Below are 144179 nucleotides of genomic sequence, written 5' to 3'. Positions count from 1 at the left end.
AGCTGACGGCACAAGTTCTAGTCCAAGGCTGGGTCCTAAAGCAGGAGAAAACTCAGGTCCTAGCTCCAAGAGTCAGGCAGAAAGAGCGACTGCTCCCTAACTGTGCCTTGGCATTCTACTTAGTCCTTTCAACTGAATAGAAGAGTCGGCTTTTTATGCCCAGCGCACGGCTCACTAGGCTAATCCTCCGCCTGCGGTGCCAGCACCCCGGGTTCTAGTCCTGGTCGGGGTGCTAGGTTCTGTCCCGGTTGCTCCTCTTTCAGTCCAGCTCTCTGCTGTGGCCCAGGAAGGCAGTGGAGGATGGCCCAAGCGCTTGGGCCCTGCACCTGCATGGGAGACTAGCAAAAGCACCTGGCTCCTGGCTTTGGATCAGCACAGCTCACCGGCCCGTGGTGGCCATTTGGTGGGTGAACCAACAGAAGGAAGACCTTTCTCTCTGTCTCTCTCTCACTGTCTAACTCTGCCTGTCAAAAAAGAAGAAGAAGAAGAAGAAGAAGAGGAAGAGGAAGAGGAAGAGGAAGAGGAAGAGGAAGAGGAAGAGGAAGAAGAAGAAGAAGAAGAAGAAGAAGAAGAAGAAGAAGAGGAAGAAGAAGAAGAAGAAGAGGAGGAAGAGGAAGAGGAAGAGGAAGAGGAAGAGGAGGAGGAGGAGGAGGAGGAGGAGGAGTTCTGGCTGCAAGTTCAGTGGGGGAGGGAGGAAAGAAAGAAGGGGAGGAGAGAAGCGGGCTCCAGGAAGGGTTTTGTCTCTGCTTTCTTTTCACAGAAGCCCTGAGTACATTAAGTTCTGGTGGAAAGACTCAGTGTGGGGGAAGGCTGAAGACAGAGGGGAGAGTGGTTCCTCAGGGTGACCATGCCCAGCCTGGCAGAGGCTGCCTCTTCCTTTTCCCCACTCAGAGGGGAAAGAATGGGGAGGAACAGGGCCGGCAACACCTGCCCTCATCTCATATGGGTGCCGGTTCGAGACCCAGATGCTCCTCTTCTGATCCAGCTCTCTGCTGTGGCCTGGGAAAGCAGTAGAAGATGGCCCAAGTCCTTGGGCCCCTGCACCCACATGGGAAACCTGGAAGAAGCTCCTGGCTCCTGGCTTCAGATCGGCACAACTCCGGCCACTGAGGCCAACTAGGGAGTGAACCAGCGGATGGAAGACCTCTCTCTCTCTGTCTCTCTCTCTCTGTCTCTGCCTCTCTTTCTCTCTGTGTGTAACTCTGACTTTCAAATAAATAAATATATAAATCTTAAAAAAAAAGAGTGGGGAGGAAGATGGGAGAGGTTGTGGGGCTTGGTGGTCAGATCCCAAGGATATTCATCTGACCACCTGTCACTCTCCTTGTGTCTTGAGCCATGCAGGGTCCTAAACTCATGTCACTTCCTGACAGTGGATTCCAGACTTAGCCTCTCTGTGCCTCTGCTTCCCCTCTGACACACAGGACTAATGAGACCAACTTCAGAGGGTTATTAGGAGGATTAACTGAAGTACTCTGCTTAGGAATGGTCTGGGCCAAGGCGAGTGGGGTATCAGTGGTTAAGCAATGGTTAAGCTCCTAATTTGGATGCCCACATGCCATATCTGAGTGCCCGGGTTTGAGTCCTGGCTCTACTTCCTATTCCAGCTTTCTGCTAACATGCACCTGGGAGGCAGCAGTGATGGCTCAAGTATTTTAATCCCTTCCACCCACTTGGAAGACTCAGACTGAATTCCTGGCTCCTGATTTCAGCCTGGCCCATCCATGGCTGTTGCAAGGAAATAGCAGAGATTCTCTCTCTCTCTCTCTCTCTCTCTCTCTCTCTCTCTCTCTCCCTCTCAGACAGGATTTCATAGCACATCTGCAAGCCTGGGAGAACAGCATGCTCACTAGTCAAGAGCAAAGCTGTGCAGATCTGGAAGGCACTCATTGTTAAGGGCTATAGCTTTAAGGCACCATGAAGTGAGGACCAGCTTGGGTGATCACATATACTTTGGCACTCAGAGATGCACACAGGTGGCAGGTGTGGCACAGCAGGCCACACCAGGTCTGTTGCAGCCCTGCACTTCAATCCTAATTGCAAATGCCTAACTGGTGTCTCTGATCTACCCAAGAGCCTGCACCTTGGTTGAAAGGCTCTGGGTTCCCAAACACTTCAAAGTAACAGGCTGTGCTCCTCCAAGATTCATACATAGCCTGGAGTGTGTCTTTGCCGCCTTGTGCCCAGCCCCTAAGACTTCCAGTGCAGAGACACACCCAGTGGGTCACTCCACTATCAGAAATGCCTTCTCAGCCAGTGCTGCGGCTCACTAGGCTAATCCTCTGCCTGCAGCGCCGGCACCCCAGGTTCTAGTCCTGGTCGGGGCGCCGGATTCTGTCCCAGTTGCTCCTCTTCCAGTCCAGCTCTCTGCTGTGGCCCAGGAGTGCAGTGGAGGATGGCCCAAGTGCTTGGGCCCTGCACCTGCATGGGAGACCAGGAGAAGCACCTGGCTCCCGGCTTCGGATCAGTGCGGTGCGCCGGCCGCAGCGGCCATTGAGGGGTGAACCAATGGAAAAAGGAAGACCTTTCTCTCTATCTCTCTCTCTCTCACTGTCTACTATGCCTGTCAAAAAGAAAAAAGAAAAAAAAAAAAAGAAATGCCTTCTCACGTTCAAAGACTCTCTCCTAAAAATACTGTAGATGAACATGGCATGGCTTGGAAACAAGACAAAAGGCTTAGAAACCAAAACCCTAAATCACACTTCTGCAAAGTATCTACACAAACACATGCTTGAGCTTGGCGGACAATGTCAGTGTAGAGTAAAGACAGCCTGTGTCCTGACCTCACCGAGCCACAGGGGCTTCCTCCCTCCCTCCTGTGTCTCTGCAAAGAATTACCCAGTCTCCAGCCTCTTTGCTCCTTCTCCAATGGAGACATTGCATGCATCTCTTCCATGTCTTTCTTTGCCCTTGAGGTCCAGAATGGTTTTGCAAAGAAGCCCTCACTCAGCAGCACTGGAGGATGTCCTTTGGCTGCCTGCTCTTGGGGAAAAGGAAGGAGGGGGCAGGAGGTCTTGGAAAGATCGCTGTTAGTGAGCTGAAGCTCCAGGTCATACCGCAGGGTCTTTCTGAAAAACTTCATTCTAGAAATGGCGATCAGTGTCCCAGTTTGCCCAAGAAAATCTTAATTTGGAGCTGCTGCTCCAGGATATGTATTAACAGCACCTCTTTTACTCTCAAAGCACCCCACTTTGACACTAAAATTGTACCTTAGTTATCCTGGTTATCTTAGGTCTGGATGCTGGCTGTTAAGACTTCAGGCTCCTAGAAGCCACCTGGCACTCGGTAGTCAGTTTATCCTTCGATTGTCTGCTGGAATGAAATCTAATCAAGACTTTGCCAGTGGGGCCAGCACTGCGGCATAGCAGGTAAAGCCGTTGCCTGCAGTGCCGGCATCCCATATGGGTGTCGGTTCAAGTACCGGCTGCTCCTCTTCCAATCCAGCTCTCTGCTATGGCCTGGGAAAGCAGTAGAAGATGGCCCAAGTCCTTGGGCCATTGCACCCACATGGGAGACCCAGAAGAAGCTCCTGGCTCCTGGACTTCAGATGGGAGCAGCTCCGGCCGTTGCTGCCAATTAGAGAGTGAACCAGCGCATGGAAGATTCTCTCTCTCTCTCTCTCTCAATGCCTCTCCTTCTCTCTGTGTGACTTCCAAATAAATAAATAAATCTTTAAAAAAAAAAAGACCTTGCCATCCTGGAGAGGAAGAACCAGGGACATGGGGCAGTAGGCTCCTTGTTTCATGTCACCCTTCCAACTGAGGGCCACGGCCAGCTCCCAGGGGGCGTTTCTGGGTCATCAACCGCCTGAGTTCTCAGGAACAGAGGGCTACCCTGTAATAAGAAGTGTTCCCACCAGTTGTTTGCAACTTTTAGAGAGGAAGCCAAGGGCTTGAGCATCCCCCTGCCTCTCTTCCTCCCCTGACCACTGCAGGACCCCAGAGAACAGCTTTGGTCTTTCAAGGACAAGCTTCACGTAGTGCCCATGAACAGGCACTAGGATGCTCAGAGAGACAGCCTGAATGTGCCCAGAGCCTGCACACAGCAAGTGTTGACTATCACACACCTGAGTTAAAGGGTGACAAAGTTGGCAAACATCTTGCCCCAGGTCCTAAGCTGGGAGGCAGTGCAATACCCTCCCACAGCCCCTGGGAGCATTCTCGCTGCACTCTTTCACCCATAGTCAAGGGAAATCATCTCACAATGCAAAAATCTAGCTGAGGGAGGCACCAACCACCAAATCCCCTGAGCCAGGGATGAGAATATGAAGAGGCCACGAGTGCACACAGCGTGTCTCCAGCATTCTAAGACTGATCCAGCAGGTGCCAAGTGGCCTCCCCAAGGCTCTGTCCTACCTCTTCTGCCTCAACCCAGTCCCCAAGAGTGAGAGCCAAGGATGCTTCAGCTGAGCCTGAGCCCCAAAGGATTAAAGATACCATCCCCAGGATAGGCTCTTGGCTCAGGGGTTAGGATGCCAGTTAAGACACCCAAGTTCCATATCAGCGTGAGGGTTCAAACCCAGGCTCCTGATTCCAGCTTCCTGCCAATGCAGGCCCTGGAAGGGGCAGCAGTGATGGCTCATGGAGTTGAGTCCCTGACACCCATGTAAGAGACCTGGATTCAGTTGCAGGCTCTCTGCTCCAGCCCTGGCCCATCCCTGGTTATTATGGGTATCTGGAAAGTGAACCAGAGGATACCATCAAAATGCCATCTCCAAAGAGAAGGAAAAGGGTCCAGGACCCTCCCTGGGGAGCAACCCTACTCCTCTCTCCTGTCCTCTATGGTTCACGCCTACCAACTTCACTTTATCTTGGTCTCTTTTTCCTAACATCCTAAGGCAATGAGCTAGAAATGCAACATCAATCTTAAAGCAAAAAGCATTAGCAGAGATCACTAGGATCACTTGGCAATGATAAAATGATAACATCTGTACAGTTTCCCATTTGGGTCTATTGTTTGGTGTCACTGGTGGTACACAGTGAATGTTCTTGTGGATTTTTATTTATTTATTATTTAAAAGGCAGAGAGACAGAAAAATATAAAAGGCAGTTTCCATTCACCTTCCCTCCCCAAATGCCCATAACTTTTGGGTCCAGATGGGCCAAAACCAGAATCCAGGAACTCAGTCCAGGTCTCCACATGGGTAGCAGGAACCCAAGAACTTGAGTTATCACTGTTGCCTCCCAGGATCTGCATTAGCAGGAAAATGGAGTCATGAGCCAGAACCAAGAATCAAACCCAGCTACTCCCCAATGTGGGGTGTGGGTACTTAACTTCTAGGCTAAACACCTGCTCCCCAAATTGTTTTCTGAATACACTGAATTCACCAAAAATAGGTAACAATTTTATGCATCTAATAATGCGACTTCATACCAATAAAATCAAATAACTAAAATAATAAATAGACAAATCCGTGACTGTTGTGAAGATTTTGACATGATTCTCTCAGTAAATAACAAACGGGGGTAAGAGTGGGAGAACCCAGTAAGAATAGAGAAGATTTTGATAACCTAACTCATCCCATTGACCAACAGTTTGGTGTTATATTTAAAATCATGGCTAAGAAGACCCAGAACTTACAGAGAAATTTGAGCTCAGTGACTCATCCTCAAAAACATTTATCACAGCATCATCCATGGCCAACTGCCCAGTGCAACAGCCAGTCTTCCATCCACAGTGAAATGCATATGTGATCGTGATGTGTTCCTACAAGAGAAGCCCACACTGCAAGGAAATTCAGTGAACCCAAGCTACGCATAATGTGATGAATGAATCTCAAAAGGCAACATTGAGGAAAAGAAGCAAGGGAAAACCACACCGAATGATTCCCATTCCTGTGGCGCTTAAAAACAATGAATGGGCAAGTACATTGTTTAAGGATGCTCATCTCAGGGATCACACTATGAGGGAAGAGCAATGGTTGGGGTATAGGGCTTCTGGGTTTGGCCAGAGAGATACTTGAGGGCTGCCAGGGTGTGAGCTCTAACTGACATCTTGACCTAAGCAGTACCTCCCAGGCATTCACTTTATAATTCCTCAATAAAATGAGCTTGCACTTGTATGCCAGTTTATGCATTTAAGTTGTATGTACCCAAGAAAACTCTGCTTCATGGTACCTGTTTTCTGCAGGTATTTGGCTTAATGGTTAAGACACTGGTCAAGATGTCCACGTCCCACATCAAAATGCCTCAGTTCAACTCCTGGCTTCTGCTCCTGACTCCAGTTTCCTGCTAATGCAGAGCCTGGGAGGCAGCAATGATGGCTCAAGTAATTGAGTTCCTCCACCTATGTGGGAGACCTAAATTGAGCTCCTGGCTCCTGGCTTCAGCCCCAAGCCAGCCCTTGCCATCCCAATCATTTGGGAAGAGTGAACCAGTATATGAGGGCTCTCCTTCTCTGTCAGTTTGTCTACCTCCCCCCAACCACACACACACCCTTCTGTCTCTCTTTTTCTCACATTTAAAATTTTTTGTAATAAAAAAAGGTGACATTTTCAAAATTGAGGAAATGCTGAGGCCCATTGCCCCTGTCCTGTTCAGAGAAGCTCTGCTCTGCTCCTTTGTCTGCTCCCTTCACTCACCTGCTCCTACCTGCCAAGGAGTCTCCTCCCACCCAGAATGGAAGTCTCCACCCCTGGTGGCCTGGACCTACCATGTTTCCCTTGCCTAGATGAAGCTCTTGGCTCCCAGCCTCCCAAGTGGCTGCCTAGAAGGGCTTCTCCTTGTGGAAGACACTCACAAGTGGACTTGCAGTAGAGGCCAAAGCAGGCACTTGGCTTCTTCAGATCTGGGCACTACACCTGCCTCCAGCCCTCTGAAGAGACATTCTGCATAGAATCCACACTGCACATGCTCCTCAGCATATTCCAAATATGCCCACAATTAGTTAGAAATAGCGTAAGTGGAAACTGCACTGAATCACTTAGCCCACCCCACATCCCGGCTCAGCCACAAAGCCCACCATCGAGCTTCAGCAATAGTCCCTCTGACTGTAGGGCCCACTGGGAGCTGCAGCTGCCCAGCATCTGAGAGAGGATTACACCACAGGGCACAAGCCCAGGAAAGATCCAAACTCAACCTTCCAAGGGTAGTGTCTACCGAACTCAGATCATCTCTGCACCATTGTAAAAGGGAAACCCTGTCACTTGAACCATCATTATCTGTAGTTCCTTAGGCTCCACATCGGGCATTGTAAGTATAAAGCACAGGCATTGAACTTGATCTCTCTTCCTGGAGACATGAAGTAGTATGTGACAGGAGGGAGGAGTTGGGGAAAATGCAATGATTTAGGCTCTTTGACCCTTAGGCATTATCTTTTCCCAAAGCCCAGTACTGACAGATGCAGGCAAGAGTAGCAGCACAGGCAGACCTCCCCGTGAAAATGACAATCTCACAGGGCTGGTGTTGTGGTGTAGTGGACAAAGCTACCCTGTTGTGTCAGCCAGCATCCTATATGGGCATCAGTTCATGTCCCGGTTGCCCCACTTCTGATCCACCTCCCTGCTAATGGCCTGGGAAAAGCAGAGGAAGATGGCCCAAGTGTTTAGATCCCAGCCTGGGCGACTCAAATGAAGCTCCTGGCTCCTGACTTCAGCCTAGCCCAGCCCTGGCCTTTGCAGCAATCTGGGAAATGAACTAGTAGATGGAAGATCTCTCTCTCCCTCTTTCTCTCTAACTCTTTCAAAATAAATAAATAAATAAGTCTTAATCCCAGATGCACAGCCTGTGATGCCGGGGAAGATAGGGCAACCTGCTAGTCCAACCACATCCTTATGATCACGTAGCTTCTGGATGATGATCCAAAACGCTCCAACGTGGGCTCCAAGCAGAGGTAGTGGATCCGGATGTCCCTCCTACGGAAACCTGGGGGCCTGATGGGACAAAATACAATGATGCACAAGTCCTGGAAAGCAGTCCAGCCCCTGAGATGCTCCTGCCTCCTATCTGGGGATGTAGGCTTTGTCCACCAAGGAGGACCTCACCGAGATCAGGGACATGTGGCACGGCCCCCTGTGAAGTCAGGGTGCCAGCCCTGAACACACTGTGTTCACTTTCTCTGGAGGGAGTCCATGGTGTTGACTGTGTTTGTCTGCAGACTGGTTGGTTCTCTGGCTGCTGCATCAGTAGCCCCATTCTGGCATCAGCAGGCACCAGCAGGTCCTGGATTTCCCTGTGGGGCAGAGGACACTTTCCCACTTGCCTTCTTGGCTGATCCATCTGCATCTGTGGCTGCTGCTCCCATGGCCACTGCCACCACTGCTGCTCCTGCTGCTGCTGCTGCAGCCCCAGCCAAGTTTGAGAACAAGGAAGAATCAGGAGAGTTGGGCCAGGCTAGGATATTCAGCCTCTGCAACTAAGCACCAAAACTAAACCATGACCAACTCAGGAACTAGGCAAGAGTGGCAGCACAAAGGTTCATATCTCTTAAAAAAAATTTTTCAAGGCAGAACATGAAAGCCAGACCTTTGGGGTAAAGTCCTCAAACACGTTCCTTCCATTCCTCAACCAGGAACATCTGGCCCCCCAAAAGTGACCTGGAGCTGAACCACCTCCCAGTCGTGCTGGGGTCTCAGACAGGTTCCTAGGCTTCCGGGAACCCCATGAGCCCTAGACAGATGGCTGACACCTATACCTAAAATAGAATCCCGTAGGGGGACATTTTCCAAGAGCTTTTAAATCTCAGAGAGTCTACCTAAAGCCTGAGAAATGCAAGCCCTGAGCTCATCTCCCACAGAGGGGGGCTGAAGAGCTCCCTGACAGCGACTGCCAAAAATGGGTATGAGCAGTCCGGCAGCAGCCAGCTCTCCTGAGACTCCGCAGGCCCCTCCTTGAGTTCCCTCCAGCCGCCACCCTCCCATCAAGTCTGCCCCAAAGACAGAAGGCAAAGGGGATGGCTCCCGAGGTTTCCCGGGTCTGTAAAAGGGCTTCCAGAACTGAAATAAGTCAAGTTCAGCCTCGCTGTCTCACACGCGCACACACAAGCTGTCTCTTTCAGTTTACCCCAGGAAAAAAGCCACGCTGTGTGCCGACAGCAGGTGGCTCCATGACCACCCACTGACAAGACTGGTGCCTCTGGCGCCTTCCTGCCTGCCAGCACTGGGAACTCCACCTGCCCACCTTAGGGTCCTCCCCGCTCCGGGCCTCCCGCCTCTTCCGTCAAGCTGCTTGTGAGAAGGTTGGGACCCCCATCGCTCTTTCTTTCCCTCCCATGCATTGGTCAGCGCTGCAGCCTGGCTCCCTCCCTTTCAGGAGGCTACGCCAGCTTCCAGGGCACCCCTGCATCTCTCCAGGGCATCTGTGCTCCTGCCCACTCCCAGCATGTGGACCTGTGCACCTGTCTCCCGCTTTGCTCCCTGGGCACTGCCTCTCAGCCTGCTCTCCTCAGCCACCTCGGCGTTTCCTTCTCTGCCCCATTTGCAGCTCTCGCTCCTTACATTCAATTCCTCAGGCAGCAGCCAGGGCACCCTTTTAAATAAGGCACATCAGTCCCAGTCAGCCTCCTACACAAACCACCAGGGCGTCCCACAATTTTCAGGATCAATTTCACATTGGGGTCCTCGCCAGAGTCCCTAACCCTGCTCCCTCTGACCTTAGCCTAGCCTTCCGACTTCCCACAACTTCTCCTTCTCACTATTCTTTAAGCACACCACATCCAGCGCAGGCCCGACTCGGGATCTGTGCCTCACTGGCCCCCAGATGCTCTCCCCCTCATCTTGAGCTGGCTGCCCTGCCCCCTCACTGGACTCACACCTCCACTCGGGTGTTTCCTCCTTAGAGAAGTCTTCACTCCGACCCTCCACCACCCTCCCACTGCCTATCCACACTGTAGAGTTCCTGGATGTGCTTGACGCTGCCTACAACACATGCTGGGTTACACGCTTGCTTACTACAGATGCCTCCCTAGAATGTAAACCCGGCCTGACTCAATTCTGCATCCCCAGAACCTGGAATGCACATGGCCCCCAGCTTGTGATTTTTTGACTTTATAATGGTGCAGAAGGGATCTGTAATCAGTTGAGACTGTGCTTTGAATGTTGAATGTGGGTTTTTCTTGCCAGTGCTGTGTAGTCCCATCTGCCCTTGCATGCAGACCAGGGACAGTCCCTGCTGTCATCACTGGAGAGAAAACCCCCAAGACCCAACGGGGTATGGTGTTGTCAGCTAGGATGTGTGATAAGCTGATTGTATTAAATGTATTTTCCACTTGGGACATTTTCAACTTATGATTATACAGGTTTATTGGTTCAAAACCGCAGTGAGTCAAGGAGATCTGTACTGACACTAGCAGGCACTCAATAAAAATGTGTTAAATGGATGGATCAATGATCGAAATTACACAGGGACTTGAGATATTTTTCTTTAAACGCATACATGGTAATCCATTATGGACCTTTGCTCTCTCCTTTCTTGCATACGGTACATTCAAGAAAGTGTTATCCACAATGTCAAATTTTAATTTCTTTAAAGCATTATGAGATCATAAAGACTCCTGAAAAGCAATTTCATCAGAATGCTTCCAGATTTTATTATTTCCTCCCAGGTTCCCTAAAGCAGCTTTTTAAGTCAGCTTGCCTTTATTGAGTCTTTCCAAATCAGTCAACGTCGTTTTCAAGAAATGAGTCTTTCTTGCACTCATGAGATTGGTTTACATAATACATAATTGGCATGCACAGTATGTAATTAAATTACTTAATTACAATAACATGCACTGCAGGCATAAACTGGTTTGCAAACAAACACCAGAGGTGTGCCGGTGAGGTGGAGAGCTGCCCATGGTCACTGAGCCTGGGGCACCTGCCAGTGAGCTTGTTCCAGCAAATCAGCTTAAAAGAGGCTGGAAAACAGAACCTCCTCTGCAGTACCACAACCCCTGACACAGCACAAGGCCCTCTGATGGAAACTCACAGAGGAGACCAGGAAACGCCAAGTGGGTCAGCTGAATGTGACGAGGACCCAAACAGCTTCCCTCAGCCCCACCTGGACAAGGAAACTTCCTGCAGAAGGAACTGCTGTGAATCTGAGGGGACTTCAAGAAGTCCAAGGGAAACAGAATGAAAAGCTGTTTTTAGGAACGGGTGTTAAGCCTCTTAAAGACACCTGGATCCTGGGTTTGAGTCCTGGCTCCACTTTCAATTTCAGCTTCCTGCTAGTGTGTACCTTGGGAGGCTTGGGTGCCTGTCACCCACATGGGAGACCTCGTATGAGTTCCTGGCTCCCAGCTTTGGTATTTGGGGAGTAAACTAGTGGAGCAGTGCCTTCTCTCTCTCGCTCACTCTCTCTCTCTCTTCCAAAATTAATGTTTTTTTCCAAAAGATAAGTAGATTTTGATGAAAGAAATTTTGGAATCCATGCACATGAGGGAGTCTTCAGCAAGATCATGGAAAATGTGTATTATTAGAAAACTATGCCTAGATTTCAAAAAAGAATTATTTTAAGATTTATTTATTCATTTGAAAGGCAGAGTTAGAAAGAGAGAGAGAGGAGAGAAAGAGGGAGATCTTCCATCCACAGGTTCACTCCCCACATGGCCCCAGTGACCTGGGCTGGGATAGGCTGAAGCAAGGAGACTGGAGTTCCTTCCAGGTATTCTATGTGGGTGCATGGGCCACCTCTGCTGCTTTCCCAGGCAGACTGGCAGGGAGCTGAATCAGAAATGGAGCAGCTGGGACTTGAACCAGCACCCATATGGGATGCCAGCACTGCAGGCTCTGGTTTTATGTATTCCACTGCACCACCAGACCCCCAGAATTTTTTGCATCAAAATAAACATCTTCTGATTCACTTTTTTCTACAAACATTGAAGTACACTTATTTCAGGGCTATAGTGTGGTTCTCTAAACCCTGAATAAATTCATCTGTTCAGGTAGCTGTAAAATCTGACTTCTGAACCTAGAGTGCAAGCTCACTTTCACTCCTGCTTTCCTAACCGGGTAGCCCGTGTGTCCCCTCCCCCATGTTGTTCTGTTCACGTCTCACTGAGGCTCTGGGAACTTTGGCCCATCTGTGCATCTCGTTCCAATAACGCTCATCCCCCCCTCACTTAATACCTATTTCTAATGTTCCTGATGCCAGCGTCCTGACACGCATGCCCACATTGTCTCTGAGCACTGTCACTCTCCTCATACTCATGCCTCCTCCACAGATGCACAGGCTCAGGAAACCCAGCGGTTGCTATCGGCTGAGCCCTCATCTCCCATCACCCCACCCACCCACCCACCCAGTCCAGACAGGAGCGCTGGAGCCTGGTGACAGCCTGGAAAAATAAAGTCAAATGCTTAGGACCCTGGAGGCACTTCAGCTACAGCTTTCAAGGCTCTAAATCCTCATCTGGAACCAGAAGCATGAAGGTCAAGGCCACGATGCTTTCCTTCTGGGCCTTCACATGTACTTTTCTGTTTGTTTATTATTTGAAAGGCAGAGAGCTAGACAGAGACAGATTTCCCATCTGCCTATTCACTCCCCAAATGCCCACAACAACCAGAGCTGAGTCAAGCGAAAGCCAGGGTCTCAGAACTCGATCCAGGTCTCCCAAGTGAGTGGCAGAGACCCAAGTACTAGAGCCATCACCTGCTGTCTCCCACGGTGTGCAAGAGCAGGAAGCTGGAATTGGAAAAAGAACCAGGACTCAAACTCAGGCACTCTGATGTGGGTTGTGGGTTTGTCAAGCAGTATCATAACCACTGGGCCAAACTCTGGCCTGACATGTGGCCATCTGTGATGCACGCCTTTTGTCAGACCCTGGCTAAGGTGCAGGTCCTGGTAAATCATCCTGTCGGACACAGGTGTGGGCTGCTCCTGGTTCTGCCTCTGATGGACTTGTAGCTCACACTATGGCATCCATTTCTGGGTGATCTGATGATAGTGGCCTACAGAAAGCAGAGACACAAAGCCAAGGAAAGAGATTCAGTCACTCCAAGAGGAAAAGGTTTCCAGGCCTGGGAGACAAGATGGACTTGGATGAAGTTACTGGAAGACGCAGGCATGCTGGTCAGATGGTGAGAGCTGGAAGCATGAGGAAAGGGTGCATCTCGCAGCAAGCCCTGGACATGCCCGCACAGACCTGATCACACGAGCGTGTGGGCTCACACCCTTCTGGGCATCAAGCCAGGGGCAGGCCACCTGCAGGCCAAGCAGCCACTTCCTGTGTCCTCAGCCACCCTTACCGTCTACCGGTTTTCTGAGTCGGGGAGCGAGTGCTATCAGGCCAGCACAAATACTCACGTGCAGTGTGTTTGACAGCGACAGTCTGCATGATAAATGACAAGACGATATTCACTCTCAGCCTGTGCCAGTCTCTGAGATCAGTCACCTCGATGCCTCTAATGAGAGGGTTTGTGACCCAGAAGGACTGAAGGTGAGACCTTAGGCCTCAGAAGCCCCACCAAAGAAAGCACTACTGCCTGCCCCAGCCGAGGCAGGCCCAGTGCTGAGTTTCTAGGTCCTGGCTGTGCCCACTATCCTTATTTAAGAGAATGTAGAGGGTCCAGCACTGTGGCATAACAGGTTGGGCCTCTGCCTGCAACACCAGCATCCCATACGGGCACCAGTTCAAGTCCCTGCTGCTCCACTTCTGATCCAGCTTCCTGTTAATGGTCTGGGAAAGCAGCAGAAAATGGTTCAAGTGCATGGGCCCCTGAAGCCACGTGGGAGACCCAGATGAAGCTGCTGGCTCCTGGCTTCTGCCTGGCCTGGCCCTGCCATTGCAGCCATTTAGGGAGTGAACCAGCAGGAGGAAGACCTCTGTGTGTGTGTGTGTGTGTGTGAGAGAGAGAGAGAGAGAGAGAGAGAGAGAGAGAGAGAGAGAAACTCTGCTTTTCAAATAAGAAAAATAAATCTTTAACACAAACAGAGGTGGACACTCGGCCTCACCCCAGGTCGGTGAAGGGCAGAGTCTGTAGAGGTGATGCCAAGACAGTGACCTTTTAAAGAAAGCTTTCCAGAAGGTTCTAAAGCACAGAGGCACTGAGGCCACAGTCTCTCTTTTCTGGGTGGAGAAAAAGCCTTCTACTTCCATAACTGATCTGAACACTCTTCTGATCTATATTACCACAAGCGTGTGTAATACAAAGCTACTTAAACAAGTTCAGGGAAAACTGGGCTTACAAGATAAGCTAGCTTTGGTGCAAAAAATGCTTTTGAAATCCATACATAGCTTTTTCATGTATTTTTCATGAACTTTCTAAAGACTCCTCATATTATTAGTTACCTTATATGTATATATACCAAAAGGCCCAAATCTCTGAAAACCTAAAAACCGCTATCACTATCCCCGTTTTACTTTTTCAGTAAGAAAATAGACTCAGAAATGTTGAATAACCCAACAAAATCTGCATGGCCAGTTAAGAAGAAAAGCCGGTTTCTAAATCCAACGACTGATTCCAGAAGTCCAACATTTTCCACCAGGTCCTGCTGTCTCTCAGCTCTCGATGACGGTAGGAGCTGTGATTCAGACGTGGGATTAGAAGTACCTTTTCCTAACATTTCAGCCACAGGAGAACTGGGTCGGGAAGCCTGTTCCTCCAGGGGCTCTCTGTGCCAGCGTGTCTGCCTGCATCCAAGTGGGCCAACTCATTTATTATCGTAATCCAATTTTGTAGAACAGCAAACTGGAGGATAATTTTGAGCTAAATTGCATTTGTGTTTTTAATCAAGGGGCCAATATTATTGATTATGTAATAACCCATTCTCTCTGCTTATTTTAATCCTTAAGGAAACAATAACTTTCCCTATTAAACTCACTCTGACCCTCATTGTGAAGATTAATGACAGTGCCTGAATCCAACCATACTCACGCACAAAACAACAGAATTAAATGCATAAAATACCCAAGTGGAGAGAGTCCTTCTAATTGCAGAAGTAAAAGCTGAGTCACAAAGAATCCGTGGTATTACCCTAAAACAGGGCTTGTGGATAGAGACCCATCACCCTCTCCACACAGACGCAGATCCAATCCCCTGTGTGAATCACCAGAGGACTGGTCACACTCACTGGTGATTCCATAACCACTGCTGGGAAACCAAACAGCTCGGCGAACTTATCCAAACACTGCCTTGTGTGGAGCTCTGATTAAGCGTAGGAAGTTAATATCCTTTTGTAAACTGAAGCACTGGCCTTCAGCAGTGCTGGGGTGTGGGGCCACGGTGGGAGAGGTGCAGCAAGAGTCCCCACTATAACAGAGGGCGACGTATTCAGACACTTTACCTAGGTTTACCAGCTTCTGATGACTTCTGCATTTCCAAGCTCCTGAACCCTGAAATAACTGCTCCTTAGAAACAGCTGTCTTCGTGTTTCAAAGGGGTTCATATGTATTTGCTGGGTAAATGAGAGAGAGAGGGGAAGGAAGTGATATGTCCCCAGTATTTGTGAGGAACTTTTTAAAAAATTATTTATTTATTTATTTATTTGAAAAGGCAGAGTGAGAGAGAGAGAGAGAGAGAGAGAGAGATTTTCCATCTGCTGGTTGACTCTCCAAATGGCTGCAATGGCAGGGGTTGGGCCAGGCCAAAGCCAGGAGCCTGGAACTCTGGGTCTCTCACATGGGTACAGGGGCCCAAGCACTTGGGCCATCCTCCACTGCTTTCCTGGGTGCTTTGTCAGGGAGCTGGATTGGAAGTGGAAGCAACTGGGACTCAAAGCAATGCCATCCCAAAGGGAATGCCGTTGTGCAGATTAACCCACTGTGCCACAATGATGGCCCAATGAGAGACTTTTTTTTTAAGATTTATTTACTTATTTATTTGAAAGTCAGAGAGAGAGAGAGAGAGAGAGAGAGAGAAAGGAAGATCTTTCTACTGCTGGTTCACTCTCCAAATGGCCGCAACAGCCCGGGCTGGGCAGATCCAAAGACAGGAGCCAGCAGTTTCTTCCGGGTCTGCCATGTGGGTGCAGGGGCCCAAGCACTTGAGCTATCCTCTACTGCTCTCCCAGGTGCATTAGCAGAGAGCTGGATTGGAAGTGGAGCAGATGCAACTTGAACCAGCACCTGGGACTTTAACACTTTAACCTGCTGCACCATGGCTCCAGCCCCATGAGGGACTTTTTATATATGAATCACTTTCATCTTATTTCATTTTCCTAATTCCCAAAAGAGGAAATTGAGCTTCAGAGAGTACATAGTTAACAAGTGATGGAACTGTTAGAGAACATCTCCAAAACTGGTTGGAAGAATTGCTATAGAACTCCCAAAACTGGGTCTGCTTACTCTGCATACAGCAAGATTCACAGCCAATTACTGAGCCCTGGATAGTGGAAGAAAGTTTATTTGCAAGGCACATAGAAAGGAGTCAGGCAGCTATCGCTTAGTTCCTAGGGGTAAAAGGCAGTAAATCTTACTGCTTAAAGTGGCGGTGAGCAGCGCATAAACAGCTCCTGTGTGGGCCTCTGATTGGACCTTAGTGGTCATGGCCTGCCTTTGATTGATCAGTGAGAGGGGCCAGTGTGTTTCTTCTGAAATGGCAAAGGTGGGCTCTGGTCTGTGTGGGACTAGATTGGTATCTAGTAGATTGGTATCACTTTGTTTGCTCAGGGCCTGTGAGCTCCTGCAAAGCTGTTGAAACAGACTGACATGGAGATGGAGTCTTTTGGGGTCTTTGTGATTCAGGGCCTTGACTCTGCCTTTTGCTTTGTGAGATTCCCTTAACTTGACGAGTTACACTTCATGGAGGAAGGCCAACTTGAGAGACACTGAGGCCTGAAAATGTCTACATCAAAGGCACTGGAGGTAGGGGCTTGGCTCCAGAACCAGTTCTCAAACCAGGCCTATCTGCTAGCTGTGTAGTTTCACTGTCTCCCTTGGGAGTATCTCAGGAGAAAAGCTATTTTCTGTCCAGAATGGTGGGCTACGCCATTTTCCCAGTTCCATTCCCTGTGCAAAGTCTGGAGCACCCTGCCACGTGCTGCCTGGGGTAGGACTCAGATGTGGCCCCAACCCTCAGGAAAATGAGATCCGGTAGCCAGGCTGGCCCTAGTGCACAGGTGCAAGCATGGCAGGTCCTGGGTGGTGAAGCATGAATTGCATCCAGCTCACGAATCAGTCAAGGCCTCCTGAGGGGCTGCCCTGTCAGAGAAGCCCTGGGCAGAGAAGTGCTGTGCTATACGACTCAGAGAGCACAGCAGCATGGGTGGTTCTACCAGTCAGCTTGTCATTACTACAAGGAAACGCCTGACTTTCTCAACCAAGGAGTTTAGCTCACAGTTTTGGAGATTCCAACTGCAGGTTTTGATCAGATGGTAGAGTACATGAAGAGGAAGGACCATGTGGTGAGTCAGGAAACAGAGATAGACTGGGCCCAAACTCAGGCATTTATAATAAGCCCCTCGTGAGAACTACCTTCCCAGGGCACACCCAGGGCCCTACCTCTTAGACACCATAACTGGATTGTTTTTCCCCTCTTACTACGATTATTTTATGACTCTGGGGTTTAAAGGCCTACATGAACCCATGGGGCAAATCCTGTTCAAACCATAGCAGCAGTGTCCCATGCAGGCGTCACACCCAGGCACCTTGTTAGGAGTGGGACTTCGCTAGCAAACAAGTTCACCTCCCCACACCTCCATGTCCTCACCCACAGAATGACAGCAAATTCCTCCTAACTCCAAAGTGCGTGTTTATACCACTCAGGAACAACCTGGAGTTAAAGAATTAGGAGAGAACCACACATGGTTGTGAGGGCGAAGTGAGATCATGCAGAGTCATTGCCAAGCCTGGCTCCTGGCTGTGATTTCTGTTATTTGGGGGATAAACCAAGCAGTGCAATTTGACTAGAAGATAGACTATGCATAGAAGTAATTGTCCATCCCCGGTACCTAACACAAGGCTTGGTACCTGTTAGACATTATAACATCATCCCTCAGGCTCTCAGACCCTCCCCAGGAAACAAGGACAGGAAGAGCTACTCAAAGGGTAAAGAATTAAATGGTATGGTACACCTGAAAGCAGCCAGCACAATGCCTGGGACGTGGTGGGAGCCCAGCAGATTCTATGTGAATCCAAGCTCCTCTATAGCCTTCTAGTCCCTTCTGAAGCAAGATGACACAAGTTCAAGATTTCCCACACTGGAATCTAGGGAACATGTGTGTTCCATGGGATACACTCAGGGAGTGGGTCTGGGCAGAGGAAGGAGGCCCCACTGATAGCCATGGGGCAGGGGCCGTGGGTGACCAGTGTACCCTTGAGGCAGCATCAATATTATGGCATTATGAAAGAAGAAAAAAAGGGAGGGGGGCAATAACTATGCTCTGAAATGTAACACAGTCATCATGCAAGAAATCACTCAACATTCCTACAGAGTTTCCCTTATTGTTATTATTTTTAAAGGTTTATTTATTTGAGAGGTAGAGTTACAGAGAGAGAGAGGGAGAGACAGAGAGAAAGGTCTTCTATCCACTGGTTCACTCCCCAAATGGCCGCAATGGCTGCAGCTGAGCTGATCAGAAACCAGGAGCCAGGAGCTTCCTCTGGGTCTCCCACACGGGTGCAGGGGCCCAAGCACTTGGGTCATCTTCTACTGCTTTCCTAGGCCAAAGCAGAGAGCTGGATCTGAAGAGGAGCAGCCGGGACATGAACCGGGGCCCATATAGGATGCAGGCAGATGCTTAGGCCACTATGCCACAGCGCCAGCCCCTCCCTTATTTTCAATGAGGTGCTGTTGAGACATTGAGAATCACAGTGATTTGAAACAGGGTGGTCTTGGGAATAGAACCAGACAGGCAGACCGATGAAACTGAAGAGAGAGAGAACAAGTGCACCTGGGATCGCAATGTATGGCAGAGAGGGCATATCCCATCAATGGAGATGAGGTTTTATTCAGTGAATGACATTGAAACAACTGGCTTCTTAATTTCCTCACATCACATTTTCTACGATGTGCACAGAAATCAGATGCTATATTTATTAAGTCTGTTTTAAAAAGTCATGCTTTGACTATTCAAACTTTTGCAGTCATTAAAAAACCAGCTTTGCTAAGAACATAGCAACAAAGCCATCTGGGGTTGGGATTCCCACTGAATCAGCCACACGACCCCATTATGCACCTCAAACTTGTTCCCATTTCAGGACTCAGGTAGTTGCTGTCCCCAGCCTGGAACAGACTCCACCTGGCTCCACGCATCCTCCCAGTTCCACTAGAGTGTTCCCCTTCAGAGAGGTCTGGCAAGTAGCCATGTCCATTCCTTCATACACAGTCCAGTATCCAATACCTTTGCTTGGTGGACCCCATTAGAACTGCAGTCCATGAGGGCTGTCAGTCTCATTCAGTTCTTAAAAAAAGATTTATTTATTTATTTCAAAGTCAGAACTACAGAGAGGTGGGAGAGATAGACAGAGAGAGAGAGAGAGAGAGAGAGAGAGAGAGATCTTCCATCCACTGGTTCACTCCCCAAATGGCTGCAACAACCAGGGCTGGGCCAGGCTGGCTGAAACCAGGAGCCAGGAATTTCATATGGATCTCCCACAGGGGTGCAGGGGCCCAAACACTGGGCCAGTTCTGTTGATTTCCCAGGTACATTAGCAGGGAGCTGGATCAGAAGTGGAGCAGCCAGGACTCCAACTGGCATACCCATATGGGATGCTGGTGTCACAGCCAGTGACTTCACCCACTACATCACAACACTATCCCCTCATTCAATTTTTCATTGCCTGCAATAGTGCTGAGCACACATGAGATGCCCCAAAATAGGTCTTGAATAAATGAATCAATGAACGAATGAATTGATGAACGAGGGACCCTTGAGTGTTAAACTTTTGTCCTGAGTACGACTCCTCTTCAAAGAGGCTGATGTGGCTGTTTCTCTTTTTTTTAACCATATCCAAAGCCTCACTGGTGAACCTGTTTCTTGTACTTTGTCTTATTTCCCAAAGCTAATCATCTGTGCTTTCTTTCTCTCTCCTGTATCTTGTTACTAACTGGAGCAATGCATTTCTAGCTCTTGATTTGTAACTCCAACAACTAATATGTTGGCTGGTTATATTTAAGGCTTTGCCTGCAAAAGGTGACAAAGGTTGCTTCCAAAGTGCACTTTCTTTTCGGATTCCCTGATGCATCATGACCCTGCTGATCCCACTCAGGAGACTGTGGTAGCCCGCTGAAGGGCAATGGAGCTCTGTCAGTCAGCGTTCTACAAAAAAGGGTTATAAAATGTGTGTGCGGGCACGTGTGTGTGCATGTGTGTGTTAGAGAGAGATAAGTGTGTGTGTTGATCAGTATGCACAAGGCAGCATGCCTTCTTCTTGTGCCCATAGCAGCACCAGACCCAGAGACCCACCAGACCCACAGACCTACTCACAGGAGAGAATAATGATGTATGTGACTGTGAAATTCCCCATCACGACGTGACCAAGGCAAACATCTGGACCTCGTCCCCATGACTCTGACATGTGGCATCTCCAGGGTCCAGCATCCCTTCCCTGGCCTTCACTGCTTTTTCCTCTGCCTTCTATTTTAAGCCTGAGGGACATGACCAAAAGGCTTTTACTAAAGAAATATCCGGTGCCAGACCGGCGCTGTGGCATAGTGAGTAAAGCCACCACCTGTGGTGCTGGCACCCGATATGGCACCAATTCGTGTCCCACCTGCTCTACTTCCAATCTAGCTCCCTGTGAATGGGCTTGGGAAAGCAGTGGAGGATGGCCTAGGTGCTCGGGTCCCTGTACCTATGTGGGAGGCCTGGAAGAAGGCTCCTGGCTCCTGGCTTCAGTCTGGCCCAGCTCTGACCATTGCAGCCATTTGGGGAGTGAACCAGTCAATGGAAGAGTTTCTCTCTCTCTCTCTCTCTCTCTCTCTCTCTCTCTCTGCCTTTTAAATAAATGAAATAAATCTTAAAATAAATATATCCTCATGCGCTCCCTAGATATGAGTCTCCTCTACAAAGTCTTTCGGTAATGACTGCGGCAGATCCCATTTTCAAAGATGGCAGCAGCTTAATACTAACTGATAGAATAAAAAAGGGAGAGAACGATCCAACATGGGAAGCGGGATACACAGCAGACTCATAGAATGGCAGACATCCTAAACAGCACTCTGGCCTCAGAATCAACCCTTAAGGCATTCGGATCTGGCTGAAGAGCCCACAAGAGTATTTTAGGCATGGAAAGTCAAGACACTCTGGCAAAAAACAAACAAACAAACAAACAAAAAAACCTAAATGAAAGATCTCTGCGAGTGAGATCCCAGTGGAAAGAACAGGCCATCAAAGAAGGAGGTACCTTTCTCTGAAGGGAGGAGAGAACTTCCACTTTGACTATGGCCTTGTTGAAATAAGATCAAAGTCGGCAAGCTCAGGGGGCTTCCATAGCCTTGGCAACTCATGACTAGAGCCTGGGGAGATTGCTGACGCCTTAAACAAGATTGTCAAATTGTTAAGTCAACAACAGGAGTCACTGTGCACTTACTCCTCATGTAGGATCTCTGTCCTTAATGTGTAGTTCAATGTGAATTAATGATATGACTATGCTCAAACAGTATTTTGCACTTTGTGTTCTGTGTGGGGGCAAACTGATGAAATCTTTACTTAATATATACTAAATTGATCTTCTGTATATAAAGATAATTGAAAATGAATCTTGATGTGAATGGAATGGGAGAGGGAGCGGGAGATGGGAGGGTTGTGGGTGGGAGGGAAGTTATTGGGGTGGGGGGAAGCCATTGTAATCCATAAACTGTACTTTGGAAATTTATATCTACTAAATAAAAGTTAAAAAAAAAAAGATGGCAGCAGCTACCCCCCATGCCACCTATTCTTGCATGACCTTGGCATCCCTCCCAGGGCTGGTGGCCAGTGTGTCCACTTTCCTCAAGTCTGCACAGGCCTTTGGGACTGCCTTGACCAACATACTCGGGCGGCATGATGTTCTGTGACTTTGGAGAGGAGATCGTAAAAGTGCTGAGCACTTCTCTTGCTCTCTGCAGATGCCCTCTCTAGGATCCCAGCCACAGTTCTGTGAGGAGTCCCAGGTTAGCCCATGTGGAGAGACCGCCTGCAGAGCGGAGGCCACGGGGGCACGGGGGCAGCTGTCTCTCCACCGGCGTAGCTGCAATCCCTGCTGCAACCTTCAGATGCCCCTGACCCCAGGTGTCAGGTCACTTTCAGCCTTTGAGTTGTCAGTCGGGGCTCCTGATGTCAAGGACAAACTATGTCTTGGTCTAGAAAATGTGAAAGCATAACAAAACAGTGATAGTGTAGCATTAAATTTTAGTGTATTAGGCAGCAAAAATCCATGGAAAACTGATTTAAGCTCATAAATTCAGGATGCAGTGCAGATGCTCTGTGAAACACCAAAAGCATTTAGAGCAACCCAGTATATGGAAAATTAGACACCCATGAAGATGAATTCAAATGACAAAGGGATATGTTTGTGTGCACATTTAATCTAGTTTTCTGGTGCAATCCACCATTCCTCAGAGAAAAAGTAGTGCCCATGCCATGTTCCCTGTACTCAGGGACCCTACAGTTCAAGTGTGAGGGACAGGAGGGTCAGTAGGGAATCATGGGACTGGAAGTAGCAGCACAAGTGTGCCCAGGCATGCACCCAAGAACCATGGAACCTCTGGGACAGATGGTAGGGGTGAAGACCTAATGCAAAAGTGGTAGATTTTTTAAAAGATTACTTAAGCAGCAAAATTAGGAAATCTGAATAAAAACCAATTTGGGGACCCCCCCACCCCTCAAGTTACTCCCACCAAGAACCCCGAGAGAGAGTGTGCAGCAGGAAGGGCTGCTGGCGCTTGGCCAGGTTTTCCAATGGGTTTGAGCTATTTCTCCTTCATACCCCAGGACATGGTGCTCACACTGGCTGACCGGGTGGCTGGGGACATCCCAATGCCTGACGGATGGACAGGCACACCCCCGAGTGAAACAGAACACCCAGTGTCTCCTGGTTGTACAAGTTACAGGTATATTTTTTCTTCTCTGTATCCCACTGTGTATCCTAAATTCCCTCTCATGAGAAGTCATCCCCACCACAACTAGTGATTATAAAATAAAAATTACATACCCCACAAGCGGGGTGTGCCCCCATTCATTTCACAGACTTCCGGCACTCCTCACCACCTGGCCAGCTCCCAGAAAGCACAGTCACCCCACTCCCTCCACTTGCTCCTGCTCAGCTGCTCACAGCTTAACTTCCACTCCCTCACCAGCCACCAAGGACAGCAGCTGCCTCCTCACTGGTCACATCCAGAGCCTTCGTCCAGCACCGGCCACTGCTATCTCCTGTGGCCTTGGCTGCCTCAGTGCCCTCGCTGCTGCCCGGTCTGCTTGGGCTCCTCGTGCTCAACTCTTTGGTGTTGCTCAGGACACCACCAGGGGCGCCCTGTACACACTTCCCTGGCGATCTCTTCAAACAGCAGCTACGCACTAAGGACCCAGAACTCCAGCTCCAGCTCCAGCTCCTGCTGCCCCCAGTTTTTGCTCTGAATACCTCACTGCCTATTGGGCATCTCCTATCGGTTCTATCACAGGCACAGCTGAACAAGCTCAAAACTAACATTATCTCTCCCCAGGGCAAATTCTTCCTCCTATGTTCTTTAAGTATGACTGCCCCAAGCCAGAAATTAGGAAGTCCACTCATCCATGAGCTCATTTTTCATTCACAACTGCTCAGACACATGTGAGCCAGCTGGACACACTGATCAATTTAAAAATCCAGAGCATAGGGGTGAGCATTGGCACAGTGGTTAAGACAGCTTGGGAGGCCCACAGCCCACATCCGAGTGCCTGGATTCAATTCCTGGCTCAACTCCTGATTCCAGCTTTCTGTTAACGCACATCCTAGCAGGCAGCAGGTGAAGGCCCCTGCCACTCACAGGTAAGACCTGGACTGAGTTCTTGGCTCCTGATTATGGCCTTGTCCAGCCTTGGCTGTTTCAGGCATTTGGGGAGTGAACCAAAAGATGAGATACCTTTCTCTCTCTCTCTACTTTTTTTTAAATAAGTAAACTAACAAATAAAAATGTGAACTCCAGAGCAGTGAGGAGGGTGGTTTGCAGGTGGTGGTGTGGCGTAAGCTGGTGACAGGCAGGCAAGCAGCTGCATCACAGGGTGGAGGTGCAGGGCACTGTTAAGACCCCAAGGAGCTGATCAAAGCTCCACTGCGGAAGATGAGGAGAAGCCACACAGTTGGTACCTGATGGGTGACTCCAAGCTGTGGGGGGAAACAAGCTGGGGGCTGGAGAGAGTGTCAGGTGGGAGAACCACGTGTGCAAACGCTTGGGAGGAGAATTTGCACCTCCCACCTGGACTGAGTATGACAGAAGCCAGAATTGTGACGAAGGCCTGTGTGTGTGTGTGTGTGTGCACGCGCGCGCATGTTGGGGGCAGGGAGGGAGGGCAAGAACAAGGTCAAAGGGCATTCAGAAGTCAGATTATGAGGGACCTTATTAAAGAAGGTGGACTGTATGGAGAGGGATGTGGAGTCCAGCTGTTTTAGATGGATGGGTTCTTTCAGCACTTAGCCCCATCAATTTGTGCATTTTAAGGAGAGCACTCAAATTTCACTGCAGAGGATACACTGGCCACGACTGGAGGCAAAAGGGCTGATGGGGTGGCCTAGCCAGGGCCATGCCCAGAGCTGTCAAGACATAAAAAGAACAGGAGAGGGCCTGCTGGCAGGAGTCTCCATGCCAGAGGATGATGCAGGACTGGAGACACCTCGCAGCTTCTGCCTGTCCACACGGGTGAACAGTGTGCCACGCAGGGCCCGGGAACGCCACGGAAGCACAGGTCTGGGCAGGGTGTCTGCGTGATGCCTGGTGGAACCCTCCAGGAGACACAACCCGAGAAGAGGCCTGGCCCTCAGGGGGCAGGGGTAAAGGGTTGGCAGTCACAGCCCCGGATGACAACTGACACCACGGGAGGGGGTGAGGTGGCCCCAAAGAGCCACATGAGAGCAAGTGGCCTGAACAGAACCCCAAGAAACACGTGTGAGGGAAGGGCGGCTCCCTCCCGCCCACGCCCACAGCAGACTCTCCAGTCCACCTCGACTCCTGAGGCCACCATCTCGCCTCCTGCCTCTCATCCCTTCTGCCCCGGGCCCCAAGGAGCTTCTGAGTGGTCCTTCTCTCCACGTAGGCTCTCCTATCCAACTCGCTTTCTGCACTATCCGAAAACGAGCTTCCCAAAGGCATGCCGGGAAATCACGCATGCGCCCTGAGGCCCTTTTGGAGCGGCCGATTGTCAGTATCGTTTGTAGGCAAACTCTAACTCCTCTGGACCCTCCTTGGTTTCTCCTTCGTCCCCAGCCAGACAGCCTACTCCAAGTCCTGTCAGCCTCATCACCACCACTCTGGCCCTTCCAACCCACAGTCCAGGAATATCATTTTTTTGAAGATCTAATTATTTATTTGAAAGAGTTACAGAGAGGGAGAGACAGAGAGAGAGAGAGAGATCATCCATCCACTGGCTTACCCCCGAGATGGCTACAAGGCCCAGGCTGGGCCAGGGGCTTCATCTGGGTCTCCCACATGGGTAGCAGGAATCCAGGTACTTGGGCCATCTTCCACTGCCTTTCCAGGTCATTGGCAGGGAGCTAGACCTGAAGTGGAGTAGCCAGCACTCAAACCGGCACGTCTATGGGATGCCAGCGCTGCAGGTGGTGGTTTCACCTGCTACGCCATAATTCCGGCCACCAGGAATATCTTCTAAAAGTACATGTTGCCTGGGGCCGGCGCCATGGCTCACTTGGTTAAACCTCCGCCTATGGTGCTGGCATCCCATGTGGGCACCGGGTTCTAGTCCCAGTTGCCCCTCTTCCAGTCCAGCTCTCTGCTGTGGCCAGGGAAGGCAGTGGAGGATGGCCCAAGTGCTTGGGCGCCTGCACTAGCATGGGAGACCAGGAAGAAGCACCTAGAAGCACCTGGCTTCTGGCTTTGGCTCGGCACAGCACCAGCCATAGCAGCAATTTGGGGGGGGGGGGGGTTGAACCAACCAACAGAAGGAAGACCTTTCTCTCTGTATCTCTTTCTCACTGTCATCTCTATCTGTCAAAAAAAAAAAAAAAAGTACATGTTTCCCCACCCCTGCCCACTTTGGCATAGATCACAAACCTTGTCTGCTTGTAACTCTACATTCAGTAGGGCAAATTAAATGTGATTTCAAACCAGTTCAAATAAAATGTATAGAAGTCCAGATACTCTAATACCCATACTTCATGTTCACAATAGACCAAATTTTGGAGGAGGGGGTAGCAACTGACGACTTGGGGAATGATAAATACATATACTACTGGGAAATTAGGTTCGATACTTCCATTATCACAATTAGCAATCTATTCCTTTGAAATATAATTTTGTAAGTCTACTTGCTAGATCATTCTATCATTGTTATGGAAGGTTTGTAGTGACATGGCCTACACAGTAAGGCCAAAACTCTATTTCATTTGTCTACAAGCTTGCCTACAAATACCCAGCATAAGCTTACAGGAGCTTATTGGAAGCATATTACAAGCAACACATGCATGCAAGGTGGGTAAGTCATCCCTCAGTCACTTTGTAAGGTTTCCTGTCAATTTGGCCAGAATTCAGCTGTTCCTCTATCTACAGGCAAATGTTTGGGAGGTGGTAGAAAGTAGTATATATACAGGGTAGATTTTCCCCAAGGCCAGTAATTTCACCTTGCCACCACCCTGCCTGCTCAAGTTGTAGGCCACATAAATCCCACTTCTGCCCCTCTGAAATCTCCGGTCTGTGTATTTTCTTCCACTCCCTCCTTTCCCACTCATGAATTGGTGATGGGATGATTCCCAACCTGATGACCAGGGGCAATCAAATTCTCCTAGAGTAACTGACAGTACTCTGTGCCCAACTATTTTAAAGGCCAAAGGGCAGCATGATGTAGGACAAAGCATATGACCTTGCAAGAGAAAACACGGGCTCAGCAAACCAGCTTTGCTATTTACCAGTGACTCAGGGTAGCCCCAGTTTTGGGTGACTCATCTGGGAAGAAGCTTAAGGTTATCTGGCACAACTTTCTGGCGAGTTCAAGAATCTGGCCAGCAAATGGTCTAAGGGCAATGGTTTGACACTGCATTTCTTAGCAGGCAGGCCCTGTTGCTGAGCAGTCACCAGAAAACCCTTCCTGGTGCACGCAGTGCCTCTCTGCCCTCGCCCAGGGAGTCACAATTCAACCCCAGAAGCAAAACATCCCTGGATGGCAGCCCTTCATATACTGCATGTGAAGACAAGGGCACAGCCCCTCCCTTGTTTCCCTTGATCATGTCTTACAAGATTTACAAGATTTGAGTTTTTTGACCATGCTCTCCACTTCAGATCAACCTGAAACTCACAGTGACCTCACATAAACATGATGGAGAACTCCAAACGAGTTCTACACCTAGGGAGTCTCAAACTCCGCTGGCCAGGACCACTATTCCTCATCTCAAGGAATCAGCATCTCTGGGGATGGTGACAGGACCTAGAACATTCTACCAATTATACAGGTTTTGGGACAGCTTGTCCAATCACTACAGAGAGACTGCAGCCTTTTTTTTTTCTTTTTTAGATTTTATTTATTTATTTGAGAGGCAGAGTTACAGACAGAGAGGGAGAATAGAAAGGTCTTCCATCTGTTAGGTAGGAAGTCAGATATGAGCTTATGAGTGTGTGACAAAGGCCTAAGGAGTTGACATCTAGGTGTATATGCATCTCAAAGTCATCCTGATAACCTTCCAGGTGCAGCCCAATATCTGCACTTGAAACATCCTGCCTTACCCCTTCTACCCAATAACCTTCCATGTGGTGGTCCCGCCCCTTCTGCCTGGTAACCTTCCAGGTGCAGCCCAGTATCTGCACTTCAAACATCCTATCCATCTTCCAGGGGGTCCTGCCCATCCTTCCTCTAACCGGGGTGAAGCCAGCCAGGCTTCCTCTTGTCTGATAACTTCAGGGGGAAAATTCAGGTAAGAATTTTTCGTATTTACATCCAAAAAGTCCTTTGTTCCAGGAGGAGGGTGGAGGGGCAAGACCAATCACATCAAAACCCCCGGCCTCAACCAGACTGCTCTCTCAGCCCTCTGCCTCTCAGTTGAGCCATCCGCCTGGCCTGGCCAAGTGTATTCTCTCTACTCAACCATGTAACCTCGCTCTCCACCAGTCTGAGCAACTGGGCACTCTCTCTCAGGTTCTGTCTGGAGAGGTGCCCATCCGTTCTTACGGAAGTCCCTACCCTAATAAACCTTGTTATTTTGCTTTCTACTACTCTCTGTCTCACGCCTGAATTCTTTCTTGCACGAAGACAAGAACCCCAGCTTCTCCGGTAACACATCCACTAGTTTACTCCCTGAATGGCCATAACAGCCAGAGCTGGGATGATCAACAGCCAGAGCTGGGATGATCCAAAGCCAGGAGCCAGGAGCTTCTTCTATGTCTCCCACGCATAGCGGGTAAATCCGCTGTCTGTGGCACCAGCATCCCATATGGGCTCTGGTTCATGTCCTGGCTGCTCCACTTCCAATCCAACTTCCTGTCTATGGCCTGGGAAAGCAGCAGTAGATGGTCCAAGTGCTTGGGCCCCTGCACCTATGTAGGAGATCTAAAAGAAACTCCTGGTCTGGAAGGGCAAAGCTCTGGTTGTTGAGGCCATCTGAGGAGTGAACCAGTGGATGGAAATCTCTATTTCCTTCTCTTCTCTGTAAACTGTGCCTTTCAAATAAATAAATCTTAAAACAAAACAAAACAAAACAAACCGCTCAGCTAACATATTCATAGTGGTTCCTCCTGAGATCAGAAACAAGACAAGAATGCCCAACTTTCACCACTTCTATTCATTGTAGTAGTGGACGTACTAGCCAGAGTTTTAGGCAAGACAAAGAAATAAAAGCCATCCAAATTGAAAAAAAAAAAAAAGTAGTAAAGCTATCTCTGCTCACAAATGATCTTTTCAGCAGAAAACCCTAAAGATTTAACACAACAAAGGATTGCTGAGGGGTGGGAGCTTGGCGCAGGCTGAGATGCTGCTTGGTACTGCGGCATCCTGACCCAGCTTCCTGACAATGCACAGCTTAGGAGGCCGTGGAGGGAGACCCCAGCTCTGGGCTTCAGCTTGGCCCAGCACCAGCTGTTGTGACCATTTCAGAATGGGATGGGAGGATAGGAGTTCTTTGTCTGTCTCTGTCCCTCTGCCTTTCAAATAGAATGTTAAAAGAAAAACCATTAAGCATGCCTTGCAAGAATCAGTTACATTTTAATGCTAATAATAAGTAATCAGAGAGGAAGAGTAAGAAATTACATTAGCATCAAAAGTAACAGAATACCTAGGAATTAATTTAACTACAGAAGTGATAGACTTGCACACTTAAAACTACAAAACATTGCTTGAAAGAGCTTAAAAACCTAAATACATGTTAAGACATCCAGTGTTCCTGGAGTGGAAGATTCAATATGGCTAATGTCAGTGAAACCAGTGCCGTCTTATCTGAGGCGCCATCTTAAACCTCAGGCTCCATTTTAGGCTCTGGCCCAGTCGCCATCTTGTACAGTAAGTTTCAGTCTCTCCAGAATAAGTTTCAGTTCCCAAGTGCAGCCTGGCTTACTAGAAGTCAGGTGAGCAAATGGCCCAACCACAAGCATCAGCTCCACCCCCATCCTAACGGGACTCGGGACTCGCTGCTCCCACTTCCTTATCTCTGCAAGGCTATCAGACCTGTTTTTCCACACAGGCTCTTTCTTGCCCTCTCTCTCCAGCCTGTCAGGTCCTACCCTCCCACTCCAACAATAAAACCTTTCCTTTAACTCTGGTGTTCGGTGTGTTTTGTAGTGGCCTTTCAGTTAAGATGACAACACTACCCAAAGTGACCTTTCAATGAAATTCCTATCAAAAATCCTATAGCAACTTTTTTTAAAAAGATTTATTTATTTACTTAAAATCAGAGTTACAGAGAGAGGAGGAGGAGGAGGAGGAGGAGAAAGAGAGAAAGAGAGAGAGAGAGAGAGAGAGAGAGGGAGAGGGAGAGGGAGAGGGAGAGGGAGAGGGAGAGGGAGAGGGAGAGGGAGAGGGAGAGGGAGAGGGAGAGGGAGAGGGAGAGGGAGAGGGAGAGGGAGAGGGAGAGGGAGAGGGAGAGGGAGGGAGGGAGAGAGAGAGACGTCTTCCATCCGATGGTTGGGGATCTGATGGTTCCCCAACTGGTTGCAATGGCAGGAGCTGCGCCGATCTGAAGCCGGGAGCTTCTTCTGGGTCTCCCACGTGGGTGCAGGGGCCCAAGCACTTGGGCCATCTTCTACTGCTTTCCCATGCCATAGCAGAGAGCTGGATTGGAAGTGGAGCAGTCAGGTCTCGAACTAGTGTCCATATGGGATGCCGGCACTGCAGGCGGCAGCTTAACCCACTATGCCACAGCACCGGCCCCCTTATAGCAACTTTTGCATAAATAAGAAAAAAAAAACTCAGCCTAAAATTCATATGAAGTCTCAAGTGGCCTTTTCGTGCTAAAATAATCCTTACAATGCACAAGGTTGGAAGACTTCCACTTCCTTTTTTAAATTATTTTTTATGCTTTATTTATTTGAAAGGCAGAGTTACAGAGAGGAAGACGCAGTGAGAGAAAGAGGGGAGAGGGGGAGAGAGGGAGAGGGGGAGAGGGGGAGGGGGGTGAGAGAGAGAGAGAGAGAGAGTTCTTCCATCCATTGGTTCACTCCCTAAATGGCCGCAGCAACCAGAGCTGAGCTGATCCAAACCCAGGAGCTTCTTCTGGGTCTCACATGGGTGCAGAGGCCCAAGCACTTGGGCCACCTTCTACTGCTTTCCCAGGCCATAGCAGAGAGCTGGATCAGAAATGGAGCAGCCAGAACTTGAACCAGCACTCATATGGGATGCTGGCACTGCAGGCAGCGGCTTTCTCACTATTCCACTGTGCCGACCCCTCCCACTTCCTTAATTTCAAGTTCCTACTGCAAAACTACAATAATCAAAACAGTGAGATACTAGCACAAGAACAGCCAGATAACCAACAGGTATGAAAGAACGCAGAAATCAGCCCAAGCATATGTGGCCAGTTTCTTTTTGGCTTCTAGTAGCAGTCAGTGGGAAAAGGAGTCATTTCAACCAGTGGTGCTGATATCCACATGCAAAACAATGACCTTACATTATAGACCAAAATGAATTCCTTTTAGACCAAACATCTAAATATAAAAAACTACAACTTTAAACTCTTAGAAGAAAACGTGAAGCAAAAGTTTTATGATACTGGCTTTGGCAATGTCTCAGATATGACACCAAAAGCAAGGCAAAAAGAAGAAACTGGACTGCATCAACCTTAAAAACTGTGTTGCATCGGTGCTGGCGTTGTGGCGTAGTGAGTTAAGCCACCAATTGTGACACTGATATCCCATAAGGGTGCCAATTTAAGTCCCCACTGCTCCACTTCCAATCCAGCTCCCTGCAAATGCACCTGGGAAAGCAGCAGAGGATGGCTCAAGTGCTTGGGCCCCTGCCACCTACAGGGGAGACCCCGATGAAGCTCCTGGCTACTGGCTTTGGATCCACCCAGCTCTAGCAACTGCAGGTATTCTGGGAGTGACCCAGAAGATGGAAGATATCTCTCCCTCTCTCTCTTTCTCTCTGTAACTCTGCCTTTCAAATAATTTTTTTAGAGACAACCCAATAGAACAGGAAAAATACTTCTAACATTGTGTATCTCATGAGATTAAACCCAAATTTATAAAGAAATCCTACCACTAAACAATCACCAAAAATTCAACCCAATTAAAACATGGACAAAAGACTTCATTAGTCATTTCTTCCAAGATAAACAAATGGGGATGGGTGCTGTGGTATAGTGGGTGAAGCCAGGGCCTGCAGCACCAGCATCCCATATGGGCACTGGTTTGAGTCCCCATGTGGGAGACCTGGAAGAAGCTCCTGGCTCCTGGCTTCAGCCTATCCCAGGTCTGGCCATTGCAGTCATCTGGGGGTGAACTAGCAAATGGAAGACCTCTCTCTCTCTCTGTCTCTCTGCCTCTGCTTTGCCCTCTCTGTTGCTCTTTCAGATAGATCAGTTTTTAAACACATACATACACAAAGATAAACAAATGGCCAATAAGCACATTATAAGATGTGCATCATCGTCACCAGGGAAACCCAAATCACAAGACACCACTTCACATGTTAGGATGGCTATTTTAAACAAAGTAAAACACTGGGGCCCTGTGTGTAGTGCAGCTCCCGTGATTCCAGCATCCTGTATCAAGTCCTGGCTACTCCACTTCTGATTCAGCGGGCAAGGCAGATGACAGCCAAAGTACTTGGGCTCCTGTCACTAATGTGGGGGACTAACAGAGCTCCTGGCTCTTGGTTTTGGCCCGGCCCAGACCCAACTGTTGTAGTCATTTAGGGAGTGATAAAGATCTTTTTCTCTTTCACAGCGAGGGAAAAAAAAGTGAAGTTGACAGACTACACTACTCAGTGCCCTTGCTCTGCATCCCTTCTTTGGTGGTGTTGTATCTTCCCTGTGACTTTCAAACTAAAGGGGGAAATTTATTTAAAATATTTTATTTATTTATTTATTTAAGAGATAGAGAGAGGGAGAGAAAGTCTTCCATCTGCTGGTTCACTCCCCAAATGGCTGCAACAGCCAGAGCTGAGCAGACCCAGCCAGGAGCCAGGAGCTTCTTCTAGGTCCCCCACGTGAGTGTTGGGGCCCAAGCACTTGGACCATCTTCCACTGCTTTCCCAGGCCATCAGCAGGGAGCTGGATTGGAAGTGAAGCAGCGGAGACTCAAACCAGCATTCATATGGGATGCCAGCACCACAGGTGGATGCTTAATCTTCCATGCCACAGCGTTGGCCCCATAAATCAATCTTTCTAAAACATGTAAGTATTGGGAAGGATGTGGAGAAATGTTGCTGGTGAAAATGTATGGTTTCTGCCCCAGATGTTATACACAGAATCCTCTGGGACCCTGCAGTTCCTAAGTGCATTTCCAGAAAAACCAAAATGCAGGGCTCAGACATCGGTGCAACAATGTTCACAGCAATAATAATTACAATTATCAAAAGGTGGAAAGAACCTAAATGCCCATGGATGAATGGATGGACAAAAAGTGGTCTGTACATATAATGGGCTATTACTCAGCCTTAAAAAGGCAGGCAACCCTGACACACGTTGCAACATGGATGAACCCTGACATTACGCCAGGTGAAATAAGCCAGACACCAAAAGGCAAGTACTACACAGTCCTTCCTGGAACAGAGCAGATTCAGAGGGCTGGAGAGTAGAATGCAGGTTACCAGGGGCTTGGGGACCAGCAGGAAGCAGGAGTGACTGCTTAACGGGTGCAGAGTTCTGTTAGGGAAGAGGAAGAAAGCTCTGAAAACACAGTGTGAAAGGTGCACGACACTGAGGATATATTAAAGTCATTTAATTAGACACTAAAAATAGTTCAAATGACATTTCTTAATTAGTCTTTGTACAATGAAAGCTGCAGCCAAGGAGTCTGAGCACTGGAGCTGTAACCTTTCTGAAAGCATCTGATTTTTGCAGAGTTGACTCCAGGAAGACGTGATCCCCAGAGAGCCATCGCTGCCATAGCAGTGTCAGGATTAACGTTCGAGGAAGCCAAACGACAAGCACAGGCTGTCACTCAAAAGTTACGGCTGTTCTTCCGGCCACTCTGGAGACAGGAGAAGGCAGCAAGGATCACAGAATGTGGGACAGAAGGGCAGTGGGGAAAGCAGCAGGGCTCACAGGCACAGCCGGCCGCAGCTGCAGAACTGGAAGACAGGGCACTCTCGGCCTTGCAAGCGCTGGTGAAAAACTTGGGTACAGATGTCATGGAGTAAAGTCTCAGGATGAAGTGTGTGACACGCACAACTCCACAGCCCATGTGAAGTCACCATGGGCAGTGTAGCTCACTTGTTCCTGGGTAAGTTCTGAGAACTGAAGCGAATCCACAAGGGTGTGTCTCCCAACAGCAGAATGTGGAGCTCAGCACTGACCACAGAGGGTTGCCGGGAGAGCCAAGGGTGGCCACCACGATGGGCAACCTAAGTAATCTCTCACGGGGCTCAGCAGCCCAGCAGACCCAAGTCCTCCAGTGCTGGCCAACTGACCACCTGTAGGTAAGTAGATCTTAGAGGAGTCATAACTCCCCTGGAAGGTCAGGGAGTAGGCGTGTCAGAAACAGGGACCTGAGGCCAGCACTGTGGTGTACTGGGTTAAGCCACTGCCTGCAGTCCTCACAACCCATATGGACACCGGTGAGCGTCCTGGCTGCTCTGCTTCTGATCCAGTTCCCTGCTAATGCATTTGAGAAAGCAGTGGAAGATGGGCCAAGTGCTTGTGTCCATCTCCACATGGGAGACCAGGAAAAAGCTCCTGGCTCCTGGCGGATTGGCCTAGCTCCAGCTGTTGCAGCCATTTGGGGAGTGAACCAGTAAATGGAAGATTTTCTGTATTTCCCTCTAACTCTGCCTTTCAAATAAACAAATCATTTAAAAACACACACACACACACACACACACACACACACACAACAACAGAGGCCGGCGTTGTGGCGAAGCAGGTAAAGCTGCCACCTGCAGTGCCGCATCCAAATCCTGGCTGCTCCTCTTCCGATCCAGCTTTCTGCTATGGCCTGGGAAAGCAGAAGATGGCCCAGATCTTTGGGTCCCTGCATGGTGCACTTTGGGTCCAGTACATGGTGCACTGGAAAAAGTTCCTGGCTCCTGGCTTCAGATTGGCCCAGCACCTGCCATTGCAGCCACTTGGGGAGTGAACCAGTGGCTGAAGACCTCTCTCTCTGCCCCTGCCTCTGTAAATAAAATAAATCTTTAAAAAAAAAAAAAAGGTCCTCTAAGACACCTACTCTCTAGCATTCTAAATGCTAACATCAAAACTCTGGAGTTTTCAAAATGACGTGTTGCTATGGTAAGACAAATGCAAGCCAGGCACTCCTTAAACACAGGCTCGTGTAGGCAGCTGTTGTACACACAAGCAGTGCTAGCCCAGGGACAGTGTCTCTGGATGACAGGAGTCGCTGGGGCAAAGACGACAACACAATTCCCAAAGTGTGCATTTCTAATCTGCAAATATACTTTAAGAGAAAAAGGAAAGACCACACTTAAAAACCCACAAGCACAAATAAACCAACTTTAATAGATATTATTTTGTATTTATATAGCGCCTTCTTCGAGAACCTTAAATGCTTTACAGACATCATCTCTAATGAATCCCCACAACAACCCTGTGAGGTAGGTTTTACTCCCATTTGACAGGACAGGGAGACTGAAGCACAGAGAGGTCAAGTGACTTGCCCAAGGTCACACAGTTCACTGCACTCAAGAGCCAGGGCCCGAGCATCTTAGCCTCTCCCAGCTCCTAGCCAAATACCTCATGAGAGAATCTTGAATGAAAGGTAGCTTTAAAGAAAGCAGACAGAGTAGTATGTTATGAAAAATGAGGTCTTTCTACTGCCATCAAGGAAAGAAAAAGCCCTGCGCCGAGGGTCAGAGGCCCCAGGACCCACGGGGACACCTCCTGCTGGCGCTCCCCACAGCCTCCTGGCTCCGTTGTAAGCAATCCTCTCCAGGGCAGGTTTCCCAGACAGAAGCCACGGGACTTCATTTAGAATATTTACTTTCAGTTATGGTAATTCATAGAAATTCTTATTCCAATATACAAAATATGGGACAGTCATCCCGACGAACACATACACAGGTACAGAGCAACCAGCCACCAGTTACAGCTTAGACCTGCCCTTGCTCTATGCACGGTCAGCCAACAGACCACCTCCCAACGCCATCTGTGTGGGTCTCCTTCCTGTCTTCCTACACCTGTACTGGTTTTCCCAACCCTAACCCTACACCTTTTAGAAGTACACTGAGTTTCTGATGAGCTTTAAAACCGTTTCCTTAGACCCAGCTGCACTAAGAGTAAAAGTTAATCCAAACCATCACCCCGTAGCCCCTCCCCGGACAACTCAGACTACAAACATGGTCTAGATGTGAACAAAGTGTGTCGACTCTCATGGAACGCAGCACAGGGCGAGAACCTGCAAAAATGTAAAAACAACACAGCACAGCATGTCAGTGCTGTACCTCTGTGCAAATGACCTCAGCTATCTTTCTCACGCATGCTGTGGCCCAGCTGATGTCACGACGGATTCTGCTTGACTCTACCCTTCTCTCTGCATTCAAAGCTGCAGAAATACAGCTTTAATTCCGCAACAGTCTGGCTGAAGCCCTCAAAAGAGAAAGTGGATCCACCTCCACTGCTCTGACCGTCCCTACACCCTCGGTTATGACTCTCTGTGCGACACTGGCAGATCAGGCAAGCTATGTATAATTTGTACAAAACAACTCCAGCCAGGGTGAGGCTTTAGAAATTGTATCTTAAAAAGCAATTTGTCAAAATACTTTTAATATTTAGTACAAATACTAAATATCATAGTTTTCTCCCAGCATATCTGCTTAAGCAGCCCAATTAGCTAAGTGACCCTGTTAAAGATTTGTTTACAGAACGAATAGGTGAAGTCATTTCCTGAGCTAAAGGATACAGATAATAAATGTTAATAGCAGCACAAAAAAACAGTTTTTTGTTGTTTTTCCCATAGTCAACAGTTTTAGTAAAATAACATTAGAAAATTAGAGAATGTAAAAAAAAGTACTGCCTGAAAAGAATTTGATAAGAATATCCAAGGCCTGATTGCTATTATTTTGAGTAATTTTCAATTATTTTCTGCAAGTTACATTCAGCCACCGTCAGACAACTTACTGACACATGGGAAGATGTCAACTGCAATGGTTTACATACATGTTACATACATGTTACATCAAGAGTGCTTCTTAAAAACCCCCAGCAGAATGAAGTCTGAACAAACACAAATTTTAATTTCTCAACACATTTCCAGTAAGATTTGTAAAGGCAGAGTGGGGTAGGGGGAAGGGAGGACTTGTCAATTTCATTAACATGGGATCTTTTAGCTGGCTATCCACAATGCTAGGGTTATGAGGACTGAAAGTATTACTTCTGTTCAGAGTTAAAAAAATGGCATTTGAAAGTAACCTAACTGCTATGACATGAATTTTCCAACCAGGGCCTCGGCTTGACACATTAAAATATTTAAGGATTCTAAAGATTGGCTTACCACCACTGCACCAGAATTTCTTTTATCATTCCAACAACTATAGGGAATTTTTCAGTTTTTTTTAATTTTATTTAAATTAAAGCTGAAAATAACTGACATATAAACTATAATAAAAAACAATAGTTTGGCCAGAGATATCAGTTCCTCCTGAAAAAGGAATATTTACCGCCTCTCACTGCAATTTTCCTCAAGGTATCTTACTGATTTCAGATACAATTCAATATTCAGCTTAAAAATAGAAACAAAGGACTACTAAAACTGACAAAAACTAATAAAATTATGCTCAAATTTACTGACAGAATCATGGGCACTTCGTACAATACTTAAGACTCTACCAGTTTTAAGTAAAATAAATAAGGAAAAAATTATAATTACAAAGCCAGTCTTTCCCCTTGGGGAAACAAAAAGCCACTTTTGACCAATTGTTCCCTACATATACATATACTGTATATTATTATAAGCTTCTTCAGAGAAGCAAAACATATTTGTCTTCCTGACACTGGATTCTAGTATCTGTTAGTCTTATACACCAGGAAGGCAACTGTAAGTGTTGGGCCCAAAAGTATTTCCGGTTTACGCTTGAAAAGACCGCTGACTGTGCTGCTCTGCACCCCGCAACCAGGCAAATCTGTGCAGTGTGCTCCACATGGCCTCCTGCAATTAACACACACCCCAGCACAGATTCCAAATCTTTCTACTGCACCCCCAAGGAATTCCAATCATTATTGGTGCAATTAATAAAGAGAAAATGCGTGTCGATAACTGGAAGGCTGTTTTACAAGAGGAGCTGGTATCTCTGATTTCATTTCCTTGTCGTATGAACTGCACGGACAGCATGATACCTGAGCAAAGAAATCAACTACCATGATAGGAAGGGCTTGTTAATCCATAGTCTTTGCTTTATTGTGTGCAAAGTGTGCTACTGCCCCCTGAGCTTCCTGCATTTCTCTTTTTCTTGAAAAATCAGTGCTTGATCCTTTCCAAAATAACCAGAGAAGAAATGAGGCAGAAGTATCTCTTCATCACGGTTTTCCCTCAGTCCCGAGACTGATAGAAAAGGATGTAACCAGACTCAGAGTTCTTTGAGATATCTGATGTCAACCCGTAGAATTCTTCAATAGCTTGTGCATCTATTTTCTGTGAGGCAAAAGGTAAATTAAACATCAGCACATAAATGAGCTCTGTACAAACAGAATGGCTTAACTTGAAAAGACTGACAATACCCAGTATTGGGGAGGATGCCCAGGGTGGCACAAGTCTAAAATGATATAGACACTTTGGACAATGTTCAGCAACATCTTCTAAAGCTGAGCAATTCCACTTCCCAAGATAGGCTGGACTATGTCACACTGCTACCTGTCAACCATTTTGGACCTGCAAAAATGGCTATTTCTAGTGGTCCAACCTAATAAAAATGTTTCTATATGTATAGCAAATCACGTGTACAAGGACGATCAAGGCAATTTTATTTAGAATAGTCAATAATTGCCAAAAAAAGTCAAATTCTAACTGGGCATATTCACATAATAAAAATTACCAGGCAATAAGAACTACTGCAAGCAACAAGAATGAACCTCGGCCGGCGCCGCGCCTCACTAGGCTAATCCTCCGCCTTGCAGAGCCGGCACACTGGGTTCTAGTCCTGGTCGGGGAGCCGGATTCTGTCCCGGTTGCCCATCTTCCAGGCCAGCTCTCTGCTGTGGCCCAGGAGGGAAGTGGAGGATGGCCCAAGTGCTTGGGCCCTGCACCCCATGGGAGACCAGGATAAGTACCTGGCTCCTGCCATCGGATCAGCGCGGTGCGCCGGCCACAGTGCGCCAGCCGCGGCAGCCACTGGAGGGTGAACCAACGGCAAAAAGGATGACCTTTCTCTCTGTCTCTCTCTCTCACTGTCCACTCTGCCTGTCAAAAAAAAAAAAAAAAGAATGATTGAACCTCATAAATAAACAAGTGAATGAAAAATGCCAGATGCAAAAGATGTCATATTTGATGAGCCTGTTTATATTCAGGCAAAAGCAAAAATAACTACAGTAATGACAGCCCAAATAGTGGGCTCCATGGGTGGCAGCCAGAGGGGAGAAGAGCTGTGGACACAGCCCAGGAGGAGGAGAGAAGGCCTGCGGCAGGACTGAAAATGCCCTACCTCTTAGTCTTGATCCAAGCCACAGTGGGCATGGGGAGAGGAAGGGTAGGTGTCCACACATACAAACTCTCACCAAGTCATTCAAGATTTGGGTGCTTTAACCTGTGTTTGTTATATAGCTCAATAACAGGTCTTTTTCAAATAACTAAAGCTAAAACAACAACTACTACTATCTCTATTGTCGAAAACTTTCTCATGTTTATTCCAAATGTGTAACGGTTACTTGCCACTGGGAGCTTGGACCTCAGGAATCAAAACTTAGGAATTAGGACTCCAATTTACAGACCCTGCCATCTGCCTAATACTCATCATCAGTTAGAATAAATGAGAAACTGTGAGAAAAAACAGTGAGACTTACACACCACAAAGTTACAAAAGTATGAGAAGAAACTACTTACTTCTACTATGTCGTCATCAAACAACAACCAAAAATCGTGACTCTTAACTATTGCAATATAATGGCCTCGATTGGGACCACTACAGCAAAACAAAAGAAAACAAGAGAAAGAAGAGTTAATTTTATGCAATGTTCCTTAGTATTACTTCCTCACACTCTAAATATCAAATGCTACAGAGAAAATGAAATAGATAAAAATATCCCTTTTCTCCTCTTTCCAAAAAAAGATAAAGCTACACTGATTTGAACTGGCAGTCAATTTTAAAACCAAATAATTAGTACTCTGAGACACATAACCAGTATTCTACTTAGACAGAGCTACGGTATTAAGATTTTTTAGCCTTTTTACTATTATTCAAATTATTTAAGATATTTTTTAAATCTGCTTCCATGAAAAAGTTAAGTACATTTTTCTGGTATTTTAGAGAGAAAGGGTATCCCAGGAAAACATACTGAGTGAAACTACAAAATAATGCATATGGAACTATTTCTCAGTCTCATTCCCTTAGTTGTGTGTGTGTGTGTGTGTGTGTGTGTGTGTGTTTGTGGAAAGATACAATGTGCTGCTTGGAAAAACCCAGAGATAGCAAATCCATGATTCTGAAACCAACCTTGAATTTCATAAATGTTTTCTAAGACCAAATGACCTTTGTCCAATGGTTCACTGCTTTTGGGGCCATGCTGAAGTACCTAATTCCTACCACCACCATCACTATTTGTTGTGACTGTCACTCTGTTACATTGTAAACAAAATGAACTAAAAGATCTAGACATGCATAAAACTAAAGGAAGTATCATTTCTTTTCTAAGAAATTCTTTGCTTTATAGAATGGTATGGCAAAGATTCTGAACACCTTTCACTTTGATAATGATAAACCCTTATATATAATTTTTTATTAAACAGCAATTTTGTAAGAGAATAGGATTTGATATAACATTCACTACAAATGGTTCTCCATGGTGAATGCTATTTTAAGAACAGTGAGCAGATATTAGAATAAGCCACCTTCCTAAAATGTCTCATATTTTTCTGATCTTTGCTCCCACAGATGAGATAAAGAGCTTAGGTAGCAGAGTGACACAAACAAGAGCACTTTTTCACTCTAGAGGGTGACATCTCCAATTGTTCTTTAACAAAAGCATTATTAATGCATTAGTAAGTCCATTTTCTCAATTTTTAAAGGATTGGTATAAAGGGTTTGTTGTTCAGTAGGGAGAGGGTAGGAAATGAAAACAGGACTGTTAAGGAATGAAAGTAACAAGAAGTCCCCAGAGGAGCCGAGCAAGGCGGGGGAGGGGTGTTGGCTGGGCCCTGGGAGGTCTGAGATGAAAACAGCTGAGCACCCTTGTCCTGCACAGAGCTAGAATTAAGAGCAGCTGCACGAGTTAATTTCACAAGGTAATAAACCCAGAGAGGAAGGGCTGAAGTCAAGGAAGCTGTCCATCAGAGCCTTGCCTTCAGGTGAGTACATATGGATGCTGAATATGGGAAGTGACTATGGGGGCTACTGTGGGGGGTCAGACACCCAGCAGCCTGCCCAGCTGGGGACCTTTCTAAAAGCAGAAGGCGGCCGGCGCCGCAGCTCACTAGGCTAATCCTCCGCCTTGCGGTGCCGGTACACTGGGTTCTAGTCCCGGTCTGGGAGCTGGATTCTGTCCCGGTTGCCCCTCCTCCAGGCCAGCTCTCTGCTGTGGCCAGGGAGCACAGTGGAGGATGGCCCAAGTGCTTGGGCCCTGCACCCCATGGGAGACCAGGATAAGTACCTGGCTCCTGCCATCGGATCAGCGCGGTGCGCTGGCCACAGCGCGTCTGCCGCGGCGGCCATTGGAGGGTGAACCAACGGCAAAGGAAGACCTTTCTCTTTGTCTCTCACTCTCACTGTCCACTCTGCCTGTCAAAAAAAAAAAAAAAAAAAAAGCAGAAGGCAAGGTGCAATCCAGTACAAAAGCAGAGCTCCCAATAAGAGGAGGTATGTAGAGAGGGCTAAGGACTCAGGAAAGGTGCTGCACCATGGAGCAGGGAGCTGACACAGGTCTAAGGATGACACACTCAGCAAACATTTAGTTGGAAATCTCCTATCTGTTAGGACTGGGACAGAGAACAAGTATGCTTCAGTGGGACACTAACACCAGAGAACAGAATGATCATGGAAATGACGCTCCACAGAGAAGGATGCAGGCAAATAAACCATCTGATAGGAAACACAGCTACAAATCAATCTGATACAGAAAATTTAACAATGGGAAAATATTTTAAAATATTGTCTTTTGTTAAAGAACAAATCAGTTAAAGAACTGATTTTCTGGTTAAGTGACACCTATTCTCAAAAGGGAAACAGGCAAAAACCAACAATTATAACTGTACTGACAGCCAGTGCTTGGAGAGCTGGCCAGACAACTGTACCATGCCGGTGTAAACAGGCTGCGAGCAACACACTGTGCTGTTACCGTGGGGATGAGATGCAAGTGGGGCCAATGACAGGGTTAAAAAGACAAACACTAAGTGAAGAGAGGCCTAAGCAGGGACAAGTGGAGTTAGCTCTAAAATGACACAGACAGGAAGGGGCCCTGGGAGTGATCCAAGACAGCAACCTCATACCTAGAGATCCTCTGAGGCCAGTTCCAGAGCAAGGCTGTCACTACATTTGAAGAGGCTTAATATACAGAAAAGTTAGGCCCTTACAAGGTAATGTTACTGCTATTAAAAAGCAGCACAGGGCCACTGCCTGTGACGCCAGCATCCCATGTGAGTGCTGGTTCAAGTACTAGCTGCTCCACTTCCGTTCCAGCCACCTGCTAATGTGCCTGGGAAAACAGTGGAGGATGGCCCAAGTACTTGGGGCCCCTGCACCCACGTGGGAGATGCAGAAGCAGCTCCTGGCTCCTGGCTTTGGCCTGGCCCAGCCCTAGCCATTTGGGGAGTGAAGCAGTGGATGGAAGACCTGTGTACATTTGTGTGTGTGTCTCAGTAACTGTGACTTTCAAATAAATAGTAAACTCTTTTTAAGGTTCATTCCCCAAATAGCCACAATGGCCAGAGCTGGGTTGATCCAAAGTCAGGAGCCAGGAACTTATTCGGCTCTCCCACATGCGTGCAGGGGCCCAAGCACTTGGGCCATCTTCTACTGCTTTCCCAGGCCATAAGCAGAGAGCTGGATCAGAAGACGAACAGCTGGGACATGAACTGGTGCCCACATGGGATGCTAGTGCTGCAGGTGGAGGCTTAGCCTACTATGTCCCAAAATATAATTTTAATCACTTTACACTGATGCTTTTTCAGGAAGCAATATATGAAGTCACACTGTGCAAAATGGCAGTTGTTTTCAAGTTATTTTCTCCATTAAGATAGACTTGTTTGTTCACGCACACTGTATTGGGAAGGAGGGTAAGGAGACAGAACACTACAACTGGCCAACAGGAAATGACCAACAGACACACCAGTAAAGTTAGAAAGCTGATCTCTGAAGAGCTATTCCAAATGCTTTCATAATAATCAACACAGCAAATATATTCAATTAATCTCAGAAATGACTGACTTCGCAAAATCTATCTAGGCACCATTTTTTACCAACCACCCTTCATCCCCATACACAAAGGAAAGGAAAAGAAAAAACCCACAGATGTGAAAGTCCTAGGAACTCAGATGCAATATTCAGAGAGAGTTAAACAGTAAGAATACAAATCAAGGTAGTAATGTTTTAATATATAACACTTTAAGGAAGCAATGATGTAAAGGTGTATCTGAAAAGTCCTTTTGGAAATGAACTCACTTTTCCAAAAGCTTGACATGCAAATCACTAGCGAACATCCTGCATGTGCACTGGCCCTACTAAGCTAGAAATTCCACCACATCCTAAGAGTTGCAATTACCTTCCACAGTGAACCACAACAGCAACAAGGTCGTACATCCTGTCAGGATTGGTTGCATCGCCTGACGTGTTAAACAGACGAAGCTCTAAAGGAAAAACTACCCGATAAGAAAGTTTTGTATATCGATGAAGTTGATCCATATACTTAAATCTCTTCAGGTGTAGAGCTAGAATCATGGGCAGTTTTTTAACTTTCATCCTATAAAAATAAAAATAAAAAAGTCATAAAAGACATCCACACTGTGTCTTAAAAAGAATCATCAAAATTTATGACATCTAATTAGTAGTTAATCATCACTTTTAATAACCCAACACTGTCTGTTTTTATATATTTCTACCAGTTATTATTTTTTTTTTGAGAGGGAGAGAATGGGAAGGAAGGGGAGAGTGGTGAGAGAAATAGAGTGTGTATGTGTGTAAGAGAAATATGAATGAACCCATCCACTGGTTCTCTCCCCAAATGACCACAACAGTCAGGGCTGGGCCAGGCAAAAGCCAGAAGCCAAGAACTCAATTCATGTCTCCCATGTCGGTGGTAAGGACCCAAGTGCTTGATCCATCACCTGCTGCCTCCCAAGGTGCAAATTAGCAGGAAGCTGGAATTGGGAGTGAAGCTAGGACTTGAACTTAGGTATTCTGATATGAGGTGTGGGTACCTAAGTGGCGTCTTTAAAAATTTTTTAATTTACTTTTTTATTTGAAAGGCAGAAATAAAGAGATAAAAATCTTCCATCCACTGGTTCACTTCCCAATGCCAGCAACAGCCAGGGCGTGGCAAGGTAGAAACCACAAGTCAGGAACTCAATCGAGGTGACCTTTGGGTAGCAGAGTCCCAATTACTTAAACCATCATCTGCTGTCTCCTGGGGAACCTCTCAGAAGCTGGAATTGAAGTGGAGCCAGGACTTAAATCCATTCGCTCTGATACGGGATGCAAGCATCCCAATTAGGCCAAACATCCAAATAATATTTTTACAGTGGCAAGGCAACATTCTGAGTATTGTAAGACCAAATCACCTATCAGGACCAAATAACATAACATGACCCCACACTCAATAAATATTTTCAGAGAAAGAAAGAATGGCATCAGTCCTTTGTTAAGAAATCTGTATTTTTCCAACACAGATCCTTCATGCCAAGACTAAATGGACGTGACGTCCAGGGACAGTGGAGGAGAAAATGGGTTCCATGAAACTGCCAAGCCCTTTGGATGTGAGTGTAGACGGAAGCCCACTTATTCTACCAATCTACATAATGCAAAAATAGACTGACAACAGAAGATTGAAAAAACAAAAAGCATAAAATATCAGTCAACTAAGGATGTTCACCAGGTAGGCACAGCAGCTATATCTATCCTAGAAAGAGAATTAAAATTGGCTGGAAATTCAGGAGTTCAGTATTTAATTGTGCTACCTTTCACGCTGCAAATAATCTTTACTACACCCAGAAGTGCTCCATCTCCCTGAGAGGGACTCAGCACCTACATCACCTGAAACAGTCTAGTCTTCCTTTCAGGGCTCGGTACAAAAGTTACTCCCTCTTCAGTCCTCCATCAGCGCGTCACAGGCTCCCTACAGACACTGAGCTTATTACACAGCAAGTATTTAGGTGATCGGGGTCTTTCTCTTCTAGACTCTCAACTCTTTGGCAGGCAGAAAACATTTCCTTCATTTTTACTTCTCCACGGTCCTGCAATAGGCCTGGCATGTGATAGGTATTTGCTAAATGTTGCAGAAGTGATTTTAACATGGGTTCAGTGAAGCAAAGTACTTCTCACAATTAAAATAATTAAATTTATGGGCCGGTGCTGTGGTGTAGCAGGTAAAGCCGCTGCCTGTGGTGCTGGCATCCCACAGGAGTGCTGGTTCAAGTCTCAGCTGCTCCTTATCTGATCCAGCTCTCTGCTATGCCCTGGGAAAGCAGTAGAAGATGGCCAGCTGCTTGGGCCCATGTTCCCACATGGGAGACCCTGAAGAAGCTCCTGGCTCCTGGCTCCTGGCTTCGGATCAGCTCAGCTCCAGCTGCTGTGGCCATTTCGGGAGTGAATCAGTGGATGGAAGACCCTTCTCTTGGTCTCTACCTCTCAAATAAATAAATAAAATTTACTAAGACACTGTCACTAATACACTAATACACTAAAAATAAATAAAATTTACTAAGACACTGCCACTAATACACTAATACACTAAAATAAAAATTAAATAAAAAATAAATAAAAGACACTGCCACTAATACACTGAAAATAAAAATCATTCTACAACATGATACTAAATCTGTATTCTACAGATCTGAGATGTGGTGGGCAGCTCACTGCCCCTGAAATATTTACAATACAACTAGCCTGGCCTTTGAAAAACAAGGACCAAAAGGAAAGTAAGTGATCATTCCTGGAAACACATTTAGCAATGTGAATGAAGGACCTTTATGGCCTTTGTCTCAGTAATACCATTTCTATAAATCCACATTAAACACAACATCTCAAAGATAGAACTTTTGAGAAAATCTACTTCTAGAGTTATTTTATATTGTAAAAAATCCTAACTATTCAACAACAGGAAATGTTGAAATAAATCATAATACAGAGATAATGTAATTATGATAGGCATTCCTTAGGAGTGTTCAAGTTCTGGCTGCTCCACTTCCAATTTAGCTCCCTGCTAATGTGCAGAAAAAGATGTTCCAACTGCATGGGCCCCTGCCACCCACACAGGAGATCTGGATGGAGCTCCAGAATCCTGGCTTCAGCACAGCCCACTCCTGGCCATAAAGGCTACTTGAGGAATGAACCAGCAGATGAAAGACCTCTTTCTGTCTGTCCCTCTGTAACTCTGCCTTTCAAATAAATGAAATCATTTAAAAATAACAACAGTCATATATATTTGTGTATGTGTGTGTGTGTGTGTGTGTGTATATATTTACTAATTCAACTTTAAACATTAGATCTTCAATTGACCCCATGAAGGGCTGCTGAAGTAAAATTTTTACAGAACAGCAAAGTGTCCTTTAAAAATTCCCAATGGAAGTGTAGGTAGAGAAGGCGAATTTTCTGTACTAGTATAATACGTGTTGTCACCGTGTAACAGGTAGCAGTTTTTTAAGGCAGGGGAAAGGCGAGGGAATGAGTTGGCCTCAGAATTAGGACAAATGCACTTTCAGAAATTAAACATGAGTGGGGCTAGGGGAGGTGAGAGCAAAGATCTAAATGAGAACATGTAAAATATGTTTGATCAGACAACACACACAGAATATGAGTCCCAGATGGCAGAGTTCTTCTAGGGGTAAATCACCGGCGACCACCAAAACTCAACTGCCTATGGGATGAATATGAGGCTATCAAAACAAGAATATCTGTGAAGCTGTCTTTTAAAGTTGATGAAAGCTTTGTATGCAAAGTTGTCCTCACATTGAAATAGTTCCAGAAGAAAAAGAGAAATCTGCTAGGATATACATGCAAGTGTGACAATCATCATGTAGATTTTGCAGAATAATAAAAAAATTGGTTCCTTGCCTAAAATGTAAATTGTACCAATATACCAAAGAATATACAGATTCTTAGTTTTCTTTTCACTCAAACTTGTGTAGAGAAAGTTTATATTAGGGAGTTCTTGGTCACTGCCATTATTTAAAAAAAAAAAAAAAAAAGCAGGCCAGCGCCATGGCTCACTAGGCTAATCCTCCGCCTGCGGTGCCAGCAACCCGGGGTTCTAGTCCCGGTTGGGGCGCCGGATTCTGTCCCAGTTGCTCCTCTTCCAGTCCAGCTCTCTGCTGTGGCCCGGGAAGGCAGTGGAGGATGGCCCAAGTGCTTGGGCCCTGCACCTGCATGGGAGACCAGGAGAAGCACCTGGCTCTTGGCTTCGGATCAGTGCAGTGCGCCGGCCGCAGCGGCCATTTGTGGGTGGACCAATGGAAAAGGAAGACCTTTCTCTCTGTCTCTCTCCTTCTCACTAACTCTGCCTGTCAAAAAAAAAAAAAAAAAGTGTCAGTATGTTGTATTTTCTATTAAAGACAAATATGTTGGGGCCAGCACCCACCATGGCACACTAGGTTAATCCTCTGCCTGTGGCACCGGCATCACATATGGGCGCCGGGTTCTAGTGCCGGTTGCTCCTCTTCCAGTCCAGCTCTCTGCTATGGCCTGGGAGGGCAGTGGGGGATGGTCCAAATGCTTGGGCCCCTGCATCTGCATGGGATGAAAGAAGAAACTCCTGGCTCCTGATTTCTGATCAGCACAGCTCCAGCCGTTGCGGCCATTTGGAGAGTGAACCAATGGAAGGAAGACCTTTCTCTCTGTCTCTCTCAAGGTAAACTCTACCTGTCAAATAAATAAATAAATAATCTAAAAAATAAATAAATAAAAGACAAATATGTTGAAAGAAAACCACAAGGATAAAGAACATTTAGTTTCACTTTTAGTTATTTACACTTAAAAGTTTGACTTACATATTGATTTTTTTTAAAATATGTAAACTGACTTAGAGATCATTTTTGGTGTAGGCATTTGGCACAGCGATTAATATGCCTCTTGGGATGAGCTGGATTAAGTCCCAGCTCTGCTGCGGACTCCAGCTTCCTACTAATGCAGACCCAGAGAAGCAGCAGGTGACAGCTCAAGTACTTGCTTCCCTGCTACTCATAAAAGAGACCAGGATTAATTTCCAGGCTCCTGACTGTTGCTGGCATTTTGGGAAGCAAACCAGAGATGGAAGATCTTCCTCTGTTTCTGCCTTTCAAATTAAAAAAAAAGAAAAAGTTAACTTTCTTTTAAAGATGGAAGATGGATGATCTTCTGTTTCTGCCTTTCAAGTAAAAACAAAAAGGACAGCGCCACACCTCACTAGGCTAATCTTCCGCCTTGCAGCGCCGGCACACTGGGTTCTTGTCCCGGTCGGGGCGCCGGATTCTGTCCCGGTTGCCCCTCTTCCAGGCCAGCTCTCTGCTGTGGCCAGGGTGTGCAGTGGAGGATGGCCCAAGTACTTGGGCCCTGCACCCCATGGGAGACCAGGAGAAGTACCTGGCTCCTGCCATCGGATCAGTGCGGTGTGCCGGCCACAGCACGCCGGCCATTGGAGGGTGAACCAACGGCAAAGGAAGACCCTTCTCTCCGTCTCTCTCACTCACGGTCCACTCTGCCTGTCCAAAAACACACACACACACACACACACACACACACACACACCAAAAAGTGAACTTTTTTTAAAGATTTAATTTTATTGATTTTTTATTTTATTTGAAAGGCAGAGATGGAGAGGAGAGAGAGAGAGAGAAACATGACTCTCATTTGCTGGTTCATCAATGGCCAGGGCATGGCCAGGCCAAAGCCAGGAGCCCTGAGCTTTTTCCAGGTCTCCCACATGTATGCAGGGGCCCAAGCACTTGGGCCATCTTTTGCTGCTTTCCCAGACACATTAGCAAGGAGCTGGGAGCTGGATTGGAAGAGGAGAAGCTGGGTCTTGAACTGGCACCCATATGGGATGCTGGCATCACAGAGGCTTAACCTGCTATAACACAACACCAGCCCCCAAAATCAACTTTTTGTTTAAATTTGTATTTTAATGGCATTTACCCACCACACAAACTATTTCAAATATGGGTAAATTTATGTTACATATTTTCTTGCCTTTACATCTTTCAAATGATAATTTGCACCCATTCTGTACTCTATCTTAAAAGGTGTTCACCTATTTAAAACTATAAGACTATGTCAAAAAAAAAAAAAAAACACACAAAGTAAAGGATGTAAAGGATGGAGAAAGAGGTACCCTTTAAACACCAGTCCTAAGTAAGCTGGCTTTCCTAACTTCAGACAGAGTGGATTTCACAGCCAGGGCTACTGTCGCAAGAGGGACAGTTCACCATGAGAGGGACTAGGTGAGAGGGCGAGGCAGTCTCAAGAGTGTGCCCTCCAACAGCAGGGCTTAGGTCTGTCACAGTAAACAAAGGCAGAAGCAGAGAAATTTACCATCAGAGCTGGAGTTAACATATTTATCTTATTAACAAAAAATCTATACAGACAAGAAGATATGAATTTAATTATGGGTTTAATGCACAATTTTTGAACACTCCATCCATGTACAGAATACACATTCTTTTCAAGTACAAGGAGGACATTCACCAACATACTGGACAGTAAAAGATGTCTCAATAAGTGTCCAAAGACTGAAATAACAGACCTTGTCTTCAAATAAACAAAGAAAAGTCTAGAACACCTGGAGTGTGGGTAGGCTTCAGCATAGTCTTGCCAAAAAAACCTTGAATATGAATTTCACCTTAGTCTTGTCTCACCCTCAGGAAGGCAGCTGGCCTTTATAGCCTCTTTAGCACTTGTCAGTCACTGGGCAAGGACTGTGGTGGCTCTAAAAACTCCCCTATTTCCTTCCCCAGTAGCCCAAGCGGAGTCCTTCAGAAACTGTGTGAGCCAAGCAAAGGGGTCTATAGATGGAACTTAGCGGGCCGGCGCCGCGGCTCACTAGGCTAATCCTCCACCTAGCGGCGCCGGCACACCGGGTTCTAGTCCCGGTTGGGGCGCCGGATTCTGTCCCGGTTGCCCCTCTTCCAGGCCAGCCCTCTGCTGTGGCCAGGGAGTGCAGTGGAGGATGGCCCAGGTGCTTGGGCCCTGCACCCCATGGGAGACCAGGAAAAGCACCTGGCTCCTGGCTCCTGCCATCGGATCAGCGCGGTGCGCCGGCCGCAGCGCGCCGGCCGCGGCGGCCATTGGAGGGTGAACCAACGGCAAAGGAAGACCTTTCTGTCTGTCATTCTCTCTCACTGTCCACTCTGCCTGTCAAAAAAAAAAAAAAAAAAAAAAAAAAAAAACAACTATAGATGGAACTTAGCCAAGAGAGCACTGACTTGCAAGCTCTGCCACAGGTGAATGTAATATCCCAGCACCAGCACCAAATAGCTTACTACTATCCTGTTAGTACACTAAGAGAGATGCTTAGTAACCCGACAGATACACAGTTCCAAGGACTAAATTCCATACTCCTTTAAACTGTGACATTCACAAGGCAGGGCTGGCTGCGAGGAAAACACTGGGTAACTGAGACGTAAGCACCGGGAGGACACCTAGAGGACAGACCTTCACCTCCAGCGTGCGCTACACGTGAGGGGCAGGTGGCAGCTACAGATGGGGCCCATGGAACGCAGTGCTGAGCGGTATCCAAAGATCCAGCAAGCATCAGGCAGCATCAGTTGGTCAAGAGAAGGAAGGACTCACCCAACCAGAAATACAAGTCACAGTCAGAGGACTTTAATGGGTGTGTGCGCGCAGGAGCGGCTGGGAATGTTTACAGACAAATTCCTGTGGCTGACACAATACCACACAGGTTACCACCAGCACAGCCTGGCTAAATGGGAATAAGATATGGATCTGGTTATGAAAATGCAGCACAATTGTGAGGCCTTGAAGTCAGGCAGCAGCAGCAGAACACTCAATCTGGAGCAGATACTGTAAGAGGGGCCAGTGCCCACGGTGACAAGATGCAGTCACTCAAGCACACATGGGATTTCTTTAATACGGGAGGCCAGGGTGGTCCCTGAAGTGAGCTCAGGTGCATGTGGAATAAAGGGAAAGTGAAGAGAACTGAGAGGAGGAGGTGAAGGCAGGGAACTCAGCTCCTGTCACTGTCACTCAGCATCAGACCCCAGACACAGGAGTGACAGCCATCAGAACTCTCCTTACAGTTCTCACGGACATCACTCTACTTTCACCTGCAGTCTTTATCCTTCTGAGGGTTAAGAGTATATGGCTGTCATATTCATACTTCCCAAAGTGCTATCTTTCCTGAACTGTGATAGATACAACTCAATAGGCATGCTGCACAAAAGCAGTCTATGTACAAATAAATTACAGGACAGGCTGAATTTAAGATGTTAAATTTCTTCTATTCTGAGAGTCCTCTCACAGGCTACAATATAGAACACTGCTATCACACAGCAAGCTCATGTGATGATGGAATCCTGATTTTGTGGCACTTCATGAACATTTCCAGAAATCATTTTTCAGTTTTCCCAGAGTGAACATTTCTTGAAGAATTTTAAAAATATCAATATAAACATGGACACAACAAGTCAAACTTTTCCTGCTTTATTGCAGTAAATAAATACAAAATTTACAATCTTAACCATAAGGATATAGCACATAGCAGTTCTAACCCTATGAATATTACTGTACAACAGCTCTCCAGAACTTTTCCTCTTACAAAACTGAAACTCTAGCCATTCAACAACCACTCACCTTTTGCAGCTCTGCTTCGTTTCTAAGAGTTTAACAATTTAAGATCTCACATATATAAATGGAATCCTACAACATTTGGGGTTTTATTTTGTTTTGCTTCTTGGTGACTTGCTTATTTCAATTAGCATAATGCTTTCAAGTCCACCCATGCTAAAATATATAACAGGGATTTCCTTTTTTAAAAGCTGTATTGTATGTACATACCATATTTTGCTTATCCATTCAACCAAACCATTAATGGACATTTAGGTTGCTTCTGTTTCTTAGCTATTGTGAATAATGCTGCAATGAACAATGCACGTGCAAAAACCTCTTTGACATTCTGCTTTCAATTATTTTGGGTATACACCCAAAAGTAGGAATGCTAGATCATACAGTCACTTTCCTTGTAATTTTTCAATGTGCCCATATTGGTCTCCATGGCAGCTGTATCATGTACCATTTTACACTCCTACCAACTCTCATTATTTAAGGTTATTTTTTTCTTTTTCTGTAGAGTGGTCATTCTGTGATGCGGTATATCCCATGTGATTTTGATATGCACTTTTCTGATTAGTGATACTGAGCATCTTTTCATTTTGCTTGTTAGCCATTTGTGTATCCTTGAGTCTGAGTCCTTGTTCTTTTAAATACTGGATTATTTTGTTGTAATAATTGAGTTGCAGGAGTTGTTTATATATTCTAGATACTAACCCCTTATCAGATAATGGTTTGCTTATATTTCCTCCCACAGTTTGCCTTTTCACTCTGTAGCATCCTTTGCTTTGCGGAAATTTTAAACTTTGATATCCTGTTTGTCTATTGTTGTTTTTGATGCCTATGTTTTTGTCATCAAATCTAAGAAATCACTGACAAATCCAATGTCATGAAACTTTTCTTTTTTGTTATTTTTAATTTTTTTGACAGGCAGATTTAGACAGTGAGAGACAGACAGACAGAAAGGTCTTCCTTCCATTGGTTCACCCACAAATGGCCACTGCAGCTGGTGCACTGTACTGATCCAAATCCAGGAGCCACGTGCTTCCTCCTGGTCTCCCATGCAGGTGCAGGGCCCAAGCACTTGGTCCATCCTCCACTGCCTTCCCGGGCCACAGCAGACAGAGTTGGACTGGAAGAGGAGCAACTGGGACAGAATCTGGTGCCCCAACTAGGACTAAAACCCAGGTTGCTGGCGCCGCAGGTGGAGGATTAGCCTAGTGAGCCGCAGCACCAGCCCATCATGAAGCTTTTCAACTGTTTTCTTCTTCTAGTGTTCCGGCTTTAGTCTAATCCATTTAGAGTTGATTGCATATGGACATCCTGCTTTCCCCACACCATTTGGTGAAGAGCTAGCTTATCCTTTCCCCTTAAGTTTTCTGACACACTTGTCAAAATCAGTTGACCAGACCTATGTGGATTGTCGCTCCCCCTCTTTGTGGAGGAGCGACACTAGACCCTGCGTAGGCTTCATATCCGAGTCACGGCACCATTATGTCGCTCCCCCTCTTCGTGGAGGAACAACACTAGACCCTGCGTAGGCTTCATATCCGAGTCACGGTACCATTATGTCGCTCCCCCTCTTCGTGGAGGAACGACACTAAACCCTGCCTAGGCTTCATATCTGAGTCACGGCACCATTATGTCGCTCCCCGTCTTCGTGGAGGAACAACACAGGACCCTGCGTTGTTCTTTTGTCTGCTCGGCCCTCCCCGGATTTGCTGCTGGTTCTTCCCGGGTTGGCTACCATCCCTTCCACCTCCGTGGAAGGGCGGTTCCCCCTAGCCACTTTCCCCACTTCCGCGGGGGAGCGGCACACCGCTGGCCGGCTCTCTCGGGGGCTGCACAGGTGTTCCTTCAGATAGATGTTCCCCTTAGATGTTCCTGGTGCATGTTGTCTCTCTCCTCCTTTATAGTCCTCCTCCGCCAATCCCAACTCTGCTACCCACACGCCGAGTACGCTGCTCTCCTCCAATCAGGAGCAGGTCCTACAGTTTATTGGTTGAACTGGAGGCAGCGGTGTAGAAGCTGTTTCTCCCTTCTCAGCGCCATATTGTGGGAGAGCAGATGCATAGAATAAGTCTTAATTCCAGTAACAGTCTAGTCCGAGTTGCTCCCAGTTGCTCCCCACAGTGGATATTTCCAGGCTATTTGGTTCCACTAGTCTACATGTATGTGCCATAGTGTTTTAATTGTGGTAGATTTGTATTGTCTTTTAAAATCAGGATATGTGAAACCCCAGTGTATTATCTCTGAAGATTGCTTTGTCTCTTTGGGGTCTTTCATGATTGCAAAACGGAGTATTTTATGTTTCTGCAAAACATGCCACTGGTAGTATAACAGGGATTGCACTGAATTCATAGACAGCTTAGGGTGGTGCAGAAATTTTAACAACATTGTTTTCTAATCAATCCATGAACACAGGATGTCCTTCCATATATTTGCATCTTCTTTAATTTAGCTCAATGTTGTTTTATAGTTTTCACTGAACAAGTCATTTACCTTGTTAGTTTAGTTTATTCTTCAGTATTTTATTACTTTGCTCCTATTATAAGTAAGGTTTTCTTAATTTCAAGACTGCTTCCTGTTGGTGAATACAAATATAACTGATTTTTTTTTTTAATTTATTTTTTGACAGGCAGAGTGGACAGTGAGAGAGAGAGACAGACAGAAAGGTCTTCCTTTGCCGTTGGTTCACCCTCCAATGGCCGCCGCGGCTGGCGCGCTGCAGCCGGCGCACCGCGCTGATCCGATGGCAGGAGCCAGGAGCCAGGTGCTTTTCCTGGTCTCCCATGGGGTGCAGGGCCCAAGCACCTGGGCCATCCTCCACTGCACTCCCTGGCCACAGCAGAGGGCTGGCCTGGAAGAGGGGCAACCGGGACAGAATCCGGTGCCCCGACCGGGACTAGAACCCGGTGTGCCAGCGCCGCTAGGCAGAGGATTAGCCTAGTGAGCCGCGGCGCCGGCTATAACTGATTCTTGTATGTTGATTTGTATTCTACAACTGTTGAATAATTTACTACTTCTCTTTTTTAAAGTTTTATTTATTCGAAACGCAGAATGACTGGGGGGGGGGGGGTGGGATAGATACACACACACATACACAGAGCATGTATGCAAGTGAGCTTCCCTCCACTGATTCATTCCAAATGGCTGTAAGAGCTGGGTCTGGGCCAGGCCAAAGCCAGGAGTCAGGAGCCCCATCCTGGTCTTCCTCATGTGTAGCAGAGGCCCAAGTACTTGGGCCATCTTCCAATGCCTTCCCTGGCACATTAACAGGAAGCTGGACTGGAAGCAGAGCAGGTGGGATGCTGTGCCACAGTGCTGGCCCAATAATTTATTAGTTCTAACAGGGTTGGTTTGTGTGTGTGTGTGTGTGTGTGTGTGTGTGTGTGTGTTTTATATAATCTATACAATTTGCTAACTGTAAGATCACACCATCTGAGAAAAGAGCATTTTGCTTCTTCTGTTTCAATTTGGATGCTTGTAATTTCATTTTCTTACCTAAATACTCTGGCTAGGACTTCCAATATTATATGGACCAGAAGTTTTCAGTTTTTCACACTGAGTATGATGTTAGCTGTGGGCTTCTCATAGATGGACTCTATTCCATTGAGGGAATTGCCTGGTATACTGAACGGTGTTTTATCACGAGAGGATGTTGAATTTGTCAAGTGCTTTGTATCTACTGAGATGATCATGTGGTTTCTGAACAATAGGAAGCGTTCCAGATTGAAACCTTTTTTAGTCAAACTGGTTTCCGTTTCTTTAGGCAGAACTATGATCTGTATATTCAATACAAGCTTCTTCTGAGACTAGACACTATGAGCTTTTAGAGCTGGCAGGGACCTTAGAAGAGGACTAATCCAAATGAGGCCCAAAAAGATTAAAAGACTTGTCCAGTATCCCAGTGTAAGTTGTCAAAAGTGTAGTTACCTTTCCAGGAACTTAGATAAAATGATTGCTAAATGCTGTGAAAAATTTCCAAAAGTATGTGGGAGTCAGGCTTTATACACATAAAAGTGTCCATCAAAGCACTATTTATAACTGTGATTGGATTTAGAGGATTGGCAGATATATAAACAATACTATAATATAAATATAAACAATACTATATACCATTTGCACTTATGAATTATGTAAAAGAATATTTTCCTTAACATGGTCCAATTAACTGAAAAACATTACAAAACTGTTTATAAAATTTCCAGTCATCCCAGTAATTGTATGTATATGCACTAGTAAAATCTAGGACATATAAAAAAACATTAAAATTTTTGTAGGGATTCTTAATTGCTATGTATTCATCCATACACGAGGACTTCAAAAAGTTCATGGAAAATATGTATAATGAGAAAATAGCACATGCATTTCAAAATACTCTGTACTGGAGCCGGCACTGTGGCACAGTGGGTAAAGCTGCTGCCTACAGTGCCGGCCTCCCATATGGGCACCAGTTCAAGTTCTGGCTGCTCCACTTCTGATCCAGCTCCCTGCCATGGCCTGGGAAAGCAGTGGAAGATGACACTAGCACTTGGGCTCCTGTACCCGCGTGGGAGACCGGGAAGAAGCTCCTTGCTCATGGCTTTGGATCAGCACAGCTCCAGCCATCGCAGCCATCTGGGGAGTGAACCAGTGGATGGAGGACCTCTCCATCTCTCTTTCTGCCTCTGCCTCTCTGTAACTCTGCCTTTCATTTTTTATTATTTTTATTTATATTTTTTATTTTATTTATTTATTTATTTTTATTTTTTGACAGGCAGAGTGGACAGTGAGAGAGAGAGACAGAGAGAAAGGTCTTCCTTTGCTGTTGGTTCACCCTCCAATGGCCGCCGCTGCAGCCGGTGCACCGCGCTGATCCGATGGCAGGAGCCAGGAGCCAGGTGCTTTTCCTGGTCTCCCATGGGGTGCAGGGCCCAAGCACCTGGGCCATCCTCCACTGCACTCCCTGGCCATAGCAGAGAGCTGGCCTGGAAGAGGGGCAACCGGGACAGAATCCGGCGCCCCGACCGGGACTAGAACCCGGTGTGCCGGCGCCGCAAGGTGGAGGATTAGCCTAGTGAGCCACGGCGCCGGCTAACTCTGCCTTTCAAATAAATAAATAAATAAATAAATAAATAAATAAATAAATAAATCTTTAAAATACACAAACACACTGTACCAAAATAAATTTATTTGCTAATTCCCACTTTTCTATGAGCTTTCTGAAGTACTCTCCTATTTTCCAGCTTCTTTACAAAGAATATACACAGGGGCTGGCACAGTGGTGTGGTAGGCATTCCATTCGTGTCCCGGCTGCTCCTCTTCCAATTCAGCTTTCTGTTTATGGCCTGGGAAGGCAGTGGAAAATGACCCAAATGCTTGGGCCACTGCACCCACATGGGAGACCAGGAAAAAGCTCATGGCTCCTGGTTTCAGGCTGGCTCAGCTCCGGCCATTATGACCATTTGGGGAGTAAACCAGTGGCTAGAAGACCTCTCTCTTTCTTTCTAACTCTGCCTCTGAAATAAGTAAGTAAATCTTTTTAAAAGGTACATATTCTGCATGTAAAGAAGCCAGTATTTAATAATGGATTAAATATTAAAATCTCACAGATGTGTAACCATCATCCTTCATGGAGGGCAGTTTATGCTCCACCTGGGCCTTCCTTGATGAAGTCAACAAGTTTGAAGCTCTGTCGCTCTGAGCTGTATTCAGTCCCTCACTATCCTCCCTATTCAACTGTCTTAGTACTTTCTACAACATATTCAGGTTGAGTCTGCTACCACCCAGCCCTATGCCTCCGCCCACAGTTATCTGAGCCACTCCATAGCTTCTGCACTGATGGAAGGGAACAGTATTTTGACTACCTGTGTCCATTGCCAAAAGCTCCTTTCCTAAGAAATGTGTCTCTATTCAAAACAAAGACAAAAATACAGTAATTTAAAAACCTCAGCTCTTCCTCGTCCCTTTATGAACAATTCAGTTCAAATATAAGACAGAACACATAAGACACACAAGTGTGCAGGCAGGGGAGGGGGAAGCCCAAGCACAGTGAGGATATCTTTGAGTGTGTGTGTGTGTGTGTGTGTGTGCGTGTGCATGTGTGTGTGCGTGTGTGTATGCACACATGCACCAGAGAAAGTAAGACTAGTTACCTTCAGGTATACTGACCAAATAAGAAAATACAATAAGGATAATAGCAGCTTATGTTTACTGATAGTGAAGAGTTACAAATATTAAAAGTGAGATAGCAGAATGGATCTTATGGTATTGGCTGGAATTAGAGATATCACTGTGAATTCATGATTGTCAATACAGACAGACAGATAAGAGAAATAAATACAAAATGTATTTATTTCATATGTAAATATTCATAGTATGTTCACTAAGGGGGCTCAGAAACAGTGACATTCTAGTACCAATGAGCAGCTTCTGAACATCACTCTCCCCTAAAAGGAACCAAGCTCCTTGGAGAAATGGCTTTTTCTGTACAGATGCAAGGAAAGTACAAAATGAGCTGAGCATTTCTGGTGCCACAAAGTGCGTGCTGAAAAATGGTGGGGTACATCAAAAACATGGGCATGAACTTGATCCTGAAAAGAAGTAACAATGTCAATGGATTACAACTCACTGAATAAAATAGGAATCCTTAAGTTTACACTGACTTTTTAAAAAGGAATAAAAAGTTCAGTGAACAGGATATTTATAATCTCAAAATACATCCACATCAAATACTTACAAATAAAATACTTTTAAATTAAAGTGAGGAAAAACGCAGCTTTTGGGAAACAGCTTAATCAAGTGTTCAATAACAGCACCAGTAATTAGAAGTACAGAAAAGGGTGAACACAGCCTCAGACTACCCTTGGGAAGGCTGCTTAAAGGATGGCACTTCATTAGCACCTGGGAACACAGATTTGCAGCGTTTGCTCCTCAGGTGGCCCACCGTGCCTAACTTGCTTGCACAAGCAATATGGTTTATCCCAAATACTTGCTTTCCTTCTGGGAGCATGGAATTTGGGTACATGCTAGGCAGAGTTCTTACATGATCTGCCCCCAATAAAAACCCTGCACTGACTCTGTAATGAGCTTCCTGTGTTGCCACGTTTCATGCTGGAAGAATTAAGTGATTCTTGGAAGCTTGCTTGGCTTTCCTCTTTGCTGACTACTTTGTATCCTTTCCCTATAAGAAATCTTGGTGATCACAGCTCTATGTTGAGCACTCTTGAGTCCCTGGAGGAAATCAGTGATTCCAGGGTTGCTCTTGGGGATGCCCCAACACATGGGACTAATCCAAGTCATATGCCACTTACAGACATAGTGAGAAGAGCATAGTATCACTTCCGTAAGATTCCTGTGAAGACACATAACCTGAATCTAATCATAAGAAAATGAGGCAAACACAAATGAGGGAAATTCCATAAAATAGCTAACCTGTGACTTTCAAGAGTGACAATTATTAAAGTTAAGAAAGACTGGAACTGCTCTGAATGGGAGAAGACTAGAGTGACATGATTATTAAATGTAACACCCGATTCTGGCCTAGACCCCTCCGCTGTAAGGGAATCACTGGGACATTTGGTGACAGCAGCACAACAATGCTGCTTTTCTGACCAGGACAAACATGAGCACATGAGAAAACTTCCTTGTGTGTGGGAAAAATCTACTGAGGTATCCAAAGGTCATGAGGCACAATATCAGTGGTTTACTTTCAAATGCATTAAGAAGCATTCTTGCAGGGTGGGGCATCTGGCACAGCAGTTAAGGCACCAGTTGAAATTTCTAGATCCCCTGTGAGAATGCCTGTGTTCAAGTTCCGACTCTGCTTTCTGCTAACTTGCACCCTGGGAGGCAACAGTGATGACTCAAGTACTTGGGTCCCTAACACCCACCTGGGACCCAGATTGAGTTCCAGGCTCCTGGCTTTTTCCTAGTCCTGCCCTAGCTGTCTCAGGCATTTAGTGGGTGAACTAGTGAACAAAAGATACCTTTCTTTCAAACAAAATGAAAATTAACTAAAAAGCATAGTTTGAGGTTGTTTCAAAATAAAAAGTGAATTAACAGTGATGATGATGATTCCAGTCCTTTACACAAAATCCAGCCTTTCTAATAATAGACTAAGAGAAAAAGCATTTCCTCCCTCACCCCTCTTCACCAGGTAAAAAGTCTATGAATCAGGAAAGGTTCAAAGCCAAATGCTTCATCTGTACTGCTTTATGATTACTAAACAATCACGAAATGTAGAAAATCACTCAGGAAACAGAGTTTTGATAAAAAAAAAAAATCAAGTAGAACATCATTCGTAGTATTTTTTTTTAAAGATTTGTTTATTTGAAAGGCAAGGTTAGAGAGAGAGGGAGAGGGATAGGGAGAGGAAGGGGTGGGGAGATAGAGATCTTAGATCTGCTGGTTCACTTCCCAAATGGTCACAGTGGCTGGGGCTGGGGCTGGGGCTGGGGCAGGTCAAAGCCAAGGGCTGGGAACTCCATCTAGGTCTCCCAAGTGCAGAAGTACTTGACCTATCTTCTGCTGCTTTCCCAGGCACATTAGCAGGGAGCAGGATAGAAGTGGAGTAGCCAGGACTCAACCAGCTCTCCAATATAAGATGACAGCATCGCAGACAGTGACTTAACCTGCTGTACACCTCAATGCCAGCCCTATATTTATAATAATATTTAATCAAGAATGACTACTGAGTGTGAATTTTCACAGGTCACTTTTACTTCGAAAAGTCCATCAATAACATCCACTTGCAAAGAATCACTAAAAAATCCAAAAAGCACTCAATTACCGTTTGTGTGCTTCCTGCTTGCTGCGACACTCTTCACAGTAATATTTGTATTCACTGCACAGGGTTTCTGTGTTGCTAAAACCCCTGTGTAAAATCCAAAATAAATTCATTTTATACACACCAAAATTTCATCAATTAACTAAAAATATTCTAAACTAAAATAATTATTAACTTCCAAAAGAAGTAACTATATATATACATACCTTAAGCAGTGAGTAATTGATGTGTTTTGTTCCACGTCAACAGAAAGGTCTAAAAAATCTTCATCTTTGCTGCTTATCTGTAAAAATAGGGAATTATCTTTGATTTCTTCAAATATTAGGGAATCATGGCTCCCAGATGCCAGAATTAATTGCTTTCTATTACTATGTAAATAATTTTTTCCATAAGTTCAAAGCAAAACTACTTGATTTAGATCATCCAAAAGACTGCTGAATAAATAACTATTATCATATGCATAGCCAAAACACCAAAATATGCATTTGAGTAGTTCTTACGGACAAAGGCTAGTATGCTGATTTTTCATTTCTTTTCTTAAACCTCAGTGTTATTTTACAGTATAAAATCCAGCACGTCATATACACTGATGCTTAAAAACATAGCAAGACTGAACGAGAACACCGGACAAAGAACACCAGTGTTGCTACTAAAGAAAACAATTTAGCCCTTCCTCTAAATCTATCTTAAAGTCCTCTTTCGTTTATGGACAAGTCATCTTCTATTTGAACTGGAATAGGACAGAAGTTAGACATAAACTGTTTCCTTCAAGAATCTGTTTCCAAGAGGAGCACACAAGCAGGAGCCATGCCTACCTCCAGCCCACTGACCATACATGAGTGACAGGTCGTTCTCCTGTTTTGGTATCATGTCAACGTGATAGAGTCAGCATCACTAAGTTGTGAGAGCTTCTGTAGTGGTGCAGAGTATACACTCACACAAATTAGAGAGCAGGGTACTGTGCCTGTTGCTACAGCTTACAGGAGTTTCCAGAGTAATTCTAACTCTGCTTCATTTCTTTCTTCTTTTTAATTAATTACTTAATTAATTAATTTAAAAGGCAGAGTTACAGAGAGGCAGAGGCAAAGAGAGAAAGAGTTCTTCCATCCACTGGTTCACTCCCTAGACAGCTGCAACAGCTGAAGCTGGGTCCATCAGAAGCCAGGATATTTTTCTTGGTCTCCTACGTGAGTGCAGGGGCCCAAAGACTTGGGTCATCTTCTTCTGCTTTCCCAGGCTATATAGCAGAGAGCTGGATCAGAAATGGAGCAGCCAGGACTCAAACCAGCACCCATATGGAGTGCCAGCACCACATGTGGCAGCTTTACCTGCTATGCCACAGCACCAGCTCCTGCTTCATTTCTACATGAAGCTAGCCCTAGACCGTGACTCCCATAAGCTGTCATTCCACAGTACAATGTAAGGTATAGTGATACAAGGTCTCAAAACAGCCAGTGAAAAAGAAGACGAAAGACAGACCAGAGAGACAAAAGAGAACATGCTGTGTTTAAGGAAAAATCACCTCATTTTGCAGCAAAGTGGATGGCATGGCAGAGGCAGGCCACAGCCCTATCAGGAGGGGTTTCTGTCCAGATAGAGAAGTACAGATTCAGCTGTCTGAGGCTTCTTGGAATGGGGTTTTTCTCCAAATAAAGTTTTCAGAGGCCAACACTATTGTGCCATGGGTTAATCTACAGCTTGTGACACCAGCATCTAATTATCAGAGTGCAGGTTTGATAACCTGGCTTCTTGGCTTTGGATCCAGCTCCCTGCTAATGCACGTGGTAAAGTAGTGAATGGCCCCTGCCACCCACTTGAGAGACCTGAATGGAGTCCCTAGCCCATGCAGTCCTCTTGGGAGAACTGGCAGATGGAAGATCTGTTACTCTGCCTTTCAAGTAAGTTAAGTACTAGCTTTGTTGAAAATGAAGTTCTCAGTTTCGGGAGTCTTCATTTTAAATTGACTTTGATGATAACCTAAAAGCTCTGACACAGATGCACTGGGTCACCTGGGTGGAGTTACTATGTTTGCATATGCAACTGTGTTGGCACCAGGTCACCGTCACCAAGTGGAACAGAATTTCACTAGGAAAAGCAGTTATGAACATGTCTGGTTGCTGCTGAGCTGAAGTCCCAAAGCCATGTCACAGCCTGGATCAGGAAAAGCCAAGCTAAACCTCAAGGAAGATGTCGGGCAGGAGATCCAGAAGTGGGACTCATGTACACTGATAATAAACTGGAATGTGATCCTTCCAATGCAAAGAAACTCTGGGGACCAACCACATTTAAAGAAAAAAGAGAAGTGAAGGAACCACCCCACCCTCCAGGACAAAGAGAGCACCACAAGAGGAAAAGACAGAACCAGTCCCTACCAGCCAAGATATTCACAAAAACACTAAAACACAAGCACCAGACCATCTAGGAAATGTAGTCCTGGCCTTCCCAAACAGCCCCATGTCCACCTGGATCAGGCCGGCTGGCACATGGCTCACACAGCATCCTGTGCTCGCCTACACCTTCCCACACTGCACTGGGGCTACCTGACTGCCTGGTGGCCAGGCACCACCAGCCTGTGAGCACCCTGAGATCAGACTGCCTTCTGGTTCGTATCCCACCACCCTCTCCCCATTTTCTACAAGCCGAGTCAGTGCTTAGAGATCTGTGCAATGCTGAATACAGAAATGACACACATTCACCCGAGAAATCTTGGACTGCATCCCTCAGGCTGGGCTTGATAAAGGCATGGAGCCATGACCAAGTGCTGAATCTGCATGATGACAAATTAGATTCTGAGGAAGTAGTTCCGATTCATTCCCTCAATTCTGGGGAAACTATCTCGAAGTATTATTGCAGACACAGGAGGACTTCATAAAGGCCAGGTAGGAGGATTGGTACCCATCCCTTATGATTCACATTAATAAACATTTCAGCACTGTGAATAAGAATGGTTGCTATCACTCTCTCTCCTTCAAAAATGTTCACATTCCACCGCCTCCAATCCCCAGGCTACAAAACACTTGCCCAAGTTACTAATGAGCCTGTGATGATGCCAGTGCAAACACACCTACCGCACTGCTGGTCACATAAAGTACAGCACAGTTTACACAGTACACAAAACTTGCTAATAAACGACCATGTTACTGGCTTATGCACTTACTGTACTATACATTTTATCATTATTTCAGAGTGCACTCCTTCTACTCATAAAGACGCAGTTCTATAAAAGAGCATGCCGTGTTACACCAGCAGCAGCCTCTGTCCCTTCCAGTGATCAGCCATCTAGGTTTATGGAAGTGCACTCTGATGTCTGCACTATGTAATCACCTAACAGTGCATTTCTCAGAGAGGCACAGATGTTTCTCCCTGACCTGCGAGTTTTCTATGAGCTTAAACTAAGACATACAACTTCCATAACACAGTTCTATGGCCTTCTACGCTGAAACAAAATCAAATAGTTTAAACTGCAGAAATTACCTTTTGACCACCCCAGGTATTCTTTGACCATAAACAGCACTACAGAAAATTACACATCTACTGAAAAGCAAGTCTTTTAACATTTATTCTATGCCTAAGGATTGCCAAATTTTCATCACCCATACACTCATCCTTAGGAACAACTTTTAATACAATGAGTTACATGTTTGCTAGACAAAACTGTATGACATACTTACAGTTTCACAAGTAAGACATCTGGTTTCATTAGTTAATGTTCCCTGAAAAATCTCATGGACCCACGTTGGGTCTGGTGTGCTGTTGTTATTTTCACTGTCAATATTACCATTAGGTAAGCGACCATTTTGTTTTTCCTGCTTTCTCTCTTCTTGTAAAATATCAGCAATCGTATTTAGTAGGTAATTTAAGAATTCATGGGCATCTTGTTGCATGTAGTTGTCAAAAAGCTCTAAAAATAAAAACATAATATTGGAGAATTATTTCAGAATCAATAACTGTTTTAAATATATTTTAAAGGACATCTAGTATTTTATCAGAAGGAAAAGTGTAAATGTTAAGAATTACTAGTAATGAACAAAAAACATTTACAATTATGTCCAAAACTTAGAAAAATTACTAGTTAATCCATTAGAAAAGGGCAAGCACACATCTACATAATAGATCCTGAGAAGAAAAGAAGCAACTGCTTTTCATTAGCTCATCAAATCTATTTTTTTTAAAGATTTATTTATTTGAAAAGCAGAGTTAGAGAGAGAGAGAGAGGGAGGGAGGGAGGGAGGGAGAGATCTTCCATCTGCTGGTTCACTCCCCAAATGGCCACAATGGCCAGAGCTGGGACAATCCGAAGCCAGAAGCCAAGAGCTTCTGGGTCTCCCACATGGGTGCCGGGGTCCAAGGATGTGCACCATCTTCTACTGTTTTCCCAGGCCATAGCAGAGAGCTGGATTGGAAGAAGAGCATCTGGGAATAGAACTGGCGCCCATATGGGATACTGGCAGTGCAGGCAGCAGCTTTACCCACTACGCCGCAAAGCTGGCCACCTACCTAACCTATTATTATACAAATATTACAACAAGATCAGCTCTAAAGCAGAAGCTCAACATGTACCTGCCAAGGCCAAGCCGAGTGCTTAAGAACCATAGCATTTATTAGAAGTAAACACTGAGATTCTGATTTAGGAGTAAGAGCTCTTCCAGGGAAATCTATTGTGCAGTCGGATTCTGATGTGGAATCAGGAAATCTGAATTTAATCCAGATAATTTCTAGGGCCCCCTCTAAAGAGATCCTATTTAGTCTATTTATAACTCTATGAAACATTCCTCATAACTACACAACTGAGTGAGTATAATGGAATGCCAGCATGCTAACACCAAGCAATTCACCCTTTGCCTGGCATTCCACAACCCCACCACCAGAGCAGTAAGGACCTCAGAGGCCGTACCTCACTGGAGCCTCATAACAACCACGTGATATTGTCATTAACCTTACTGTATGAGGAAGTGGCAGACACAAGATTCAAACCAGGCAGCTGAACTCCAGCAAGCACCAAAGTACTGCCCAGGGTGAGCCTGTTAACTCAACAAGAACTGGGGATTATTCAATAAAATGCATTAAGAAAAGCTAGCAATTTAGGATTCATTTTATTTTTGGATCACTTTTAAATGTACATTTCAATATACATTTAATAAATTCCAGAAAGATTAGTTTATATTTTTTAAATATTACATATAAATTCAAATATTTAGAAAAAGTCTAAGATAAAATTAAAAATTAATTTTAATAGAGATACATATATGACTACATAAAATTAAGTTTCATGTATTAGAAATGATTTTTTAAAAAGATTTATTTATTTAATTTGAAAGGAAGAGCTAGAGAGAGAGAGAAAAGAGAGGGAGAGAGAAGTCTTCCATCTGGTGGTTCACTCCCCAAATGGCTGCCAACGGTCAGAGGTAAGCCGATCTGAAGCTGGGAGCCAGGAGCTTTTCCCGGGGCTCCCACACAGGTGCAGGGGCCCAGTCCTCTATTGCTTTCCCAGGCCATAGCAGAGAGCTGGATGGGAAGTGGAGCAGCTGGAACCTCAAACCAGTGCCCATATGGAATGCCAGCACTACAGATCGCAGCTTTATCCACTATGCCACAGTACCAGCCCCTAAAAATCATTTTAAAAATTTTTTAAAAGTGAAACTTAGAGCCAGTAGTTTAAGCTGCTGCCTGCAATGTTGGCATCCCATATGGGCACTGGCCATGATCCAGCTCTCTGCTTATGTGCCTGGGAAAGTAGCAGAAGACGGCCCAAGTGCTTGGGCCCCTGCACCCATGTGGGAGACCTGGAAGAAGCTTCTGGCTCCATTGAGGCCATTTGAAGAACCAGCAGATGAAACATATCTCTCTTTCTCTCATTCTAACTGTGCCTTTCAAGTAAATAAAAAATCTTAAAAAAAAAAAAAAATGAACAAAGGGGGACACCATCTATCTTTGCAAAGTTACTGTAAAAAAATGGCAAAGGTAAAGTCTTTATAGGGAGGAATGGGGATTTCAAAATAAAGAATGAGTTTTATTTTGGTGTCAAAAGATCTTTCGGAAGTATAAATTTCCAGTGCAGCTGCTAGAGCAGGTCGTGCAGACTAGGATTAATTACAGTCCTAGCTCTAGACATGTCCATCACGGGCAGTGAACTTAACCTCCTGGAGCCACAGCTCCTCATCTGAAGAACTGGGCTAACAGCAGTACATGCCTCACAAGATGATTATGAAGACCAAAGTGCTCAGAACACAATGCTGTCAGTGCTGCATGATCCTGACCGCTTGCTTTTATCACTGTTGTTGCAACTGAACAGTAACACTGTTTAAATCTATAAAGAAAGACTATATACAAACTCAGCACTGTGATATATGGGAGAGATCAGATAAATCATAACATCTTTGCATGTTAACGTCCAGAGGAAATAAAGCCTGAAAATCCAACATATTCAACAAATTCCTTTTTAAACAAGAAAAGACAAACCAACAACAACAACAACAAATAGCAAAGGGAAATAACAGGCAATTCAATGCAGAAATAGAAATGCCCAAATCTTAAAAGACAAGTGATTGAGAAATAAAAATTAAAGCAACAAACATAATTTTTGCTTCTCACTTTGTCAAAATCACATTGTCTGAAGAGTCCAGTGCGGGCTCTGTGTGGAGAAACACTCAAAACCACTGCAGCTGGGAGCCTGAAGCAGTGGGAAACAGAGCATGAGCTACTTGGAAACACCCTTACAGGAACACAAGCTGGTTCTCCTGGACACCAGTGCCAGCACACGCCTGGGCACGCCCGGAAACCAGCGTGGACAGGAAAACAGCCCAAATGTTTATCAACAAAATGCATTTTTTTAATTATAATTTTTTATGAAATACCAGGCAACAGTTGAATAGCAAATAGTTTCCTATGGACTAACATGGTAAAATCCCCAAGATATGAATTAGTGAAATCAGGACGTCTGAGTGTTTATAACAAACAGCTAACCAGAAGGCCCCACAGGATGTAGCTCTAGCTTTTTGGACATCCTCGGACATAGGTGACTACATAGAAAAAGCTATGGCAGGGGTTGGTCAAGTTATTTCCAAGGAAGAGAATCCTGAATAGCCGGGGAGTGGGCAGAGAAGCCAAAGAACCACTGGTTTTTAGGTACTAAAATTTTACCACAGGTCAAATATCCCTATCTGAAATGCTTGGGACCAGAAGTGTCTCAGAATTTTTTTCTTTTTTTAGTTATTGGAATACTTGCAGATACATAATGAGAAATCTTGGGGATAAGGCCAGTCTAAATATAAAATTCATGTATGTTTCATATATGCCTTATACACGTGGCCCAAGGTAACTTTATGAACTATTTTTAGTGCACCTGCATACTGACTGTGACCAGAGGTCACACATGGAATCTTCCTACAGTGTCCTATCAGCTGTCAAAAAGTTTGATTCTGGAGTACTTTGGACTTCAGATTTTTGGATGAGGTATGCTCAGCTTGTGTATCATTTGTATGTGTTAACAATAAAGCAGAGGCTTCCAGAAAACACCCACTTCCTGGGGCTCCTCCACTGCTGCTCATACTCTTCACATTCAACTATTCCCCACACCCTGACACTTCTTAAAAACCACTTGCTAGTCCCTCCATTTCCACCACGATCGATCTAGATCAAGTCAGCTCCCCACATTTGGCCCCATGACAGTCTCCTTTCCTTCCATTCCACACTGTGAACACAAAGGTTGATTCACAGAACCTGAATCTTTCTACCAAAGCATTTTCCCTGCCACCTCCTGTATCAGGTGGTAAAATCCACATGAAATCTCCCATGTTCATTATTTTTTCACATACTAAAATCCATTCCACAAATTTGGATATCAAGTCAAATACAATTACATTAAGAATGCAACAGAAGCCACACTCTCTTCCCTAAGTTTCACCTGAGGGATTTCATTAACCCTCCACAAATTCTCTTTGTTATTCTCAAGAACAATAAAAGCTGTGAGTTCTAGGAACGATAGTACAGTAGCCCACCAGACTTAACACGTCCTCATTTTTAACTTTGTAAAGTGTCCACTGGTTTTTGCCCAGAAAGTATCGTAGACTCAGAGCAGTGTGACATCATTCCCTACTGCCTATTCATAGCAGAAGTCACAGCAGCGACCACTAACACTGACAGCTCGTGGCTTCAGCACCCTCTTCTGCCTCAGTGAGGCCAGGCTGAGTCATGCCTACAGCCCTCACATGTGTCCACCGTGGAAAGACTCAGATAGCTGAAATCGAGGTAAACTGAAACCAATCACCTCTTATCTCCGCTCACGATGCAATAATCCTCCATCCCTGAAAACAGAAAACACCCCTCAACCCCAGTTTCCTGTCCTCTACTAGTTTCATTCCCTCGTGGTACCCTCATTTCTTCCTCTTCCTAGGGACTTTCTTAAATCCTGGTCCTTTCTGCTGTTCTTTATAGGCAACCCATTCTATTCTACATACACCCCCAGTACCGCAACCTCTGGCATTGTCTAGCTTCCTGCTGCCACTGTTCAACCTCTACACTTTCACTTGCACGTCAAATCTCACCCTCCGTCACAAAAATGTACGAGATCCAGCCTACTGTGACCCTAGACCCTTCTCTCTCTGAGGCCGCCATCTGCCAGCCCCTCCCACTGCTGGCCTGATCCCTGTACTAACCTTGAGGGTTCAGTGTCTAGGCGGCTTCCCTGAATGAACCTGAACCCCTTAAGAAATCAAGAGCCTTCCTTCACCTTTCAGGCCCAGCTCACAAACCCAGGAGAGGGCTCTGGAGGAGGCCCACCACCAAAGCACCGGAGTGGAGAACGTGCAAGTGGATCAGAGGCTTCAGAACGACAGGAGCGACTGGAAAGCGAAGAACGGGAGAAGGCTAGTAAGATCTTGTAGGCACCACCGAAGGGCTGTGAAGGCCAGACTGCTCAGTGCCACAATTCAAGGCGGTATAACTATTTCCCTGCTAAAAAAAAAAACAATCTAGCATTCTGCCATGTTTTTTTCAAAACAACAAATTTCTTTTTAAAACAAAAAATGTGCAAACGTCTTTGTTTTAAAAAGTTTACATAATTTTTGGGTATTCTTTTAACAGGGAACAGTGACTTCATATCTACAAAAATATTTCAATTGATTTGAATGCTCTGGAAAGGAGATGCAAAGGAAACCAAAAAATGTTCTTTAAACTTTTGTAAAATTGATTAAAAATACACTCCATTTTCTATAACTACAGCTACTGAGTATGCCAGAATCCTACGGTGCTGGAAATCATCCACTGCGGTTTTTTTTAAAAACATCAACCTGGATCACACAAACATCAAAACGTCCATGGGATGACCTCGAGAAAAATCCCTTTGAACTGTGTCACATTTCAGCTTCTAAATGCTGGCTTTCTTCTCTGCTGAGTGTATAATAGAAAAGATGAACCTCATACTTGCTTTGATAAATTAAACACTAATTTAACAAATATTTACTAAGCACCTACTATGTTTTAGTAATGGGATTATGTGCTGGGAATACAATGACAAGAAAAAACAAATGGGTTCTCTCCGTCATGGAACTGACAGTCTAGTAAGAGAGACAACTTCACTATGAAATAAATATATGATTATAAAGTATGCTAGTCTGGAGAGAACTACAACATTAACACACAACACACATATATACCAAAATCACTTCTTAAAAAGAGTTTATGTTTTCTTCATAACTCAGAAATAGCTATAGCTTTCACTACACAAAATACCTTTTATGCATTTTTTAAGAAAAAGAAAATATTGAAATGAATATGGGAAATAACTTACTCAAATATATTTCATAGATACTATTGCAAACAACTAATACTTCCTCATTTGAGCAATCTTTTTTTTAAATCTCTCCATGGCACCTGAAACACTGCTATGTACTCGCGGTTTCTCAAGAACAAGGATTCCCTGTCTCGTTCACTGCTATGTCCCTGGCACTTACACAAGAGCCTGCGATAAATTAGATGTGACTGACATGTTTTGAATGAGTTAATGACTGAATGAACAACAGAGGCTGAAACAGCTAAGATGACACGGTGAACTGCAGATTTGGCATCTCAAACAATATGAACAAACAACAACAATCAAACAACAATCTGACCATGTGTACTGCTATTCAGTGAGCAGGGGTGCACGGCTACAAATGCCAGCTGACATGGCCCTCAAGCTCATCTTAAATGATCCAAAACCACCTAGCTGAGAGGCCACACCAACTGACACAATTAAACCATCAACCCGTGGTTTATTTCTTCCAAAATAACAACAAAGAGCCTCTAGGGAAACAGGTGACTTCATTTCTTACCTGGAATACCTCGCCTCTGTTCTCATGCTGTATGCCCGCCCACCCCTGCCCATCTGCCCAGGGATCTTCTCCTAATGCAAATCAGAACATCACCCACCTGCTCAGAACCCTTCCATGGCTTCCCATGCCTTTCAAAATACCCTTGCCTTTTTTTCTGACTTTATCTTCATCTTACTTCAAGTACTCAGGGCAACCACATTTTCTTTTCTGCTTGTACCATTTCTGCCCCAGATCATCAAATGGCTTATGTCTTGCTTCAAGTCTCTGATCTAACCTCATCAGAGACCTTCCCCACTAGCCACTCTCTTTCTCTACCCTCTTCCCTGCTTCCTTCTCTTTCTAGCATGACTTACTACACTGTATCACTGTTGACTGACTGTCTTCCCCACAAGACTTTCAGACCCCTGAAGGTTCATTTCCATTTCCCCAACGCCTAGATAGCACTAGCACACATTAGAAACCAATATAATCATCGACTCACACCATCAGTTTTGACTCCATCCGTGCAGCTAGTGCCATCACACTGTAGGAGGAGCACTGTCCGAGAGCCCTTCCATGTTATCATCAGGCAGCTAACAAGAATTATATCTTAAAAGCAAAATTTCATTAGTGAATAGAAATTAAAATTGGTTCTTCCTAAGAGATGAGAGAAAGATTAGTAATGTAAATTAAGAGTGCCTAACGGGGCCAAGGCTGTGGCACAGTGGGTTAAAGCCCTGGCCTGAAGCACCGGCATCCCATATGGGCCAACGGTTCGAGTAACCAGGCCGGATTCAGCTCCGGCTGTTGCGGCCACCTGGGGAGTGAACCAGCGGATGGAAGACACCTCTTTTTCTTTCTCTTTCTCTCTTTCTCCCTTTCTCTCTCTCTCTCTCTCTCTCTGCCTCTCTTTCTCTCTATGCAATGCTTACTTTCAAGTAAAATAAAATAAATCTTAAAAAAAAAAAGAGTGGCTAAAAATAATATACAGGGCTACCACCTTTTGAAAACACAACATGCAGTTCTTAACATGGCAAAGAAGAAACTGATTTAGAAAGAACTGTCCAACACTCAAAGTTACTGGAACTACTGAAATGGGTAATATTTTTCAGAAACTTAAAATTTCATAATGAAAGATATGCAATGGGTAATATATTAGATCGTCTTTGCTTTCTATGCTCTTCTCTACATAATTCTCAAGGGAAAAAAGTCGAAAGCCAATAATTTATATCAAAACCTATTTTACAAATAATAGCAAATCAAATGATAAAAGTAATTTTCGTTTAAATATTATTTCCAAGGCCAGCGCTGTGGTTTAGTGGGTAAAGCCACCACTTACTTCACCAGCATCCCATATGGGCACTGGTTCAAGTCCCTGCTGCTCCACTTCCAATCCAGCTCTCTAGTATGGCCTGGGAAAGTAGTGGAGGATGAAGGTGGCCCAAATCCTTGGGCCCCTGCACTGGCATGGAAGACCTGTTGGAGGCTCCTAGCTTCGGATGGGGCCAGCTCCAGTCAACTGTGGACATTAGGGGAAGGAACCAGCAAATAGAAAATATCTCTTTCTCTCTGCCTCTGCCTCTCTATAGCTCTGCCTTTCAAAAAAATAAATAAATCTTAAAAATATATATATTATTTCCAAGATTTAGAAAGATGAAACAAAACCTTTAAAAAGAGAAGCTTGGATTATAATGTTCATTCTGCCATCAGTCTTATTCAAGGAAGTATTTATCAGAAGTCTACTACCAAATTACTCTGCATAAAAACAAAAGAAATTTCAAAAAATACTGAACTATTCAGAAATCATAAACACTGTATAAATATCCCTGGTTTTACAAGGAAACAAGACACAGGCTTCCTGCAGGCTTCCAACACAGATCTTGAACTCTGTGTTCAACATAAGCCAACCTAAAGAAAATCTTTATATATTTAAAGAGTCCATGCAGGTTCAACAGTAACCAAGAAAAAATGTACTATTGAAGAGAAAGGAAAATAAAATATACACTGTACAAGTTGTGTATTTTTGGTGTTAAACGTTTCTAAAATAATAACAAAGTGCCAAGGAATGGATGGCATGTTCTATTAACACTCACACAGTTGTCTGCCAAAACTAAACCCTTAAAGATTCATACAGATGCGAACACAAAGACTGAAAAGGCCGGCACTGCAGCTCACTTGGCTAATCCTCCGCCTGCAGTGCCGGCACACCAGGTTCTAGTCCCAGTCGGGGCACCGGATTCTGTCCTGGTTGCTCCTCTTCCAGTCCAGCTCTCTGCTGTGGCCCGGGAAGGCAGTGGACGATGGCCCAAGTGACTGGGCCCTGCACCCACATGGGAGACCAGGAGGAGGCACCTGGCTCCTGGCTTCAGATCGGCACAGTGCGCCGGCCGTAGCGGCCATTTGCGGGGTTGAACCAACGGAAAAAGGAAGACCTTTCTCTCTGTATCTCTCTCTCTCTCACTGTCTAACTGTACCTGTCAAAAAAAAAAAAAAAAAAGAAGACGACGACGACGACTAAAAAGGCTCGATCACATAATCCACATTCTAACAGGTTATGTTTGGCTTCCTTTTTTGTTCTTCAATTTTTATTTAGTTCCAATGTATTTATAAGGCAGAGAGAGAGAGATTTTTTTTATCTGCCAGTTCACTCTCCAAATGCCCACAACAGCCAGGACTGGGGCAGACTGAAGCCTGCAGCCCAGAACTCCATCCAGTCTCCCAACTGAGTGGCAGGAGCCCAAGTACCTAAGCCATCATCTGCTGCCTCCCAGAATGTACATAAGCGGGAAACTGGATTGGAAGCAGAGGAGCCAGGACTCAAACCAGGTACTCTAATACGGGATGTGGGTGTCCCAAGCAGTGACTTAACCACTGTACCAAATACCCACCCTATGTCTTTCTTAAAAACTGAAGGGGCCAGTGCTGTGACACAGTGGGTTAAAGCCCTGGCCTGAAGTGCTGGCATCCCATATGGGCACTGGTTCGAGTTCCGGCTGCTCCATTTCCAATCCACCTCTCTGCTAATGTGCCTGGGAAAGCAGCAGAGGATAGCCATGTTGGAGACCTAGAAGAAGCTCCTAGCTCCTGGCTTCAGATCAGCTCGGATCTGGCCGTTACTGTCAATTCTGGAGTGAATCAATGGATGGAAGACCTCTTTCTCTGACTCTACCTCTCTCTGTAACTCTGTCTTTCAAATAAATAAAATGAAACTTTAAAAGAAATGTTTTTGGGGCCAGCGCTGTGGCGTAGCAGGTAAAGCCACTGCCTGGAGTGCCGGCATCCCAAATGGGTGCCACTTCAAGTCCTGACTGCTCCTCTTCCGATCCAGCTCTCTGCTATGGCCTGGGAAAGCAGCAGAAGATGGCCCAATCCTTGGGCCCCTGCATCCATGTGGGAGATCAGGAAGAAGCTCCTGGCTCCTGGCTCCTGGCTTTGGATCAGTGCAGCTCCAACCGTTGCAGCCATCTGGGGAGTGAACCAGAGGATGGAAGACCTCTCTCTCTGTCTCTACCTCTCTCTGTAACTCTATTAAATAAAATAAAACTTAAAAAAAAAAAAAAAAAGAAATGTTCTTGAAAAAAATGGAATTGAAAGATAAGTTTATTTAAAAAAAGAAGATACTTAGATCTGTAATCTAAGAATGCAAACAGGTTTAGCTTTCATTAGGAGAGAAATAAACAGGATATACTTTCCTGAGTAATTAATAAATTGTTCTCTATCTGTGAGGAAAATGAACAAATCTTTACCACATGCCATACTATTTTCAGAGTCATCTTTTATTTCAGGGAACTAGACATGATCTGGTTTATCTCAATTCACATGATAATAAACAGCATCAACTGACTAATTTAAGGGCAGAAATACATAGTAGTGTGCTTAATAATTAATTCCAAGGACTTATTTCTGTGGCATTATCTCATGCAAATGGAGATGAAAATGTCAAAACTTACAGGCTCACTGGAAAAATCAGATGAAAAGTATTTCAAAGGAGAAATGAGAGGTGGGGCTTACCTAGTAACTATTTTAGAAAGGGGGAGAGAAGGGGGCCTACGCTGTGGTATAGCAGGTAAAGCTGCCGCCTGCAGTGGCGGCATCCCATATGGGATGCTGCTTTGAGTTCCAGCTGCTCCACTTCCAATCCAGCTCTCTGCTATGGCCTGGAAAAGCAGTAGAAGATGGCCCAAGTCTTGGGGCCCCTGCACCCATGTGGGAGACATGGAAGAAGTTCTTGGCTCCTGGCTCTGGATAGGTGCAGTTCTAGCTGTTGCAGCCAACTGGGGAGTGAACCAGCAGATGGAAGACCCACCCCCCTCTCTGCCTCTCTCTCTACCTCTGTGTAACTCTGACTTTCAAATCAATAAATAAATCTTTTAAAAAAAGAGGGAAGGGGGAGGGAGGATTAAAATTTATCTACCCTAAACCAGGAGGTCTGAGTTATTTTTGTTCTTTCCTTTCCCCAAGGGGGGATGCCTAACAAGTTATCTTATGTCTTCTTCATGGGGACTAAAAGGAGGGAAATAACATGCTTTCTATTTAAGGTTCTTGCAAGGGATCAAATGAGTTAACTGACATGAAAGCAATGTGAAAACAACAAGTGTGGGACCAGCGCTGTGGCGCAGTGGGTTAAAGCCCTGGCCTGAAGCACCAGCATCCCATATGGGCGCTGGTTCTAGTCCCAGCTGCTCCTCTTCCAATCCAGCTCTCTGGTATGGCCTCGGAAAGCAGTAGAAGATGGCTCAAGTCCTTGGGCCCCTGTACCCATGTGGGAGACCCAGAAGAAGCTCCTAGCTCCTGGCTCCTGGCTCCTGGCTCTGGATCGGCATAGCTCTGGCCACTGCAGCCATCTGGGGAGTGAACCATCGGATGGAAGACTTCTCTGTCTCTACCTCTCTCTGTAACTCTTTAAAATGAATAAAATAATTCTTAAAAAAAAAAAAGTGCATCATCATGTAAAAAAGTCTCAAAAGAAAAGCCAAACAGCAAACTGATGAAATTTTTACTGAATATATACTAAATTGATCTTCTGTATACAAAGATAATTGAAAATGAATCTTGATGTGAATGGAATGGGAGAGGGAGCGGGAGATGGGAGGGTTGCAGGTGGGAGGGAAGTTATGGGGGGGGGAGCCATTGTAACCCATAAACTGTACTTTGGAAATTTGTATTTACTAAATAAAAGTTTAAAAAAAAAAAAAACACACAAGTGCATCATCATGTAAAAAAGTCTCAACAGAAAAGCCAAACAGGGAAAGAAAAGAGGGATAGAAATGATGATTTCTTATTCCCTATACAGAGGTTTCATCTTTGTATAAACACTTCATACATTAATCACACCTCATATTAACCACTGTGCGTCTATCTCCTCCACCAAACTAGACCTCCTTAAAGACAGGGAGGTCACCTTTGTTTTCCCATGGCCCACATGTCATCAGGCATAAAGGCAGTGCTCAACAATCACATCAATTACGGTACGCCACAGTCAACCCTGCTACGACGGCAGCAACACGCTGGACAGTGGAAGAATTACCATTTTCTTTCCGTAATCTTGTTATGAACTTCTTGGGAGGGATAACGCCGACCTTTTTCTTCTGAGTCGCGATGCTGTGGAAGAGGTCCGCTAAGCAGGTGAGAAGGCTCTCTTTCTTCCTGGGCTGACTCTTGTACGCTAGAACTTTCTCCCGGAACGGACGACAGAAATAAAGTGCTTGAAGAACTGAATTGCAGTAGCAGGTATTCCCAAACTAGAACAGAACAAAAACAGTCTGTTAAACTTGGAGTACGATATTTTCAAAAGAATCTCCCTGAGTATAGTAGGGAGAACAGAAAGAGCAATCAGGGAATCAGAGCTCCACATAAATTGAAAAAGGTATCATAAAGTTCTGAAACAATTATGTTGCCTGTTAGCCATTTTAACATTAAATTGATGCACTAGACATCAGTTTCAAGTTACAACTGAAGAACATATGCAATAAATTTGGTCTTTATGGAAAATGGTTTAAAGAACTCTACAGTTATGGCCGGCGCCGCGGCTCATTAGGCTAATCCTCTGCCTTGCGGCGCCGGCACACTGGGTTCTAGTCCCGATCAGGGCGCCGGATTCTGTCCTGGTTGCCCCTCTTCCAGGCCAGCTCTCTGCTGTGGCCCGGGAGTGCAGTGGAGGATGGCCCAAGTGCTTGGGCCCTGCACCCCATGGGAGACCAGGAGAAAGCACCTGGCTCCTGCCATCGGATCAGTGCGGTGCGCCGGCCGCAGCACGCCGGCCGTGGTGGCCATTGGAGGGTGAACCAATGGCAAAGGAAGACCTTTCTCTCTGTCTCTCTCTTTCACTATCCACTCTGCCTGTCAAAAAAGAAAAGAAAAAAAAAAAAAAGAACTCTACAGTTACAAATAGAGAGAATATTAAAGGATTAAAAGTAATCTCTTTTCACATGTCCATTGTTACTACGATGTTGCTTGTACACTAAGCATTTGAAAATATAACACAAAAAATGGGTTTCTATCGGGTTCTTAGGTGCATCCAAAAAATATCAAGCAGGTAACAGTTAAAAACAAACAAACAAACAAACAAACAAACAAACAAACACAAGATCCCCAGTAATGTTAGATTAAAGGTCCTGGCTGTGACAGCTCACCAAGCACTGAAATGCTCAAAGGCCACATGGCATTATTCCTTCTTTTTTTAAGATGTATTTTATTTATTTGAAAGACAGAGTTAAGAGAAAGGTAGAGACAAAGGTCTTCTATCCGCTGGTTCATTCCCCAAATGGCCACAATGGCCAGAGCTGGGTGGACCCGAAGCCAGGAGCCAGGAGCCAGGAGCCTCTTCTGGGTTTCCCACATGAATACAGGGGCCCAAGCCCTTGAGCCATCTTCTTCTGTTTTCTCAGGCGCATGAGTAGGAAGCTGGGTTGGAAGTGGAGCAGCTGGGTCTCAAACTGGTGCCCAAGTGAGATGCCAGCACTGCAGGCCAGGATTTAACCCACTGCACCACAGCAACGGCCCTAGTGGCATTATTTTGACATGCTGGAAAGACAAGGCCCTCATGCTTCAAGGTTTCAGTTACTTAGGGTGAACCACAGTTCAAAAGTATCAAAATGGCTAAAGTCTGGCCCAGCCCTGGCTGTTGCAGCCATTTGGGGAGTAAATCAGCAGACAAAAGACTAATCTCAAACTCAATCCTTAATCCTCTCTCTCTTGCCCCCTCATTTCCTCTCCCTCTCCCCACTTTGTCACTCTGCCTTTCAAACTTTCAGATAAACAAATATATTTTTAATGGAAGGGGGGAGTCCTACCTTATAAAGTAAATGACACACAGTTAGACAAATATTGCTTTCTGTTTCACTTCCCATTAACAGACATTGGCTTCAAAAGTCACTAATGGAACACTCAACAGGCAGTCAGTGAGGATTTGGGGAATGCTATGTAATCATAAAAAAAGAATGAAGACAATTCTCATTTTACTTCAAAGGGATGAGAATGTATATATATTAAGTTAGAAAAACTAGGTGCAGAAAAGTGTTTATGAATAGGTGATATCAAATATATGCCTACAGATCACTTGCTTATACTTACTAAAAAAAAAAAACCTAGAGAAGACAAATTAAAAGCCAATGTAAATGGTTATTGATAGAGGGAAAAGAATGGAGAGATGAAAATGAAATACCTAAGAAGGAATGCATATTGCTACAAAAAGTTTACTTTATACCCTATTTAAAAGAATTAAGTAAAGAAAAAGAAACAAAAATTCCAAGATTGACCATAAATGGACATTTATAAACCTCTGGGAATTACACAAAGAAAAGAATGACTTCAGGTGACTTTTAACACAGAGAATTTTTATTATACACATGCCCAGTGAGATACAATTGAAGAATAACAAGAATGACAAAGAAAATCTATTGTTATTCTGAAACTATTTAAAAGCTTAATATAGAAGGAAAAAAAGATACTATAATAAAAGCTAGGGAAGCCAAAGTTCTATCAACTTTCCCTGGAATTTCCAGTATAAACTCATGCCTTTGATAACTCTTAAGGGTGTGTGCATTTGTGTGCACATGTGTGTCTATGTGTGTGCTATGTCTATCTGTTTTCAAGCTCTGTCCACTGAAAGGTTTGGCAGTGACAAGTTCCCCCTGTATCTAAATTGTAGTCACTAAGCATCTTTTTCCAGCCAAAAAGAACCTTAGAGGGGTGGCTGATATAAAATCTGGGCCAAGAAATGTACAAGATTCAAAATTAGTCTGGAATATATTTTTTTGTGGGCATATAAGAGTCAACTTTCATTCAAAAGAAACACTACAGTGAATTATAAGACAGGTATAGGGGCCAGCACTGTGGTGCAGTAGGTTAATCCTCCACCTGCAGCCATCCCATGTGGACACCAGTTCTAGTCCTGGCTGCTCCTCTTCCCATCCAGCTCTCTGCTATGGCCTGGGAAGGCAGTAGAAGATGACCCAAGTCCTCGGGTCCCTGTACCCGCGTGGGAGACCCGGAAGAAGCTCCTGGCTCCTGGCTTCGGCTCAGAGCAGCTCCGGCCGTTGAGGCCATTTGGGGAGTGAACCTGCGGATCGAAGACCTCTCTGTCTCTCCCTCTCACTGTCTATAACTCTACCTCTCAAATAAATAAATAAATCTTAAAAAAAAAAAAAAGACAGCTATAAAAAAGTCCATGAATTAAAATGACATTTTTAAGAAAGCCTCGCTATTCTCCATTGACGGTTGCAACCAACCACCATCAACATTTCATCTTGGATTTTTAAAATATAAGAAACTGTATTTCAAGGGTACAAAATAGTTGATGAAGGAAATTCTTGTTTATAGGATAATTGCTGTAAAATGAGAAGCCATGGTTGCAAATAACCCATGAAGCAATAATTATCAACAGATTCTAAAAAAATTAGGTTGAAGGTTGACATGGAAGTTTAAAACAAAGGGATCAGGTCTAAACCCCCATGCATTTCAACTTATCGAGAGTAGAATTTCAGGTCTTATGACATACCCCATCTGCCATGAAGCATGAGCACCTTAAAAAACAACACCAGTAACCTTCCTACAAGTCTGTCGAGTTAACTACTAAATTATAAGGTATTCAGACAATGAAAAAGTCAAACAAGACCACCAAAAAGGACTAAGTCAAGTCTGAAATGTGGGATAGTTTCTAGGACCAATGAATGGCCTGGTCTCCTCCAAAAAAGAAAACAGGTTGGGAAGTGTTCCAGAGGCATAACAATCAGATTGCAAACATACTTCATGCAATCTACTTGAATCCTGATTGAACATCCCTTACTTGAAATGCTTGGAGCCAGAGGTTTTACAGACTTCAGGTTTTTTGTATCCTGGAATGTCTGCATATACACGGTAAGGTATCTTGGGGATGGGACTCGAATCTAAACACAAAATTCACTGACATTTCATATGCACCTTTTACACATAGACTGAAAAAGAAATTTTATATTATGTTTTTAGTAATTTTGCATGAAGAAGAATTTCATGGTGTGGAATTTTCCATATGTGGTATCATATTAGCACTCAAACAGTTTCATGTTGGGGCCAGCACTGTGGCTTAGTAGGTTAAGCCTCCGCCTGTGCCACTGGCATCCCATGTGGGCACCAGCTGCTCATCTTTTGATCCAGCTCTCTCCTAATGGCCTGGGAAAGCAGTGGAAGATGACTCAAGTCCTTGGGCCCCCTGAACCCACATGGGAGACCCAGATGAAGCTGCAGGCTCCTGGCTTCAGACTGGCCCAGCTCCACAGTTGTGGTCATCTGGGGAGTGAACAGCGGATGGAAGACCTCTCTCTCTCTCTTTCTCTAACTCTGCCACTCAAATAAACAAATAAATATTTTAAAAAGTTTCAGGTTTCAAAGCATTTCAGATTTCAGATTTTTAAATTATAGATGCTCGGCACTGTGGTGCAGCAGGTTAAAGCCTTGGCCTGAAGCACCGGCATCCTACGTGGGCACAGTTCTATTCCCAGCTGCTCCTCTTCCAATCCAGCTCTCTGCTATGGCCTGGGAAAGCAGTGGAAGATGGCCCAGGTGCTTGTGCCCCTGTACCCACGTGGGAGACCAGGAAAAAGTTCCTGGCTCCTGGCTTTGGATCAGCTCAGCTCCGGCCATTGTGGCCACCTGGAAAGTGAACCAGCAGATGGAAGACCTCTCTCCCTGGATCTACCTTTCTCTGTAACTCTCTTTCAAACAAATAAATCTTTAAAAAAATTAAATAAAATAGATTGTAGATGCTCAAGCTGTATAAAAAGCCATCTTTGAGATAAACATTTAAATATAGGCTAGTAACAGACAATACTGAATAAATGTTATTAATTTTGTCAGGTGTGATAATAAAATGGTCATGTTTTTTAAAATGTCTCTGTTAGTTGAAGATGCAAAATTAAATACGTGTGGCCAAATGGCATGAGGAGGGCATAGGACTGCCCTCTCCAGGGGGGATGAACTAAAATGTAGGAGGGAGTAAAGTAGAAGAGAGTGAGGAAACTGGTAAAGTAAGGGTAAATGGTACATCTAGGTGGCTGGGTTCGTGGGCATTCATTTAGGATGCCTCATCTCTGGTCTGTAGACAGGGAGCTAGGTGCTGAACCTGTGAAGTAAACTGTCTCATAGCAAACACAGGATCTACCCAGTTCAATTCAGAGGGAAGACAGAACTGAGGTCCAGACAATAATTCTAAGGGAAAAAAGTGTAAAAGCCTTGCTACACTCAATCTCCTAAGCATCTGAATATGTCTGTCTTCCACAGACATTAAACAAGGGAGACCCTTCTGCCCCACTAAGACCAACTGCACTATTAGAATCTGGTAAGAAGTATCTACTTTTCAAGCAGAGCTAGGAGACATGAGCCAGCTGCAGACATGATTCTCAGGGGGCATTTGGGACTTCTCACATTCAGAAAGCAAGCCAAGCATTGGTTTCAGAAACAGCCAACCCTGAAAGATTTCCAGAGAAAGGCCAAACAAGGCTATGATGATGTACTGACAGTAGTAATAATAAATACATGTACAGCAGGGTCTACAATATTACTAGGATGTAACTGGTTGTCCAGGATAACTTCCTGTGAAAAATCTTAGTATCTTACCACAGCCCAATGAATCTGAGAACCATCAAATTCTGGTTCTGTCACAGTCTTACTAACTGGGACACTTTCGTTAAAGGATACACTATATAGACTACAATCAAAAGACATCATCTCAAGATATACTAGAAATATGAAAACACAGAAGCAAAAGTGATTTGCTAAGAAACTAGAGGGAGTGTCTATTTTTGTAAACTACTGGATGTCGGACTGACACGTCCAATATGACACGCTCATCTTCTCAATTTGAAGCAACAGGTATCACTTCTAAAAATATTTATTTATGTATGTATCTATTTGAAAATCAGAGTTACAGAGAGAGAGAGGGAGAGACAGAGAGAGAGGCTCTTCCATCCACTGGTTCACTCTCCAGATGGCTGCAATGGCCAAGCTTTATATAGCGAGGTGCCAGGAGTTTCATCCAAGTCTCCTATATGGGTGGCAGGGGCCGAAGCACTAGGACCATCCTCTGCTGCTTTTGCAGGCCAATAGCAGGGAGCTGGATCAGAAGTTGAGTAGCCAGTACATGAACCAGCACCAATACAGGATACCAGCATCACAGGGGGTAGCTTTACCCGCTACGCCACAGCACTGGCCCTAGCAATAGGTATCATTATACCAATTTTTTTTTTTTTTTTTTTTGACAGGCAGAGTGGACAGTGAGAGAGAGAGACAGAGAGAAAGGTCTTCCTTTGCCATTGGTTCACCCTCCAATGGCTGCCACGGCTGGCACTCTGCGGCCGGTGCACCGCACTGATCTGATGGCAGCAGCCAGGTAGTTACCCTGGTCTCCCATGGGGTGCAGGGCCCAAGCACCTGGGCCATCCTCCACTGCCTTCCTGGGCCACAGCAGAGAGCTGGCCTGGAAGAGGGGCAACCGGGACAGAATCCGGCGCCCCAACTGGGACTAGAACCCAGTGTGCCAGCGCCGCTAGGTGGAGGATTAGCCTATTGAGCTGCGGCGCCGGCCTATACCAATTCTTTGAGACCTACTATTCAAGTCTTCATTTACTTAACTCCATGAAGAAAAATTAAAAATCTAAAGCTACTACCACTTATCCAGAATAAGCTTTCAACATTATTAATAACTTTTGAAACTTTCCTTTAATTGCCTTGATTTCAGTATTAACCTTCATTCAAGTTCCAAAAAGCTTTTATACAAAAGGTCATCTGGGGTGATTTACGCTGTACTCTTGTTTCTGAACACTTCGTTGCTTAAAAAAGGACATTGCTTTAGGATTAAAATCCATGTTATCTCAGCTAGATATGAGGATCAATCATGTAACCATGTTTAAAATCAGGGAAACAATTTGGGAAGTTGACGCCTTCCTCCAGGTCTGATCACTGGCTTTTCAATTGCTGAGTAAACACAAGGCCCCATCCATGTTTTCAAACTCTTCTCTTTCAACCTTTTGCTCCAGGTGTTAAAAAATGTCCCACCACCATATTTTTTTTATCATACTCCCACCAATAAGATCATTTGAGATCATATCCCTAATATATATATAACTATTTATGAAGTACATGTAGTAAATTATGTACATTAAAAATATCAAAGAGAATAACAAAGATAAAATGACCACAATTTTTGGCATATGTATTACTCAAACTTTTGTTTTCACTAAAAATTATTAATACTTAAGAACAAAGAGAATGAGTACGCTTTCTTATAAACTCAGGATTTCGGCATTTAAAACAGTGAGCTGATAGTCTGGGTTTGTATTCTGCTGTTCGGAAATATGGTTATAATGGCCATCTTCAAAGATACACAGGTCTAACTGAGGAAGAGTCTCAAGACTGCATTTCCTTTCTAAATATTAAATTTTCAATCCTATCTTTCAAATTTGTTTTAATTCATTTGGTGAGTGCCAGGTTTGCAAGCAGCACAGCACAATAATGCACAGAGGATCTGAAACCATCTCACTGTGGTGTGATCATATTCCCTGGTGTTCACGTGTTAGAAACTTAATCCTCAAAGCAACAGTTAAGAGATGGGGCCGTATGGGGTTGTTTCAGTCACAAGGACTCTGCCCTCATTGAGTGTACCAATGTCATAGTCATGGGAGTGGATCTGTTGTAAAGCGAGTTCAGCCTCCTTTGTGCCTGCCTCTCTCCTAGATGACGACACAGGAGGAAGGCCCTTACCAGAGACGGCCTCTCAGTCTTGCAGCATCCAAAATCATGAGCAGAATAAATTTCAGTTCATTCTAAAGTACCCATTCTGTGGTATTCTGTTATACCAGCATAAAAGAGACTGAGATGCTGACATTAGAAAATAACTAGCTCACTTTGTTCATCAGTTCCTCACCATAAGATGGGGTAAAGGTGTTAACTGTCAACCCTTGGCTATCAGAGAACTTGGAAGTGTCAAACAACATGTCACACATGGATAGTGTATGGGCACCAGTATCATCCACATACCAAGAATCATAAAACCTAACCTACCATTTACATAACAATAAATGTCAATATTTCTAATACTTTCTTCTCATACCAAATTGATCATACTTTTTGCCTCATTTGGAGACTGCTAGTTGTAACCATCATGGTAACAGTATTACCTATAAAAATGTTGAAAACGGGCCTCTTTTGTAGAAGCACAACTTCTTCCACTGTCCCCCAGGCTGGATCTGCATGATGGTGCTTGTCCTAAGAACATCCCCTCCTAAGGGAATCCCTTGCTGTCCTCTTTGCCACCAGCTCTGACTTGGGTGGCCAGGCTTTAGATCCCTCTATTGCCAGACTCCCCACCACCAACTCATTCCAGCCGAGTGCGCCAGAAGTGAGTACCTAATCCACAACTAGTCCTCTCCTACCCTAACGGACCGTCTATTTCTCACCCTGCATCCACATCCACTGCCCCATTCCTCCTTGTGAGAAATGACTCCCCTTCATACAAAGTGTCAGATGGAGGACATATGGCCTTCCACAGACCCTGTGACAGGACTAGACATGCTCCAATCTAGCCAGAGTAGCTGACCTCTGACAATGTAAGCCTCAAGTAAGTGTTGGCCTTCAAGTGGGTAAAACTGGATGACAATGCAACCAGTGCAAACGAAAGCAGATTAAAAAAGACATTTGCTAATTACTTTCACAACCCACAAATGGAAAAACAGCTACTAGCAATTCAGGTTAAACAGCCTTTTTTAACACGGTCTGTGAATGCAATTCTAAGTTTATATAAGGATCCTGAGAGCAAAGCACATTTCATGGAAGCCTCCCTCACAAGTGACTGAATGAATCCAATCTACTTCTATGACTACCTATATTAGAGAATTAATACAGAACCACACAATAAAAAGTATTCAAAAACATGTACAGACTGCATAAAAAGTGGACAAGGGACACTAACAGCTTACACGGCTCTCTCTTATCAATTCTGCCAAGTAGGTTGTCACCAGCTACAAAACTAAAGGGAAAAAGGTACTCTGATTTATCAGGTCAAAGCCATTTGTTAACCAAGAATTGAGCTGGCTATGTAAACAGTGGCATATAAATGAGGTTTGTTTGTTGTTGTTTTTCTAAATGGAAAAATAATGCTTCCAAAAGGTTCCTTTGTCTATCCAAAGGTCCCTAAGCCACACTGGCATTTCTCTTCTTCAATAACATCAGAAATATTGAAGTATCCATAGGAGGAAAATGAATAGGAAATCCTTACTTAATGTAGGAATTATCACTCATTAAGAGCAACCTGCCAGGCTGGGCATTTGGCCTAGCAGGGAAGACAGCAGCATACCACATCAGAGCACCTGGGTTAAATACCCAGCTTTGGTTTCTGACTCCAGCTTCCTGCTAAAGTGCATGTGCCCTGGGAGGCAGCAAGTAATGACTCAAATAACCGTGATTCTGTCACCAACGTAGGAGACCTGGATTAAGTCCCTGGATCCTGATTTAGACCCTGGCCTCACCCTAGCTGTTGTGGGCATTTGAGAAATGAACCAACAAATGAAGGATCCTTCTCTGTACCTGTTCCTCTCTGCCTCTCAAAAAAAAAAAAAATCTAAAGAATAAGCTGTCATAAATGCTATTATTCGTGACAATATTCTTCCAAAATAAAAGTGGTTCAAAACAGATATCATTCAGAACTAAAAATTCTCAAGTTCTTCCAATGTTTTAATAATGTATAATTACCAGAATTACTTCCACAAGGACTGGGACTTCTTTTCTTTTCTTTTTTTAAAAGATCTATTTATTTATATTAAAGGCAGAGTTACAGAGAGGGAAGGAGAAACAGAGAATCTTCCATCCACTGGTTTATTCCCCAAATGTTCGCAACAGGCAGGGCTGTGCCAGACCAACGCCAGGAACCAGGAGCTTTATCTGGGTCTCCCTCATGAATGCAGGGGTCCAAGGACTTGGGCCTCTTCCACAGCTTTCCCAGGCACACTAGCAGGGAGCTGGATTAGAAGTGGAACAGCTGGGACTTAAACTGGCACTCATATGGGATGCCGTTGTCGCAGGCAGTGGCTTAACCTGCTATACTGTAACACAGGCCCTGGTACTTATTTTTTCTGTATTTGCACTTTTATATCTACATGGAGGCATTTATATGGTGACATTTACATATGTAATACTTCCAGCTAAATAACTAATAATTAATTTGATAATTCTCAAAGAATCTGAGCTGGCTACCCAGGAAATTTTGATTGTGAGAAATTTTAGATACAAAATAGGAAGTATGAGGCTGACAAATCAGAAAGTGCTCTGTGCCTCACATCACAGCCACTCTGCCTTCCACCCAGTAAAGACCATTTCTAAATGCCTAATTAAGTCCCCTGGCATCTCACACTACTGATGCAAACGAGCAACTTTTTTTTTTAAGGTCTTCCTTCCACTGGTTCACCCCCAAAATGGCCGCCACGGCTGGCGCAGTGCAGATCCGTAGCCAGGAGCCAGGTGCTTCTTCCTGGTCTCCCATGCGGGCACATGAGCCCAAGCTCTTGGGCCATCCTCCATTGCCCTCCTGGGCCACAGCAGAGAGCTGGACTGGAAGAGGTGCAGCTGGGACTGGAACCTGGTGCTCATATGGGATGCCGGCACCGCAGGCCGAGGATCAGCCATGTGAGCCATGGCGCCGACCCCACGAGCAATGGTTATGACAGGTATTCATCATTCTTCAAACTGCTTCCACTGTGACTCTTGAGAGCTAAGGCATCAATGGATACTTACGTTGACTAATCCAAAATAGTGCTCGTTGACGGGGAACTGTTCTGGGCCAATCTCTTTCTCTAATGCCGAGGCATTGGCGCCCTGAAAAATGGAAATCACAGCTTAGCATTTAGAGTTCTTTGATGACACGGTCACAACCACACAGGCATCTCAGTGGCATCCTATAAAAGACCACTGCACACTCCTGCAGGGCGCTGAGGAAAACCAAAGATAATACTGAAGGTGACAGCTTTCAAGCACAAACCTAAAAACCGGCTTACAGAACTTTCTCATGAAACCAAAGCCAGGATCAAGGCATCACATTCGCTATGGGTTCTCAGTTTTCTAGGAGTGACTCAAAGCCCCAGCTGAAGCTCGAGCTCTGAGTGCGATCTGAGACTCTGACCATGCACGTTGCTCCGGCCTGGACGATGCTGGGATGTATACCTCAGAGCGCCTCACACACAACCAAAGGCTGCGGAGCATTTACGCCAGCTGCACTTCTGTGAGCAAACTGTGGCAGTACTGGACGACAGGAACTACACTGGCACACAGAAACATGTGGCTAAGTCTCAAAAGCATACAGAAAATGAACCAACAAAAAAACAGACCAATGCAAAACACTATCATACAAACATAAAAACTAGCACATGGAAAGTGGACCAGGGCCGGCGCCGCGGCTCACTAGGCTAATCTTCCGCCTAGCGGCGCCGGCACACCAGGTTCTAGTCCCGGTCGGGGCGCCGGATTCTGTCCTGGTTGCCCCTCTTCCAGGCCAGCCCTCTGCTGTGGCCAGGGAGTGCAGTGGAGGATGGCCCAGGTGCTTGGGCCCTGCACCCCATGGGAGACCAGGAGAAGCACCTGGCTCCTGGCTCCTGCTATCGGATCAGCGTGGTGCGCCGGCCGCGGCGGCCATTGGAGGGTGAACCAACGGCAAAGGAAGACCTTTCTGTCTGTCTCTCTCTCTCACTGTCCACTCTGCCTGTCAAAAAAAAAAAAAAAAGAAAGAAAGTGGACCAGAAGGATGGATATTAAACATGTACAAGTGGTTGCTGCCACAGAATTAGGGACAAGAAGGAAAAAACACAGAGTGTGTCCTAGTCTCAGGAATCCAAGCAATTCAATTCTGTGCACAGGAGGTTCCTAAAAACCAAGTCGAAGCCACCAGGGAGGCAGAGGCCCTGAGCACATACGAGGCTGCCCACACGCACACAATACCTCCACATGGCTTCTGAAACACAGCAGTCTGAATGCAAACTGAAAGCAATTCTGACACTGTGATAACTTCAGATTATGTTTACTTTGAAAATTCCCAAGAAAATATTCTACCAGGTAAATATAACTGATAGGATAGTCCTCAAAAAACAACCCAATATCACTCTGAAGAGTTACACAGAAAACAACACGCCTCCCCAGCTACACTGGCATATTGCAGTGCTAAGAATGCCACACCGGCTGTTTCCTTACTGACCTCAATTCCTGGATCAGGAAAGCCCAGCACTTTTGTCAGACACTTCCTGCCAGGTCAGGGCTGACAATGAGCCATTGCTGCCTAAGGCACCTACTGAGCTGAGGGGTCAAGTTCCATCATTCCAGGTTTCCCCTAATACCCTCCAGCGGGCCAGCACTTGTAGATATGTGATCCTGGCTTCATCTTTTTTTACTAAGAAATCCTTTTTAGGCTTTACATATAATCTTGATACAATCACTGTCCAATAGGTAAAATTTATTTCTAAATTTGGATAGCAACTAACATTTTATAATACCACTAAATTCACTCATTACAAGAAACTTCACAACTCACTGAACAAAACTGGTGGGAATGCTGAGCCCTACCGACCCCTACCAGCCCAAGTTCACTGTCACAAAATTTCCTCACACATTTTGAAAGTGATCAGTAAGCTAGGGGCCAGCGTGTGGCACAGTAGGTTAATCCTTCACCTGCAGCACCGGCATCCCATATGTGCACCAGTTCTAGTCCTGGCTGCTCCTCTTCCCATCCAGCTCTCTGCTGTGGCCTGGGAAAGCAGAAAATGGCCCAAGTCCTTGGGCCCCTGCACCCACGTAGGAGACCTGGAAGAAGCACCTGGCTTCAGATCGGCGCGGCTCTGGCCGTTGCAGTCACTTGCAGAGTGAACCAACGGACAGAAGACCTCTCTCTCTGTCTCTCCCTCTCACTGTCTGTAATTCTACCTCTTAAGTAAATAAATAAAATCTTAAAAAAGAAAAAAGAAAGAAAGTGATCAGTAAGCCTAGATTTTTACCACCTGCTGTAAAACAGCAACCTGATATCTGTTTATTCAGGTAAATACAACCCCTTGTCCATTAAAAGAAAAAAAAAATGTGCTGTCATCTGCAACCAACCTCAAACCCCTATCTATGTAGAACAAACACCAGCACACACAACTCTTAAAAGCATTCACGCCTTATGACCAATCGCACACCACACACCCCATATTCTAACCACCCAACGCATGTCCCATTGACTCCACACTTACTCTCACACCTGCTTAGAGAATCCTCTCTCCAACCACTCTGACTCACCACATTTTTGACTACGGGTTAAATAGCAGCCTCTCTAAGCCTCAGTTTAGTTTCCCAATAGTGAAAGGAAACTGTCAGTAACTACTTTACAGGGTGACTACAGATGAAGAGAATTTTCACTTTTCTCAGGCAGCTGGTGATGTCTGACACATAAGCAGGTGTCCCATAGATCTCGGTCCTCTTCTCCTCTTCCCCTTAATCACAAAGAAAATCTACTCTTATTAGCCAGTTATGGTTATAAATCTGATCAACTCCATGCAAAAGATAAAAATGACAGGAAGAGGAAACAAAAATTGGAGAAATAAGCAAACAGACATTAGACAAAAACCAGACTCTCTCCTCAGTTTGGCAGACACAAGCCATTAGAGGGCCGGCTCCACAGTCATCACTATGCTCCCAGAAGCCTACCAACACTGTAAGCCATGGCCCAAGGCGGAGGGGCAGGGAGAGTCAGCCAAGAGTGACAGTGCAGAGAGAGGCAGATCATTGGAGATTATCATTTAACCTCTCTAAATTTAAGAATCTTAATTTACAAAGTAAGAGTCAAAATCCTCTGTGATTTTCTGGGACCAGCACTGTGGTGCAGTGGGTTGAGTCACAGCCTGCGATGCCAGCATCTCACTGGAGTGCAATTTCGAGTCCCAGCAGCTCCGCTTCCTATCCACCTCCTTGCTAATGCACCTAGAAAAGCAGTGGAAGATGGTGCAGGTGCTTGGGCCCCTGCCATCCATGTAGGAAACCTGAATGGAGTTCCAAGCTTCTGGCTTTGGGCTGGCCCAGTCCCAGTCATTGTGGCCGTTTGGGGAGTGAACCAGTGGTTGGGAGATTGACTGATCTCACCATCATCATCATCACCACCACCACCACCATCTCAACTTTGTCTTTCAAATATCAAAAGAAAAAAAAAAAAGAATTCCAAGTTTACCTGTTGGGTTTCCTTTCTCTCTTGTTTTTTTAAGATTTATTTATTCGAAAGGCAAAATAACAGTTAAAGAGGGACAGATGGAGACAGATCTTCCATCTTCTGGTTCACTCCCCAAATGGCCACAACAAGGCCAAAGCCATGAGCCAAGAACTTTATCCCTGTCTCCCACACAGGTGGCAAGGACCAAGTATTTCCAATCCAGGGAGCTGGATTGGAAGCGAAGCAACCAGGACACAAACTAAGCACTCTGATACAGGATGTGGCACTGCAAGCAGTAGCTTAACCAGCTGCACCACAATGCTGGCCCCTCTGCTGAGTTTTCAAGTAAACTCTTACATGAATCAAGATTTTCACAGTTAAAACTACTTGTGAAATTTTAAAATTAGATAATTTCTGAAGTCACTTCTAACTTAACATTCCTCATTTCCAATTACATCTAACAATGCTTCTACCCCAGGGAACTCACAGCCAACCGAAAGATGCCAAGCCACACAACTCAACAGCTTGAGGATGATGTGGGAAGTATGAAGAGAGAGCACTCAGCTAACTGCCTCTGGACTATGGTACAGCAAATGCTACCTCACTGCACTGTGCAGCAGACTGCAAATGCAGGAGGAGCCTTCCAACGGCATTAAGATCTTCTCTGCCGACAATCAGAATTATCTCTAACCAAACACTAACTGAGAAGGCAAAGGAGTGCACCTAAGCAATCTGTCTCTGATGTGTGGTTCTTAAAAGCATTTTCAAGGTGCCCACATTATGGAGCAGCAGGATAAGAGACCTCCTGAGATGTTGGCATCCCATATGAGTGCTGGTTCAAGTCCCAGATGCTCCACCACTTCCTATCCAGATCCCTGCTATGGCCTGGGAAAGCAGCAGAAGATGGTCCAAATGCTTGGGTCCCTGCACCCATGTGCGAGACCTGGAAGGAGTTTCAGGCTCCTGGCTTCACCCTGGCCATTATGGCCATTTGGGGAGTGAACTAGCAGATGGAAGACATTATCTCTCTTTCTCTAACTCTGCCTTTCAAATAAATAATAAATTTTTTAAAAAGTGTTTCCACACTAAATTTCAATTTAACTGATGAAAACTGCCAAGTCAAACTTTTGCTACACTGTCACTCCCTCTCTTCGTGGAGGAACGACACAGGACCCTGCGCTGTTCTTTTGTCTGCTCGGCCCTCCCCGGGTTTGCTGCTGGTTCTTCCCGGGTTGGCTACCATCCCTTCCACCTCCGTGGAAGGGCGGTTCCCCCTGGCCACTTTCCCCACTTCCGCGGGGGAGCGGCACACCGCCGGCCGGCTCTCTCGGGGGCTGCACAGGTGTTCCTTCAGATAGATGTTCCTCTTAGATGTTCCTGGTGCATGTTGTCTCTCTCCTCCTTTATAGTCCTCTTCCACCAATCCCAACTCTGCTACCCACATGCCGAGTACGCTGCTCTCCTCCAATCAGGAGCAGGTCCTACAGTTTATTGGTTGAACTGGAGGCAGCTGTGTAGAAGCTGTTTCTCCCTTCTCAGCGCCATATTGTGGGAGAGCAGATGCATAGAATAAGTCTTAATCCGAGTAACTTAGTCTAGGTCCGAGTTGCTCCCCACACTACACTGCTACAGAAGTTTTCAAACTGAGACATTCCTTGAGGATTTGCTTTAGACTGACAAATTCTGTCATGTCAAATAATGACCATCAAGCACACGAATATTTAAATTGCACCTAGAACAAGTAAACATTCATTAATAATGGCTTTGAACAGTTTTCCATTCTCCCCCTTAAAAATGATCCTCCCCAACCTAACACAGCTTATGAAATCAGTAATTCTTAACTGAAATAAAGTGAGGGAGTTGGGGGTGTGTGAAATTAAGAATTTATGCTGGAAAAATTTATAGCTGCAGCTACTGGCGCCCTCTTATTCAGTATGGGTGTATGACACCTGCAGGTGGAAGAAGGCATATATCTGAGGATGCTTTACCCATTTTTGGAACTTTGGCAAAAGATTAATTTTAGGCTTAGTACCTATTACTGCAGAATTCATCCTGAAGAAGCAGTTAAGATGCTCACAACCCCCCTGATGAAAGCAATCAAAAGGCAGACAAAATTTAAACTGGGGGGAAAAATTTACTGAGCAGTAGGAAAATAAACAATCTGCAAAAGGCTACAATACCGCAACGTGGGAACCACCAGGGATGAACCCCAAGGCGGGTTCCACACAGAGGGTATCTCCCAAACTTCACGGCCTTCAGATTCTCTTCGGACAGCCAAACAGAAAGGGGTGCAAGAAATGGTGCTGCGATGCTGGGGGTACCTCCACAGGGTCCAGAGCCCCACTGTACTCTGAGTGGGAGAGGGAACAACAACTCACCCTGGCTCAAAGGAAAAGCAATGAGACCTGCCTGGCCCGTCCTTGGCACAGAGCAGGCTGAAGGAAAAAGAAACAAGCCTCTTCTAAAAATTCATAACCACAAGCTGGTTCTCATCAAGTCTGTGACCCAACTGCACACAACCCATGTGATCTTAAAACTCAAAGCAGAGAAGTGAATTAAAGAGATCCCATGATGACACAGCCTTCTTCCACCCAAGAACAGGCAGAACTCTCAGGAAATACAATCCACTCGGAAGAAATTTTCTACAAATAAAATACCAAGAGATTTGAGTTTACAGTCAAAAATCACAAAAACAGGAAAAGAAAGCACCCTGAATAAGTCAGCAGAAAGAGCAGAACCAGACCCATAGAAATATTAAATATCAGAATTATCAGATATAAAGCATTTCATATGTGCCAAGATTGACTATAAAATTGACAAAAGTCTAAACAGGTTTTGGAATAGAACAAAACAGAACCTCTAAATACAAAAGCTGCATCAGCTGAAGCAAAAAGTCAATGAGTGTGCTTAGGAATTAAACAAGGTCAATACTGCTTAGCATTTTTTAGCCAATATGCCTGTCAATACAATGTTACTAATTGAAACCAATGAATGGTTCATTAAAAACAAGAAATATCTGATGGAAAAGATTTCAGGGGAGATTGGATCTATTACAGAATTGCTATAGAGATCACAGTGCACTACTAGCAGCACTGAACTTAACTCTGGTCCAGCCTATGACACTAAGCAGGGAATGACTTGAGATAAATGCTTCTCTCTCCAGGCCTATGTTTCCCAGGTGTAAAAGCTCTGTATCCATAATACCTCCCACACCAGTATTTCTATTAACACATGAATCTACCACCATTTGCAATCTTATTAAAATGTTAAAGATAAAATGCTGGACACTCTATTAAAGGTCAACATTAAGTCTGCAGTAAAAGTTAAGTTATAGAAGCAGGTGCCTCAGTAGTTAAGCAGCTGTTTGGGATGCTTGTGTCCCACATCATACTGCCTGGTTTCAAATCCCAACTCTGCTTCCTGCACCCGGGGAGGCAGCAGGTGATGGCTCAAATATCTGGTCCCCATCAGCCACATGGGAGACCCAGATTGAGTTGTCAGTTTCCACTGTGGGTATCTGGGGAGTAAACTAGCAGATAGATGGGTACATGCTCTGTCCTAACTAAATAAATTAGTAAAAAATTTTAAAAGAGGTTAGGATTATAACCAGGGTAGGGGACAAGGCCCACAGAATCATTTGGTCTGGCTCAGCCAAGGCAAACACAGGCAGATCTCAAAATTCAGTAAATCTATAACAGGCTAATTTTTTAAGAGATTTGTTTATTTGAATGGCACAGAGAGATGGAGAGACAGAGATAAAGAGATCGTACATTTGCTGGTTCATTCCCAGCAGTCAGGCCTGGGCCAGACAAAAGCCAGGGCCTGGCACTCCATCTCCTGCGTGGGAGGCAAAGACCCAAGCACTTGAGCCATCTTATACTGCTTTAAAACAGGTGCATTAGAAGAGAGCTGGATCAGAAGTGGGGACAACAGGGACTCAAACCAGTGCTCTTAAGGGATGCCACCATCAGAGGTGACAGCCTAACCTGCTGCACTACAACGCCAGCCCTGCAGGCTGATTTTTAAGTTGATAATTTTGTATGGCTCGTGAATAATGTTATAAATATCCAAATGGCCACTGGCAGAAAAAAAGATTTCCCACCACTGGTATATAGTATCACAGCCTCAGAAACAGTCATCTAATGCTAAGAATTTATAGGCCACTATGTGAATTCTTGAAAAAATGTAAGAACCTATTCTTTTCATACCAAAAAATCACCATCCAAGTGGGGGAATATTAAGTTGAAATTATTCTTAGTCTATCATTTTGAAAATATAAAAGTATATTTTGCTGGCAAACCAAACATACCATCTGCAAATATGAAGCAAGGAGAGAATCTAGGAGTTGGCTGCCCTCCAATTAATGACTTTTTTAGATAGTCAACCATGGCAAACACATGACTCACTAACCTTCATTCTGCCATTATGACAAAGATATGAGTTACACAAAAGTAAACTGATAACCAAGAATGTTCTTAAGAAAGCAATTAATTAATTTCAGAATTACCTTACATCCTTAACCTTGAAATCTCCTGGTTTGGCGTGGGCGTTTGGCCTATCAGCTAAATCACTGGCGAGGACGTGCATGTCCCCACATTGGAGTGCCTGGGTTTAATCTCCGGCTCCAGCTCTTGACTCCAGCTTCCTGCTAATGTACAACCTGGGGAGCCAGCAGGTGATGGCTCAAGTAATTGGGTTCCTGCAACCCACATACCCACATAGGAAATCTAGATTAAGATCTCCCCTTTGGCTTCAATATGACCAGCAGTGGTCACTGTAGGCATTTGTGGGCCGAATCAGCGTTTAGTAGCTCTTTTTCTATCTGTCTATCTGGGAAAGGAAAAGGAGAAATGGGGAGAGGGAGGAGAAAAAAAGTAGAACTGTATGCACTTTAGCAAGACATAAAATATGATGAAAACATAAAAGGCTGAGTATTTATCTAGAAAATGTACTTATGAGTACACTTCCTATTTTATACTAGATAATTATGGCAAACTTCCCACACAGCTTTCTTTTTGTTTAATACAAATGAGACTACCCAATACATCTTCCCCAGCTTCAAGTTTCAAACTGTATTCTGGAATCCAGCATTTCTCATTCCAAGTTGAATATTGACAAAGGTCAGATCAGGTCAGCACCACATAAAGGAGAATTGCCAAACTGAGCAGGAAAGGCTTCCCGGAGGTGAGAAGCAAGTGACCTTGGCACACTAAGTTCTGGAGGCACAGGAAACAGCCAACCTGTGAGAATATAGGAATGTAAACCCAAGAAAGTGAGTGTGAGCAGAAAGAGATGAATCCGAAATATAAAAGAAGGTGTGAGAAACAAGCCCATTTCTTTAAGTAAGAGTGAAAAATCAAAGAGAAGGCTTAACCCTCACACCTGCTTTAGAAAAAGCCATGTGCCCTAAAACTGTATCAAAGGCAACAAAAATATTTATGACAAAGCAAATCATACCCATACCATTAGCTGTGAGACATCATAAAAACAGTCTCAGAACAGCAGGCTTCAGGAAATACGGAGGTCAGGACCCCAACAACTACTTCCTACCTAGCCCAACGCCAGGAGTCACAGAACAGGACTTTCAGCAATGGATCACAACTGTTACTGTCTTCCTCAGTAAAACCAATGGGTGGGACATCTCCCAGCTAAGAGCAAACAATGGCTTGTGAAACTTTGTTCCAACATGCAGGTATATATGTGCTAGCTCACTTACTACTTCTCACTGTGGTTTGAAATAAAGTTATGATATACTAAAGTATAAAACAAAAAATTTCAAAATCATAACTGAACTTGGAAGTACACAGTGAATAAAAACTAGGCATTTACGCAGTGGTTAAGACTCTCACATCCTAATCGGAATACCTGGGTTCAAGAGGGTCCCAGCTGTGCTCTCAATTCCTGCTTCCTACTAATGTGCACCCTTGGGAGTCAGGTGATGGCTCAAGTAATTGGATTTCTGTCATTCATGTGGGAGACCTAGGTTGAATTCTCAGTTCCTGGTTTTCAGCCCTAGCTCAACCTCAGCCCTGTGGGTAACAGGGGAGTGAAACAGCAGATGGCAGCTTTTCTCTCTCTCTCTCGAGTAAGTTTTTAAAAATTATCTTTTCGGCCGGCGCCGCGGCTCACTAGGCTAATCCTCCGCCTAGCGGCGCCGGCACACCAGGTTCTAGTCCCGGTCGGGGCGCCGGATTCTGTCCTGGTTGCCCCTCTTCCAGGCCAGCCCTCTGCTGTGGCCAGGGAGTGCAGTGGAGGATGGCCCAGGTGCTTGGGCCCTGCACCCCATGGGAGACCAGGAAAAGCACCTGGCTCCTGGCTCCTGCCATCGGATCAGCGCGGTGCGCCAGCCGCAGCGCGCTGGCCGTGGCGGCCATTGGAGGGTGAACCAATGGCAAAGGAAGACCTTTCTCTCTGTCTCTCTCTCTCACTGTCCACTCTGCCTGTCAAAAAAAAAAAAAAAAAAATTATCTTTTCATGACGGCATATAGGTAAAAAATCATTAAAACATAAATGTAAATATACAAAGAGAACATCAGAACTCCACTACAATACAGTATGTGTACTGCTGCGTGTCCGGACAGGAATAACATTTGGAGCTGGAGAATTTGGAAAATTTCACCTGAAAAACTAGAAGACCCAGGACTTGGCTTTTTCTTCAGGAGTACAACGAAAGCCCTAAAGTACAAACAGCTAAACATCAGTTAAACATCCCAACTGCTAGCTATGCAGCATACCAATAGCCTGCAAATGAGGAGGCTATATTCCACTTGCACATGAATAGTATATGAACTGCCTGGTTTCTTATCAAGATGAGAGAGACTAGATTTATGGTATCAACTGCAAATCTGAAACTCTACCACGCTAAGATAGTTAGCAGCAATACAGAATCACAATCAGAGTATGTCTTCAGGCCTACATCTCTCTCACCAGGGTCCGTTTCTATGAACAAGGTATAGATGAGGGGTGGAACAATGCCTGCACAGTAGGACTAAGCACACATTTTTGCCCCTTCTTCCTCCTTCAAACTACAGTGGCATCTAGGATGTCCTTCTTCAGAGGAACCCCTCAAAGAAACAGAAATTCCCAAAGTCCTAATTCAACTTCATAGACTGAAGAAGTATTGGGGGCTCTGCACTCTTCTGCAGTCACTCCAAGAATCTTGGTCTAGGCCTTCCATAGTAGCGGTTTAAATACTCCATCAATGTGCCCCCTAAAAAGTACCAAGGGGTCAGACATAAAAGGGACATTGTAGCATTGCAGCACATGGCAGAGAAAGTCACAAAAGCTGTTAGAATGAGAAAACAGGAGGCCGCAAAGCCACCTGTGCTAAAGTATGACATGGTCCCAATGAAACAAAATTGGACAGCGAGTAGGCACAGTGGCCAGCATGGCCAAGCAGAGTATCTTCCTATGTCTGAGAGAAAAGATACTGCACACCTCCAATTACCATGCTCTAACAATCACAAAGCCTCTGCTGCTAACACAGTCTTCTCAAAGGCAGAAAGAGAAACCATACAAACCTGTCTTCCAGTGGTGTGTTTATCCTGTATGTGTGCACATCCCACGTTCCCACGGCCCGCCATGCCTCACCCCAGAAATCTTCAATCCAATAGGGAAAACTCCTGCCAAGTCTTCATAATTTGCAAAAACAAAATCCTTCCCAGAAGAAATTAAAAATAGCTTTCTTTCTCTTTCAACTGTCACCACAGGAGCACACAGGGAACATGAAAATTTCTCACTGAATCAATTCGGAAAAAAAGACAATTCCATGATTCATCACAGGCCAGATGACTCCAAGTCCAAATTTACTCAAGACCTTCCCATACATATAATACTCTTCATCTAACAGTATTATGTATATATATATATATATACACACCATCTGAGAAACAAAAGCTAAGCAACAAGTTACATATCTGAATCACTATAATTCACTGACAAAATGGCCAAAATTTTAATCTCTAAAAAGTTCAAATATCCACATTCCTATCAGATGTGTTGAAAGGCACAGTTTTTAATTATCTGATTCAGTGTCTTCAATGAACAGCTGGGTTATGTAACTCATACCTAAATGTGTTAGAGACTATTACAGAGGTGAAAGGTTCAGATTCACCTTAAATTTTTTTCATTCATTCAATGAATAAAAATGTAAGAACACTGACTGGGCACTGATTGGGTGCCCTCAAGCAAAAACAAATGCTGATCTGTAATTCTGTGTCAGAAAAGAAAGGGATGTCTTCAGCCATACCACCCTGAACGCACCTGATCTCATCTGATCTCGGAAGCTAAGCAAGCTCAGGCCTGGTCAGTACTTAGATGGGAGAAAGCAAACAGAGTGACCGTGTGATCACCAAGAATTACTCCACCAAACCTTCACATTTGGCTATCACCAGCACCAAAAAGAAAACTCCTAAATATACTTAGCATAGTAACCTACTTAACAAATTGAGTATGCATGATGAAAGTTTACAAATTTTCATCTTCTATCAACACCAAAAAACTTTTAATCGATATACAAACTTTTAAAACCTAATTGTACCTGAATTCCTTTTACCGACTTTTTACCTAAGGCAAAACAAGGGCAAAATTTGTTTTTAAGAGCATAGCCTTCAACACAAAGATTTAATCTGCTCAACAAACTCTAAGAAGCCTTTCATTATTTCAAGATTTTTTTTTAAACCATATTCCTGATAGTTTCTGCACTGTATTTCACCACATAATGTTTCAGCTCTATGAAAAACAGAGATCCCTGGATTGCTACCTGGAACCTGAATCAGGCAACTGATCTGTGAGATGACTGATGTTCAATCATAAAAACCCATGATCAGGGGAAGATGCTGTGGCGTAGCGAGCTAAGCCTCTGCCTGTGGCACTGGCATCCCATATGGGCACTGGTTCCAGTCCTGGCTACTCCTCTTCCAATCCAGCTCTCTGCTATGGCCTGGGAAAGTGTAGCAGATGGCTCAAGTGTTTGGGCTCCTGTACCCACGTGGGAGACCCAGAAGAATCTCCTGGCTCCTGGCTTCGGATCGGCCCAGCTCTGGCCATTGCGACCATTTGGGGAATGAACCAGTGGATGGAAGACATTTACTTTGCCTCTCCTTTTCTCTAACTGTAACTCTACCTCTCAAATAAATAAAATCTTAAACAAACAAACAATGATCAACACTTTCCTACTTAGAAAAGATCACCACTTCTATTCTACCCAACTCTTACGTTATAGCATAATTAAATATTTTAATGTACTTTCTTCTCAGGAGTGAGAAGAAAATTACTATATAAATGCAAGGTATTATTAAGTTGAAGTGAAACTAAAACTGACAGGGTAAATTACTGACTTAGGAAACAGCAACAGAGTTTATACACTCTGGATTCCAGATGGAAACTCTAGTGCACCCTAATGAAAAAGTAAAATTATCATCAAACCTAAATACTTTTTTGTCAAATATTCAGAATATTACATATGCTTCAACTAAAAAAATGTACTAGCATTGTGAAAAACTGTCTCAGAAAGAGTTCTTAATTCTGATCACACAAAAAAGTTATTTATAGCTCTTTCTGTATCACTGATACATCAGAAATATTAAACCAGAGCAAAGCAAAAAGAACAAAAAATCATCACTGCCAGTTCTAGGTCTCAACTCCCTTGACCTATAAAAAGTGGTCCCAGCTATAAAGCTATCTAAGAACTGAAAACAACATTTAAGTAAGTTCTGCAGAAAGGCAATTGTTAGCAACTACAACTATCAAAATCCCAGAAATCGACAGTGGCCCTGTAAAGGGACTGTGAAGCATGTTGGGGAAACCCTGCAAGGGACTTCACCACACTGAGGTAGTTTCAGTCCCTTGGGGAAATAACAGCAACAACAACAAAGCATCCCTGTTTTTGACAAACAGGGAAACAGATGAAAACTGGCTGCTTTGGCACCAAGCATAGTCTCATCCAAAACAACAAGAGACAAGTGACATAATGGAAAATGGCAAAGGAGACAGTTCTGGGGACCAGTCGCTCCACCAATGCCATTAAGCAGAAAGCCCCACCAGAATCACCTGTTTAGCTACCCAGAACCTAAAAACCATTTAACACCCAGGTGATGGACTGATGAGGAAGGGCTAAGGGGCACAATATGTTCCAGATAGCCAGATTTGGGGTAGTGCATTTGGCTCAGCTTGGCAGGAGCCTGGGGAAAAAGCCTGGATGCATGCCTACTTCCTCCCCCTTGCACTATGGCAACTTCTTGGATTTCTTTTTCTATGGATCCAGCCAGTTAAGTAAATCTCTATTGGGTCACAATGGAACAGAACCCTCAGCGACCACAAGGAATAAAGACTTTGCAAAATTAGCTTGGAAAGTCACTACAGAGACGGGTAACTGTAACCCCCCAAAACAATCCCTGAGAAGAGGGAGAACAGGATTTCCAGAGTGACCACATAGCATCATTCATCCTGGCCAGCTCTTGGGAAACACAACCAAGAAACCAGGAGAAAGGTGGCCCAATTGCACGAAAAAGCACTTTGACACCAACTACCTCTGAGGAATCCCAGACATTGGAATTACTAGTCACTGGAACTACTAGGTCAGACATTGGAACTATTAGCCACTGGAACTACTAGGTCAGCAGTCTTGTCTATGTGTAAAGAACCACAGGAAATCTGGACAAGGAACTACAGGAACTCAGGCAAACACTGAGTGAACCCATCCAGAACAGCAGTGAAAAGGTAAGAGGCTCCCAGGATTTCTTGGGAGTGGGAAAGGGGAGTTATCACCTAGCAGCTACAGAGTTTCTTTTTGTGGGATAAAATCTTTACTTAATGCATACTAAACTGATCCTCTGTTAAAAAAAAAAAAAAAGAAAGAAAAGAAACTATCAACTCCCAACTTGACTCTCACTGGGATTAAACATGACAATAGGTCTGATCTGATTTCATCATCATTAAAAAAAATCATCTATTATTTTTCACTTTATGTTTCTGTGTGGGAGCAAACTGTTGAAATCCTTACTTAATGTATACTAAGCTGATCTTCTGTATATTAAGATAATCGAAAATGAATCTTGATGTGAATGGAAGGGGAGAGGGAGTGGGAAAGGGGAGGGTTGTGGGTGGGAGGGACGGTATGGGGGGGAAGCCATAGTAATCCATTATTCGTACTTTGGAAACGTATATTCATTAAATAAAAGTTAAAAAAAAAAAAACATTTCAGAATTAAACACACAGTGCTGATGGCTGCACAAGATGGTGAATGTAATTAATACCACTGACTGAATCATATACTTAAAAATGAGTTTAATGGCAATTTTTAATGTGACATACATTTTACCATAATTTTTTTAAAAAGCCACAATCAAAGATATAACACCAGGTTCCCAAGACAGGAGCTGAACATGCTTAGTTCACTGCCAAGGCTGGTGTTCTGTAGAGCAAGTCACTTGCTAAAATCACAGATTTCCTGGGTAAGACCTACATCTGCAGAGCTCAGATGAGGCCAGGGGCAGCAACAGAATCACGAGCCAAGAAGACAAATTAATCCTTGAAGGCAACATCATTCAAATGACACTGCTTGGCTCTGTAAGCCATTACAGCATAAGACAACGGGAAACTATGGAAGGCATGTGGGTCTCAGTAAGGAGATCAGCTCACAGGTTAAGAAATGATCACTGTCCAGCAGCAGTTACAGGAATTGAGCAATATCCTAGATTTATGTGTGGCATATGCAAACTACAGTAAAATTCATTTTTTAACATAAACACAGACTTACACATTATAAACATGCCTGGAACACAAACTTCAGACAATAGGGAGAGACACCTCAGCTGTCATGGGACAAGGGAGGGCTAAGCAGGAGCAGAAGTGACACAAAGAGCACAGGTAGGCAGGGAGTGGAAAGCAGGAGCCAGGAGTCTGTCTTCAGGTCACCGCATCACAAGCCTTCCCCTTGCTAATTAATTAGCAGGGGGAAGGCCCTTTGGCAGTCTTAGCTTCCCCACTTCCTCAGCCTCCTTCATAGGGTCACTGGTGAAAACCCCAGAGTGAGGGTTCTCTGAAACTTAAAGCACTCTGTAAAGGTCCTGCTGGGAACATTAGTCATTTACATATTTTCTAAGTGACCACTTTACCAAACTGAACACCACAATGGAAAATTCCAGAAGAAAGTATTGTGTTCAAGTGCACTATGTTTTGAAAGGCACTGTGTAGGCAGAAGGGAAAGATACCAATCTCTAACCTATGCAGAGTCTGCAGTCAGCTCCTTGGGGCTGAGCAAGCACCAGATTTCTGGTGTATGCTTTGCATAAAACTTGATTTTGTAACTACTGCAAACCCACCATTTGAAATTAAGTCCAACTGTAGAGAGGTTAGGAAGTTTACAAATCAAAACACTGTCACCTCCACCTCTCCCAAGGTTCCCTTCCCTGGAGTCGACTCCTGACAGTTTGGGTTTTTAATGGTGATTATTGTAACTTTTAAGTAATTGATCCATGCCTCAGTCAACTCTAAATTCCCAGAGTTTGCAAGATGACAAACTGGCACACACACCACCTCCAAACAATCCCTCCCTAGGCACCTCCTCATTTTTACTGGGAGTACAGAACTCTGTGCTGCTGTGGGGCTTCCAGTGGTTCCGATTTTCAACTCAACCTCCCACTCTGCAGCACTTACAATGTCCCTGCCCCAAAACCAAAGAAGGTGTGCACACTCCGTTGCCATCCACCCTCTTCCTCCACACTGCCCCCATACTCCTTTCTGTGCCCAAGGACTACAACACTTGTACTTCCTTCTGCAACCTTATCAGAATCCCCCACACTTTATCTGTAAGTGCATTTTCAGAAGGATTAGCAAGAAAGAGGATCCTGCAAGGGCAGCTAAAGCCTGTGGAGCAGCTTCACTTGTGCAGAGCACACTATTTCAGATTTAGGAACATTTTAGTGATACGTGTTAAAAATTGTATAAGTAACTATCAAAAAATAAAGAAAATACCATCAATTCAACAAAATGTGATGTAGAAAAGCAAAAGAGAAAGAAAGAAAACAAAAACAAAGGAGCAGAAATACAGCCCTCTCCAGGAAGCAGCTTCCAGGTGCTGTGCTCTTGGTTGTCCTGAAACGCTGGCAACCCCTGCTTAGCTGGTCCCATTTATGAAGGAAGATGGACCAGGCTGGGTCTTTCTGCTGCAGTTTAGAGCCCCGCCTGCCAGCAACCGTCCAGGAGCAGATGTCTCTGGGCCAGCTAGTCCAAAAGACCTTTCATACATAAGCATGATTGGCCACTGTCTTCCCTGGCCAGAACTTCTACTTGCTGCTCTCTCTCCAATCCTACCTCTGCTTTTCAATCCTCTAAGAATTCCTCAAAAACATCTGGTCCATTAACGGTATATGTATTCTCTTGCTCAACTACACTTGAAATAAGCAGCACAAGCACCACCTTCAGCACACTCACTGGACATGGCTTTCTGCTGGTTCCACAGAAATTTTACAAGTGGGTGTGAGCATGCTTAGACTGGCCTCGTGTTCTGTTAGAGCATATTTCTTTGTAAAGGAAGGGTTTTTAACAAGCAAAATACTACTGCAAAGCAGTCTATGCTTCCCAGAACATAAGGACAAGTTAGATAAAAAGCTGTGCTAACAAACATATACAGAAAAGGCAGGCATACATAAAGCTCAATCCATCCCCTTGGAAACTCTGAGGCTGGTTTTATTCACACTACTGATTCAAGGAGTCACCTACAACATTTTCCAAAATATTACATATAGAAATGTAAAAGAACATCTACATCAACTATCTATTTTTTTTTAAAGATTTATTTATTTACTTGAAAGTCAGAGTTACACAGAGAAAGAAGGAGAGGCAGAGAGAGAAAGAGAGAGAGAGAGAGAGAGAGAGAGAGAGAGAGAGAGACACCAGTCTTCCGTCTGCTGGTTCACTCCCCAGATGGCTGCAATGGCTGGAGCTGTGCCAATCTGAAGCCAGGAGCCAGGAGCTTCTTCTGGGTCTCCCACGCAGGTGCAAGGGCCCAAGGACTTGGGCCATCTTCGACTGCTTTCCCAGGCCATAGCAGAGAGCTGGATGGGAAGTGGAGCAGCCAGGACTCGAACCATCACCCATATGGGATGCCGGCATGGCAGGCGGCGGCTTTACCTACTAAGCCACAGTGCTGGCCCCCTCAATTATTTATTTCAACAACTTTTTCAAACTGTTCTAATTTATAAATGGAGATCTTACTAGTTTCACATTATGATTGTGCTGTGCCTTTATCCTATACATGAAAGGAAGCAAAAGCTCTCTACATCCCTCTCTTACTAACAGCCTACAGCATAGACTTTAGAGAGAGGCAACTCGTGTAGAGTGCTCTGACCAAAAGCAGTTCAGTTTCTAAAATCTCTATCACTTCTGGCTTGCCATCTGTGTGCATCATGTTGTATTTTGCAGTTAGAGGGACAAAACAAAGAGTTCACTAGAGGTCAAGGAGAGAAAACACTTATCAACACACCCACATATACTGTGGCTGTTCTTCCAAATCCCTCAGAGAAGAGGGAGTTACTTTCTATTCAAGTCCCCTAAGGTTCTCTCATTAAAACAAAATTACCTTCTCAATTATTTCATTTTGAACAACAAAGTGTGTCCAAGGAAGTCTCCAGGGCCTGACACAACCTCAAACGCACAGAAAAGTCACAGGCTAGCACACACTTCTTAATCATGGAACAAACCTTGTAAAAACACTTTCATAGAGGAGACTGGGTCAGTAAAGGATGATATATTGAGTGGAGATAACAGCAAACAAAAAACAACTAGCAATATTATATAAATAAAAATGTTATCCCAGACCATAGCAGCGAGTGATATAATCAGAAATGAATTTAAAAGGGCTGTACACAGGTATACATTTAAACGAAAGTAAAAATGGTATGCCCTGATAAACAAAACACTGATAATCAAGACATTTAAGAATGGTCTGAATAAAATTTTATCAGAAAATTAATGAAAACATTTAAATTTTATTTTACATTTGATCTCAAATCTCTGTAACAAAACTTTATAAATTAAATAAGTAACTCTTTACAAAGGGCATCATTTAAATCATTAAAAGTTAATGGAAATGGAATGAAAAGATGGGTTTATTTTGGTGCAAAATTTTTTTGAAATCCATGCATGTGCATGGTATTCAAAGAGTTCATGGAATATGCATATTATTAAAAAATTATAGATTTCAAAAAAATGTTGCGCCAACACAAACATCTTTTAATTGCATTTTTCCACATTTTGAAGCACCTAGTTTTCATGTATGATTCTTAGCATTTACCACCAAAAGCAAGCTAGAGAAAGGAGGTAGGCAATAAGACAGAAAAGATGCTTTTCCTCTTTTCCCAAAAATAATACAAATACCCCCCAACACAGGAATACTGTTTTAACAGGGCTCATTCTGTCCAGAATGCAGGCAGCACCAGTACCTTTCACTACTCCCTCCTAACACTGGAGGCCTCAGTGAACCGCTGAGTGACATAAGGCAAGGACTGTGCCCTTGCGGAAAAGCAGCTAGGCAGAGTAATCAAGCTCCCTGTGGCTTCAGAATTCTAAAATGAGTCCTGCCCTGAGACTAAAATATTATGTGAAACAGACTCCAGCTCTTGGCCACACTGCTGAGGAAAGGATGGGCGAGTAAGGATGATTACTTAAATAAAGCAAAACCTTCTCCAGGTTCTGCTCAATCTGCTGCCTTCATCTCACAAAACCATGGCTGCCATAGAAGCACCAAAACCGCCAAGACACCCAAATCCAAGTTTAGAAATGGTCACATCAGACCTTGAAAAAGACCCTTTCAGTAATTTAATAAAGCAAAACTATTCTTCAATGGCAAGAACAAAGTAGATAAATGACTCAACTCAGGTTAGGCTGAAGATTCAATTCAAATGAAATTGGGAAATACAGACCCTTCTGCCTTCTTCTTTTTTTTTTTTTTTTTTTTTTTTTTTTGACAGGCAGAGTGGACAGTGAGAGAGAGAGACAGAGAGAAAGGTCTTCCTTTTGCCGTTGGTTCACCCTCCAATGGCCGCCGCGGTCGGCGCGCTGCGGCCGGCGCACCGCGCTGATCCAATGGCAGGAGCCAGGAGCCAGGTGCTTTTCCTGGTCTCCCATGGGGTGCAGGGCCCAAGCACCTGGGCCATCCTCCACTGCACTCCCTGGCCACAGCAGAGGGCTGGCCTGGAAGAGGGGCAACCGGGACAGAATCCGGCGCCCCGACCGGGACTAGAACCCGGTGTGCCGGCGCCGCTAGGCGGAGGATTAGCCTAGTGAGCCGCGGCGCCGGCCTCCCTTCTGCCTTCTAAGCACACAAGTATTACATACAACTTTCCAAATATGTACCGACTGCCCAGCAGGATAAAACTTAACATGTGGCTTATATATATCCATCCTTAAGGAGTATGTAGCCTAACAGAAGAGAATCTAGAGCAAACACATAAAAAGTTAAGACAGGGGCCTGCACTGTGGCATAGCAGGGTAAGCCACCTACAACGCTAGCATCCCATGAGTGCCAGTTCACATCCTGGCTGCTCCACTTTTTTTTTTTTTTTTCTTGGCAGGCAGAGTTAGACAGTGAAAGAGGGAGAGAGAGAGAAAGGTCTTCCTTTTCCTTTGGTTTACCCCCCAGTGGCCACTACAGCCAGCACGCTGCAGCTGGCACGCTGCGACCCAAAAGCCAGGAGCCAGGTGCTTCCTCCTAGTCTCCCATGCGGGTGCAGGGCCCAACCACCTGGGCCATCCTCCACTGACTTCCCGGGCCACAGCAGGACTGGAAGAGGAGCAACTGGGACAGAACCGGCGCCCCAACCGGGACTAGAACCCGGTGTGCCGGCGCCACAGGCAGAGGATTAGCCAAGTGAGCTGCGGCGCCAGCTGGCTGCTCCACTTTTGATCCAACTTCCTGATAATGTGCCTGAGAAGGCAGCAGAAGATGGCTCAAGTACTTGGGCCCCCATCAATCATGTGAGAAACCCAGATGAAGCTCCTGGATTTGGCATGGCCCAGCCCCAGCTGATGAGGCCATTTGGGGAGTGAACCAGCAGATGAAGATCTTTTTCTGCGTCTAACTCTGCCTTTCAAATAAATAAATCTTAAAAAAAAAAAAAAAAAAAGTCAAGTAAATTTAAATAATAACCTGATATCTGGGATCTGCCTCAAAATGACCTAAGGTTTTAAAACAGGGGGTGGGCAGGATCGGGGAGAATAAAACACACATTTGGTCAGATGGTGCTTTCTGCTGTTAACCAGCTGGCAGGTTAACTATGGCAGTACATAGTTAACTGCTCTGTCTACTTCAACCAATCTTTAGGCTTTACCATAATAAAATATTAGACCCAGTTAAAACAAAACACCAATCAACTGCCAAATAAGCAGTATAATCACTACGTTAGTGCAGACAGAGATATTCTTCAGGATAAAATAAGCACAAGGAAGACATCGCACAAGGCGATTGCCTTGGTCAAGGACTTCTCACTGGGCAGAAATTAAAGAATCCCCCTGATCCACCTCCTATAGTATTCTCCTCTTAGTACAGTAAATCCTTCTCCCAGAATGTGGGCAGGGCCCAGGACTGGCTTCTAACCAACAGAAAGAAGTCAGAGTGACAGAATATCCCTTCTGTGATGATAACACAGGACACGGGGCTCTGCATGGCTGCTGACTTGTTGCGGATCCTTCTTTGGCTTTGAAGAAGCATGCTGCATGCTGGGATGGGCTTATGGAGGGCCACGTGGCAAACAACCACAGGCGGCCTCTAAGCTCGGTGGATAGTCTCCACCAACTGCAGGAAAGCCTTCTGCCCACACCCAGATGAGCCTGGAGGTAGATCCCCCTGCCAGGGGAGACTGCAGTGAGATATGAGCGCCAGCCAACATGTGGCGTACAGCCTCGCAGAGAACACAGCTCACCCACAGAAACACTGTAGTAATTGCAAGTCCGCTTGAGCCACTAAATTTGTGGTAATTTTTTACAATGCATAGAAAAACACTATAGGGGCCAGCGCCGTGACTCACTTGGTTAATCCTCCACCTGCGGCGCCAGTATCCCATATGGGCGCCGGGTTCTAGTCCCAGTTGCTCCTCTTCCAGTCCACCTCTCTGCTGTGGCCTGGGAAGGCAGTGGAGGATGGCCCAGGTGCTTAGGCCCCTGCACCTTCGTGGGAGACCGGGAGGAAGCATCCAGCTCCTAACTTCAGATTGGCGTAGCTCCGGCAGTGGCGGCCATTTGGGGGGGGGGGGGGTGAGTGAACAGTAGGAAGACCTTTCTCTCTGTCTCTCTCTCTCTCACTGTCTAACTCTGTCAAATAAATTAAAAAAAAAAAAAAACAGTATAATCATTCATTTACCTATAAACTTTTATCTCAAATATTCAGTTTGAAAGCTCCACGTGTGCCTTGTTTTGTGTAGTGCTTGCCTCTTTTAGTTGTGCTCTTATTTCTTGAGGTTGAAGAAGTATTAATTCTACAGCTCTAGGATATGACAGAGAAAATCATGTTCACCTTAAATTAGGGTGACCAGAAGTCCTAGTTTTCCCAAGACACCTGAATCATTTGTCATAATTAATAGCACCTCTCCTCACTTTCAAAGTGCCCCAGATGAGACTGCAAATCCTAGGAGCACTCGGCCTTTTTCCTCACATCCAGTATGTTAACATTATCTTTCCAGATTAGGGTATTTTACTCTTTTTGGCTTGTTCCCACAGTACTCACTTCCTACCTCTCATTACTGGAGGAATAGTTTGCTGGATTTTTCCAAGATTTACAATTTCTCTGAGAAAGATATTAAGCACCCCAATCAAGATTCGACACCTCTGATGCAGACACACTTAACAGAGTTTCTTATATAGATTTATACCTTTGCTTCCATCTGAAAGACTAGTTTCTATAATACAGATATACCAGATACTCCTGCAATGAAGTTCCCTACAGCTTATGCTACAAATTCATGTAAAACTGCTTCTAAAATACCCACTTTTATAAATTGACAACCTTTGAAAAAAACAGAGCACTCCTACAGCAATCTGACACATGCAAGTCCCACCCTAAATGCTTTCATGCACACGGGAACTAACAGACAAGTGTTAACACGTAACATTACATAAGACTGATTCACATGAGTATTTATTTTAAAAGCATTTTCTTATATGGTTTATTGTGCGAGCTACTTACTATGCTACAGTCATTAAGTTATGACTTATCTTTACAGAAAGGAAACTGAGGTACCACCTTTGTTATTCAAAAAAGATATGCTAACATTCTTGTCCCTCAAAAGCATTCTAAAAGAACCTAAAAACCATAACATCCCAAAATGCTATTTTCCACTAAAAGGTACAAAGACCTTTCAAACTTCAAGGGAGGGGAAAGCAAAGTAGAAGATGAATCTAGAAATCTTATGCCAGCATGTAAAGAAGTGCTGAAAGAATGACAAAAGACAAAGTGGCGGAGAAGCCAGCCTGAATTCTACTGGCCAAGTAGGGACAATGTGAGCACCAAATTAATAAAAATGGTAATGGATCATAATCTACTTAATGATAGGCTGTGCTGCTATAAATAAAGACATAATAAATAAGCAGCAGGAAGGGAAGCCTCCTCTGGCACTAGCACGCCAACTGAAACAGAAGGAATTACAGACCTAAACTAGTAAATAAAATACAGTGAGGAGCAGTGCATTAATGATAAACCAAAACACAGTACCCTGCCCATGGAAAGTATCCCTGCTAAAAACTGCACAACCTGGGGCAAGTGTTTGACCTAAGTTAAGCTATCACCAGTTAAGATGCCCCCTTCCCACACTAGAGTGCCTAGATTCAATCCCTAGCTCTAGCTCCTGAGTCTGGCTTCCTACTAATGCAAACCCTGGGAGGCAACAGTTATGCTCAAGTACTCAGATCCCTGCCACCTACATGGGAGACTTGAGATGAATTCCTTTCGCCGAGCTTCAGCCTTGGTCTGGTCTAGTGACTGTAGGCACTGAGGGAGTGAACCAGGAAATGATGAGGCTAAAGCATCATCTGCATTTAGTCTTGAAGAAACATCAGCCAAATCCACACTGAGGACAGGCATTTGGTACAGCAGTAAAGAATCCACTTGGGGTGCCCCCCAATCCTGTATCAGAGGGCCTGAGTAAGTCCTTCTTCTGCTTCCTGCCCAGCTTCCCACATAGCAAGTGATGGCTCAAGTGCTTGGGTCCTGCCACCCACACAGGAGAACCAGATGGAGCTCCTGGCTCCTGGCTCCTGACTTCTGCCTGGCCCAGTCCTGGCTATTGCAGGCTTATGAGGGAACAAACCACCACATGAAGTGTTTGCATGCTTTCACTTTCCTTTAAAAAAAAAAAAAAAAGACTTTTTTTTTTTTTTTATGAAGGGCAAAGCTACAGGGTTGGGGGTAAGGTGGGGGAGACAGAGAGATCTTCCATCTGCTGGTTCATTCTGCAGATGGCTCCAACAGCCGGAGTTGGGCTGATCTGAAGCTAGGAGCCTGAAGCTTCTTCCAGGCGCAGGGACCCAAGGACTTGGGTCATCTTCTACTGCTTTCCCAGGCCATAGCACAGAGCTGGATTGGAAGTAGAGCAGCTGGGACTCAAATGGACATCCATATGAAATGCTAGTACCACAGACAGTGGCTTTTCCCATTATGCCACAGTGATGGCCCCACTTTGCCTTTCAAATAAATAAAAAATTCTCTCTCTCTCTCTGCTTTTCAAATAAATTTAAATAAACTTAAAAAAAAAAACTGAGGAACCATATGCAAAACAATTGCTTTACTCCTCAAAAATGCCAAAGTCAATAAAGACCAAAAAGGCTGAGGAATGATTATTAAAAGACACAAACAAAAATACAGCAAATATACTGCATGATAATCTTTCATTTAATACATTATTAGGACAACTCACTGAATATAAAAGTGGACTGTAGATTATAGTACTGATTTTTTAAAAAAAAAGATTAATTTATATGGGCAGGCGCTGTGGCTTAGCAGGTAAAGCTGCCACCCGCACGCCAGCATCCCATACAGGTGCTGGTTCAAGTCCCAGTTGCTCCACTTCCAATACAGGTCTCTGCTATGGCCTGGGAAAGCAGTGGAAGATGGCCCAAGTCCTTGGGCCCCTGTATCTGCATGGGAAACACAGAAGTTCCTGGTTCCTGGCTGCGGATCATCCCAGCTCCAGCCAGGCCATTTGGGGAGTGCACCAGCAGATGGAAGACTCTCTCTCTCTCTCTCTCTCTGTCTCTCTCTGTCTCTCTCTGTCTCTACCTCTCTGTAACTCTGCCTTTCAAATAAATCAATAAATCTTTGAAAAAAAATAGATCTATTTGTTGGGGCTGGTGTTGCAACACAGCAGGTTAAGCTGCCATCTGAGACACTGGCATCCCATATTAGCACTAGTTTCAGTTCCAATTGCTACAATTCCAATCCAGCTCCCTGATAATATGCCCAGGAAAGCAGCAGCAGATTGCTCAAGTCCTTGGGCCCATGCACCCACATGGGATGGAGTTCTAGGTCTCTGGCTTCAGTCTGGCCCAGCCCCAGTCACTGTGGCCATTTAGGTATTGAACCAGCAGATAGAAGATTTCTCTCTTTCCCTTCCTCTCGGTAGCTCTGCCTTTCAAATAAATAAATAAATAAATCTGGGGATGGAAAAAAAGATCTATTGGCTTATTTGAAATGCAGATTGACAGAGAGAGGAAAAAACGGAGTTGGGGGTTTGCCCACTGGTTCATTCCCCTAATGCCTCAATAGCTGAGGGTGGGCCAGGTTAAAGCCAGGAGCCAGGAACTTTATTCATACTCAATTACACTTTGCTAAATTGCTTAACTCTCAAATTCGTTGGCACATATTTCCCAAGAACAAAGATGATGGACCAAGTACTTGAGTTCCTGCCTCCCATGTGGTCCATCATCTGCTGCATCACAGGATGTGGCACTAGCAAGAAGCTGGTTTAGAAGTGGGGTAGCCAGGACTTGAATCAGACACTGTAGTATGGGATGTGGGAATCCCAAGCAGTAGCTTAACCCACAACAACCACTCCTCTGTTGATTTTTTAAATTCTGTGCTTATGAGAGAGAATATCTTTGTTCTTGGGAAATATGTGCCAAAGAATTTGAGAGTAAAGTGGGACGTTTCTCCAACTTATTCTCAAATGATTCAGATAAAATCATGTGTATGGGAGTGTGCACAAGCAATTTAGCAAAGTGTAAATGAGTATGAATAAAGTGGTTATGAATAAAGGATACGGGGATTTCTTCTATTCTTGCATTTTATAAATTCAAACTTATATCAAAAAATCATAATCGCCATCATAGAGGGACTTTCACTGGCAAAATGTTGAGAAACCTGTGCATCAAAAAGAATGATGGTAACCAATGTCAAACTATCTGATTTGCTGTATTTTCTCACGACCCTCAAAGGAGAAAGAAAACAATAAAGGGCAGAGATTGACTCACAGTGTTAAGAGAAAGTGTCACAATGTTTGCTTGTTCTATCAACCAGTAACTGAGAACTTATGCATTTACTCTGCTGTTTTTGGAAAAACTATGGTTCAACCCAAGTTAATGTGAGAAAAGTTCTTCACAAAGGAATGCCTGCTAAGGAACATGGAAGAAATCACAGAATTAGAAAACTACCATTCTGGGGCCGGCACTGTGGCACAGTGGGTTAATGCCCTGGCCTGAAGCGCCGGCATCCCATATGGGCGCCGGCTCAAGACCCAGCTGCTCCACTTCCAATCCAGCTCTCTGCTATGGCCTGGGAAAGCAGTAGAAGATGGCCCAAGTCCTTGGGCCCCTGCATACATGTGGGAGACCAGAAAGAAGTTCCTGGCTTCAGATTGGCACAGCTCTGACCATGTGTACAACTGGGGAGTGAACCATCGAATGGAAGACCTCTCTCTCTCTCTCTCTCTCTCTCTCTCTCTGCCTCTCCTCTCTCTGTGTAACTCTGACTTTCAAATAAATAAATAAATCTTTAAAAAAGAAAAAGAAAACTACCATTCTGCAAGACCTGACGAAATCACTGAGACTGCCCTAACCATTGATGGGTCCCCTTGGAACAAAGCCCCCAGATGTCACTGTAACTGCCAAGTGACATGGTAACTGCCATGTAAGCAGTCTAGAGCTGCCTCACAGATGAGACAGCAAAGGCTGCCTCTCATTCACTCCTTAGTGGTCAATTCCCTCATTAAATGTGTCTATGTCTTTTAACCTAGCAGTTAAAACATTTCATCAGACTCTAGTCCAGGGAGAGATGAGCAAACCCAACTCCAAAGCACCCAGCAAAGGGCCTCAGGCCCTAGAGAGGCGATATGTCATCAGGTGACATCACTGCCAGCTCAGTCCCCCCACCTCTCCCTTCCCCTTTCCATTTACACCAAAACTGCCCTCAATTTTGACTGGGGATTTCTCACCTTCAGTAAAACACATGGTATGTAGTCAAATCAAGAGAAGCAAGAGGTCAGTAAGCTTAATTACTGACACAGGAAATTCATGATCTGTGATGATGAGTATGTGGTGAGCCAGGAAAACACAGGGTTCCTAGCCTGTACCTTAAAGCGCTGAAGAAGGAAACTACCATTTACTGAAGCTTGAGGCACCTGACATACTCTTTGACCTATTCCCTGCATAAGCTCTAAAAGCAGTTACTTCTGGACAAGCAGTCCAACACTCTAGATCCAGACCCTAGGGATTCCAACATTTGCTCCACCAGCTTAAATACCGTTCGATCTCAGGGAAAGTCCTTAAATATTTGTGCATCATTTTTCTTATCCATAAAAGATAACAATTCCAACCTCAGAAACTTGTTGTGGGAATTAATCACATTAATAAGTGTACAAGACCAGAACAATGCCAGGCACACAATGAATAGTTCTCCATGGCAGCCAAGTACTATTTTGGGCTCATTTTATAGGTGAAATGGACTCAAAAAAAGGCAAGGTTACTTACCTATGGCTCTAACTAAAGGGATCGAACACAAGGCCTGAACTCAATGTCAAATGCAAAGCTCTCACTCAGCTCCCTCTTCCTTCCAAATGGCAGCGTCTCCCCCAAACAACTGGGAAAGTGTGAGGTACAAGTACATCCCAGTGAGTCTCCTTCTTGAAGGCAGACAGGGGACAAAAGACATAAAAATCTGAGTCACAATCTCTATATGACAACAGGGATTCCTAAGAATCAATTTTTCCCACAGTTTGAACTATAGTAACAATGGTGTTAAACACATCTTGTCCACTTGGCTAAGTTTGTTCTGCAGCAGATTAAAGACACCACATCCTGTAGCAGAACGCCTGGTTCCGGTCCTGGCTACTCCACTTCCGATCCTGGCTGCTCCACTTACAATGCTGCTTCCTGTTAATGCACATCCAGGGAGGCCACAGATGATGGCTCAAGTAGTTGCGTTCCTGCCACTCAGGGAGGAGATCTGGATGGAGTTCCAGCCTCCTGGCTTCAGTCAGCTCCAGCTGTTGCAGACATTTGGGGAGTAAACCAGCAGATGGAAGATTTGAGATCCCTCTCTGTCACTTTGCTTTTCAAATAAATAAACAAACATGTAGGAGTAAAGGAACTGAATTTAAACATTGTTTCTATGAAAAAAATAAATAAGGGGGCTGGTACTGTGCTGCAGTGAGCAGAATCCCATGTGAGTGCCTGTTTGTGTCTCAGCTGCTCCACTTCCCATCCAGCTGCCTGTTGATGGTCTGGGAGAAAAGCAGAAGATGGCCCAAGTGTTTGGGTGCCTGTCACCCACATGGGAGACACAGAAAAAGTTCCTGGCTTCCATTTGGGGAATGAACCAGCGAATGGAAGATCTCTCTATCTCTCCCTCTGTGTAACTCTGACTTTCAAATAAGATCAATAATGAAGGAGAGAGAGATAGGAACTAAAGGAAGGAAGAAAGAAAGAAAATGAGTAAGCTCCAAATAACTAACTTAAAGAATTTTTGGAAACAAATCTGTTAGCTAATGAAGGTTTTCTGCATAGTCATTTTCTTCCAATACTTGTTCTTCCAGATTGGTAACTTTTCGTAAGTAAAGACAAATTAATAGTAATTTAAACAACTAGCTCCCACATATCTTCCATCTAAATTATGATGCTGAAGGAGCTCATTTAGAATTTGCTCATCACTGTGAAATACCATATCTCAGTGTCCCTGCTACACTTATTTGTCACCAGAAAGAGCTAGTTCTCCTAATATCCCTTTTAACAACAAAATTCTGTAATACTAAAGTTTTGTCAAAAAAGAAATGGAAATAAATGTGAGTTGGTCCCAAAGAGGTTACAGAATGGGAAAATAGCAAAAAATGGCTTGCTCTGCGTTATTTCAAATTACCTGCAGGACAGTGTTAAAAGATTTAATGATTTATATGTTCCATAGAAGAAACCAAGTAGTTACAAGTCACTGACCAATGCAGGGTTTTGGGTGACTTTCAATTTTTTTCTTTAGACATTTCAGTCCATCATAAATATTTTTCTTTTAATAATAAATAAAGTGGGACCAGCGCTGTGGCTCAGTGGGTTAAAGCCCGGGCTTGAAGTGCTGGCATCACATATGGGCGCCGGTTCTAGTCCCGGCAGTTCCCCTTCCTATCTAGCTGTCTGCTATGGCCTGGGAAAGCAATAGAAGATGGCCCAAGTCCTTGGGCCCTTGCAGCCTCCTGGGAGACCCAGAAGAAGCTCCTGGCTCCTGGCTTCGGATTGGTGCAGCTCCAGCCATTGTGGCCATCTGGGGAGTGAACCATCATATGGAAGACCTCTGTGTCTCTACCTCTCTCTGTAACTCTGCCTTCCAAATAAATAAAATAAATCTTTAAAAAAAATCAGTAAAATAAAATTTTCTTTAGAAGTACCCATGTAGGGGAGGGTATTTAGCCTAGCAGTAAGGATAGTCCATCCTAGAGAACCTGTGTTTGACACCTCCTCTGGCTCCTGACTCACTTCCTGCTAATGAAGATCCTGGGTGACAGCAAGTAATGGCTCAAAAAGTTGGGTCCTACCACCCACAGGGAGACCTTAATTTAGATCCCAGCTCCCAACTTTGTCCTCAGCACAGCCCTGGCTATTGTAGGCATTTGGGGAGCAAATTAGTGGATGGGAGCTCAATCTTTTCTCTGTCTCTCCACTTCTCAAATAAATAATTTCTAAAATATATTAATGTAAGTGGAATAAAATACTGTGCAGTGTGAAAGTCTGGGGACAACAGGTGGGGAGGAGAATGAACAGTTATGGAGAGAATCAAGAAATTAATTAACTCTATCCATTTCCAGGAAATGCCAGTCATTATAATATTAATGCAAAATTAAGTATTAAATTCCACCACTGTTGTTTTAGAGACACTTAAGCTAGCTGAAGATTCCTAAATAAAGCAATTGCAGGGCCAATGGGTTAAACCACTACCTGCAATGCTGGCACCCCGTATGAGCCACAGTCAGCATCTTTGTTGCTCCACTTCCAATCCAGCTCCCTGCTAATATGCCTGGGAAAGAAAGCAGCCAAAGATTGCCGAAGTGCTTGGATCCCTGCTATCCATGCTGGAAACCCAGATGGAGTTTCAGGCTCCTGGCTTCAGATTGGCACAGGCCTGGTCAAGTAGCCATTTGGGAGGTGAACCAGAGGGTGGAAGACCGACCCCTCCCTCCTTCCCCCTCTCACTCTCTCTTTCTAACTCTGCCTTTCAAATAAAGAAATATTTATAAATAAATCAAATAAACCAATTGCTACTCCCCTTGAAAAAAAATACTGTTCCTTAATTCCTACTTTGCTTCTGAAAGAACTTAAGATGGCAATACTCTTTCAACTCATCTGTCATAGGCTGAACTGTGTCCCTGACTCCCAACAATTAAAAAAAAGATACAGTGAAAAAGTCCGAATTCCCAGTACCTCACAATGTACAAAGATCATCAAGTACAATGAGGTCATTAGGGCAGGTCCTAATCCAATCCACTAGTGTCCTTTTAACAAGGGGGACATGTGTACACAGACCCAAAGCGAAGACTTGTGAAGAAACACAGAGAGCAGAGGGCCACAGACAAGCCAGGAGTGCCTGAGGGTCTCAGAGCTGGGGAGAGGCCTGGGACAGATTCTTCTCTAGTGTCTCCAGACAGAGTTTGGCCCTGCCAACACCTTGATTCCTGACTTCCTGCACCCAGAATGCTAAAACAGTAAGTTTCTGTTATTAAAGAAAAAAAAAAGATTTATTTCATTTATTTAAAAGACAGAGTTACAGAGAGAGGTAGAGATAGAGAGGTCTTCCATCTGATGGTTCACTCCCCAGATGGCCACAACAGCCAAAGCTAAGCTGATCCAAAGCCAGGAGCCAAGAGCTTCTTCCAGGTCTCCCACGTGGGTGCAGGGGTCCAACCACTTGGGCCATCTTCTACTGCTTTCCCAAGTCATAGCAGACAGCTAGATAGGAAGAACAACAGCCAGGACTAGAACCGGCGCCCATATGGGATGCCGGTGCTTCAGGCCAGGGCTTTAATCCACTGCACCACCACACCAGCCCCAAGTTTCTGTTATTCTAAGCCTCTCAGTTTGTGGTACCCCTTAGGGAAACCCTAAGAAATCTTCATATAACTCCATGTAGCCTGACATCCTCTTAGCCACTACCTTTTTAAAGGTTAGCATTGCACAATTTTATATGTAGGGTAAATATATAATCTAAAGGTGCAACAATATACAATCCAAAAAAGGAATTCATATTATTTTAGTTTTCAATTTTCTTACAAATGCTTTCTGCACAGATGTTTGTAATATTTATAGTAATATATTCCCAGATGAGATATTAGAAAATACTCTGAATCTAATCTAATCTAATTATGACTTATGAATGAAAACATTAAAAAAAAAAAAACCTCTGGAGTTGGCACTGTGGCATAGCAGGTGAAGCTGCTGCAAGCAGTGCCAGCATCCCATATGGATGGCTCAAGTCCCAGCTGCTCCACTTCCAATCCAGTTCCCTATACTAATGGACCCCTGCACCCACATGGAAGACCCAGATGGAGCTCCTGGCTCCTGGCTTTGGCCTGGCTCAGCCCTGGTGGTTGCAACCATTTGGAGAGTGAACCAGCAGATTGAAGATTATCTCTCTCTCTCTCTTTCTCTCTTTCTCTGTCTTCCAAATAAATAAATAATTAAAAAAAAAAAAAACCTTCAACTCTAAAGGACAGACATTTACTATAAACCTGAATTTAAGAACGTATTATGTCATGGACATACACACATGCTAACCAAAATCAAAAAGGCGGAAAGTCAAAGTCAAGGAGAAAATCTTGAGGCAGCAAGAGAAACACAAACAAGATGAACAGCTGGCTTCTCAGCAGAAATCACAGTAGCTAGAAAGACACTGTGGCAAGATGTTCTAAGTGCCAAAAACAAAACAAAACCATCAACTAAGAATGCTTACTCTGGCTCTAAATGTGAAACGAAGATTTTCCCAGACCAAAAAAGAAAACCTGGCTGTTGCTGTATTAGCAGACACACTGTACAAGAAACACTAAAGGAAACTGTTCAGGCTAGAAGGGACCTAGACAATAATACGAGTTCAGAAGCAAAAATAAATAAATAGAGTACCTGTAATACAATTGTTAAATTACAAAGGACACCATAACATATATTTTTCTTCTCTTTAAGTGATCTAGAAATCTATTATACACAATAATATGTATGTATATAATGTATTTTTAAATATTTTTTGTTTTATTTATTTAAAAGGCAGAGAGAGAAAGAGAGGGAGTAATCTTCCACCCACCGGTTCACTTTCCAAATAGCCTACAACAACCAGGACAGGGCCAGGCCAAAGTCAGGTGCCAGGAACTACTTCTAGGTCTCCCACTGTGATAATGGAGACCCAATTACTTGAACCATCATCTAGTGCCACCCAGTAGATGTGCATTAGCAGGAAGCTAGACTGGAAGAAGAAGCAGGACTCAAACCCAAGCACTCCAATAAGGGATGTAGATAGTCAGAAGTGGTAACCTAGCCAGCGCATAACACCTGCCCCTGCATATAATGTACTATCGGACTTATAACATACTGAAATGAAGTGCAGGCTGAGCATCCTTAATACAAAAATTCAAAATCCGAAATGCTCCAAAATCCAAAACAATTTTAGTACCAATATAAAACCATACATGGAAAATCCCACACCTGACCTCACATGACAGGTAACAGTCAAAGTACAGGCACATAAAAATGCTGCATAAAATTACTCTCAGGCTACGTGTATATGAAATCTATATGAATTTTTTGTTTAGACTTGAGTTTCACCCAAGATAGTTCATTAAATATATGAAAGGATTCCATAATTCAAAACAATTCTGATTCCCAAGTATTGTGGGTAAAAAATACTCAGTCTACAATATATTTACCAATAATAGCAAAAACAAGTAGGTTATAGTGTGCTGAGAGAGTAAACAAAGAAGATAAAGTATTAACTGTAACAATATATTGCTGAGATCCTAATGTTAATATATGTAATATATGTGAAAATAATATCCTGAGAAGGATGGAAAGGTAACAGATCTATACAGATGTAATGTTCTAGTATCACTAGAATTAAGGAAGTATATTAAGCTAGTATAAATATGAATGAAGCTGATTCAGGTAAGTTATATTTGCACTATGCTTTTAAAAAAACTGAAAAAAATGGAGAAAAACAGCAATAATGGAATTAGAATACTACTTTAGAAAACATTTATTTAATGCAAAATAGGAACAAAAAGAACAAGAGACATAGAAAGCAAAAAGTAAAATGGCAGCTATTAATCAAACTGTCTCAATAATAACATTAAATGTAAATGGATTAAACAGTCCAATCTAAAGGCAGAGACTGTCAGGCTGGATCAAAAAAGTATGATCCACATACAGTTATGTGTCATTCAATAATAAGGACACGTCCCAAAAAATACATTGTTAGGAAATTCTGTTACCGTGCAAACAACAAAAACAAAGATGGCTATGACTTCACTAAAGAACCACCTCTGTAGAAGGAATCTGTTGTTCATAAAACATCATTTATCTACAGTGTGTGACTGTGCATACTGTCTACAGGAGACAGTGATCTGAAGACACAATCAGGATCCTTCAGTATCTGCAAAGGACAGCTTTCCTGACCCCCTGCTCAGACACTGTTAGCAGGGATATAAAATGGTACAGACTCTTTGGAAAAGTCTGCCAGACGTTCAGACAATTAAACTTGCATCCCTCTTGTACAGAGCCACATTATTCATAACAGGGAAAAGGAACAAAAACTCAAATGACTCAAGGGACTAATGGACAAATAATGTGGCATAGCCTTACAACAGAATTGTCTATTAAAAGTGATTAAGTACTGATACTTGTTACAGCATAGATGAACCTTGAAAATGACATGCTAAGTGAAAGCAGTCAGCCACAAAAGACCATCAACTATAGGATTTCACATATAGAAGTCCAAAGTAAGGAAACACAGAAAGACACAAAGTACAAATACTGGCTGCCCAGCTGGAGGAGGAGTGGGAAGGGCAGGGAAAGGGTATGGAATATCTTCAGAGGCAAAGAAAATGTTCTAAAATGGTGGTGGTAACCACAAACTCTACAAATATACCAAAAAACATTGAATTGTACACTTTAAGTGGGTGAACGCTATGGTACATGAATTATATTTCAAGAAAACTGTACTAAGAAAAAAATATGGGGGCCTGCACTGTTGCACAATAGTTAAGCATCTGCCTGTGGCACCGGCAACCCATATGGGTGCCAGTTCAAGTCTCCAGCTGCTCCACTTTCAATCCAGCTCCCTGCTGATGACCTGGGAAACCAATGGAAGATGACCCAAGTGCTTGGGCCCCTGCACCATGTGGGAGACCCAGAAGAGGCTCTAGGCTTCTGGCTTTGGATCAACCCAGCTCCAGCCATTGTGGCCATTTGAAGACAGAATCACAGGATTAAAGACCTCTCTCTGTGTCTCTCCCTGTCTGTCTGTAACTCTGCTTCTCAAATAAATAAGTATATCAAAAAGAAAAAAAGACATGTAGTTTATAAAAATAAAGAAAAATATGTACATCAATCTTGAGTCTTCTTAAATAATTTTTAATACTCAGCATTTGAAGCATGTAGTGTTCAGAACTCAAATTCACTTTTGATGTCTTCAACATATATTTATAGTTATTTCTGTAAAATGGAAATACAAAGACCACTTAGGATACCCACATCCTAAGCTGGTTCAAGTCCTGGCTACTCCACTTCCCATCCAGATTCCTGCTAATGTATCTTGAGAGGGTATCTTGAGAGGTGATGCTGGCTCAAGTGTGTCAGCCCCTGCTGCCCACATGGGAGACCCCTGGATGCAGTTCCAGACTCCTTACTTCAGCCTAGCCCAGTAGGCATCTGGGGAATGAACCAACTGATGGAAATTTTTGTTTTTATTTTAGGGAAAAGTGACACAGAGAGGAAGAGAGAAAAGAAGAGAAAGAGAAAGAGAGAGAGAGAGAGAGAAAGAGAGAGAGATCGATCTTCCATCCACTGGTTCACTCCCTAAATGGCTGTAATGGCCAGGGCTGGACCATGCTACAACCAGGAGCCCAGAACTGTATCAGAGTCTCCAATGCAGGTGGCGGAAGCCCAAGGACTTGGACCACCTTCCTCTATCTTCGTGGACATATTTGTAGAGCAATGGACCATTAGCAGAGCCACTGGAACTCGAACCAGCACTCCAGTTTGGGATGCCAGTGTCACAGGCAGAAGCTTAACTCACTGCACCACAATGCCATTCCCCAGGTGGAAGATCTCCCCTTCTTCCCTTCTCTCCCTCTCTCTCTCTCACTTTCAAGTAGATGAAGGTAGACATTTTAAATGGATATGGATGGATGTATATATACATACAATTAACAGATAAAATACTTTCTAGTGTTAATAAATTTTTTAAGATTTCATTTATTTATTTGAGAGGTAGAGTTACAGACAGTGAGAGGGGGAGACAGAGAGAAAGGTCTTCCTTTTGCTGGTTTACTCCCCAGATAGCCACAACAGCCAGAGCTGCACCAATCTGAAGCCAGGAGCCAGGTGCTTCTTCCCAGTCTCGCATGAGGGTGCAGGGGCCCAAGCACTTGAGCCATCTTCCACTGCTTTCCCAGGCCATAGCAGAGAGCTGGATTGAAAAGGTGCAGCCAGGACTCAAACCGGCACCCACATGGTATGCTGGCACCACAGGCAAAGGATTAACCTACTGCCCTACAGCGCCAGACCCTCTAGTGTTAATATTTAATACTTTCTAGTTCCATAAAATCTAGTAACAATAAACTCCAAAAATGGGATTGGCATAGTAGTTATGGATTTTATTAATGTTAGACAGGCACTTGTTCAGCCTTTCTCCTTCCCAGCTCACCCTTGTGGAACTTAACCCTCACTGTTCTGGCATTGTTCTCTGTTGGATGCGACCCTCTCTCACTTCTTCATGACGGTTAGCCACAAAAACTGCTCTTGTCCCCACCAGTTCACCTCAGACACAAAGGTCCGGGGTCCTTCTTTTCTCTCTTCCTTAGCTAAGTGTCTTGTCTGTCTTAGCCTCTCCTGCTCTGTTGATTTTCTTCCAGACTCACAAGCAAAATGAGTAAAACTAAGTCCCTAAAATGTCCAGGTTTTCTGTTACATCCTATCTCCTCAGTTTATGGACATCTCGAGTCCAGATATGTTCTGCAGGTTTTCAGTAACTGCAAACCAAAAATCTTTCAAGACATGGCAATCTTCGAATTACAACTTCTTCTCATATTATTATTATTATTTTTCTTTTTGACAGGTAGAGTTAGACAGTGAGAGAGAGAGAAAGAGACAGAGAGAAAGGTCTTCTTTCCATTGGTTCACCCCCTAAATGGCCGGTGTGCTGCGCCGATCCAAAACCAGGAGCCAGGTGCTTCTCTTGGTCTCCCATGCGGGTGCAGGGCCCAAGCACTTGGGCCATCCTCCACTGCACTCCCGGGCCACAGCAGAGAGCTGGCCTGGAAGAGGGGCAACCGGGACAGAATCTGGCGCCCCAACCAGGACTAGGACCCGGTGTGCCGGCGCCGCAGGTGGAGGATTAGCCTAGTGAGCCACGGCGCCAGCCATATTATTTTAACTATTAAAAACCCATCTCCCATCCCAAGGACCTTCCATGTGGCTTCTGGGCATAACAAAGTATCTCAGGAAGCCTTGCCTGCCCTTTATTTCTTAGGAGGCACAGTCTTATTTTAAGTCTTCTCTCTAAGCCTCAAAGATTATCTTTTAATGAAACCCAACTACCATCTGGATAATCATAAGATTTTTACCTTATTATAAATCCTAAAATATATTCCACATATGCTCTGTTGGCAAGGCCATATAGTACAGGTTTTACCCACATTATCCATTTTCAAAACCTGGCATGCTGGTAAGTTTGTATTTACTAACTTAGCAAAAACCATAAATGTACCGGAAGGGGCCAGTGCTGTGGTGTAGTAGGTTAAGCCTCCGTCCGCGGTGCCAGCATCCCATATGGGCACTGGTTCTAGTCCCCACTGCTCCACTTCCAAGCCAGCTCTCTGCTATGGTCTGGGAAAGCAGTAGAAGATGGCCCAAGTGCTTGGGCCCCTGCACCTACATGGGAGACTCAGAAGAAGCTCCTGGCTTCAGCTCAGCTCCAGCAGTTGAGGACATCTGGGGAGTGAACCAGCACTTGATATCTCTCTCTCTCTCTCTCTCTCTCTCTCTCTCTCTCTCTCTCTCTCTGACTCTACCTCTCAGATAAATAAATAAAATCTTAAAAAAAAAATACCGGTAGCAAAAATTTCTTGAATACTGCATTGCATTTACTTCCTTCCTGCTGAGGAAGATGACATGCTAACATCACTTGAAGCAAAAAAACACCCCATTTTGGGACTGGTATGGATAGGTGCCAGTTCACATCAGGCTGTTCCACTTCCAATCTAGCTCCTTGTTAACAGCCTGGGGAAAGCAGCAGATGGCAGCCCAGGTGTTTAGGCCCTTACACTCATGTGGAGGCTTGGAAGAAACTCCCAGCTGGCCTGGCATAGCGCTGTCTTCTATGTCCATCTGTGCAGTGAATCAGTGGATGGAAGATCTCTCTCTTTCAAATAATCTTTTTTTTTTTAATTCCCATTTTGGTATTCTGATAGCCAAAACAACCACCTCTTAACATCTGCTTAGTGCAAGTGGTGCATGCTACAAATCTAACACTTCACCACAGCCCAAAATGCATGAATCCTATCAGGGATCAATTTCTCCACATCTAATATAAGTGGGTTTATTTTTGAAGCTAAAAAAGACACATACATTGTAAAAGGAGATAAACAGCCTCCCAGAATGTCCGTATCCCAGTCCCCAGAACTGGAAAGTATGTTCCATTGCAAGGGCGAATGGAGGCTGCAGAAGAGTCAAGGTTACTAAAATGACTTCGACGTGAGGGTTATCCAGGTGGGTCCAGTGTAATCACAGGGTCCTTGCAAGTGAGAGAGGGAGGCAGAGTCCATGTCAGAGATGTGACAAGGAAGACAAGCAGTCACAACTAGCTACAAAGATGAAAATGTGCTCAGGAGCAAGTAACAAGGGCCACCTCTCATGGGAGAATACAGACCCTCCACAGGGGCCTCCGAATGAAAGGCAGTCTTGCCAAGACCTCAGTCTGGCTGAGGACCCATTTTGAACTCCTGGCCTGCAGAACAATACAACAATAAAGTTGTATTGTTCGAATTGTGACAATATGTTACAGCCTCAATCAGAAATGGACACAATTTTTTAATTACAAACAAAAATAAATGTACCCTAATATCCATAAAATCTATTATCTAATTAGTTCACCTAAGCACTCATATATTTAAGAATCTGAAGTTCTGGCCGGCGCCGCGGCTCAATAGGCTAATCCTCCGTCTGCAGCACCAGCACACCAAGTTCTAGTCCCGGTCGGGGCACCGGATTCTGTCCCGGTTGCCTCTCTTCCAGTCCAGCTCTCTGCTGTGGCCCGGAAGTGCAATGGAGGATGGCCCAAGTGCTTGGGCCCTGCATGGGAGACCAGGAGAAGCACCTGGCTCTTGGCTTCGGATCGGAGCGGTGCACCAGCCACAGCGGCCATTGTGGGGGTGAACCAACAGAAAAGAAGACCTTTCTCTCTGTCTCTCTTTCTCTCTCACTGTCCACTCTACCTGTAAAAAAAAAAAAATATATATGAAGTTCCTTTTCAACATTAGTAATGGGGGTGGGCTCTGTGGAAACAGCTTAAGCACTGTGTGGGATGCCCACATCCCATGTGGAGGGCCCAGTCAAGGCCAGCTATTCCATCTGCCATCCAGCTTCCAGCTAATACACTAAGAGGCAGTACATGACAGTTCAAGTACTTAGGGTCCTGAAACCCACTTTGAACACCCAGATCGAATTCCTGGCCACTGGCTTCAGTATGACCTAGCACCAAAAGATGAAGATCCCTCTCTTTCAAGTAGATGAAAAGAAACATTAAAATAAACATAAAGTAGTAAGTATATTATTTCAAAATGGAATATATGAAAAAGTAGAAAATAAAACCGCTTTGTCTAGTATTAGTGAATATGTGAGACGTAGTTTATAATTCAAAAGCAATAATTTTCATCAGAATTTCTTGTGCTCATTTGCCTGTACTATCACAACGTTATGTTTAAGTATGGAAAAGGTTCACCTTTATTTTTAAACTTTAGCCTGTTATTTGGGTATAGATTATTAAAACATTCTGGCCGGCGCCGCGGCTCAATAGGCTAATCCTCCATCTAGCGGCGCCGGCACACCGGGTTCTAGTCCCGGTCGGGGCGCTGGATTCTTTCCCGGTTGCCCCTCTTCCAGGCCAGCTCTCTGCTGTGGCCCGGGAAGGCAGTGGAGGATGGCCCAAGTGCTTGGGTCCTGCACCCGCATGGGAGACCAGGAGAAGCACCTGGCTCCTGCCTTTGGATCAGTGCAGTGCGCCGGCCACAGCGCGCCAGCCGTGGCAGCCATTGGAGGGTGAACCAACAGCAAAAGGAAGACCTTTCTCTCTGTCTCTCTCTCACTATCGGGGATGAGGCGGTGCTGTGACATCAGGAGTAAAGCCGCCACCTGCAGTGCCGACATCCCATATGGGCGCTGGTTCGAGTCCCGGCTGCTCCACTTCCATCCAACTCTCTGCTATGGCCTGGGAAAGCAGCAGAAGATGGCCCAAGTTCTTGGGCACCTGCACCCACATGGGACACCTGGAAGAAGCTCCTGGCTCCTGATCAGCTCAGCTCTACCCATTGCGGTCATTTAGGGTGTGAACCAGCAGAATGGAAGACCTCTTTCTCTCTCTGGCTCTACCTCTCTCTGTAACTCAAATAACTAAAATAATTCTTTAAAAAAAAAAAAGAAAAAGAAAAAGACGACGACAACGAAGATGGCCCAAGTCCTTGGACCCCTGCACCAGCGTGGGAGACCCACAAGAAACTCCTGGCTCCTGACTCCTGGCTTCGGATTGGCGCAGCTCTAGCCATTGCGGCCATTTGGGGAGTGAACCAAGGGAAGAAAGACCTTTACCTCTCAAATAAATACATAAATCTTTTTAAAAAATAAGTAAATCTAGGGGGGGAAAAAAGTCTATATCCAGAAGAGAGACTCTAAAGACAGAAGGAAGCAAAGAAACAGCAAGGACCACAGAATGCTTGGGAGAAGCAGTAACCTGAGCAAAGGCAGCCGTGACTTCTTTAAAGAGCAAAAATATATCCAATTGTATTTGTCAATTATAACTTAATAAAGCTGGGAGGGGAACAATGAAAATATAAAATACATTACATAGAGAAGAAAAAAGGGACAGCTTCACTAGGATCTTTTTAGTTAAAGAGAGCAATCTATAATGTCCTCTAACAAGACAAGGATGTAAATATACAAGCATGGTCCTCAGATGAAAGGCAAACTGTTATAGGAAAAAAAAAAAAAAAAAACACCAAAGTTGACAGCTGCTTCCTTTCTGCTTTCATTTACAAAGCTGACCAAGTCAAGTCACTGTTTAAGATTTTGATTGTTTATTTGAGAGGCAGAGATACAGAGAGGGAGGGAGAGACAGAAAGAAAGGTCTGTTGGTTCACTCCCCAAATGGCTGCAATGGTTGGAGCCGGGCAGATCTGATAGCAGGAACCAGGAGCTTCTACCGAGTTTCCCACATGGGTGACAAGGGCCCAAACATTTGGGCCATCTTCCACTGCTTTCCAAGGCCGTAAGCAGAGAGTTGAATAGGAAAAGGAGCAGCCAGGACACAAACCAGCACCCATATGGGATGCCAGCACTGCAGGTAGAGGCTTAGCCTACTAAGCCACAGCACCAGCCCCTGCTTCCTCCATTTAACAAATTCAATGAAAACAAAGGAAACTGGTACATTAAACAAAATAAACAGTCTTTTTCAAAAACGTGTACAAGAAAAGACAACACAATTAATGGAATAAATTTGCTTAGCAAAATTAAGGCACAATTATTCTTGGTACTGTTGGGCAGATGTATCAAGTTTTCAGTCTTAGATGTTCCAAAATTAATCCCAAGGCTGACCACATTGGTGTGAAGCCATTAGTGGCATCACAGACAGGAGCCTGCCAAATAATAAGCAGTGAACACCTCGTGTGCTTCTGGAACAACCAAAGCTTCCCCTCTGGAGGCCCTCCGAAGGTCACCACCAGCAGAGACAATGCCCTTCCTCCTGTTCCTCACTCCTCACACCTCTAGGACTCCCTACCGCAGTAGCAAAGGAAAAACTATACTTTCAACAAGTAATGAACTGTTCACATTCCCCCCCTCCCAAAAGAGGGTGTAACGACTGGCTCTTTAGACTAAAATAATCACATACAAAACATAACAGATGCTCCTCTATGGACTGGCCAAATATAAACACAACAGAAGCCTTTGACTTTTATGATCTCCTTGCCCTTCAGACTTCACTGCTAAGTTTATTTGTGCCCAGATAGGTTCTATCTAATGTAAAAGAATCACAAAAGCCCTCTTATCAGGGATCCCTGAAAAGCCCAGTTAGACCAATACATGCCAGGGACAAAATACACTATAGTTATAGAGCTTTAAAGATATCAGCACTAGAAGAGAATGTTACAGAGTTTGCTGACCTGAGAGGTTAACTACTGCCTCACAGCACAACCAATCTGGCAAAGAATTGTATGTCAAATCGGCTCACATGCCTTATTAAAAATTTTTAAAAAGCAACGGCTCTATCAACCATAAACTCCCAACATAGTAAAAAAAAAAAAAAGATCTCTTTAAAAAGGCAATCTAAAACTTCACTGCATCGATTACCTTAGCATCCTAAAACCCAAATCATTAAAATACTCTTCTTCAGACTCTGAAATGACAACTTATCAAAGGAACCCCTGGCCGGCGCCGCGGCTCACTAGGCTAATCCTCCGCCTAGCGGCGCCGGCACACCAGGTTCTAGTCCCGGTCGGGGCGCCGGATTCTGTCCCGGTTGCCCTTCTTCCAGGCCAGCCCTCTGCTGTGGCCAGGGAGTGCAGTGGAGGATGGCCCAGGTGCTTGGGCCCTGCACCCCATGGGAGACCAGGAAAAGCACCTGGCTCCTGGCTCCTGCCATCGGATCAGCGCGGTGCGCCGGCCGCAGCGCGCCGGCCGCGGCGGCCATTGGAGGGTGAACCAACGGCAAAGGAAGACCTTTCTCTCTGTCTCTCTCTCTCACTGTCCACTCTGCCTGTCAAAAATAAAAAAAAAAAAAAAAAAAAGGAACCCCTAAAGCCCCCAGAATCTAAACACACCCTGCATCCTTTCCTAAGGAAGACAGGATGGCAGGGGAATGATTTCAACGTGTATTTCTAGTACAGAGGGCTCTCACATTGATCAGCTCGCTGGATGGAATGGGAAATTAGTATTCCATTTCACTGTTTTTTTTTAACAGACCAGAGGTCTTGTATTTTTTGTTCACTTCTATGCCAGGACGTCACAGGGAATGGGTTCCAGCAGCTTGGGCTCCTATCTGCTGGTCCTGACAACGTGGGCATCTCTGAGTGGGGCAGGCTGGAGCTTCCCTTGAACCCAGGGACCTCTCTCTTTGGCCTCCTTCTTGCCCTGATCATGTTCCTTCACACTTCACAGGAGCTCTCCCAGCTCAACACACACATTAATTCTCTTGGCAAAAATCTTGCCCTTAACTTGTTTGTTTAGAACAATGCCAACAGCCTGCTGGGTCACACTGTGGACTCTTTCCAGTTTTGCCATGGTAACATTTATGGGGCATTCCTTTTCAAACAGTACCCATTCCCTTGACTGTTGTAGACATGCATGTCGGTGGTCAGAGGAACAACACCATGCTTTCTAAAAGGCCTGGGGAACACTTATATCGGTGCCTCCCCCACTGCTCTTTCATGGTCGGCATCTTAGCAAATTACTGGAAGATGGTGCTTTCGGCTGAAAGACTCCTTTTCACAGTAAAAAACAGGTAAGTGGCCCACCCCACTGCAAACCAGCAAGCAGTTGAGACTCAAAACCCTCCCCCAACACACACAGGTTAGGGACAAAAATTGCTAAACTCCTGACATGCTGGCCTGTAGATCTCCCAGGGCTCTATGAGTTAAGAAAGAAACCTGGACCCCTCCCTAGTAGAGGAGTTTCCTCACTTTGTGAAAGTGAGGCTATGCTACCAAAGGCTTCCTAACTCTGAATGAACTTTCAAAATGACAGACATGAGAAAGACTATCTGACTTGTACAAAAGAAAAGAACCAAGGAATTACGACTGCTTTTAAAATTGCTCAGATGGGCTAGTGCTATGGCGTAGAAGGTTAAGCCCCTGCTGCAGAACCAGCATCCCATATGGGCAAGTCCCAGCTGCTCCACTTCCAATCCAGCTCTCTGCTGTGGCCTAGGAAAGCAGCAGAAGATGGCCCACGCCTCGGACCCCTGCACCCACCTGGGAGACCCGGAAGAAGCTCCTGGCTTCTGGCTTTGGATCAGCTCAGCTCTGACCATTGCAGTCATTTGGGGAGTGAACCAACAGATGAAAGACCTTTCTCTCTTCCTGGCTCTTCCTCTCTCTCTAACTCTGCCTTTCAAATAAATAAAATAAATCCTTAAAAAAATAAATAGCTCAGAAAGAAATCTAAATATTGCTAGTTTCCTTTAGTGTGGCAACATTACTGTGTTACTGCTACTCAGGCTGTCCTTTTGTTTTAAGTAGATTTCTTGTTCAGTGATATTTTGCTTTTTGTATAATCAACTTCTTTAACATAAAGGTAAATCTAATCTATTTTGATTTATTATGATCAATGATGAAAGGCAGAGTTACAAAGGCAAAGGGATCTTCTATCCACTGGTTCACTCCCCAAATGGCTGCAACGACTGGAGCTGGGCCGATCCAAAGATAGGAACCAGGAGCTTCTTCTAGGTCTCCCATGCAGGTGCAGGGACCCAAGCACACTGGCCATCCTCTACTGCTTTCTCAGGCCACAGCAGAGAGCTAGATCGGAAGTGAAACAGCCGGTTCTCCAACCGGCGTCCATATGGAATGCCGGCACTGCAGGCACTGGCTTTAGCAGCTCCGCCACAGCACTGGTCCCCAAAACCTTGTATCTTCCACCTGATTTTGCTCTTCTGGTTATCATTCTTTTTCTTCACACCTTGTCTTTCCTATTTTCTGGCCCTCAGAGTCTGAATAATATGGTTTAAATTTCTGCTTGTTTGGAAGCCAGGCAACTCATTCTCATGTGAGTGTATATTTTCCTTATTTTTTAACATGCATATGTAATTTTAAATTTTCTAACAGTAACTGCTCCACTGACTCCTAAACAAAACTGAGACCCTTAATAAGTTCTAACTACCCACTGAGTAACTCTTCTACCTTACCCATCTTGTTAGTATCTTTTATTTTTTAAAAAATATAAAGTAAATTTTTAACTATCAAGGTAATTAAACTTACCAAGATATTTTTATCAATTCCATTGTTTCTTAAATGCCCGCAACTTTCCTCTGTATTTGCATTTCCTCAGGCTAAAACCATGCCTTAAAGATTATTTTAATGAGTCAGTGGGTAGACTGTCTTGGTGCTTCTATCTACCCCCCCTTCCTACTCTGCAGCCTCTTTTCTCACCAGACTCCTTCCATGCCAAACCACCCACACAACCTAAAAGTACCACACAAGAAATGACCGCTCATTTTGCAAAGTTCCAGTCTCGTCTCCAAAGCTTTTTCCTAATGGCCTCTTCTCCCTCAGAAATGACAACTTTCTCTTTCACATCTGCTTACCTTTACTTATATTAATAATTTTCAAAAATCTTCATGGCACACCTCTGTTTTATATGCCTTTCCTTCTCTACTCTTAGCTTTAAAAAAAAAAAAATCTTTCCTTGCCACCCATGAAAAGACTCACATCACTATCAGGCTGAAGCTTATCAGGTCACTAAGATCAAAGGCACTAAAATACAATCACAGGCAACACTAGTCTACCTCTACTAAAAGACCCTGGGAATTAAAGCACCCTTTCCCAGCAGAAACCCATGGCTCGTTCCTGCCCCCAAGAAGCCCTTTATCACTACAACAAACATCCATTTCTTGTTTTAAGCTGGAAATAAATTATGGGCAGGCAGGCAGCTTTAGACACGTGGATTGCTGCAAGCTTACACATCACTCCAGACACGACACCGCTTTTCAGAAACAACACACGTCTTTCTTACGGAGAAGGAACAGAACAGCACAGGCCTGTGAGCGCCTCATGCAGCGGAGCTCCAAGATAAATATACTCCATGCCATCACACGCGTCTCCTTCAGGAATTTGTGAAGGCAAAGACGCAAAGCTTTTTCCCCCAAAAACAAATCAGTTATGTAGAGCAACATGCTCACACACTTCTAATACAACTGCTTTGCAGGACACAGTCAATAATCAAATCTTATAGAAATATGTGTGTGTGTGTGTGTCTATAGTGTATATATTTTTGTGAACAGTACCAGCTCTCTCAGAGTTTTCAGTTCAGCAACCCATAACTCTTCCTAACAGGAGGCAGGTACACATTTCTGCTAAGACTGAAGGACTATGGAGGGAGGTTGTTCAGTCTAGCGGTTAAGACCACCACACCCCACACTGGAGTACCTGGATTCAATTCCCAGCTCCCCAGCTTCATGTTGATGCAGATCCTGGGAGGGAGCAGTGATGGCTCAAGCACCTGAGTCCCTGTCAGGCCAGCCCAGCCCCAGCCCAGCTCCAGTCATTACAAGCATATGGGGAGTGAACCAGCAGATGGGAGTTCCTGCCTCTGTGTCACGTCTGTGTCTCCTTCTCTCTTCCTCCATTTCTCTCTCAAGTTAATTCATTCATTTTTTTAAAAAAAGAGTACTGTGAAGATATTTAATGGTCCTCTTCCCGCCCATTAGATGGGGTAAGAGTACATTTTGGACAACATCTCGAAGAACAGGAGTGGTAAGTGCACTGTCAGCCAAGAAGAGATACACTATTCCAGCAAAAGGGGCAAAATAACTGGCCTCAGTAAACAATAGGAAAATCTGAAAGGGAATAAGGCTTGAAGCTGATTTTAATACATACATCTTGTTCTAAGGATGACAAAAAGCCAATGTAGTGCTTTAGTATGAAACAAAGATTTTTTTTCCCTAAAATAGTCCCAATCTATCTAAACCTCTAAAACACACCTGAGAACATTACAAGTTAAATCAGTTATTTTTGTTCCCAAAATGAATAAAATTCTTTTGCAAACTACTAAAGAAGAAATAAATCCACTTTCAGCTTTAATATTGTAATTGAATCTTCAATTTCAAAATAAAGTAGTGCTTTCTCAGAAGCATATACTACTAATACACTTATGTGTTTTTTAAAAAAAATTATTTGAGAGACAAAGAGCTCCCATCCATGATTTAGTCCCCAAATGCCAGTGACAGACAGGAGCTCAGAACTCAATCCAGGTCTCTAATACGGATGACAGGAGCTCAGGAAGCAGGAGTCAGCAGCCAGAGGTAAGTGTGAAAGCCAGACACTCCAATATGGAACAGCACAGGCACTCTAGTCAGCTCCCAACTAATATTCCCATGATGACATGAACTGACATAACTGATTTCACAAAACAAATTTCAATTCTGGCTACAGATCAGCAGTTACAGTGAGTACTTCTTTCCATGCGGAAGGAGGCAAATCCCTTCAAAGTAACAGCCAACAGGACACAGGGATCACCACTGTGAGTCCTGTGAACTAGATGTTACTTTAATACCCATTCTACAAATAAGGAAACCATGGCACAAAGCAGTTTGTCTAAGTTCATACTTTCAGCTAGGAAAATAAATGTGGAACCCTGAAAAAAGAAACTGAATCATTTTAATGGTATTGGCAAAGAAAAAGTTATCAAAAATAAGTGAATAGCTATGAGGATTAGGCTCTTAGTGACTAAAATAATATTATCACTAATCTCCAGTAAATGCTTTTAAAGTAAGAAAAATGTTTGCTGTAGATTGTTAATTCTCCAAAAAATCTATGATTTTTTAAAAAGAAACCAGCAAACCAGACATAAATTAATAGTTTAATTCCATGTTATCTATATTATCTAAAATATGAAAGCTCCAAAAATGAAGACAATGACATCAATAAGCATTCATAAAATCTCAAAGGATCAGGGAATACTCAATTTTTTATTTACAAAGAAACAAATTAGGAACATTTACTCAAGACTGTCTCATCTAATCTAGTTATTTCACAGATGTGAAATCCACTCAGAAAGTTTTAAGGCCGGCGCCATGGCTCAATAGGCTAATCCTCCGCCTAGCGGCGCCGGCACACCAGGTTCTAGTCCAGGTCAGGGCGCCGGATTCTGTCCCAGTTGCCCCTCTTCCAGGCCAGCTCTCTGCTAAGGCCCGGGAGTATAGTGGAGGATGGCCCAAGTGCTTGGCCCTGCACCCGCATGGGAGACCAGGAGAAGCACCTGGCTCCTGGCTCCTGATCAGTGCGATGCGCCGGCCGCAGCAACCATTGGAGGGTGAACCAACGGCAAAAGGAAGACCTTTCTCTCCATCTCTCTCTCTCTCACACTATCCACTCTGCCTGTCAAAAAAAAAAGTTTTTCCCATATATACACACATCCAAACGTTAAAATATGCACCAGAATTTAACTGGATGATACATCATAAAATGCTATCTTGAGTTTCTGGAATAAGGCTACTTTTTAAGAAATTAAAATTAGACTATTTAAATTGGAAAAATTAAGGTTTCTGCAAGGAAACTGTACACAGTATACAAAATGCTCTTTCCCAAGACAGTAAAATTTCAAGAGCACTAGAATAAATGTGGTTTAAAGACAAGAAGAAAGGAACTTGGAAAGTGACAAAATAGGAGGTAGACTCAATCTTTGGGAACCTGGCCAAAAAACTAGAATCATGTAAGACAACAAGATAGTTTGTGATAAAGTTTGGCTGGAATTCGTCAACAGAGTAGTAGGGTAGATAATTAACATGCTTTGAGATCTGTTATAAAAAGATTAGCCAGAGTGGGACGAGAAAGTCCCCAGAAAGTAAACAAAATCATCCGACATAAAATAGAACCAAAATACAAATACACACTTCACAAAACTGAACGTGTGATTTTAAACTAGATTTTTAAGTACATTGTTTCAGATCTCAATAGTCTTATCTTTACTTGGATAAACAAATGCCTAAAGTTAAAATAAACCCACCATCTCCTATAAAATCCCCTCTCATAATCATTAAATGTGGGGCCGCACTGTGGCGCAGCAAGTTAAGCTGCCATCTGCAATACAAGCATCCCATATTGGAGTGCCAGTTTCAGTCCTGGCTGCTCAGCTTCCAATTCAGCTCCTTGCTAACGCACACAGGAAGGCAGCAGAAGATGACCCAAGTGCCTGGGTTTTTGCCACCTACATGGAAGACCCATATGGAATTCCAAGCTCCTGGCTCAACTTGACCCAGCCACAGCTGTTATGGGCATTTGGAGAATGAACCAGCAAAAAGAAGTGCTGTCTTTTCTCTCTCGTTCTCCCTCTCTCTCAAACAAATCCTTTTTTAAAAAGTAACATTATTTTAAAAACTCATTAAGTGCATAACTTGTCAATGATCTTGTTAGTAACCTATCACTGTGCCTTACTAATATTTCTCTAAATAAATCAACTTAAAGGGCTGGTGCTGTGGCTTAGCAGGTAAAGCCACTGCCTCCAGTGCCAGCATCCCATATGGACACCGGTTCAAGTCCCAGCTGCTCCACTTCTGATCCAACTCTCTGCTATGGCCTGGGAAAGCAGTAGGAGATGGCCCAAGTCCTTGGGCTTCTGCACCCATGTGGGAGACCCAGAAGCTTCTGGCTCCTGGCTTTGGATCAGCCCAGCTCCAGCCAATGCCACCAACTGGGGAGTGAACCAGCAGATGGAAGACCTTTCTCTCTGCCTCTCCTTTTCTGTGTAACTCTGACTTTCAAATAAATAAATCAATCTTTAAAAAAAAATCAGCTTAAAATATTAAACTCTCCATGCCTATCCTGAAACTGAGCTAATTTTTAAACTCACATTTTTTTTTTTTTACTTAATATCTATTTATTTATTTGAAAGGCAGAGTGACACAGAGAGAGCTTCCATCCTCTAGTTCACTCCCCAAAACCCTGCACCAGCTAGGACCAGGTCAGCAAAAGCCCAGTCAGTTGAAGCCTGAAGCCTTGAACTACATCCAGGTCTCTCACATGCGTGGCTGGGACCCAAGTATTTGAGCCATCATCTGCAGCTTCTCAGGATGCGCCTTAGCAGGGAGCTGGATGGGAAGCAAATATGGGTGTTCCCAGAAGCAGCTTTACCCAAGGCACCACAACGCCCACTCCATGATAAACATTTAGGGAGAAACAATGCAAAATTGTTTCTCAGGAGTAAGCTCAATTATGGTTTTTCTTTTTAATCAAAGTAAATACACTAGGGGTAAATGTTGATTTTCTTCCAGCTGTCTTAGAGTTTCTCTATTTTCCATCATGAGAATGCCTCTTTTTTTAATGTACAAAATAAATTTTGGCCGAATTCAGAAGATCAGCAGATTTAAATAAAAGTTGTACTTCTTCTGAATGTTCTCTGGTCACTAACAGTCCTTCAACCAATCATATGAGTAAAAAAAAAAACTCCTTATTTTTGAGGTTTTCCTCCATCTCAAATTATTAACATTTACAGTAAAAGCAGAAAAAAATAGGAAAGTAAACAAATAACAATTCACATGTTCCTATCATAGAAGCACTGTTTTACTCAGAAAATACAAAAGCAAATGAAATGCTTATTAAAAGAATCACATTTAATCTATTTCTTGAGAAGGAAAAGGAACTTTATTACTTAACATAATATTCTGACTACAAGAAGAGACTATTTCCCCGAGCCCCTACCGAGCTTCCCCCTCCTCTTCTAGAATAATGGTAAGTTACACTAACCACACATCCTCTTCTCTGGACCCCAGTGAGACTCAGGCAGTGGCAGCATAAGGTTTCCCAAGTCGGGGCACTGTGCCAGCCCCAGCTTTCAAAGGATACCCTGTCAGACTCATGCAGCACCTAACTTGTGTCCTTGGCCTCATTAATAGCAGGTTTTTAGGGATCCAGCTCACACCCTTGTGATTCAGGGTGGGCATGCTTCTCCACCCTCCCCCTGCAACAGCCACTTCAGCTTCCAATCCCCCTCCACAACAAGGTCTTCCTCACCATGTCTCCCACCAGACACAGGCCAGCTGGCAAGAAACAGTAAGAAGCACCTGCCTCTGCCCACAGCCATGCCCGACCAGCAGGACTAACCCCAAATGCTGCTCTCCAACTTCCACCTCAGTTCCAAACCACAGCCCACTGAGGAAGAATTCTGCCACTTTTCCCATTATTTCACAATTACTGATTATAGTGAATATTAAGTAGCTATTCTGGGGCAGGCCCTGAAGTCTGAAGCCACTTGAAAGGCAAAACCAACACCATGTGATACTGAAAATGTATTATTTCACATACAAAAAGAAGCATTTCCAGAGATACCGTCACAAATTTATTCACTGCAATCTGAAGGCAATCACTCACTGGGGTCAGACTATAATATTAACTTAAGAAACACCAATTTTTACTAATTTTCACACGTAAGCAAAACAATAGTGATCTAAAATAAGACATATCAGAAGAAATTTTTTTTAACATAGTTACTTAACCCAATCAAAACATTAGACACTTTCCTGGGAACCATACTTTGGCAAATGAGATAATTATATAAACTTCAGGATTTATAGAATAAAATTTCAACCAATCCTAAATGCTTTTACAGCTGCTGATTCTGAGAAGCAACTTCTGCTTAAGCCACTACACACACAATATCTCATCACCCCTTAACCAAACTCACTTCTTAGAAATACGAGGGAAAATGGAGGACTTAGAGAAACTTTTTTCTTTGCAAAAGTTAGTGCTCCTGATAAAACAGCATAAATAAATTATAGTCCTTCTCCTGAAAGCCCTCCCAACCTAACAAGAGATGAGGAAACTCTACAAGACAGTATGGTAAATGCTACTGAGATTACAAAAACTCTGTGAATTTCTATGATGAGGAATGGGGAGGGGTGGTTTTGGACAGGGGCAGGGTTATTCAAGGAAGGCTACCTGTGTAACAGAGACAGGTACACACTTGCCACACAAGGACACGGTAGGGTGTTCCCAGTCTGGCAAAAACAGCATAGAGATAAGTAACTTCGCTGTTCTGGATTTTCAGTTTTGTAATTCTCACAAGATGCTTGACAGCTGCATTTAAAGAATAACTTATAACCTACTTCCAGAAATTCAGTACTATTTGGGAGGCCATTAGAATTTATTCAAATATGAATAAAGACACACCCAATTTTAATAGCACCTTTGGAACAGCCTCACTTGGCCAGGCATGGACATTTTGCCAACAATAAGTGCACCAATCTGCAATTAATGTACTGGGTGGAAACCCTAGAAAGAGCCTCACAGTCTGACATTCTTCAGATCAGAATGCCACTGACATAATGTATGACCTTGCAAAGCTCTGTGCCTCGTTTTCCTGATGTGACTTCAGCAAATACACACACACACACACACACACACAGAGACAGAGAGACTTGAATAGTGTCTGCCTCCCTCGACTAGAAGGTAAACACCATGAAAGCAGAAACTATGGGATCCCCAGCACTCAGCACAGTTTTTAGCACATGAATGAACAGTAAAGAGGATCACCCAATCCTGAAACCCTAGCCTTTGACAATGAACTATGACCCCACGAGGTGCACACTCAGCCATTTGGCAAAATTATCACTGTCAAAGACTTAATTATCACATTCACTTTGAAATCGACAGATAATAACTGGCGTGTCTACAAATAACGAGCTCACACCAACCTTGGAAATCATTTTAATAGAGTCCCTTCACCAATGCGTTCCTCAAATGTAAATCGTGAGAAAGAACAAACACCCGTTTGGGGAAAGGGATTCTTCAATGACTCATTCTTCCACATGACTTCTTCCTTGTCCAGGGTAGATTTTAAGCCCACCTGATTTCGGCCATATTTTGAAATTATTCCTCAACACCCAGGAGAGAAACTGCCTCTTACAAGCATCTCTGCGACCTAACTGCTCAAAGTAGGGAGACATTAGGTGCAAGGCTGCCCCGGGATCTCTTAGGAATTGCGACGCGTGAAAAAGAGCTCGTGAGACCAGGAACAAAAGACTTCACAAGTCTTCAGTACCATAACCACCAGGCTCACGTAGGAAAGAATAACTTTTTTGGGCGATGACTCATAAATTACGATCCCGACATATAAGCTCTTAAGGAGCTAATGAAAGGAAGTTGCCCCATCATGTGGAAAAATGTGGTCCTTCGGGCCAGGCACAGAAACACCAAGTTCTACATGCACTCAGAAAGCTTAACTGGAGACTCCGAAGGCGCATCCGCACTTCTCCCTTGAAGTCTGTTCAAAAGGCCCTAATGAAACAAATACCACCGCCCTTGCAGTCAGCCCCGCAACGGGACGCTGGCCGCTGCACACAGATGCGCCTGGGGGATTAAAGTGAGCAAATGAGAGGAAAGCTGCTTTTCCGAGATTAAAGTGGATGCCGGGGCCAAGCCTGACACCTGGACACACGCTGGAAACGGGGTTCCTCTGGGCGAGCAGAAAACGCAGAGAACGGCCACGCCACTTACTTAAAGTTTCCACCTACACTCACACTCACGGCGCCCCTGGCACGGGGTCGCACTTCTGCCTGGCCACAGCCACCAGAAGCAAACCTACACTTGACTTCCGTCCTCGCCTGGGCAGCAGCGAGCCTGCCCAGCCCGGCCGGCCGAGACCCTTCCTTCCTGCCCGCAGACCCCCGCCCCCGCCGCCGACGCCCGGCCACACGGAAACGGAGACGGCGCGGCCCCGCGGCCCTGCCCCTGCGACCCCCAGCCCGCCGCCGCGCTCCCACAGGCCGGCTGCGCCCAGCAGAGACCGGAGCAGGGCGGCCCGGGCTCGCCAAGGCCGGTGGCCGCCCCCAGCCCCCTGGCCACGTCCAGCACGGCGATCGCCCCTCGCAGCCCGGCCCGCGGGGCGCCTCCTCGGCCGCGGGGGCCGCTAATCGCCCGCGCTCCCCGCCCGCGCGCCGTCCAACCGCCCCCGCCCGGGCCGCCCGCCCCCGCGCCAGGCCCCCGCCAGCGGAGCTGAGGGACGGCGAGCAGGGCCGTCCGCCCGTCCGAGGAGTCCCGGGCCGCCCGCGCCGCACCTACCATGGTACAGATGGAGGCGAATTTGGAGACTGTCATTAGGATTTCCATCCGCCCAGCGCCATCTTCTACCCAATCACAGCGGCGGCGGCAGCAGCGGCGGCGGCGGCGGGCGGGGGAGGAGGGAAGCCGGGCCGCCCGCTCGCACCGCAGCCCGCGGGCGGACCCCCGAGCCGCCGCAGACCCACGCACCGAGCCTGCTGGGCCGCCGCTGCCGTCGTCGCCGCCGGCGCTCAGGCACTCCCTGCCTCGGGCCCCAGCCCCCGCCTGCCGGCCGCCCGCCCGCCCCCGGCTCCGCCCCGGCGCAGGGCGCAGCCGCTGCCTCGGGGCCCGCGCCTGCCCGCGAAGCCTGCCGCCGCACACCCCGCCCAGTGCGCTGGGGAGCGGGCTCCGCCGAGGCCCTAATGCCCGGCAGCTGCGCGGCCCCGCGGCACCGCCCCGCTCGCGCTCGGACCGCCCCGCGCGCGGCCCCGGCGCCGGAGCGCGAGCCCGGGGACTCGGGCCCAGCCCCTCCCGGCGCGCGGCCGGGGGCGGAGCCCAGGGCGGGCGCGCCTCCTGCCCGCGTCCCGCGCGGTCCTAGAGCCTGAGGGCCGCAGAGCCCGGGCTGCGGGCGCTGAACCGGGTGGAGCCGCGGCGGCTGCCGCTGGGCGAATCCTGGAGCAGGATTCGGAAAATTGTGTGTGGAGAGAGAGAAAAGCTGCTCTTGTACAGTGAAGCTATCCCGGGGCTAGTCTCAAGCGCTAGGTTTGTTTCTTTGTTCAGAATTTGGGTGCAAACGCTGTAGCTTACAAAAAGGCTAGCTACTTAAAAGCGAGGCAATAAACACAGTATGTTTGAATTAAAAGGAAGGGTAAGTAGTGGGGGAGGGGAAGGGAGCGAGCCCTACCTGCCTGCCTGCTTGTCAACCTGTCGCTGTAAATTTAGAATGTTTCTAATGATCGGCAAATTGAGCTGCGAAGTGGAGAGGGTCTCAGCCCGACAGTGATGATGGTGTCACGGGAACAAGGAAAGTGAGCCCAGCAAAATGTCAGAGATTCATACTTAAGCAGGGTTAGTTAGTGGGATGATAGCTCCTTTTTTATGCTACTTTTCTAAAAATTCGTACATGCACCCTGCTCTTCGTGTCTGGCAGCTCAGTTTTGTTTTCTTTTATTTAAGAAAGGACTTCAGGTGGGTCGGGTAGCTTTGGATGTGATTGTTTGACAGCTGAACTAGTGACGGGGTGCTTTTCTGGGGTTCCAGCATTTCAGCAGGGCTAAAGGCCCGAATTCAGGCCGACCTCTAAAATTAGGTATAGATTCAAAGCCTTCGAACACCAAAACAAAGCGAGCTACGTTTGGATGAAGAATGGATTTCTGCTACGTGAATGCTGTTTCCATAGTGATTCTGTTATAAGCTTGCTTGGGAGTGAAGAAATGCCGAGTGGGTGCAGCCGCGTGCCAAGGTAGCCAGCCTCGTTCTCCCGTGCCTGCCTTCTGCGAGGCTAGGCACTCTCCCTCCTGCCCTTGATGCCGGGTTAGTGGCTAAGGCCGTGTTTTCACCTCTGTGCATTCATGTCAAGCCTAGGGAGGGAAGCCAAGAGGCAAGTCCTCTACCCCTCCCAGCATCTCCCAGCCCCTGGACGCCATGTAGGAGACAGCTGAATTCCCAATGAATGTCATGGTTCCTAACTGCAGAGCCTCGCAATGGCTTATCTGCTCAAACAAAAAGCACTGTGCTGACCAAATAGACGAGCTTCAGCCCCAGCTCATTTCCTTGCTTGGGTCCTGAAGCTATCTGGGTATATTCTGTAACTTACGTATTCAGAAGAACCCCCAAGAGTCAACTGTACACAAAGTCAACTTTTGCTAGGCACAAGAAAGCTCTTTGTAAAACTGAAACAACTGGGCCTGGCACTGGGCATAGTGGGTAGAGCCACCGCCTGTGGCTCTGGCATCCCATATGGGTGCCAGTTGGAGTCCTAGCTACTCCTACTTCCAATCCAGCTCCCTGCTAATGTGCCTAGGAAAACAACAGAAGATGGCCCACATGCTTGGGCCCGTGCACCCACATGGGAGACCTGGAAGAAGCTCCTGGATCCTGGCTTCAGATCAAGCCAGCTCTGGCCATTGTGGCATTTGGGAAGTGAACCAATGGATAGAAGATCTCTGTCTCTGTAACTCTGCCTTTCTTTCTTTCTTTTTAAGATTTATTTATTTAATTGAAAAGCAGAGTTAGAGGCAGAGAGAGAGAGAGGGCTTCCATTCACTGGTTCACTCCCCAGATGGCTGCAATAGCCAGAGCTGGGCCAATCTGAAGCCAGGAGCCAGGAGCCACCTCTAGGTCTCCCAAGATAGTGCAGGGGCCCAAGGATTTGGGCCATCCTCCACTGCTTTCCTAGGCCATAGCAGAGAGCTGGACCAGACGTGGAGCAGCTGGGATTCAAACCAGCGCCCATATGGGATGCTGGCACTGCAGGCAGTGGCTCTAACTGCTACGCCACAGCACAGGCCCCAGCACAGTGTTTTAAAATGCTTTCATCCAAGTACTTTACACAACCCTGCACCCCCCACCCAGTTCCTCACAAGCTACTTCATTGTTTGTTATTCATCCTGTCTCCAGTTTTCCATGGGTCACTTCACATATGTCTCCCTTCTCCCTGAAGACGTGTGTATGTTTGCACCAGCTCATATTAAACAGTGAAGATTTGTTTGCGAGGTGAGGGAAAGGAAATGGTGAGGAGGGGAAAGAGGGTAGGGGTGAGACATCCATGTTTACAGATATCAAGGACTAATCTATGTATAAACACTTTTTCCAGCCACTGAAGTAGTGGTATGATTACCCCCACTTTCTAGATGAAGAAATCTTTGGAACTAGATCCAGAAACCATACTTTGCCTACTCTGCTATCCCAGCTTTTCTTTTTTCAAAAGAGTTATTCTTATTTATTTGAGTAAACAGAGTTACAGAGACAGAGGAGAAATGGAGAAAAAGAGGTCTTCCATCCATTGGTTTACTTCCCAAATGATCAGCAATGGCTATTGCTGGGCCAGGCCAACACCAGAAGCCCAGAACCCAATCCATGTCTAAAACATAGATGGTAGGGGCCCAGATACTTGGGCCATCATCTGCTACCTTCCCAGGCACATTAGCAGAGAGATGGATTGGAAGGAGAGCAGCTGGGACTCAAACTTGCACTCATATGGGACGCCAGCATCACAGGTGGCAACTTAACCCACTATATCACAATGCTGGCCGTGTATTAGCTTTTGTAAAGGTACCTCATTTGGGGAGCCAATGTTGTCACGCAGCAGGTTGGGCCACCACTTGCAATGCCATGAGTTCCGGGTTCCTGGCTTTGGCCTGGCCCAGCCCTGACTGTAGCAGCCATTTGGGAAGTGAACCAGCATATGAGAGATCACTCTTTCTCTTTCTCTTTTTCTCTCTTTTTCTTTCTCTCTCCCTCTCCCTCTCCCTTTTCCTTTCCTTTTTCCCTCTTCCTCTCCCTCTGTCACTCTGCCTATGAAATAATTTTTTTAAGTACCTCATTTTTATTCTGGCAAATGAGTTAAGAGGCCCTGAGCCTTTGGGATTTGCATGTAGGTTTTAGGTCCAAAATAAACTCCAATAGATGTTCCTTCTCTCATTTCCCTCATCTAGAAGATAAGGATGACATAATTATGTTACTAGAATAGAACATAGAGATCTGTTTAAGAGATTGCCTGGCACTCAACACAAAGTGTAGATTCAAATGGGCATTCAATGTCCACATTTTCAAAGACAGGTTGGACAAATACAGCCCAAGAGGACTGCCAGTCTGCCCTCTCAGATTTAATGAGCCACTGCTATGTGCCAGCCACCTAATTGGTACTTTAGATGCATATCCTAATGTGACCCTTGCAATATGACTTTAGAGATGGATCGTTTTGTGTTTTGCACAGCAGAAAACACAGCATTCACCATGGCTGACCAGCAGGTGCAGGGCCAAATCCACACCCAGACACTCTGACTCTCAAATCCATGGTTTCTCTTCTTCACCACCCTGCCTTAGTTTTCCTTTCTAACTTTTATTTAT

The 144179-nt window shown here is 44.8% G+C and overlaps 1 protein-coding gene across 5 annotated transcripts; it reads right to left on the bottom strand.

Annotated features, from left to right (window-relative positions):
- Nucleotides 1-35059: 35059 nt before the first annotated feature.
- On the bottom strand, nucleotides 35060-140504 carry USP12 (ubiquitin specific peptidase 12). 5 transcript variants are annotated; one of them, XM_051834124.3, is made up of 9 exons: nucleotides 140130-140489; nucleotides 87006-87086; nucleotides 76276-76489; nucleotides 64131-64360; nucleotides 60666-60742; nucleotides 60463-60546; nucleotides 43480-43677; nucleotides 39611-39689; nucleotides 35060-38206 (listed from the first exon to the last, which is right to left on the bottom strand). In XM_051834124.3, the coding sequence occupies exons 1-9, from the start codon at nucleotides 140175-140177 to the stop codon at nucleotides 38105-38107; spliced, it is 1113 nt and encodes a 370-aa protein (XP_051690084.1). In that variant the 5' UTR covers nucleotides 140178-140489; the 3' UTR covers nucleotides 35060-38104. The 5 variants fall into 5 exon arrangements, 4 of the variants coding, with proteins under 4 accessions (XP_051690084.1, XP_089160427.1, XP_089160426.1 ...); XM_089304301.1 differs by lacking the exon at nucleotides 140130-140489 and adding an exon at nucleotides 89483-89501; XR_016213368.1 differs by lacking the exon at nucleotides 35060-38206 and adding an exon at nucleotides 47319-47431 and having other exon boundaries at nucleotides 140130-140491.
- Between the last annotated feature and the right edge of the window lie 3675 nt (nucleotides 140505-144179).

Source organism: Oryctolagus cuniculus, chromosome 9 (assembly GCF_051225735.1).
Source record: "Oryctolagus cuniculus isolate XC-2025 breed Fujian yellow rabbit chromosome 9, ASM5122573v1, whole genome shotgun sequence".
Taxonomy (NCBI): Eukaryota; Metazoa; Chordata; class Mammalia; order Lagomorpha; family Leporidae; genus Oryctolagus; species Oryctolagus cuniculus.
This window is presented reverse-complemented; position numbering and strand designations above follow the sequence as displayed.

What these genes read in the sequence shown, in the direction of transcription:
- USP12 (XM_051834124.3), bottom strand. Translation starts at nt 140,177, where the DNA reads ATGGAAATCCTAATGACAGTCTCCAAATTCGCCTCCATCTGTACCATG. An exon ending in GTTGTGGTTCACTGTGGAAG is followed by an intron (nt 39,690 to 43,479) that starts GTAATTGCAACT and finishes GTTTTGCTGTAG; the next exon opens with TGGTCCCAATCGAGGCCATT. An exon ending in TTGATGACGACATAGTAGAA is followed by an intron (nt 38,207 to 39,610) that starts GTAAGTAGTTTC and finishes TTTGCCTCACAG; the next exon opens with AAAATAGATGCACAAGCTAT.